The sequence below is a fragment of the Carcharodon carcharias genome (assembly GCF_017639515.1).
Source record: "Carcharodon carcharias isolate sCarCar2 chromosome 27 unlocalized genomic scaffold, sCarCar2.pri SUPER_27_unloc_1, whole genome shotgun sequence".
NCBI lineage: Eukaryota > Metazoa > Chordata > Chondrichthyes > Lamniformes > Lamnidae > Carcharodon > Carcharodon carcharias.
The window spans coordinates 3,190,284-3,334,462 of record NW_024470624.1 but is presented as its reverse complement, the minus strand read 5'-3'; the positions used below and the strand labels follow the sequence as shown (position 1 = coordinate 3,334,462).

Sequence of the window (144,179 nt, the reverse complement as noted above, 5' to 3'; positions counted from 1 at the left end):
CCATTTTAACACTCCACCCTGCTCTCTTGCCCACATGTCTGTCCTTGGCTTGCTGCATTGTTCCAGTGAAGCCCAACGCAAACTGGAGGAACAGCACCTCATCTTCCGACTAGGCACTTTACAGCCTTCCAGACTGAATATTGAATTCAACAACTTTAGATCTTGAACTCCCTCCTCCATCCCCACCCCTTTTCCGTTTCTTCCCCCTTCCTTTTGTTTTTTCCAATAATTTATATAGATTTTTCTTTTCCCACCTATTTCCATTATTTTTAAATCGTTTATGCCCTGCTAGCCTTTCCACCCCACCCCCACTAGAGCTGTACCTTGAGTGCCCTACCATCCATTCTTAATTAGCACATTCGTTTAGATAATATCACTACCTTCAACACCTCTGTGTTCATTTGTTCTGTTGTCTTGACATCCTTTGATTATCTGCTCCTATCACTGCTTGCTTGTCCCTACAACCACACCACCCCCCTCCACTTCTCTCCCCCAACCCAACCCCCGCCCCCCCCCCCACCAGACAAAAGAACAAAAGAACACCCATCACTGTTTGCTTGTCCCTACAACCACACCACCCCCCTCCACTTCTCTACCCCCACCCCCCCCCCCAAACCCCGCCACCTTAAACCAGCTTATATTTCACCCCTCTCCTTGGATTCACCCAGTTCTGCTGAAGGGTCGTGAGGACTCAAAACGTCAACTCTTTTCTTCTCCGCCGATGCTGCCAGACCTGCTGAGTTTTTCCAGGTAATTCTATTTTTGTTTTGGATTTCCACCATCCACAGTTTTTTGTTTTTAACTCAGCTCGTGCTTCGAGCTCACCCAGACTTCCACTGCCCCATTGTCTTCATGTGGGGGATTCACCAATGGGAAGAGTTGGAGGACCGGAAGGACTCTGGTCCTCCAGCCAATCATAGCCTGGGCTTTGTTTGAAGAAGATTGAGCTTCAAAGACTAAAATTTCCTCCTGTGTCCAACATCTGTGAGTAAAACACTTTGTTTTCTCCCCCTTTCCATTTCTTTTCTTATTCTTGGGGCAAATGGTTGACTTGCAGGAGCTGAAGGGAAAGGAAGTGAATCCAGGGAGGGTGCAGACTCTGGAAAGGTTGGCCCAGGTCTCTCTCTTTCTTAAAGACATTGACATTAAAATACTACTAAGGAGGGAAAAATAAGATGATGAGGGAATGCCAGTCAGAAATATAAAACCAGATAGCACGAGTTTTTTAAATAATTATTTAAAAAAGAAAGGAGTTAACGAAGTGAGAGTGGTTCCCATGAACGTGAGTCTGGGGAATTGATAATAGAAAACAAGGAAATGGGAGATGAATTAAACAGGTATTTTGCATCAGTTTTCACTAAAGTGGACAGAAGAGCACAGAAGCAGCTTTAAACCAGTTAGTGGAAGTGAAGAAGGAAGTCAGGATAATTACAAGTGGTACTGAGTAAATTGTCGGAGCTGCAGGCTGACAAGAGCCCAGGTCCTGATGGACTTCATCCTCAGGTCTTAAAATCAGTGTTTAGTGAGATAGTTTCTGCATTGGTTTTAATTTCCTAAACTCCCTAGATTCGGGGAGGTCCCATTAGATTGGAAGATAGGAAATGTAGTTCCATTATTCAAAAAGGGAGGGAGACAAAGTGGGAAACTACAGGCCATTTAGCTTATATATGTCCTCGTGAAAATGTTAGACGGTATTCTTAAAGAAGTTATAGCGGAGCACTTGGATAAGCTCAAGGTCATTGGGAAAAGCCAACATGGTTTGGTGAAAGTAAATCATGTTTAATCAAATTACTGGAATTCTTTGAGGAAGTAACATGTGCTGTGGATACAGGGGAACCAGTGGAGGGACAAAACTTAGATTTCCAGAAGGCATATGATAAAGTGCCACATCAAAGGTTATTGCAGAACATAGAAGCTCATGGTATAGGGGATAACAAATTGGCATGGTTAGAAGATTGGCTGGCTAACAGGAAGCAGAGAGCAGGCACAGGATGAGTCCATTCGGCAACTCAAGACCACGTGGACTGTCTGTAGAGCAATCCAGTTGCTCCCATTCCCCCTCGATATCCCCGTTTCTCTGTAAGTTTATTTCCTTCAAGTGATCATCGAATTTCATTTTAAAGTCATTGACTACCCTCGTAGGCAACGGTTCCAAGGTCAGCACCACTCCAAAATGAAGTTCTCCCTCACAGCCCCATGTGTCTCCAATCATGTAATAGAGTACCCTGTATTACACACATTTTTAGCGCAATACTGTTGGGTGTATATTAGGTACAGCAGGGTGAGAATGGAGGGAGAGTGTGTGGGACAGAGATTTACAGCTTTGGGGGAATGAGAGGGGAAAGAATGTTTCATTGAAACTAGAACTGTCTGTTCTGAATGTCTATCCTGTACTGACAGTGATGACTTTTGCAAACTACTTTTACAGGATATTAGAAGGGGAGAATTTGCAGACAGAAATCTCAAACCAAACATCACGTTCACACAGTCATTTGATTCATTGGACCTGAATATCACCGGCGTTTGAATCTAAAAGGAGAAATGTTAGTCTGTTCTATCTGTTTGAAGAGATTTTAAACATCTGCGTGACCATGAAAGTACCGAGACACACACACCTGAGTGAGAGTGTTCCAGTGCACTTACTGTGGAAAGAGCTTCAACCAGTTACACAGCCTGAAAAAACATCACACCGCTCACAAGCGGGAGAGACCGTAGACGTGTCCTGTGTGTGTATGAGGCTTCAACTGATCATTGAACCTGGAATGACAGATGGCCAACCGCACCATGGAGAAACCTTGGAAATGTGGGGACCGTAGGACGGGATTCAAATCCCCATCTAAGCTGGAGATTCATCGACGTAGTCACAGCGGGGAGAGGCCATTCACCTGATCCATGTGTGGGAAAGGATTCACTCATTCATCCTCGCTGCTGACACATCAGCGAGTTCACACAGGGGAGAGGCCATTCACCTGCTCTCTGTGTGGGAAGGGATTCAGTAATTCATCTGACCTGCAGAAACACAAGTGAGTTCACAGTGGGGAGAGGCCATTCATCTACTCTGTGTGTGGGAAGGGATTCATTGTTTCATCTGCCTTGCTGGCCCACCAGTGAGTTCACACTGGGGAGAGGCCTTTTACCTGCTTCGAGTGTGGGAAGGGATTCAGTAATTCATCCACCCTGCTGACACACCAGCATGTTCACACCTGGAAGAGGCCGTTCACCTGCTCTGAGTGAGGGAAGGGATTCACTCAATTATCCAAACTGCTGTGACACCAGCAAATTCACACTGGGCAAAGACCGTACACCTGCTCTGTCTGTGGGAAGGGATTCACTCAGTCATCCAACCTGCTGAGACACCAGGGCAGTCACACCAATGAGCAACCCTTGCAATGCTATGAGTGTGGTTGTGGCTTTCAAAGCACTGCAGACGTGATGATCCACCAGTACATTCACACTGAGGAGAGGCCATCCAGCTGCCTTCACTGTGCAAAAAAGATTCTGCTGTTATTGCTGCTGTTAATTACATCCAGGACTGAACCATGTTCATTCTGACATTTGGCGAAGTGGGAAGGTTGGAGGGTTTCTTTCTGTTGGACTGGCCGGTCTCACTACTTTCCTTCCAAGCTGCTGATGTTTTTTTGAGCTTTGTTAATAGAATGTAGTTTCAAATTTTGTCTGGATCACCAAGGCAAAGGGTGTTTTTAAGGTAAAAGGTAGTTACCTTTCTTTTCTGTTTGGACCGTACCAAAGAATGCCATATTGCCATGGAGATGGACTGTGGTGTTCAGAAGGATCTTATGAACATATACGAACATGAATTCGGAGCAGGAGTAGGCCACTCGGCCCCTCAAGCCTGTTCCATTATTCAGTGAGATCATGACTGATCTGAATGGAACCTCAAAACCATGCTCCTGCCTACCCCTGATAAGCTTTCACCCCCTTGTTAATCAAGAATCGATCTCGCTCTGCCTTAAAAATATTCAGACTCTGCCTCCACCACCTTTTGAGGAAGAGTGTTCCAAAGACTCTCAGAGAAAACATTTCTCCTCATCTCTGTCTTAATTGAGTGACCTTTATTTTTAAACTGTGACCCCTAGTACTAGATTCTCCCACAAGAGGAAACACCCTCTCCACATCCACGCTGTCAACACCCCTCAGGATCTTAAAGGTTTCAAGTAAGCCACCTCTTACTCTTCTAAACTTCAGTGGATACAAGCCCAGCTTGTCCAGCCTTCACCGATAAGACAACCCACCCATTCCTGGCATTAGCCGAGTAAACTTTCACTGAATTGCTTCTAATGCGTTTACACCTTCCTTTAAATAAGGAGACCAGCACTGCACACAGTACTTCAGATGTGGTCTCACCAATGCTTTGTACAACTGAAGCATAACCTCCCTAATTTTGTATTCAATTCCCCTCACAATAAATAATAACATTCTATTAGTTTTCCTAATTATCTGTTGTACCTGCATACTGTCTTTTGTGATTCCTACACTAGGACACCGAGATCCCTCAGAATCTCAGAGCACTGCAATCTCTCATCATTCAGGTAAAATCCTTCCTGCCAAAGCGAATGATTCCACATTTGCCCACATCAGAATCTTGTTGAATTTATCTGGGTGTTTCTCACAGAAAGCAGTTACAAAATTGGTTGCGTAGTTTGCAGCTAATTTGGAGTTGTTGAGGGGTAAAGAAGCTGAAAGATCTGCCTAGCTTGGAGCTAGAGGAGGAAAACTACAGTGACCCTCCCGGTGAAAGTCTTCCGGGTGTACGAAATCAGAGCAGCAGTTGGCCACCCAGCTCCTCGAGCCTGCTTCGCCTTTCAATATGGTCATGGCTGATCTGTTTGTGTTTCAAGTTCCACATTCCTGTCGTGTAGCAGAAAGCAGTCAGCTTGAACATTTAGCTTGGAAAGAGCAGTGAAGAAGCTGTGGGCGCAGGCTGGGAAAAGCAGTCAGACTGTCCAAAGTCAGGGCCAGAAGGCAGTGAGGCTCAAGCTTGAACAGAGGAACCCACAGTCGTGAGGCCTTAAAGAAAGGTTGGAGGGTCAATTATCCAAAAGCTCATGGAAAGATGCCGAGGGATCCTTAGACCTCAAAAAGTAGCCGTAACACAAGAGAAATCAAAGTGAATTCCAGAGGGCTGTGGCATATTTTTAGGTTTGTCCCAGGAACATTCAGGATCTCATAGGGAACTCTTGGGTGGAACTGAAATGTAAAATGGACTTTACAACTGAAGTAATTACACAATATAGTGTCAGGTTAGTCATGCTTAGTTTCTTTTTTTTAAATTTACATTAAAGTTTGTGTCAGGCGTGGAATCTTGTGGTGTAGTTTTTTCAGTTCATTACTGGGTTCAGATTTCTCTTGAAACATTGACAGTCCCTATCGGGATCCTTATAGTCTGGGAGTGCACGTTTCCACTGAAATGATCCACAAAAGCTGATGAAGGATATTTTTTTTATCCTGGACAGTTAATAGTGTTTTTCCTACCACTACTGTTAGATCTAAAATAAATACATTTGTCTCTGTTCCATTGAGTCTACAGCACAGGGCCAGGCCAGTTGGCTCAATTGGTCTCTGTCAGTATTTATGCTCCTCATGAGCCTCCACTCACCCCTCTTCATCTCCCCCCATCAGCATATCCTTCTATCCCTTTCTCCCTCATGTATGTATCTAGCTTCCCCTTAAATTCATGCAATTCACCTCAACCTGTGGTAGCGAGTTCCACATTCTCACCACTCGCTGAGTAAAGAAACAATGGATCGAAATAAATTTAAAAATAGATGGGTAAAGAAAACATTTATTAAAATTTATTTTTCTTTTCCCACCTATTTTTAAATTTATGTTGATCTGTTGTTTCATCTCCACCTTTTAGCCCATTTCGATCCCTTCCCCCACCCCACACGCACTAGAGCCATCTGCCACTAGCTTGTCCTGCTTGCTACCCTTAATGTCCCCATTAGCACATCCTTTAGATAATATCACCACCGTCAAAACCCTTTTGTCCTTTTGTCTATGACATCTTTGGCAGTCTCTTCTTAGCCTCCACCTATCACTGGCCCCCTATCGAGCTTTACCTGTCCCACCAACCCCCCCCCCCCCACCCCACCAGCTTATATTTCATCTCATTTCTATATTTCTTAGTTCTGATGAAGGGTCATTCAGACTCGAAACGTCAGCCGTATCCCTCTCCACAGATGCTGTCAGACCTGCTGAGTTTTTCCAGGTATTTTTGTTTTTGTTCCAGATTTCCAGCATCCGCAGTATTTTGCTTTTATCTTAGGGTAATTTGTCTGTTTTTCTAAGGTCTGCAGAGTTGTGACAAATAAGAGTCATCTAGGACAGTCTAACCAAAAAATCCGTCTGAAGGAACCTCCAGAGCTTTTGTGACCAGAATTCTGTTAGATCAACAGTGTTGTGATCTCTTCAAATGTTATCCTTTTAAAAGAAACTTTCTCATACTCCAGCCTCTCCAGGGGGCTGTGTTTGATTTGTCCTATTTTGTGTGTGTGTGTCTATCTGTATGGGGGTTCAAATATATATTTTTCAAAAAGGGGAAAATTGTTGCCCTTCTAAACTACAAGTTGTATGTTAACCAGTTCATTCACTTGTTTTTAAAAAGTAGGTTGTTTTATAATAATTCAACCTTTTGTGTTTACTGAAAGAAGCCTGGTTAGATTTTTTGTTGGCTGGGAATAACAGTATCAAAGGATAATAGTTGACCTTTTTTGTGGGTGAATTAGACATTTGAACTAGGACCTGTGAAGATGTGAGGCTAGAATTAACTGCACAATCCTCCCATCTCACTCCGTAACATTGTCTAAACTTAGATAAAATGAAAGATCCTGAACAGTCCAATTGTTCTGCTCCATAGAACAATGTACGGAAAGGATTGAATCCAATAAAATTAACCCAGTAACAACAATGACTAATTGTCTAATGACAACAGACCTGATTAAAGATGAGTTCATATTAATTCAGGCGTTAAAAGTGGGTTTCAAGAACCATCTTGGGCTTGCGAGTTGGACTCTATTCGCGGAGGTACTGAGGGATCTCTGGGGCAGGATTGTGAGAAATTACTGTTGGTTCAGAAACCTGAGGAAGGTTCACACTTATACTTGGAGTGGTCGCCCAATTGAGTTGGGGAAAGTCGCTTGTGTAATTCATAAGTCAACCTTTTTCTGTTAAATAAATATTAATATTATTTGCTACTTCAGAGTCTGGTCTTGCCTGATGCTTAAGTCTCCTTTGAACTAAAGTATCTTAGAGGGCCAATTTGGAATCGAGAAATTAGGTGCCTGCAACCAAATTAAACTGAGCCTAAATTTTAATGATACACCCCTTTTAAAATGACAGAGGTCGTCAAGAAGATGCAAGAAAGATTGACAAGGATCATACCAGAACCAAGAGTGTTTAATTTACAGGATAGAGCGAACAGTTTGCGGAAGCCAAGGCGGACGGTTGACCTGATAAAGATTATGAATGGGTGCAACAGGGTTGACGTAATCATGTCATCACTGTCAATACAGGATAGAAATTCAGAAGAGATAATTCTAATTATCAGAAGACATTTTTCTCTCCCTTCAAATTTTAAATACCTGCCACTCCCCCAATGCCATCCCTCCTCCCCATTGATTGAAACGCTGATTCACCCGACTATCCTCGTCTTGCTTTTTCTCCAATTCTCCTCCCCTGAAAGTGCTGACTCTCGGGTTCAGTTTCACACTCACCTATTACCCTCTCCAGTATGTTAGCCAGGTGTCTAAATCTTAAACTGTTTTGCTAAGGGAGCGTGACAATCAAATTCAGTGACTACCCACATGTACTGTGTGTCAGGGTGAGGTCACTGCGCCCCCACCCCTCCCCCTTACACTTTCCATCCGAGTTCCAGGAGTTTGGAGCTGGGCTCCGGATGAGTAATGGCAGCCGCAGGTCCCACAATCCCCCGCGCTGGGAAAACCGTTTTATTCGCCGCGCGGGCAGGCGGCCCTGGACTGCGCATATCCGAGGGAGAGGGGAAGCTGCGCATGGGCAGACAATGGCGTTTCCCATTGGCTAACCGCACAATTCATCATGGGAGTCAAAGGTTCTTCCGCGCCAAGTAAGGCTTCCGCTGTACCATTGACTTCAGGTGGGAGATTGACCAATGGGGAGAGTTGGAGGACCGGAAGGACTCTGGTCCTCCAGCCGATCAGAGCGCGGGTTCCGTGTGAATGAAGATTGAGCTTCACACAGACTAAACCTTCCTCCTGTGTCCAACATCTGTGAGTAAAACACTTTCTTTTCTCCCCCTTTCCATTTCTTTTCTCATTCTGGGGGTAAATTGTTGACTTGCAGGAGCTGAAGGGAAAGGAAGTGAATCCAGGGAGGGTGCAGATTCTGGAAAGGTTGGCCCAGGTCTCTCTCTCTCACTTAAAGACATTGACATCCTTTGCTCCCTCGGCTTGACATATTTATTTGTCGACTAAAAGAATGGTCTCTTTTCTAATGTTCACAATTAGAGGGCTGGTTTCCCCAGGAAATGGCTGACATTTCAGGGGACAGTGAATTAATATTAGACAAAGATATATCTAGTATTGTTATGATACATATTAGCTATATTATCAATGGTTCTGTAATAATATGTTTATTATTTCTAGTCTTGTTATATAGTACTTGTATACAATATATACAGTACTATATATTGCCAGTCATGGAGTCATTATGACACAGAAGGAGTCCATTCAGCAGCTCGAGTAGGTGCCGACTCTCTGTCGAGCAATGCAGTCAGTCCCATTCCCCCTCTATATCCCCGTTCCCCGGCAAGTTTATTCCCTTCAATTTCATTCTGAAGTCAATAACTCTCTCCACTTCCACCACCCTTATAGGTAGTGAGTTCCAGGGCATCATCACTGGCTGTTGAAATAGATTTTTCCCTCACAGCTCCATGTATCTCTAATCATGTAATGGAGTACTGTGTAATGCATACATTTTAATGCAGTACTATTGGGTGTTTATTAGATACTGCAGAGTGAGAATTGAGAGGGAGTGTGTGGGATGGGGATGTCCAGTTTTTGCGGAACGAGTGCACCATAGAAACTAGAATTGTTTGTTCTGAATTTCTATCCTGTACTGGCAGTGATGACTTTTGTGATCTCCTTTTACAGGATATTAGAAGGAAAGGATTTGCAGACAGAAATCTCAAACTAAACATCACATCAAGATCTGACTCAGTCATTCGATTCGTGGGACCTGACTATCATCAGCCTTTGGACCTGGAAGGAGAAATGTTTGTCTTTTCTGTTTGCTTCAAGAGATTTTAAATATCAGTGTGACTGGAAAAGTACCAACACACACACCCGAGTGAGAGTGTTTCCAGTGAACTGACTGTGAAAAGAGCTTTAACCAGTTACACAGCTTGAAAAAATACCACACCATTCACAGTGCGGAGAGACTGTGCATGTGTTCTGTGTGAGGACAAGGCTTCAACTGATCACTGAACGTGGAGAGACTCACGGACACCCGCACCATGGAGAAACCATGGAAATATGGGGACTGTGGGAAGGAATTCAAATACCCTGCTCACCTGGAAATTCATTGGCACAGTCACGGTGAGGAGATGCCGTTCATCTGCTCAATTTGTGGGAAGGGTTTCAGTCGGTTATCGTCCTTGGAATCATACCAGCGACTTCACACTGGGGAGAGGCCTTTCACATGCTCTGAGTGTGGGAAGGGATTCACTGATTCGTCCAACCTGCAAATACACAAGCAAGTTCACACCGGCAAGAGGCCGTTCACCTGCTCTGAGTGTGGCAAGTGCTTCATAGAATTATCCCACCTGCAGGGACACCAGCGAGTTCACACTGGGGAGAGACCATTCACCTGCTCCGAGTGTGGGAAAGGATTCACTCATTCATCCCACCTGCAGACACATAAGTGAGTTCACACCGGGGAGAGACCGTTCTTCTGTTCTGAGTGTGGGAGTGATTCAGTCATTCATCTGATCTCCGAAAACACAAGTGTATTTAAACCGGGGAGAGGCCGTTCACCTGCTCTGAGTGTGGGAAGGGATTCACTCAGTCATCCCACCTGCAGCAACACCAAGTTCACAAGTGATTACAGGAGTTGGATTCTGCTGTTATTGCTGCTGTTAATCACATCCAGGACTGAACCATGTTCATTCTGACTATTGGTGAAGTGGAAGGGTCGGAGGTTTTCTTTCTGCTGGACTGACCAGTCTCACAACTTTGCTTCCAGTGGCTGATGCTCTTTGAGCCTGGGAGTGCACATTTCCACTGAAATGATCCACAAAAGCTGATGAAAATAGATTTGTTTTATTCTGGATAATAAGTAGTTTTTGCTTACCACTACAGTTAGATCTAAAATAAATACAGAGTGCAGGAAAAACTCAGCAGGTCTGGCAGCATCTTTGGAGAGAGAAACAGACTTAGTGTTTTGAGTCCAATATGACTCTTCCTCAGAACTTCAGAGAGGGAGAAATGTGATGGGTTTGATGCTGTTGAGAAAGAGGGGAGAGTCCGGTAGAACAAAAGGGAAAGTCAGGGATTGGTTAGAGGGTGAGTGAGATTAAATAACAAAAATGTCAAGGAACAAAAGGCGAAGGGAGAGGTAATGGTTGTAGTAAAGAAACATAGCATTGGTCCAGAATAAGTGTTAATGGCAGAATAAAGGACAGCTCTGTCTGAAAGCAAAAATCATGAAAACAGGATGCAGACTGGCACTTGGCAAAAAAAAATCAAAACAGAGAACAGAGATGATGGTCTGAAGTTGTTGAACTCAATGTTGTGTCCAGGAGGCTGTAAAGTGCCTCATCGGAGGATGAGGTGCTGTTCGTCCAGCTTGTGTTGGGCTTCTCGGGAACATTGCAGCAGGCCAAGGACAGAAATGTGAGCCTGAGAGCAAGGTGGTGAATTATAATGGCAGCAACTGGAAGGTCAGGATCATGCTTGTGGACTAAGCGGAGGTGTTCCACAAAGAGAGGAGCGAACAGGGAACAGATGAAGTAAAGAGAAACCGTTTGGGTCCAGAACATTGTGCACATCCTTTTACTCTGGTTGTCTTTGATCCTCAAGTAATTTTCTGTTTTTTAACCATGTTCTGTTTCATTAATAAACTTTTATCAGTAAAAATATTTGATTTTTCTGAATTTTTCAGAATGAGATTTCTACACTTTAGGGAAAATGGGTGAGAGGGGTTGGCAGGCTCTTCAACAGAAAGTGAGTCCCTCTAAGGTAATTGGCAAAGGAGCCAGAGGGGGAGATAAGAGTTTATTTTTTTGACACAGCGAGTTGTTCTGATCTGTCTGAAAGGGTAAACGCTTTTGAAAGCGAAGAATTTGCAGGGTTGTGGGGAAAGAGCAGAGCAGAGCAGTTGGATGAATCAGAGAGTCCTTTCAAAGAGATGGCAGGGGCATGATGGGCTGAATAGACTCTTGCAGCCTCTGAATCTGAGCCTCCTGCTTTTGTGCAGGTTAAAAGAACAGATTTCATTTCAGCCTCTGCCTGTATCTGTATTTAAAGAGACGGGTTTCTGTTCAGCTCTGAGTGACCGATATAACAATGTCTCCACTCCTGTATATTTAAACATCGAACAAAGCCTTGCATGGCCGATTATAGTCAACAGCCTTCCTGTAGCTCTCAATGGACGCAGCAAGAAAACAATAGCGGCGTCCCCTGAAAATAATTCAAACACCACAACAAATACAATCTGCATTTATATAGCACCTTTAATATAGTAAAATTTCCCAGGGAGCTTAATAGGCGCGATTATCAAACCAAATCTGACACTGAGCCACATAAGGAGATATTAGGTTAGGTGACTCAAAGCTCAGACAAAGAGGCAGGTTTTAAGGAGAGTCTTAAAGGAGGAAAGTGAGGTAGGGAGTCTGAGAACTTTAAGGAGGGAATTCCTGAGCTTGGAACACAAGCAGCTGAAGACATGGCCACCACTGGTGGAGCGATTAAAATCAGGGATGCTCCAGAATGAGAGGAGCACAGATATTTCAGAGGTTTGTAGGGATGGAGGAGATTACAGATTTGGGGAGGGGTGAGATCATGGAGGGATTTGAAAAGAATGGGCCCGATTTTAACTCATTCAAAATCCCATTCACTTTTGCAGAGGTAAGATCGGGCCCATCGAGTCTGCACCGACACGTGAGAAACACCTGACCTACCTACCTAATCCCATTTACCAGCACTTGGCCCATAGCCTTGAATGTTATGACATGTCAAGTGCTCATCCAGGTACTTTTTACAGGATATGAGGCAACCCGCCTTCACCATCCTCCCAGGCAGCGCATTCCAGACCATCACCACCCTCTGGGTAAAAAAGTTTTTCCTCACATCCCCCCGAAACCTCCTGCCCCTCACCTTGAACTTATGTCCCCTTGTGACTGACCCTTCAACTAAGGGGAACAGTTGCTCCCTATCCACCCTGTCCATGCCCCTCATGATCTTGTACACCTTGATCAGTTCACCCCTCTGTCTTCTCTGCTCCAACGAAAACAACCTAAGTCTATGCAACCTCTCTTCATAACTTAAATGTTTCATCCCAGGCAACATCCTGGTGAATCTCCTCTGCACCCCGTCCAGTGCAAACACATCCTTCCTATAATGTGGCGACCAGAACGGCACACAGTATTCCAGCTATGGCCTCTCCAAGGTTCTATACAACTCCAACATGACCTCCCCAATTTTTTTTATCTATACCTCGATTGATAAAGGCAAGTTTTCACATGCCTTTTTTGCCACCCCACTAACATGCCCCTCTGCCTTCAGAGATCTATGGACACACACGCCAAGGTCCTTTTGTTCCTCAGAAATCCAGGCATTGGTTTGACAGGAGCCAATGTCAGTCAGTGAGCACAGGGGGTGACAGGTGAATGGACTGAGTTTGAGTGGGGACACTTTATTTGCAGATTAACAGAGTAAGCACTGTACTTGAATCAATGTTATTAACGGATGGAATTGAATCAATTAAGGGTCAGATTAACGATATCACAATAACCCAGCATCAGCTCGGTCTGCTTAATACAGAACAGGGTTACACCCAGTATCCAATATTAGAGGCAGCTGTGGCTGTTGGATGCCTAGTTTCACTGTCCAGCTAACAAGCCCACACCTTCGGAGAACGAGTCTACCCGGGGTATGTTTCTAAAGCCTTGTCATAACACATTGTCTGGTTAGCTCCCAGCTGAGAGAATTCTTGCTGCATTTCAGGATGCTCTCTTCCTTCTGGCTTGGTCAGTTGTGGGGGATCTGCTTCCTGCAGGGTTCACAGGTGTGTTCATTGGGCTCTGGTTCCCCGGCCCCACCCCCACTCTAATCTCACCGGCTTCCAACCCTCATCGACACAACCCTTTGCAGAATGCAGCAAAGACAGGAGCACGGAGTGGAGGTGGAGATCAGCCATGAGCTGACTGAGTGGCAGCGGAGGTCCCCTTCCTAATCGTCCCAGGCTGCATGTTTTAATGGGGACTGGTACCTGCACTAATGTTTGTTTCTCTCCTTTCAAAGATTTGACTGGGTTCACATAAAACTTTCCCATCTCAGATACACATCAAACCCATTTCATCTCCATTTTATTGGTCTGATCCAGCCTCAACTTGCTCATTAACTAAACCCCTTACCTTCCAGGTCTGAATAATAAACAGCGGATGTACCAGATTAAACTGGCTTTCTTTTCAGTCTCTCCCAGCTATTGGTCATTTTACCCAGATATCAAAACAGAATTGGATGGGCACTTGAGGGAAATAAACTTGCAGAGGTACAGGGTTAGAACTGGAGAATGGGACTAACTATATTGTTAAAAAGAGGGTCAGCATGGACTTGATGGATGGAATGGCCTCCTTCTCTGCCTTGATGATTCTATGACTCTCGTTCCAATTCCTGTGGAGACCAATAACTTATTGAACGAAAGGAATCCGATGACACCAATGGAAAGAAAACCAATGGATAAGATTTCACCTTTTAAAACTTATACTGTAATAAACCAACTAAAATCAACACAAACATACATTAACAGGCGATGGATATTTCAAAGGAAAGGGGAAATTTCACTTTGAATAACCAATTGAACAAAGATTTACCTCAGGTTGTTATTAACACCCATGTTACTCCCTGCACACATGTTGCACCATGGGCAATCTCACAGTCTTTCCAATTACCCTCCCTATGTCAGATCTCTCACTTCCCACTCAATGGATTTAGCCCTGGAGTCACATTCACTGGCACCATTATTCTATCCGAGGTCCCCGAATACGGTGAACACCAACAAAGTGCATGTCTACAAATGCTCCCTCTCTCAAGTCATGACAGTCCTGATGTCACAGAATCCCCAGAGACTCCCTTCTTCAACCCCTTTAAAAGGTCTGGTTTGCTCTGGCAAAACAAACAGAAGCAAGGGGTTTTTTCCAATCCACAACCCCCTGCTCTCCTTGTCTTAAGCTCTCTGCTCTCTGTCCTTTCCAGCTGTATAACACGCAGGGTATCACAGTCCCTACTCTATTCCGAGAGCCCTGCTCCAACACCAGGTTCTGTTTTGAATTGCTGCTTCTTTTCTTGACTGTGTCTGTCATTTGCCCCTGAAACTGAGCCTGCTTCAGCAGGGCTTAAACTGTAATTCAATCAGCAATTTACAGTCTATTTACTCTTCACTTCTGAGCTGTTCATTCCCGTAGTAACCGCATAGACATTTCTTGAAATTAATGACCTCAGAGCCAGGAAATCAATTACTCTTCCTTCAGAAGAATCCCCAGTTTCACTTTGGGTTCAAAGGGGACATTGCCTGAGAAAAAACATCCTTTTCCCAAGGTATGTGAGTCATCACATGCTCCCCCACCCCACCCCTGAAAAAAACCTTACTGAAGTAAGAAAGTTACCATAATCCTTTTCAAACCGCAGCATTTTAACATGATAAACACTGTAACAACTACCTTTTTACACACTGTACAGAAAATGTTTTCCCTTTGTCATATTTTACAATTACCTTAACTCATAACAAAACCAACCAGCTGAGGGAGGATGGTAGGTGGTAATCAGCAGAAGGTTTCCTTGCCCATGTTTGACCTGATGCCATGGGACTTCATGGGGTCCGGAGTCGATGTTGAGAATTCCCAGAGCAACTCCCTCCTGACTGTATATTACTGTGCCGCCACCTCTGCTGGGCCTGTCCTGCCGGAGGGACAGGACATACCCAGGGATGGTGATAGTGGTAAAAGCAAAAAACTGTGGATGCTGGAAATCCAAAACAAAAATAAAAATACCTGGAAAAACTCAGCAGGTCTGACAGCATCTGCACATAGGAACACAGTTAACGTTTCAAGTCCGTATGACTCTTCAACAGAACTCAGGAAAAATAGAAGAGAGATGAAATATAAGCTGGTATAAGGGGCTGGGGAGAGGGGGGCGGGGCAGACAAGTAGAGCTTGATAGGGGGCCAGTGATAGGTGGAGATAACCAAAAGATGTCATAGACAAAAGGACAAAGAGGTGTTGAAGGTGGTGATATTATCTAAGGAAGGTGTTAATAGGTGACATCCCACCCCACCCCCCAAACCAGCTTATATTTCACCTCTCTTCTATTTATCCTTAGTTCTGTTGAAGAGTCATACGGACTCGAAACGTTAACTGTGTTCCTCTCCGCACATGGTGATGGTGATGTCTGGGACATTATCTGTAAGGTATGATTCCGTGAGGATGACAATGTCAGGCTGTTGCTTCACTAGTCTGTGGGACAGCTCTCCCAAATTTGGCTCTAGCCCCCAGATGTAAGGAGGACTTTGCAGGGTTGACAGGGCTGGGTTTGCCATTGTCGTTTCCGGTGCCTCGGTCGATGCCGGGTGGTCCGTCCAGTTTCATTCCTTTTCACTGACTTTTTAGCGATTTGATACAACTGAGTGACTCGTGAGGCCAGAGTCAACCGCATCACTGCAGATCTGGAGTTACATGCAGGCCAGTCCAGGTAAGGACGGCAGATTTCCTTCCCTGAAGGACACTAATGAACCAGATGGGTTTTTGCAACAATCAACAATGGTTTGTTTCATGGTCCTGATTTTGATTGAATTGAAATTTCACCATCTGCCATGTCTGGATTCGAATCTGGATCCCCTGAGCATTACCTTGGGTGCTTGGATTCCCAGTCTAGTGACAATACCACTCGCAACTGCCTCCCCTTATTTATATGGCTAATCCAGTTCAGTTTCTGGCCAATGATGACCCCCAGGATGTTGACAGGGAAGTTTAAAACTTCTGCTCCTCTTAGTGAGGACCTGACAGTGCTCGATACTGGAGAAAATGGTGTTTTCATAATTCCCACTGCTGGTCTCTCTGTGGGTCCTCGAGGCAGGGACTGCTCACCAGGTACAGTCATCGTTACCTCCCTCCAGCGTCTCCTACAGGACAGGGACAGGGACTGCTCACCAGGTACAGTCATCATTACCTCTCTCTAGCGCCTCCTTCAGGACAGAGACAGGGACTGCTCACCAAGTACAGTCATCGTTACCTCTCTCCAGCGCCTCCTTCAGGACAGGGACAGGGACTGCTCACCAGGTACAGTCATCGTTACCGTTCTCCAGTGCCTCCTTCAGGACAGGGACAGGGACTGCTCACCAGGTACAGTCATCGTTACCGCTCTCCAGTGCCTCCTTCAGGACAGGGACAGGGACAGGGACTGCTCACCAGGTACGGTCATCGTTATCTCTCTCCAGCGCCTCCTTCAGGACAGGGACAGGGACTGCTCACCAGGTACAGTCATCGTTACCTCTCTCCAGCGCCTCCTTCAGGACAGGGACTGCTCACCAGGTACAGTCATCGTTACCTCTCTCCAGTGCCTCCTTCAGGACAGGGACAGGGACTGCTCATCAGGTACGGTCATCGTTACCTCTCTCCAGCACCTCCTTCAGGACAGAGACTGCTCACCAGGTACAGTCATCATTACCTCTCTCCACAGTCTCCTTCAGGACAGGGACAGGGACTGCTCGCCAGGTACAGTCATCGTTACCTCTTTCCAGAGTCTCCTTTTCTGCCTGTTTTTTATGAGCTGCTTTCAGAGGTTTCTTCACTCTGTGGTTCCTTCAATAACACCGATTTTTACATTGATGTTTCACCTCCTGCCACCATGTTCGGAGATGTGTCCTTCTATCTCGGACTCTAGCCCTGGGACGTGGTTAGCAGACAGACTGTCGACACACTCTGGTATCTGCTAAACACTTGTTTATTAGTACTACATCCAAACAGGTTACAGAGAAGGCAGTTTGATCCGAGGCACGATTCCAACCTCTCTCTCTCAGAGAAAGAATCTAACACGTGACTGACTGATGTCAGTGGTACTTCATTAACTGTCATACATTAGCATTTCCCACCTGTTAACCCTTTCTACTACAGTTTGATCATGGATGTGACGAACAGCAACAAGAACAACAAAATCAAATCCTTGTAATCACTTGTGAACCCAATGGTGCCTCAGCAGGTTGGATACCTGAGTGAAGCCCTTCCCACACTCGGAGCAGGTGAACAGTCTCTCCCTGGTGTGAACTCGCTGGTGTGTCAGAAGGTGGGATGAATCACTGAATCGCTTCCCACACTCAGAGCAAGTGAAGGGCCTCTCCCCAGTGTGAACTCATCGGTGTTTCTGCAGTGCAGATGAATCAGTGAATCCCTTCGCACATTCGGAGCAGGTGTGAACTCGTCGATATGTCAGCAGTTGGGATGATTGACTGATTCCCTTCCCACACGCGAAGCAGGTGAATGGTCTCTTCCCATTGTGAACTCGCTGATGTATCACCAGGTAGGATGAATCAGTGAATCCTTTCCCACACTCAGAGCAGGTGAACGGTCTCTCCCCAGTGTGAACTCGCTGGCGTGTCAGCAGTTGGGATGACCGAGTGAAACCCTTCCTACACTCAGAGCAGGTGAGCAGCCTCTCCTCGGAGTGAACTCGCCTGTGTGTCAGAAGGTGGGATGACTGACTGAATTCCTGCCCACACTCAGAGCAGATGAACGGCCTCTCCCCGGTGTGAACGCGCTGGTGTGTCTGCAGGCTGGATAACTGAGTGAATTCCTTCCCACAATCAGAGCAGGTGAACAATCTCTCCCCAGTGTGAATTCTGTGGTGTCTCAGCAGAGTAGATGAACGGTGAATCTCTTTCCACATTCACTGCAGTTGAATTGCCTTTCTCCAGTGTGAACTCGCTACTGCATCAGCAGGTTGGATGAATCGCTGAAACTCTTCCCACACTCAGAGCAGGTGAATGGCTTCTCCCCGGTGTGACTGCGTCGATGGGTTTCCAGTGCAGATGGGGTATGGAATCCCTTCCCTCAGTCTCCACATTTCCACAGTTTCTCCATGGTGCGGGTGTCCTTGTGTCTCTCCAGCTTCAATGATCAGTTGAAGCCTCGTCCACAGATAGTCTCTCCCCGCTGTGAATGGTGTGATGGTTTTTTCAATCTGTGTTACTGGTTAAAGCTCTTTCCACAGTCAGAGCACAGGAACACTCTCACTCGGGTATGTGCGTCTCGGTGCTTTTCCAGTCCCAGTGATGTTAAAGCCTTTTAAGCAGACAGAACAGACAAACACTTCCCCTTCCACATTCAAAGGCCGATGATATTCAGGTCCTAATAAATCAAGCGACTCTGTCAGATCTTGACATGACAATTGGTTTGAGATTTCTGTTGCAAATCCTCCCTTTCTAATATCCTGTAAAAGGAGTTTACAAAAGTCATCACTGTCAGTACAGGATAGAAATTCAGAACAGACAATTCTAGTTTCTGTGGATCATCCTTTCCTTTTTTACCCCAACAGTCATCCCAGACACTCTTCCTCCATTGTCTCTCTACTGGGCCTAATATTCACCCTCCCAGTTCTCCTGAAGGTGCTGATTCATACAGATGTACAGATCCATACATACCAACGCACAAACATACGAATTAGGAGCAGGAGTTGGCCACTTGCCCCCTCAAGCTTGCTCCATATTCAATAAGATCATGACTGATCTGAATGTAACCTCAACCTCACATTACTTCCCACCCCCAATAACCTTTCACCCCCTTATTAATCAAGATTCTATCTAGTTGTGCCTTAAAAATGTTCAAAGACTCTGCTTCCACCGCCTTTTGAGGAAGAGGGCTCCAAAGGCTCACCATCTCTGAGAGAAAAAATTTCTCCTCAGCTCTGTCTGAAATGAGTGACCCCTTATTTTTAAAGTGACCCCTAATACTAGATTCTCCCACAAGAGGAAACATCGTCTCCACATCCACCCTGCCAAGACCGCTCAGGATTTTAAAGGTTTCAATTAAGTCGCCTCTTACTCTTCTAAATTCCAGTGGATACAAACCTAACCTGTCCAGCCTTTCCTCAAAAGACAACCCGCCCATTCCTGGTATTAGTCCAGTAAACATTCTCTGAATTGCTTCTCACGCTTTTGCATCTTTCTTTAAATAAGGAGACCATCACTGTACATAGTACTCCAGATGTGGTCTCACCAGTGCTCTATACAACTGAAGCATAACCTCCCTACTTTTGTATTCAATTCCCCTCACAATAAATGATAACATTCTATTAGCTTTCCTAATTACTTGCTGTGCCTGCATATTACCTTTAGTGATTCATGCACTAGAACACCCAGATCTCTCTGAATTTCAAAGCTCTGCAATTTCTCACCTTTTAGATAATATGCTCCTTTTTCATTCTTCCTGCCAAAATGAACGGTTTCACATTTGCCCACATTATACTCCACTTAACTGATCTTTGCCCACTCACTTGACCTATATATGTCACTTTGTAGCCTCCTTACATCCTCTCTACAATTTACTTTCCTATCTATCTTTGTGTCATCAGCAAATCTAGCCACCATTCCTTTGGTCCCTTTATCTAATTCATTTATATAAATTGTAAAAAGTTGAGGCTCCAGCACTGATCCCTGTGGCACACCACTTGTCACATCCTGCCAGCCAGAAAAAAATTGATTGAACGTGATTTCAATTTTACAAAACCATGTCGACTCTGCTTGATTGACTTGAATTTTTCTAAATGCCCTGCTATAACATCTTTAATAATAGCATCTAACATTTCCCCTGTGACAGATATATAGTCACTGCTTCATGTCATGGACACAGAGACCTGAAAATCTTTATGCAGGCTGCTAGCCATATATATGTGTATATACTGGACCACAAATGTGTGCAATATACACTATATTACTTGATCAGAGATACAGAGGGGATGCATGGAAGAACATTATTTCGGAGCGAGTTGTAATGACCTCAAACTCGCTCTGTAAGGGTGCTGGAAGGGGAGATGATCAATGATGTCAACACAAAATTGTACGGTCACTTGAAGGTAATAAACTTACAGGGGAAGGGGGCAAACTGGATTGTCATACAAAGAGTTGGCCATGGACTCACATTGCTGAATGGAGTCCTTCTGTGCTGTAATGACTCTATGACTGGAAATTTATAACGTAGCAACAATACTATATTAAAACACTAGAAATAATAATCAGTTAAATGTGTTACAGACCCATAATTAACATATCTAATATGTATCAAATAGCAACACCACGCATATCTCTGTCCTGTATTAATTTACTGTCCCCTTAAATGTCAGACATCTCCTGGGGAAACCACCCCTTCAATTGTGAACATTCGGAAAGAGACCATACTTTATACAAATAAATGTGTCAAGCTGAGGGAGCAAAGGATGTCAATGTCTTTAAGAGAGAGAGAAAACAAGGCCAACCTTTCCAGAGACTGCAGCGCCCCTGGATTCACTTCCTTACCGTTCAGTTCCTGCAAGTCAACAATTTGCCCCCAGAATGAGAAAAGAAATGGAAAGGGGGAGAAAAGAAAGTGTTTTACTCACAGATGTTGGACACAGGAGGAAGTTTTCGTCCGTGTGAAGCTCAATCTTCAGTCACGCAAAGCCCGCGCTCTGAATGGCTCGAGGTCCTCCAAATATTCCCATTGGTTAAACCCTCGCCCGAAGACAACGGGGCAGTGGACTGTTGAAGGTGGGCTCTCCCTCGCACATGCGCAGATTCCCCCTCGCTTGGACATGCGCAGCCCCGGGCCGGCCGCCCACGCAGCGGATAGAGCGGTTTCACCAGCGCGGGCGATTGTGAGAGCTGCCGCCGCCATTACTCATCCGGAGCCCAGTCTCCAAACTCCTGGGACTGGGATGGAAAGTGGGGTTGGGGGGGCGAAGTGACCCCGCCAGGACACAAAGTACATGTGGGTAGTCACTGGATTTGATTGTGACGTCCCCTTAGCAAAACAGTTTGTTAACTTCAGGTGTAAAGATTTAGACACTTGGGTGACAGATTGGTGATGGCAATTGGTGAGTGTGAAACTGAACCAGGGATTCAGCGCCTTCAGGGGAGGAGAGTTGGGGGGAAAGCAGGAGGGAGATTATAGGATGAATTAGTTTAAATTAAATAGGGAGGAGGGAGTGTGTGGGGGTCAGAGATTTATAGCTCAAGAGGCAGCGGGATGGTGACATTGTCAGTGGACAGGTATTTCAGAGACCCCGGGTTATTTTCTGGGGACCCGAGTTCGAATATCACCATGGCAGTTGGCAAAATTTGAATTCAACAAATACCTGGAGTTTAATGTTTGATGCTGACAGTGAAACCATTGCCGATTGTTGCAAAAATCCTTCTGATTCCATAAGGAAATCTGCTGTCCTTACCCAGTCTGGCCTACATGTGACTCCAGACCCACAACAATGCAGTTGACTCGTAAATGCCCTCTGAACAAGGGAAATTTGGTATGAGCCACCCACATCCCAGAAACAACTGAGAAAAGGAGAGTGGGATGTTCTATGACATAATCTTGGAACAAAGTTATCAATTTCTGTTTCAAAATGATCCTTGTGAACTTGACATTGAACCTGCAATGGACTATGTCAGAGGTAAAGGCCTTACTGGGCTAAACTACATTGAAAATACAGCACAGAAACAGGACATTTTGTTACATTGAAGGTGATATATTAATACACGTTGTTGTTTTATTGAAGGCTGACTCTTGAACTCCCTCACTGCCCCCTAACTCCAAGACCCCTGTGATGAATAGTCTGATCAACAATCTCATTCCCACAGCCCAGCCCAGCCCAGCCCAGCCATTCTCAGTGAATCTCCTCTCCTCAGGCTCCCTTGTGACTCTGTCCCTGCTCTCTCACTGTGCTGAGTTCAGATGTGAACAAAGCATTTTCGTCCAGATTTTCACTCTGAAAGGTTTAATGCATCAGGAGACGATGAGTAGGCTGGGTCACTTCACTCTTGGAAAGACAAGGCTGAGGCTAATGGAGGTTTTTATAATTCTGAAAGGTTTTGATAGACGAAGAGAATGTTTCCACTTGTTGGAGGGAGAGCAAAACTAGAGGCCATCAACATAAGATAGTGACTGATTAATCTAATCGGGAATTCAGGAGAAACTTCTTTCCCAGAGAGTGGTGAGAATGTGGAACTCACTACCACAGGGAGTGGTGGAGGTGAATAACCTGGATACATTTATGGGGAAACTGGGTAAACACATGGGGGAGAAATGAACAGGAGGATTCACTGAGAGTGAGATGAGAAAAAACGAGAGGAGGCTTAAGTGAAGTATAAACACTGACATGGATTGGATGGGCTGAATGGCCTGTTTTTGTGCTGTATATTCAGTGTAATTGAACCTGGTATTACCTTTAACTCTGACATAGTCAATTCTAGGTTAAAGAGAAACAGTTTAACTCACTGAAGAACATTTCAGCTCATTGTTTCCAGTTATTGTCCAATCACTGCCTCTTGTCAGTCAGGTGTCCGAGTGAGGAGCCAAGACATTCAATTCAACTGCAAACATCTCATGTGATTGGTTCCAATATAACTTGAAGAGCAGATCTTTTGAAAATTGATGGAAACTATTTAAATTTACTGGGCCCCAGTCACTTCCTAAAACAATTATTATTTATCAGCCAGTCTTTTAAATATTGGAGAGTCTGTTTCATCCAGCACAACGCAGCCCACTTTAATGGCAGCTCATCCTCCACCTTTAATACTCACTCCCACCACCAGTGCATCAAATCTCCTTCAACATCACCTTCCAAACCCACTACCTCTACCATCTCGAATAGCAACAGACACATGGGAACAGCATCAGTTGAGATTCCCCTCCGAATGGCGCCTCATCCTGACTTGGATCTCTATTGTTCAGGAAGGGAAGCGCGAGAGACGCCGGGAGTTGAAGAGAAGCGCGAGAGGAGCCGGTAGTTGAAGAGAAGCGCGAGAGGAGCCGACAGTTGAAGAGAAGCGCGAGAGGAGCCGGGAGTTGAAGAGAAGCGCGAGAGGAGCCGGGAGTTGAAGAGAAGCACCAGATGAGCCGGGAGTTGAAGAGAAGCGCGAGAGGAATCGGGAGTTGAAGAGAAGCGCGAGAGGAGCCGGGAGTTGAAGAGAAGCACCAGATGAGCCGGGAGTTGAAGAGAAGCGCGAGAGACGCCGGCAGTTGAAGGGAAGCGCGAGAGGAGTCGGGAGTTGAAGAGAAGCGCGAGAGGAGTCTGGAGTTGAAGAGAAGCGCGAGAGGAGCCGGGAGTTGAAGAGAAGCGCGAGAGGAATCGGGAGTTGAAGAGAAGCGCGAGAGGAGTCGGGAGTTGAAGAGAAGCGCGAGAGGAGCCGGGAGTTGAAGAGAAGCGCTAGAGGAGCCGGCAGTTGAAGGGATGCGCGAGAGGAGCCGGGAGTTGAAGAGAAGCGCGAGAGGCGCCGGGAGTTGAAGAGAAGCGCGAAAGACGCCGGTAGTTGAAGGGATGCGCGAGAGGAGCCGGGAATTGAAGAGTCACCAGCTGCAGATCCTGGAAGCCCAGGTTTCGGAGTTGAAGCGGCGGCTGGGAACACTGGAGCATCCGCGAGGTGGAGAGTATCATGGATAGAAGGTATAGAGAGGGGAATGGCCTCTCAGGGGTAAGCAGCAACAGCCAAATTCGTTACATCACGGTTGGCTCTGCTGCTCAGGGGAGGAGTAAAAAGTGTGGAAATACAATAGTTATAGGGGATTCAATTATAAGGGGAATAGATAGACGTTTCTGTGGCCGCAAATGAGACTCCAGGATGGTATGTTGCCTCTCTGGTGCTAGGGTCAAGGATATCTCAGAGCGGCTGCAGGACATTCTGAAGGGGGAGGGTGAACAGCCAGTGGTCGTGGTACACATTGCTACAAACGGCATAGGTAAATTTCTAGAGTCCATTATAAAAGATGTAATAACTGCGCATGTGGAAAACAGTGGCAGAATCAGACAGTCAGCATGGATTTATGAAAGGGAAATCATGCTTGACAAATCTACTGGAATTTTTCAAGGATGTAACAAGTAGAGTTGATAAGGGGGAGCCAGTGGATGTGGGTTATTTGGACTTTCAGAAGGCTTTCGACAAAGTCCCACATAAGAGATTGGCGTGTAAAATTGAAGCGGGTTGGGATTAGTGTATTGAGATGGATAGAAAACTGGTTGGCAGACAGGAAACAAGGAATAGGAATAAACGGGTCTTTTTCCGAATGGCAAGCAGTGACTAGTGGGGTACCGCAGGGATCGGTGCTGGGACCCCAGTAATTCACAATATATGTTAATGATTTAGATGAGAGAATTAAATGTAATATCTCCAAATTTGCAGATGACACAAAGCTGGGTGGGAGGGTGAACTGTGAGGAGGATGCAGAGATGCTTCAGTGTGATTTGGACAAGCTGAGTGAGTGGGCAAATGCATGGCAGATGCAGTATAATGTGGATAAATGTGAGGTTATCCATTTTGGTAGCAAAAACAGGAAGGCAGGTTATTATCTGAATGGCTATAAATTGAGAGAGGGGAATGTGCAACGAGACCTGGGTGTCCGTGTACACCAGTCGCTGAAGGGAAGCATGCAGGTGCAGGAGGCGGTAAAGAAGGTAAATGATATGTTGGCTTTCATAGCCAGAGGATTCAAGTACAGGAACAGGGATGTCTTGCTGCAATTGTATAGGACCTTGGTGAGACCACACCTGGAATAGTGTGTGAGTTTTGGTCTCCTTATCTGAGAAAGGATGTTCTTGCTATAGAGGGAGTGCAGCAAAAGTTTACCCAACTGATTCCTGGGATGGTGGGACTGACATATGAGGAGAGATTGAGTCGATTAGGATTATATTCGCTGGAGTTCAGAAGAATGAGTGGGGATCTCATAGAAACCTATAAATTTCTAACAGGGCTAGACAGGGTAAATGCAGGAAGGATGTTCCCGATCTTGGGGGAGTCCAGAACCAGGGGTCACAGTCTGAGGATATTGGGTAGACCACTTAGGACTGAGATGAGGAGAAATTTCTTCACCCAGAGAGTGGTGAGCCTGTGGAGTTAGTTACCACAGAAAGTAGTTGAGATGAAAACATTGTATGCTTTCAAGAAGGAGTTAGATGTAGCTCTTGTGGCGAAAGGGATCAAGGGATATGGGGAGAAAGTGGGAGCAGGCTATTGAGTTGGATGATCAGCCATGATCATAATGAATGGTGGAACGGGCTCGAGTGGCGAAATGGCTTGCTCCTGTTCCTAGTTTCTATGTAAGAAAAGGGGTGAGGTCCTAAAAGCAGAATATAGGGAGTTCGGAAATAAGTTGAAAAGTAGGACCTCAAAGGTAATGATCTTAGGATTACTACCAGTGCCACGTGCTAGTCAGAGTAGAGATAGCAGGATATATCGGATGAATACGTGACTGAAGAGATGGTACGAGGGGATGGGTTTCAGATTCCTGGGACTTTGAGACCAGTTCTGGGCAATTTGGGACCAGTACAAACCAGCCAGGTTACACCTGGGCATGACTGGGACTGATGTTCTAGGGGGAGCATTTGCCAGTGTGATGGGGGAGGGTTTAAGCTAAAATGGCAGGGGGGTGGGAATCTATGCAAGGGGTCAGAGGAAAGGAAATCGAGGACTTTAACAAAAGACAGAAAGGGGAATTAGAAAAGTGATAGGCAGAGAAATCAAGGGCAAGAATCAAAGAGGGCCTCGGTGAAAAATAGTGGGAATGGGACAAGTAATGTTGAAAAGACAAGCCTTAAGGTTTTGTGCCTCAACACAAGGAGCATTTGCAATAAAGTGGATGAATTAAACGCGCAAATAAATGTAAACAGGTAAGATATAGTCAGGATTACGGAGACATGGCTGCAGGGTGACCAGGGATGGGAACTCAACATCCAGGGTATTCAGTATTTAGGAAGGACAGACAAAAAAGAAAAGGCAGGGGAGTTGCATTGCTGGTTAAAGAGGAAATTAACGAATAGTGAGGAAAGATATCAGCTCCGATGATGTGGAATCTGTTTGGGTAGAGCTGAGAAACACTAAGGGGCAAAAAACGTTAGTGGGGGTTGTATATAAACCCCCAAACTATAGTGGTGATGTTGGGAATGGCATTAAACAGGAAATTAGAGACACATGCAATAAAGGAACATCTGTAATTATGGGTGGCTTTAATCTGCATATAGATTGGGCAAATCAAATTAGTAACAATACCGTAGAGGAAGAATTCCTGGAGTGTATATGGGATGGTTTTCTGGGCCAATGCGTTGAGGAACCAACTGGAGAACAGGCCATCCTAGACTGGGTATTTTGTAATGAGAAAGGAATAATTGGCAATTGAGGTGTGCGAGGCTCCTTGGGGTGAGCGACCATAATATGATAGAATTCTTCATCAAGAAGGAAAGTGACGTAGTTGATTCTGAGACTACGATGGTATGAGGCATGAGCTGGCTATGATGGATTGGGAAACGTTAATTAAGGGGATGAGCTCAGTTAGTCTCATACTCTTGCCTCTGAGCCTGAAGGTTATGGTTTCAAGTCCCCACTTCAGAGACTCGAGTCCCCCATAATTCAGGGCTGGCACTGTTTCAGTCTTCAGCTGCCAGGTTCCTAAACTCTGGAATTCCCTCCCTTAACCCCTCCACTTCTCTCTCCTCCTTTCAGACTCTGCTTAAAGCCTACCTTTTCTTCTCTGACATAAAAGTCTCAATAAACTGTGTCCCCAAAACAAAGCTGATTTTTTTGACATTTACCAGAATATTAATCTCCAGCCCAGTTACATGGGTTATTAAAATCAACAGAAACAAACTCCAACTGTCAGAATGAACATGGTTCAATCCTGGAAAAACTCAGCAGGTCTGGCAGCATCGGCAGAGAAGAAAATAAGTTGACGTTTCGAGTCCTCATGACCCTTCAACAGAACTGAGTAAAATTAGGAGATGGGTGAAATATAAGCTGGTTTAAGGTGGGGGTGGGGGTGGGGAAAGAGAAGTGTGGGGGGGGGGTGGTGTTGTGGTTGTATGGACAAGCAAGCAGTGATAGGAGCAGATAATCAAAAGATGTCACAGACAAAAGAACAAAGAGGTGTTGAAGGTGGTGATATTATCTAAATGAATGTGCTAATTAAGAATGAATGGCAGGACACACAAGGTACAGCGCTAGTGGGGGTGGGGTGGAATTAGACTAATAGGGCATAAAAGGTATAGATTTAAAAATAATGGAAATAGGTAGGAAAAATCTATTTAAATTATTGGAATAAACAAAGGAAGGGGGGAGAAACGGAAAGGGGGTGGGGATGGAGGAGGGGGTTCAAGATCTAAAGTTGTTGAATTCAATATTCAGTCCAGAAGGCTGTAAAGTGCCTCGTTGGAAGATGAGGTGCTGTTCCTCCAGTTTGCCTTGAGCTTCACTGGAACAATGCAGCAAGCCAAGGACAGACATGTGGGCAAGAGAGCAGGGTGGAGTGTTAAAATGGCAAGAGACAGGGAGGTTTCGGTCATTCTTGCGGACAGACCACAGGTGTTCTGCAAAGCAGTCGCCCAGTTTGCTTTTGGTCTCTCCAATGTAGAGGAGACCGCATTGGGAGCAACGAATGCATTAGACTATGTTGGGGGAAATGCAAGTGAAAGGCTGCTTTACTTGAAAGGTGTTTTTGGGCCCTTGGACGGTGAGGAGAGAGTAAGTGAAGGGGCACGTGTTGCATCTTTTGCGTATGCATAGGGTGGTACTGTAGGTGGGGGTTGAGCAGTAGGGGGTGATGGAGGAGTGAACCAGGGTGTCTCGGAGGGAATGATCCCTACGGAATGCTGCCGGAGGGTTGGGGGGGGGCGGGGTGAAGTGAAGATGTGTTTGGTGGTGGCATCATGCTGGAGTTGACGTTGGATGAGCTTTTGAATGTGGAGGCTGGTGGGGTGATAAGTGAGGACAAGGGGGACCCTTTCATGTTTCTGGGAGGGAGGAGAAGACGTGAGGGCGGAAGCGCGGGAGATGGGCCGGACACGGTTGAGGGCCCTGTCAACGACCATGGGTGGAAAACCTCGGAAGAAGGAGGACATGTCAGAGGAACTGTTTTTGAAGGTAGCATCATCAGAACAGATGCGACGGAGGCGAAGGAACTGAGAGAATGGGATGGAGTCCTTACAGGAAGCGGGGTGTGAGGAGCTGTAGTTGAGGTAGCTGTGGGAGTCAGTAGGCTTGTAATGGATATTGGTGGACAGTCTATCACCAAAAATTGAGACAGAGAGGTCAAGGAAGGGAAGTGTCAGAGATGGACCATGTGAAAATGATGGCGGGGTGGAGATTGGAAGCAAAATTAATACATTTTTCCAGGTCCCGACGAGAGCATGAAGCAGCACCAAAGTAATCATCGATGTACCGGAGAAAGATTTGTAGGAGGGGGCCGGAGTAGGACTGGAACAAGGAATGTTCCACATACCCTATAAAGAGACAGGCATAGCTGGGGCCCAAGTAGGTAGCCATAGGCACACCTTTTATTTGGAGGAAGTGAGAGGAGTTAAAGGAGAAATTGTTCAGTGTGGTAACAAGTATAGCCAGACGGAGGAGAGTAGTGGTGGATGGGGATTGTTCAGGCCTCTGTTCGAGGAAGAAGCTAAGGGCCCTCAGACCATCCTGGTGGGGGATGGAAGTGTAGTGGGATTGGACGTCCATGGTGAAGAGGAGGCGGTTGGGGCCAGGGAACGTAAGGTGTCAGAGGAATCACAGATGTAGGTGGGAAGGGACTGGACAAGGGGAGAGAGAAGGGAGTCAAGATAACGAGAAATGAGTTCTGTGGGGCAGGAACAGGCTAACACGATCGGTCTGCCGGGACAGTCCTGTTTGTGGATTTTGGGTAGGAGGTTGGAAGCTGTGGGAGGAAGATCTCCAGAGGAGATGAGGTCAGTGACAGTCCTGGAAACAATGGCTTGATGTTCAGTGGTGGGGTCATGGTCCAGGGAGAGGTAGGAGGAAGTGTCTGCGAGTTGACATTCAGCCTCCGCGAGGTAGAGGTCAGTGCGCCAGAAAAAAACAGCACCACCCTTGTCAGTGGGTTTGATGACAATGTTGGGGTTGGACCTGAGAGAACGGAGTGCAGTAAGTTCAGAGAGAGCCAGATTAGAATGGGTGAGAGGAGCAGAGAAATTGAGACGACTAATCTCACGCCGAACATTCAGTGCTCAGCAAAGGACTTAGTTTCATACCCTTATGGCCTCATCTCAATGAATTTCGGTCTCGGCATAATGCTGAACTCTTCTTCCGCCGTCTTTGTCTCCGTGCTCACTTCTTTGGGCAGGAGTCCTCTCCCCATTCAACGGATCCTTTAACCCACCTCTAATATTCTCCCTCCACCTGGACCCCTCCCTCTGGATTCTTACCTTCTCTTGATCTTTTTATTGAGAACTGTCAGCGTGACATTAGTCATCTCAATTTCTCTACTCCTCTCACCCATTCTAATCTGTCTAATCTGTCTCTCTCTTAACTTACTGCCATTACTCATCGGTGGCCCCCCGTTTCCAGCTTCCTGGGACTGGGATGAATGTGGGGGTGGGGGGCGCAATGATCTCACCCTGACACAAAGTACATGTGGGTAGTCACTGGATTTGGTTGTGACGACCCCTTAGCAAAACAGTTTGTTAACTTCAGCTGTAAAGATTTAGACACCTGGGTAACGTGTTGGGGAGGGCAATTGGTGAGTGTGAAACTGAACCCGAGAGTCAGCACCTTCAGGGGAGGAGAATTAGGAAAAATCAGGAGGAGGATAGTAGCATGAATTAGTTCCTCAATCAGTCAGGAGGAGGGGGTGTGCAGGAGACAGAGATTTTGAGTTTGAGAGGGAGAAACATGTTCAATGTAAACCACAATTATCAATTCTGAATTTTTGCTCCGGTACCAGCAGTGATGATTTGATGATGTCAACCCTCTCGCACCCATTCTTACTCTGAAAGTTTTTCATGGCGTCAGCCCTCAGCCTTCACTTTTCCAGGGAAAAGGTTCCCAGCCTGTTCAATCCATCCTGTAACTGAAACACTCTCAGTTCTAGGATCATCCTTGTGAATCTTTCTTGCACTTTCTCGAGTTCCTCTCTGCCCTTTTAAAAATAATGGGCACCCGGAACAGTTCACAATATTACAAGTGTGGTCTAACCAATGCTCGATACAAGTTTAACCTGACTTATTTGCTTTTCAGTACTATTTCCTACTTACTATTTCAGTACTACAAGCCCCATATATGGGCCCCACAATTCAGGAAGGATGTCAAGGCCTTGGAAAGGGTGCAAGGATTTAGTACAGGGGCAGGAATAAGGAACTTCAGTTACGTGAACACACTGGAGAGGCTGGGGTTCTTTCCCTTAGAGCATTGAAAGCTCAGAGGTGATTTGATAGAGGTATTCAAGAACTTGAACGGTTTACATTGAGTAAATAAACAGAAACTTTCCATTGGCAAAAGGGTCGTTGACCAAAGGACACATATTTAAGGTGATTGACATAAAAGCCAGAGGGGAAATGAGGAAGATAAATCTTTACACAGTGAGGTGTTGTGATCTGGAATGCACTGCCTGAAAGGCTGTTGGAAACAGATTCAATAAAGGGAATTGGATAAATCCTGGAAGTGAACTAGTTTGCAGGGCTCATGGGGAAAGGACAGGACAGTGGGACTAATTGAATCACTCTTTCAAAGCGCCAGCTCAGGCAGGATGGGCCGAACAGCCTCCTTCTGTGCTGTGAGATTCTGTGATGACAGATAAATAAATGTATGTCTGTAATATATACAGTGATGTCGATATTATCTGGAATTCTTTTTATGACGTTTCAGAATTGTATCCCTTTCCTTCCAGTTTAGTTTCAGACAAAGAGAACAGAAGTAAATCATTTTCAGTACATTGAGCAGCCCCGATGTCTATTCTCAGCCAGCATTACACAGGGGGAAAAGGGCTGGATTCTCAGACCAGCAAGTCAAGGCACCCTCTTTAAATGGCCACTTCCCACAATGGATTCAGTGGCCTCTGAAGGGAAGCAGCCTCAGTCCACACTTGGAGTTCCTGCCCCCCACCAGTCAGCTGGCTCATGCCGGCTCATGCTCCTGCTGGACGATCTGCCTGTGAGGATAGGAGTGTGTCAGTTTAAAAAGAAACCTGCATTTATATAGCACCTTAGGGCATCTCAATGTGTTGCACTGCCGATGAAGCTGTTTCTGAAGCGCAGATACTACAGGAAACGTGGCAGCCAATGTGTGCACAGCAAGATCCCACAGGCAGCAATGTGATGATCACCACATCATCTGTTTTTACTGATGTTGGTTGAGGGATAAATATCGGGCCCCAGGACACTGGGAGTGAACTCCTTCTCCTCCTGCTCTCCTTCCAATTGTGACCATTCAGTCTTAGACATCCACCTGAGAGGGCAGACAGGGCCCTTGAGTGAATGCCTCACTCAAAAGACTCTCCCTCTGACAGGATGGCTCTTCCTCAGTACTGGCACTGGGAGTGTGGGCCCTGGATTATGGGGACTCGAGTCTATGGAGTGGGGATTGGAACCCCCCACCTCCCGACTCAGAGGTGAGAGTGCTACCCACCATCATGCCGTGTTGAATAGAATCAGCGAGCTGGTGTTCTAGAATCATGGCATGGTTACAACACTAAAGGAGGCCATTCAGCCCATTGTGTCTGTGCCAGGTCTCTGCAAGAGCAACTCACCCAGAGCCACTCCTCCCACCTTTCCCCATAACACTGCCAATTTCTGCTCTTCAGAAAATGATCCAATTCTCTGCTGAAAACCATGAGTGAATCTACCTCCAGCCCCTCAGACACTGTATTCTGGATCCGAACCACTCTCTGTGGAATACAGTTCCTCCTCCTGTCACCATTGCTTCTTTTTCCAGTCATCTTAAACCAATGTCACCCGGGACTCGCTCCTTCCACCTATGGGAACAGTTTCTCTCTATCTGCTCTGTCCAGAACCCTCATGATATTAATACCTTGATCAAATCTCCTTCCAATTTTCTCTTCTCCAAGGAGAACAGCCCCAGCTATCCACGTCACTGAAGTTCCTCATCCCTGGGACCATTCTCGTGAATCTTTTCCCCACCCTCTGTAAAGCCTTCACATCCTTCCTAATCTGTGGTGCCCAGAACTGGACACAATGCTCCAATGGAGCCCGAATCATTACTTTATACAGGTTTCTCATAACTTCCCTGGTTTTTATATTCAAAGCCCCTGTTTATAAACCCCCAGGATCCCGTTTGTTCTATTAACCGCGCTCCCTACATACCCTGTCACCTTCAGTGATTTGTGCCCCTATACCCACAGCTCCCTCTGCTCTTGCACCCCCTTTAGAATTGGACCCTTTATTATCAATTGTCTCTCCCTGTTCTTCCGCCCATATAGAATCATTGAAGTACTTCAGCAGAAGTAATTGTGTGAGTTTAGTTTGGTGATAACACAGATCACACACACACACACACACACACACACACACACACACACACACACACACACACACACACACACACACACACACACACACACACACACACACACACGCACACGGCTGGCACCTCAATACTTGTGGGGAGGTGAGTGTGAAATTGACACGTCAGCTCCTGAATGGACGGCAGGGTGGCAGGAAAACCTGGGGGATTGCAGCATGAGAATAAACCCCTTTTGGAATAAATATCAGACGGGCTGAGGGGTTTAAAGGTGAGAGAAGATATTAAAGAGGCGTTTGTACATGGGAAAGGTCCAGAGGGTGAGAAACATCCTGAAGAGACTAATGAGCAGGAGAGACAGATGTTAACAGCTCATCTCACCCACTCCACAGCTTCAACACACCCACTTTGTCCACACAGGTGCACCCAAAGAGTTCACAGTGTGAGGTCTCCACAAAACCCCACGATTCTGGTGCTGAGGGCCTCTGACAGTGTCCAGGGGTTCGATAGAAAACACGGTGATGGGATTTCAAACACAGAACACCTTTCTCACCGCAGCAAAGTTTAAGTCTGGTAAAATGTCTCTTTTCTGGCGGTGGCTCCTCAGGTCAGTGAGCTCCCGAGATGGCATCTGAGAGGATTTTCTAAACCAGATTTGGAGGTGACCTGATTTGCCCCCGTCCTGCTTTTCTTTTATTTACAGATTTTGCGACTGCTCCCTCTGTTATCTTCCGATATTTCTTTCTGGGTTATTCGTCTATCTCTGTCTGAGCTTTTGATACAGTTCTGGTCCCTTCACGTGAAATCTGAGCCCATCAAATACAGAAACAAGACACACAGGCAGTGTGATGGGAAATGTACAGAACTGGACCAGTTTTCTTCAATAGAGAAACTCTGCTGCCCATCTCCCAACTCACACTCAGTCCTGTTCACCTATCACACCCTGTGCTCACTGACCAACATTGGCTCCCACTCAAGCAATGCCTCCATTTTAAAATTCTCCTCCTTGGGCCTAATTTTACCTCTGTCAAAGTGAATGAGATGTTGATTGAGCTAAATTCAGGCCGATTCTTTTCAAATCCCTCCATGGCCTCCTTTTTTTCAAATCACCACGTGGTCACACAAACTCTCCCCATCTCTGTAATCTTCTCCATCCCTACAACCATCCAAGATATTTGTGCTCCACTAATTCTGGCCTCTGCAGTATCCCCAGTTTCAATTGCACAACCACTGGGGGCTGTGTCTTCAGCTGCCTGGGCCCCACACTCTGGAATTCCCTCCCTAAACCACTCTGCCCCTTGAACATTTTTGCTCCTTTTGGGCACTCCTTAAAACCTATCTCTCTGACCAAGTGACTGGCCATCTGAGCTAATATCTCTTTATGTGGCTCAGTGTCAACTTCTGTTTGGTAATCGCACCTGTAAATCTCCCTGGGATGTTTAAATGTGCTATATAAATGTAGGTTGTTTTTGTTGTGGTGTTTGAATTATTTTCAGGGGACGATGCTATTGTTAAGCAGTCAAACACTTTTTTGCTGTGTTCAGAGAGAGCTTCAGGAAGGCTGATGACTATAATCGGTCATGCAAGGGTTTGTTCGATGGTTAAATATACAGAGGAGTGGTGACATTGTTATATCCGTCACTCAGAGCTGAACAGACCCCCGTCTGTTTAAATACAGATACAGGGAAGAGGCTGAAATGAAATATGCCCCTTTTAACCTGCAGGAGGCTCAGATTCGCAGGCTGCAGAAGGATTCCATTCGGCTGATCGGGCCCCTGCCATCTCTTTGAAAGGACTCTCTGATTCATCCAAGTGCTGTGCTCTATCCCCACAGCCCTGCAAATTGTTGCCTTTCAAGTATTTACCCTTTGGAAATATACTATTGAATATGCTTTCAGGCCAATCAGAACAACTCGCTGTGTCAAAAAATAAAATCTCATCTCTCCTTCTGGCCCCTTTGTTAATAACCTTAGAGGGACTCACTTTCTGTTAAAGAGTTGCCAACCCCTCTCACCCACTTTCCTAAAGTGCAGAAATCCAATCATGAAAATTCCAGCAAAATCAAATATTTTACCAATAGAAGTTTATTAATGAAACAGAGCATGCTTAAAAAAAACAGAAAATTACTTGAAGATCAAAGACAGCCAGAGTAAAAGGATGTGCACAATGTTCTGGACCTAAATGGTTTCTCTTTAATTCATCTGTCCCCTGTTCGCTGCCCTCTTTGTGGAACACCTCCGCTCAGTCCACAAGCATGACCCTGACCTTCCAGTTGCTGCCATTATAATTCACCACCTTGCTCTCATGCTCACATTTCTGTCCTCGGCCTGCTGCAAGGTTCCCGGGAAGCCCAACACAAGCTGGACAAACAGCACCTCATCCTCCGATGAGGCATTTTACAGCCTTCTGGACTCAACATTGAGTTCAACAACTTCAGACTGTTAACTCTGTCCTCTCTTTTGATTCTCTTTTGCCAAGTGCCAGTCTGCATCTTGTTTTCATGTTTTTGCTTTCAAACAGAGCTGTCCTTTATTCTGCCATTAACACTCACTCTAGACCAATGCTTTGTTTCTTTACCACAACCATTACTTCTCCCTTTGCCTTTTCTCCCATGATATTTTTGTCATTTAATCTTGCCCGCCCTTTAACCAATCCCTGACTTTTCCTTTTGTTCTATCTGACCCTCCCCCCTTTCTCCAAAGTATTAACCCCATCACATTTCCCCCTCTCCTTAGTTCTGAAGAAGAGTCATATTGGACTCAAAAAGTTAGCTGTTTCTCCCTCTTCACAGATGTTGCCAGACCTGCTGAGTTTTCCTAAACTTCCTGTATTTATTTCAGATCTACCTGTCGTGGTAGGAAAAACACTATTTACTGTCCAGGATAAAATAAATAGCTTCATCAGCTTTTGTGGATCATTTCAGTGGAAATGTGCACTCCCAGGCTCAAAGAGCATCAGCCCGCTGGAAGCAAAGTCGTGAGACTGGCCAGTCCAGCAGAAAGAAACCCTCCGACCCTCCCACTTCACCAAGTGTCAGAATGAACATGGTTCAGTCCTGGATGTGATTAACAGCAGCAATAACAGCAGAATCCAACCCCTGGAATCACTTGTGAACTCACTGGTGTCTTAGCCAATGGGACGAATGAGTGAATCACCTCCCACACAGGGAGCAGGTGGATGGCCTCTGCCCAGTGTGAACTCGTTGGTGTTTCTGCAGGTTGGATGACTGAGTGAATCCCTTTCCACACACACAGCAAGTGAACGGTCTCTCCCTGGTGTGAACTCGCTGGTGTCACAGCAGGTTGGATGAATCACTGAATCCCTTCCCACACTCAGAGCAGGTGAATGGCCTCTCGCCAGTGTGAACCCGCTGGTGTGACTGCAGACTGGATAACTGAGTGAATCCTTTCCCACACTCGGAGCAGGTGAAGGCCTCTCTCCAGTGTGAGTTCTCTGGTGTCACAGCAGGTTGAATGAATCACTGAAACCCTTCCCACACTGGAAGCAGGTGAATAGTCTCTCCCCACCATGAACTCCCTTGTGTGTCTGCAGGTCAGATGAATTACCGTATCCGTTCCCACATTCAGAGCAGGTGAATGGCCTCTCCCCAGTGTGAATTCACTGGTGTTTCAGCAGGTTGGATGAGTGAGCGAATCCCTTCGCACACACAGAGCAGACGAATGGCATCTTCTCCCCAGTTTGAAATCACTGGTGTGACTACAGGCTGGATAACTCTCTGAATCTGTTGCCACACTCAGTGCAGGTGAATGGCCACTTCCCGGTATGAACTCACTGGTGCCTCAGCAGGTGGGATAACTGAGTGAAACCCTTCTCACAGTCAGGACAGATGAACGGCCTCTCCCCGGTGTGACTGTGTCGATGAGTTTCCAGCTTCGATGGGGATTTGAATCCCTTCCCACAGTCCCCACATTCCCACGGTTTCTCCATGGTGCTCATGACCTTGTATCTCTCCAGGTCCCACAATCACTTGAAGCCTTGTCTACACACAAAACATGTATAAGTCTCTCCTCACTGTGAATGGTGATGTTTTTTCAGACTGTGTAACTGGTTAAAGCTCTTTCCACAGTCAATGCACTGGAACACTCTCACTTGGGTGTGTGTGTCTCGGTGTTTTTCCAGTCACACTGAGGCTTAAAACCTTTTGAAGCGGACAGAACAGACAAACATTTCCCCTGCTCAGTTCAAAGAACCAATGATATTCAGGTCCCATTTAATCAAATGAGTTTGGCAGATCTTGATTTGACGTTTGGTTTGAGATTTCGGTCTGCAAATCTTTCCCTTCTAATATCCTGGAAAGGGAGTTTACAAAAATCATCACTGTCAGTACAAGATAGAAATTCAGAGCAGGCAATTCTAATTTCTCATAGAGTCATAGAGGTCTACAGTACAGAAAAAGGCCCTTCGGCTCATCGCGTCTGTGCCGGTCAAACAAATACCTAACTATTCTAATCCCTCTTTCCAGCACAAGGCCCATCGCCTTGTATGCCATGGCATTGCATGTGCACTCCAAATACTTCTTAAATGTTATGAGGGTTTCTGCCTCTACCACACTTTCAGGCAGTGAGTTCCAGATTTCCACCACCCTCTGGGTGAAAAAATTCTTCCTCACATCCCCTCTAAACCACCTGCCTCTTACCTTAAATACATGTCCCCTAGTTATTGATCCCTCCACCAAGGGGAAAAGTTCCTTCCTGTCTACCCTATCTATGCCCCTCATTATTTTATACACCTCAATCATGTTCCCCCTCAATCTCCTCTGCTCCAGGGAAAATAACCCCAGTTCATCTAATCTCTCCTCACAACTAAAACTCTCCAGCCCAGGCAACAACCTGGTAAATCTCTTCTGCGCTCTCTCTCATGCAATCACATCCTCCCTACAATGCAGATCCCAGAACTGCATTCAATACTCTAGCTGTGGCCTAACCAGCATTTTATACAGTTCCAGCATAACCTCCCTGCTCTTATATTCTATGCCTCGGCTAATAAAGGCAAGGATCCCATTTGCCTTCTTACCCACCTTATCTACCTATCCCGCTACCTTAAGGGACCAGTGGACATGCACACCAAGATCCTCGGTACTTCCCAGGGTTCTACCATTCATCGTGTATTCCCGTGCCTTGTTTGTCCTGCACAAGTGCATCGCCTCACTTATCCAGATTAAATTCCATTTGCCACTGATCAGCCCATCTGACCAGCCCGTCTATATCCTCCTGTAATCTAAGGCTATCCTCCTCACTATTTACCACCCCAACAATTTTCGTCTCATCCACGAACTTACTGATCAGCCCTCCTACAGTCAAGCCTAAATCGTTTATATATACCACAAACAGCAAGGGACCCAGCACCAATCCCTGTGGAACCCCACTGGACACAGGTATCTAGTCACATAAACACCCCTCAAACATCATCCTCTGCTTCCTGCCACTCAACCAATTCTGGTTCCAATTTGCCAAATTGCCTTGGATCCCATGAGCTTTTACCTTCATTATCAGTCTCCCATGTGGTACCTTATCAAAAACCTTGCTGAAGTCCAAGTAGACTATGTCAAATGCATTGCCCTCATCTACACACCTGGTCACCTCTTCAAATTGGTCAGACATGACTTCCCCTGAACAAAACCGACATGCCTCTCCAAGTGTGGATTAATTCTGTCCCTCAGAATTGCTTCCAATAGTTTCCCCACCACTGAGGTTAGACTGACTGGCCTGTCGTTCCCTAGTTTATCCCTTCCTCCCTTCTTGAATAACGGTACCTCATCGGCTGTCCTCCAGTCCTCTGGCACCTCTCCTGCGGCCAGAACGGTATTGAAAATTATTGCCAGTGCCCCTGCTATCTCCTCCTTTGCCTCACTCAACAGCCTGGGATGCATTTCATCTGGGCCTGGAGATTTATCTACTTTTAATCCTGTCAGACCACTTAGAACCTCCTCCATTTCAATGCTAATTTCTTTAATTATATCACAGTTCTTCTGCCTGATTTCCAAACCCACGTCGCCCCTCTCACTTGTGAACAATGACATAAAGTATACATTTAGAACCTACCAACATCTTCCAGCTGATAGCACACTGTACGCTCTCTCGTTCCCCAAAAGCTGCAAATCTCCATCCCACACACAGTCCCTGTATTCTCACTCTGCTACACTCTCTCCATTCTAAATCTAATCTACCCAGCGTACACCCAATCATACTGTACTTAAAATGTATGGTACTCTATTACATGATTGGAGACACATGGGCTGTGAGCAAGAACTGTATTTCAGCAGCGAGTTGTGATGACCTGGAACTCACTGTGTACAAGGGTGGCGGAAGCAGAGACGATCAATGATTTCAAAATGAAATTGGAAAGACACTTGAAGGAAATAAACTTGCATAGGAATGGGGATATAGAGGGGGAATGGGACTGACTGGATTGCTCTACAGAGTTGGCAGGGACTTGAGTTGCTGAATTGACTCCTTCTGTGTCGTCATGAATATATGACAAGAAATATATAACATAGTTACAGTACGATATTACAAAACTAGAAATAGACAGTTGGTTGTGCAGAGCTTGAGTATTGCTGAAAAAAGAGACATGCTGAAGCTTTTTGTTTTGCACTCATCAGGACACTTTGCAAAAAGATAAATATAAGGGGAAAACAACAATTTATACTGTATGTGAAGAGAGTGCCGATTGGTTGGCTAGTAGACTCTGATTAGTAGAGATATTCTTGCGAAGTGTCCTGATGAGTGCAGGATGAAAAGCTTTGACATGTCTTTTTTTTCAGCAAAACAAGAAATAAGAATAAATGAACTTAATTAAAGAACCATAAATAACATGCTAAAATGTCTCCTATCACAACATTAGATGCATCTATGTTCTCTATTACTGTACTGTCCAGGGGGCAGAAATCTCATGAAATAAAATAAGGGACAGTTCAACCATGGGGCTGGGAGAGGGTGGTGGTGGGATGCTGGTGACCATGAGAGAGGTTTGAGGGCGGGTGTCTGTGTTTCAATATGAGAGGGGGTGGGGAGAAGGGGTCTTCAGACAATAATAGTGGGACGGGTGGAGTTTAAAATCAACTAAAACTTACAACTTATCTTGTTCAGTCACAACATCATCTCTCTGCTGGCCAACTCAGTCACTTACCCTCCCACTCGAATCACTCAAACTCACCCTGGAGACTCCGGGGATCAGTTTCCCACAGGCTGTCTAGAAAAACAGGACAAAAGGCAAATTAAGGAGCAATCCCTTAAAATACAGGACTGTAAATCACCCGGAAATTGTCCCCTTAAATGTCAGCCATCTCTTGGGGAAACCACCCCTTTAATTGTGAACATGAGGAAAGAGACCATCCTTTTAGCCAGACAAATAAATATGCCAAGCTGAGGGAGCAAAGGATGTCAATGTCTTTAAGAGAGAGAGAGAGAGAGAGACCTGGGCCAACCTTTCCAGAGTCTGCACCCTCCCTGGATTCACTTCCTTTCCCTTCCGTTCCTGCAAGTTAACAATTTCCCCCCAGAATGAGAAAAAAAATGGAAAGGGGGAAAACATTGATTTCCTCACAGATGTTGCCCAGAAGAGGAAGTTTCAGTCTGAAGCTCATTGTCCAACTTCCGCATTGTGACGTCCACAATGGAAACCTGCCTGAATCAACCAATAGGAATCACTCTGCTCCGCGGTGATGTCCTTGAGATCCAAAACCCAGTGATTAAGCCTGCAGACACACCAGAGAATTGACACTCGGGAGGGGCCATTCACCTGCCCTGTGTGTGGGAAGGGATTTGTTCATTTATCCAGCCTGCGGAGACACCAGCGAGTTCACAAGTGATTCCAGGGGTTGGATTCTGCTGTTGTCGCTACTGTTAATCACACCCAGGACTGAACCATGTTTATTTTGACACTTGGTGAAGTGGGAGTGTCGGAGGGTTTCTTTCTGCTGGACTGGCCGATCTCACAACTTTGCTTCCAGTGATGATCTTTGAGCCTGGGACTGCACATTTCCATTGAATTGATCTGCAACAAGGATGAAACACATTTGTTTTATCCTGGGTGGTAAATAGTCTTTTTCCTACCACTACAGGTAGATCTAAAATAAATACATTTGTCTCTATTCCATTGAGTCCACAGCACAAGGCCAGGCCAGTCAGCTCAATTGGTTGGGCATATTAGTGAGAGGCAGCATGGTTTTGTGAAGGGGAGGTCGTGTCTCAATAACTTGATCAAGTTTTTCGAGGAAGTGACAAAGATGATCAAGGATGGAATGGCAATGGATATTATATACATGGATTTCAGTAAGGCCTTTGACAAGGTCCCTCATGGCAGACTGGGACAGAAGGTAAAGCCACATGGGATCAGAGGTGAGCTGGCAAGATGGATACAGAATTGGCTTGGTCATAGAAGACAGAGGGTAGCAGTGGAAGGGTGCTTTTCTGAATGGAGAGCTGTGACTAGTGGAGTTCCACAGGGATCAGTGCTGGGACTTTTGCTGTTTGTGGTATACTTAAATGATTTGGAGGAAAATGTAACTGGGCTAATTAGTAAGTTTGCAAACGACACTAAGGTTGGAGGAGTTGCAGTTAGCGAAGAGGATTTTCAAAAGATACAACGGGATATAGATCGGTTGGAGACTTGGGCGAAGGAATGGCAGATGGAGTTTAATCCACACAAATGCGAGATAATGCATTTTGGAAGGTTTAATACAGGCAGGAATTATACAGTAAATGGCAGAACCCTTAAATGCATTGACGGGCAGAGGGATCTGGGTGTACAGGTCCACAGGTCACTGAAAGTAGCAACGCAAGTGGATAAGGTAGTCAGGAGGGCATATGGCATGCTTGTCTTCATTGGCAGGGGTATTGAGTATAAAAGCTGGGAAGTCATGCTGCAGCTGTATAGAACCTTGGTTAGGCCACACTTGGAATATTGCATGCAATTCTGGTCACCACATTACCAGAAGGATATGGAGGCATTGGAGAGGGTGCAGAGGAGGTTTACCAGGATGCTGCCTGGTCTGGAGGTTATTAGCTATGAGGAGAGGTTGGAGAAACTCGGATTGTTCTCACTGGAGCGACAGTGATTGAAGGGCAACTTGATAGAAGTTTACAAAATTATGAGTGGCATGGACTGGGTAGATAGTCAGAAGCTTTTTCCCAGGGCGGAAGAGTCATTTAGTAGGGGACATAGATTTAAGGTGAGAGGAGAAAACTATAGAGGAGATGTGCGGGGCAAGTATTTTTACGCAGAGGGTAGTGAGTGTCTGGAATTCGCTGCCAGAGGAGGTGGTGGAAGCAGGTACGATAGTGGTGTTTAAGAGGCAGCTTGACAAATACATGAATAGGATGGGAATAGAGGGTCACGGACCCCAGAAGTGGAAAATGTTTTAGTTGACGGGCAATATGATCGGCGCAGGCTTGGAGGGCCGAAGGGCCTGTTATTGTGCTGTACTTTTCTTTGTTCTTGTCTGTCAGTATTTATACTCCACATGAGCCTCCACTCGCCCCTCTTTATCTCCCCTATCAGCATATCCTTCTATCCTTTCTCCCTCAGGTATGTATCGAGCTTCCACTTAAATGTATTCATGCTATTCACCTCAACCACTCACTGTGGGAGCGAGTTCCACATTCTTATCACTCGCTGGGTAAAGAGGTTTCTCATGAAATCCCTATTGGATTATGGAACCCCTTCCTCATCTTAAAGAATTTCATCAGGTCACCCTTCAGTCAACTCTTTTCTAGAGAAAAGCAGCCCCAGCCTTTCCTGAGGGTTAAATGCTCTCAGTTCTGGAATTATTCTTGTGAATCTTTGTTGCCTCTTCTCCAGTGCCTCTATTTCCTTTTTCTAAATGGAGATTACAAATGTTGACAGTACTCTCGGTGTAGTCTAACCATGAACATAACCTCCCTGCTTTTCAATTTTATTCCTCTCGAATGGAACCCTATATCTGGGCCACACACTTTAGGAAAGATGTGACGTTCTTAGAGAGGGAGCAGTGGAGATTTATGAGAATGGCACCAGGGATGAGGAACTTCAGTTAGTTGGAGAGACTGGAGCAGCTGAAATTTCTCTTTTTGCATCATGGAATCATTAGGACGTACAAGGAGGCCATTCAGCCCATCAAGCCCATAATTCCTTCAAGTTCCAATTGGCTTTTGAAGTCTCTGCTTCCACCGACCTCATAAGCAGCGAGTTCCAGATCATTACTCACTGTGTGAAAATCTTCCTCCTCACATCCCCCTTGCATCTCTTGCCCAAAACCTTAAATCTGTGTCCCCCTTCTCCTTGTACCATCAGCTGATGAAAACAGCTTTTGCCCACCTTATCTAAACCTGTCATAACCTCAAACACCTCCATGAAATCTCCCCTCAACCTGACGGATTCATGGAAAACAGCCCCAGCCTGACATCTAAAATAAAAAACAAACATTATGTTAATACCGGAAATCAATTGGGAATGTTTGATTTCTGTTTTAAAGATATGATGAATATATTGTATTGGACAGTAAAGGAATTGGAGTAACTCACCCGGGTGATCAGTGGAATGTATCAATCTGGACTCCATCTACATTCCAGTGAAATTCAGGGAGGTGTAGATGAGATGAATAAGTTGTTAGATTTCTCTGGGAGATATTTACATCCTTACCTATGAATTTTGTTTGAAAGAAAACCACAGCCTGGCCAGCACCTGAAATATCAGGACCATAACAGGGGGAGATAAGCAAAGACAGACACTCACTTTGATCTTTTGATAAGCACACCTGGAAGTTCAGAATATGTGGCCTGACATTGTGATACCGGTGTGAGTGTGCAAATGTGATTTGTTACATGTGAAGACAATAGAACGCGTAAATGCATGGTGAAGTGGACTGAAGACTGGGTCCCAAACATACCCAGTTACTTGACAAACAACATGACATGAAATGGTTAATGTGACCAAGAGAATGAGACAATATTTTGACACCATCAAAGCACTGACACATACTCCAGAGAGAAACTTGACTTTAAAACAATCAATATAGAATTAAACACACTGGTCATGGTCAAAAAGTGACTAAAATTGAACTAACAGAGATAAAGATTTGGATTGGGTCAATTAAGGGCTTGGGAGAAATAATACTGAGTGAGAACTGTCCACAAGTTGGACAGGGGTAAGGAGAGAGCTGGAGAATCTTTTACATCCATGCTTGATCTGTTGCTTGAAGCATATGTCCTTATGTACTAGTAACCAAGAGCTCACGGCGCTCCTTCAGGAGAAGAAAAGATCGAGTAGATGTTACCCCAGACGGGGCCAGAACAGAACTGGAAAATGACTGAGTGAAACTGGCTGAGGGGTCGGAGAGAGAGTTCTCCTCCCCCTCAAGGTGTGGATTGTAAGAATCCTGGGGGACCCCCTACTTCAGGATTTGTTGCTAATTAGTGAACACAATTAAAAAGTATGACTGGCTGTGCATTGATTTTTAATTTGATTGTTACACTTCTCCTGTTTTTATTCCTGTTGTGATTACTCTCTGGGTGAGGATGGTTGACAGGTGACAGGATGGGAAATTGTGGTTTGGCTCTTCATTGACCAAATGTTTTATTGATCCGAAAGGTGCAAAAGGGGCCAAACTTCAGCAGAAATCTGGCAAAGCTGAGAACAGATGAATCGCTATGTGGGAACAGGGAGATGAACAGCTCCCAGAGGACAGAGAAAACAAGAGTGCCTTGAATCCTGGACGACACCTGGGTGTCAAGGCCACTGCTTGGCATGGGAATGCTGACTCCCTGTACCGGGGATGGAGCGTGGGAAGCCAATTGTTTGAGAGTTTGACGTGCCTTGGGCAGGTACAGATGGTTCAATGACAGGTTTTGTAGTTGGTCCGTTCAAATGTTAGCTCGGCAATGATTGGGTTAAATCAGTCTCCGTAGACTTTGTGTTGTATAAAAGTATCAGAAGGGATTCCCTGAGCAGAGATTTGTAGAGGTTTTACATATTGCATTGACTGGTGCCATGGCATCTGGGGCAGACCTGGGAGCATTTACGTGGAGATGGTGCTTCTACCCAGAGTGTAATGGTAATGCTGCTGCACTTTGATACTACTGCTCAGACATGACCATGTGTCAGGTCTTATTTATACTGAATAAAATCTAACCACTGTCACCAATAAGGGTTATCACTGTGAATCATCTCAGAGTTTGGCATAAGGGAGTAAAGGGTTAATTGACTCCCTAAACCCCATTTTCTAACATCGCTTTGTCAAAAATAAAATCTCATCTCCCCCTCTGGCTCCTTTGCCAATTATCTTAGAGGGACTCACTTTCTGTTAAAGAGCCTGCCAACCCCTCTCACCCACTTTCCCCAAAGTGCAGAAATCTAATCATGAAAAGTCCAGAAAAATCAAATAATTTTACTGATAAGAGTTTGTTAATGAAATTGAACATGGTTAAAAAAAACTGAAAATTACTTGAGGATCAAAGACAACCAGAGTAAAAGGATGTGCACAATGTTCTGTACCCAAATGGTTTCTCTTCAGCTCCTCTGTAACCTGTTCCTGTGACTCCCACTTTGGACACAGGGACACTGAACCCCGGGGGTCAGGTCACCCCCTCATGTGTCCCGATTGGTTGGAGGCCCATTTCTCAGTCAGTCTTTAGCACCTTCCTGTCTCTCTATCAGTGCGACGCCCATGGCAGTTTCCGAACTGGGGCGCAGGCCCCGTTATTCTCAGCTAAATTCAGCCCTCAGTTCCGTTGCCTGGCTGTCATTGACATGAGTAATAGAGAGACAGAAAGGTGCTGGAGGCTCAAATGGGAAGTTGAAACTTGTGGCTCTGAACCAACATTTCAACATTTGTCACTCAAACACTTGTTATTTATACTAGGGTTGTTATTATTAGATTTAGACACTGGAGGCAAAGGATAACTTTCTGTTTCTAACTTGTATTGTCTATAGTGTCAGCCGTGGCTCAGTGGGTAACACGGTCACTTCTGGGTCAGGAGGCTGTGGGATCAAGTCCCACTCCCGGGAGCTGACAATAAAAATCAAAGCCGACATTCCCAGTGCCAGCACTGAGGGAGTGCTGTACTGTCAGTGCAACCTTCTTTCGAATGAGATGTTAAACTGCCGGCCCTGTCTGCTCTCTCAGGTGGATGTGAAGGATCCCATGGATGCTATTTCGAAGTAGAGCAGGGAGTTATCCCCAGTGTCCTGGTCAATATGCATCACTAAAAACAGATCATCTGGTCATTACCACATTGCTGTTTGTGGGATCTTGCTGTGTGTAAATTGGCTGCCGCATTTCCTACATTACAACAGTGACTACACCTCAAAAGTACTACGATGGCTGTAAAACGCTTTGGGACGTGCTGTGGTCATCAAAGACGCTATAGAAATGCAAGTCCTTGTTTAATTGTCAGCAAACTTGGATATATTACACTCAGTCCCTCATTGAAATCATTCACAGAGATTGAGATCTCATCTTGTGTGAACCTCACATCTGACACCTTTCCAAACGCTTTTTGAAAATCCAAACACACCACATCCAAGATGAGGAATTTTTTGTTTTAAAAATCACAGCGAGTTGCTGTGATTTGGAATTCACTGCCTGAAAACGCGCTGAAAGCAAATTCAACTGTATCTTTCAAAGGAAATGGGACAGATTCTCAAAAGGAAAAGAAAATTGCAGGGTGATGGGATTAATTGGATAACTCTTTCAAAGAGCCGGCAGGAGTACGATGGGCCGAATGGCCTCCTTCTGTGCTCTATGGGCCTCATGTGCATTGAAAGGGAGGGGATCATCTTCAATTGTGGGTGACATATTAAAGAAAGCAGTGCCTCCTCTTCTCTGTATGTTTAGTTTAACACTTAAATCTCCCCTTAACATTCTCTGAAGTGGCAGATGGAATTTAATACAGAGAAGTGTGAGGTGATGTGATTTGGCAGAGGGGATAGGGAGAGGAAATATAGATGGAAATAGAACAGTTCTAAAGAGTGAGCGGGGATAGAGGGACCTGGGGGTTCATGTGCAAAGATCATTGAAGGTGGCAGGACAGAGTGAGAGAGGAATTCGCAAAGCACATGGGATCTTGGGCTTCAGAAATAGAGGGATTAAGAACAAAAGCAGGGAAGTTTTGCTGAACCTTTATAAAGCTCTGGTTAGGCCACAACTAGAGTATTGAGTCCAGTTCTGGTCACCACACTTTAGGAAGGATGTGAGTGTCCCTGAGAGAGTGGAGAGGAGATTTGCCAGAATGGTTCCAGGGACGAGGGAATTTAACCACAAGGTTAGGTTGGAGAAGCGAGAGTTGTTCTCTTGGAGTAATGGAGGTTGAGGGGAGATTTGATAGAGGTGTACAAGATTCTGACAGGTTTAGATAAGGTGGACAAAGAAAAGCTGTTCCCATTCGTTGATGGTACAAAGATGAGGGGGGACACAGATTTAAGGTTTTGTACATCACCGTTCCCTCACTGTCGCTGGGTCAAAATCCTGGAACTCCCTCCCTAACAGCACTGTGGGTGTACCTATACCACATGGACTGCAGCGGTTGAAGATGGCAGCTCAACAATACCTTCTCAAGGGCAATTAGGGATGGGCAATAAATGCTGGCCTAGCCAGAGACACCCACAACCCCATGAAAGAATGAAAATGAAAAGATATTGGGGGGAAATTAGGAGGAATGTTTTTAACACAGTGAGTAGTAATGACGGCTTCAAAAGGAAATTGGATGGGCACTTGAGGGAAATACATTTTCAGGACAACAGGGATAGAAAGAAGAAATGGGACTGACTGGTTTGCTCTGCAGTGAGGTGGCATTGAAACGATGGGCTGAATGGACTCCTTCTCTACCCTAATGACTCTGTGATCTAAAAAGAACAATTTCAGCTGCGTCAGTCTCTCCAATTAACTGAAGTCTCTCATCCCTGGTGCCATTCTCGTCAATCTCCTCTGCAACCTCTCGAAGAACTTGACATCTTTCCTAAAGTGTGGGGCCCAGATATAGGGTTCCATTCTAGAGTTGAAAGAATTGAAAATCGGGGAGGTTATGTTCAACGGTTTTGAACCATGGTTAGACTACACTGGGAGCACTGTAAACATATGTGATCTCCATTTAGAAAAAGCAAATAGAGGCACTGGAGAAGGGGCCACACAGATTCACAAGAATAATCCCAGAACTGAGAGTATTTAACCCCCAGGAAAGGCTGGGGCTGCTTTTCTCTGGAAAAGAGAAGACTGAAGGGTGACCTGATGGAAGTCTTTAAGATTATGAAGGGGTTCAATAATCCAATAGGGATTTCGTGAGAAACCTCTTTACCCAGCGAGTTGTGAGAATGTGGAACTCGGTCCCACAGCGAGTGGTTGAGGTGAATAGCATGAATACATTTAAGGGGAAGCTAGATACATATGTGAGATAGAAAGGATTAGAAGGATATGCTGATGGGGGAGATGAAGAGGGGTGGGTGGAGGCTCATGTGGAGCATAAATACTGACAGAGACCAATTGAGCCGACTGGCCTGGCCCTGTGCTGTAGACTCAATGGAACAGAGACAAATGTATTTATTTTAGATCTACCTGTAGTAGTAGGAAAAAGCACAATTTACTATCCAGGATAAAATAAATGTACTTCATCAGCTTTTGTGGATCATTTCAGTAGAAATGTGCATTCCCAGGCTCAAAGAGCATCAGCCCACTGGAAGCAAAGTCATGAGACTGGCCAGTCCAGCAGAAAGAAACCCTCCAACCCTCCCACTTCACCAAGTGTCAGAATGAACATGGTTCAGTCCTGGATGTGATTAACAGCAGCAATAACAGCAGAATCCAACCCCTGGAATCACTTGTGAACTCGCTGATGTCGCCGCAGACTGGATAAATGAATGAATTCCTTCCCACATTTGGAGCAGGTGAATGGTCTCTCCCTGCTGTGGACTTGCTGGTGTGTCAGCAGGTTGGCTGAATTACTGAATCCCTTCCCACACTGGGTGCATACGAACGGTCTCTCCCTGGTGTGAACTTGCTGGTGTGTCAGCAGGTTGGATGAATTACTGAAACCCTTCCCACACTTAAAGCAGGTGAACGGCCTCTCCCCGCTGTGAACTCGCTGGTGTCTCCACAGGCTGGATGACGTTGTAAAGCTCTTTGCACAGTGAGAGCAGCTGAACGGTCTCTCCTCAGTGTGAATGCGCTGGTGGACCATCAGAACTGCAGCACTTTTGAAGCTGCTCCCACAGTCAGAGCATTTAAAGGGTCTCTCATTGGTGTGAGTCACATGGTGTCTCCGCAGGCTGGATGACTGAGTGAATCGCTGCCCACACACAGTGCAGGTGAACGGCCTCTCCCCAGTGTGGAATCGCTGGTGCGTCAATAAGTTGGATGAATCACTGAATCCCTTCCCACACGTAGAGCAGGTGAATGGCCTCTCCCCGGTGTGAACTCGCTGGTGTGTGCGCAGGTGGGATAATCGAGTGAATCTCTTCCCACAGTCAGAGCAGGTGAACGGCTTCTCCCTGGTGTGAACTCGCTGGTGCTTCTGCAGGCTGGATGAATCACTGAATCCCTTCCCACACTCAGAGCAGATGAACGGCTTCTCCCCGGTGTGAACTCGCTTGTGTGTCTGCAGATGGGAAAACCGGGTGAAACCCTTCCCACACTCGGAGCAGGTGAACGGCCTCTCCCCGGTGTGACTGTGTCGATGGGTTTCCAGCTCAGATGGGAATTTGAATTCCTTCCCACATTCCCCACATTTCCATAGTTTCTCCATGCTGCATTTGTCCTTGTGTCTCTCCAGGTGGGACAATTAGTTGAAGCCTCGACCACACACAGAACACATGTACGGTCTCTCCCGTTGTGAATGGTGCAATGGTTTTTCAGTCTGTGTTCCTGGTCAATGATTCTTCCACAGTCAGTGCACTGGAACATACTCACTCATGTCTGTGTTTTTCCAGTCACACTGATGTTTAAAATCTTTTCAAGCAAGCAGAACAGACAAAGATTTCAAATGCTAGATTGAAATGCTGATGATATTCTGGTCCCAATGAATCAAATGGCTTTGTCAGTTCTTGACATGATGTTTGGTCTGAGATTTCTGTCTGAAAATCCTCCCCTTCTAATAGCCTGTAAAAGGAGTTTGCAAAAGTCATCACTGTCTGGACAGTGTAGGAATTCAGAGCAGACAATTTTAGTTGCTATGGAACATTCTTTCCTCTCTCATTTCACACAAGCGTAAATCTCTGTCACACACACTCTCCTTCCATTCTCATTCTACTGTACCTAATATACACCCTCCCAATTCTCGTGAAGGTGCTGATTTACGGTGATCATCAGATCCATGTTCACCATTTCCTCTCCTGGATACAAAAACCTGAAAATCTTTTTGCTGCTTGATCGGCTACATATATATCTGTTTATTGGACTAAAATGTGTTTAATATACAGTATTGTTTTCACCAATTAGAGATAGAGGGTGAATGTGAGCAAGACCTTTAATTAGGCAGCAAGCGGTCATTCCCTGGAACTCGCTGCCTATGAGGGCAATGGAAGCAGAGACGATCAAGCATTTGAAAATGGAATTGGATGGGCGCTTGAATGGAATAAACTTGCATGGGAATGGGACTGACTGGGTTGCTCTGCAGAGAGTCAGCATGGACTCGAGTTGCCAAATGGACTCCTCCTGTACTTCAATGACTCTTCTATTGATTCATGGGATGTGAGCATCACCAGCACTTATTGCCCATCCCTAAACGCCCTTGAGAAGTTGGTGGTGAGCTGCTGCTGTTGAAAATGACTGGAAATTTTCACAGTACTATATTATAAAGGTAGAAATAATAATAAATGGGCTCTTTTCTTGAACCGTAAATAATATATCTAATATGTACCATGTAACAACATTAGACATATCTCTGTCCTATTTTAATTCACTGTCCCTTTAAATGTCAGCCATCTCTTGGGGAAACCACCCCTTTAATTGTGAACATGAGGAAAGGGACCATCCTTTTAGCCAGACAAATAAATGTGTCAAGCTGAGGGAGCAAAGGATGTCAATGTCTTTAAGAGAGAGAGAGACCTGGGCCAACCTTTCCAGAGTCTGCACCCTCCCTGGATTCACTTCCTTTCCCTTCAGTTCCTGCAAGTCAACAATTTGCCCCCAGAACGAGAAAAGAAAGTGTTTTACTCACAGATGTTGGTCACAGGAGGAAGTTTCAGTCTGGGTGAAGCTCAATCTTCATTCACACAAACTTCGCGCTCTGATTGGCTGGAAGACCAAAGTCCTTCCGGTCCTCCAATTCTATCCATTGGTCAATTTCCCGTATGAAGACAATACAGCAGCGGGAAGCCTTCGTGAGCGCCGGATACCCTTTGACCCTCATGACAGTTAAGCTGTTGGCCAATGGGCAAAATCCACTTTGCACATGCGCATCTTCCCCACTCCCTCGAACATGCGCAGTTCGAGACTGCCCTCCCGCGCGGCCGATAGAGCGATTTCCCCAGTGCGGGGTGTTGTGGGAGTTTCGGCCGCCATTATTCATCCGGCCCCAGACTCCAAACTCCTGGGATTAGGATAGAAAGGGGGGGGGGCGCAGTGACCCCGCCCTGACACAAAGCACATGTGGGTAGTGACTGGATGTGATTGTGACGCCCACTTAGCAAAACTGTTTTTTAACTTCAGCTTATAAAATTTCGACAAAAATAAAAATACTTGGAAAAACTCAGCAGGTCCGGACCTGCTGAGTTTTTCCAAGTATTTTTATTTTTGTTTTGGATTTCCAGCATCCGTGGTTTTTTCCTTTTATCTTAGTAAAGATTGAGACGGCTGGGTAACATATTGGGGAGGGCAATAGTTGAGTGTGAAACTGATCCCCAGAGTCAGCACCTTCAGGGGAGGAGAACTGGGGAAAAAGCAGGAGGAGAATAGTAGCATCAATTAGGGTAACAATGAATAGGGAGGAAGGAATGTGAGCAGGGCAGAGATTTATAGTTAGAGAAGAAGGATTCTGCTGTAATTGCTGCTATTATTCAGAATCAGGAGCAAACCATATTCATTCTGACCCTTGGGGTTTATTTCTATTCATGCTAATGACCCTGTAACTGAGCTGGAGTTTAATATTTTGGATGTAAGAGGAATGAATCAGCTTTGGATTGAACACCCTGTGTCATGTCCTTGATGTGGGATAAATTGGGATTGCTGATTTGCTTGGTGAGCAGTGTCTCATTATGAACTGCTGTTTGTGATCTCTCCTCATTCATTCAGGGACTCACAGCTGAAATTATTTTACAATAAAACAGTTCACTTTCAGCATCACATCCTAAGGTTAGGTTTAGTGTTAAGTTAGGGTTACGTTTAAGCTTAGGGTTATGGTTAGGGTTAGTGTTAGGACTATGGTTAGGTTTAGGGTTATGATTAGGTTTAGGGTTCTGTTTAGGATTATGGTTACCATTAGGGTTAGGTTCAGGTTTAGGGTTAGGCTTATGGTTAGGTTTACTGTTTGGGTTAGGTTTAAGGTGGGGGATGGGGTAAGCTTATGGTTAGGATTAGTGTTAGGTTTAGGGCTACGAATAGTTTTAGATTTAGTGTTAGGTTTTGGCTTCTGTTTAGGGTTATGGTTAGGTTTGGGTTAGGGATGGACTTGGGATATTGTTAGGTTTAAGGTTAGTGTTAGGGTTTGGATTATGGTTAGGTTTATTGTTAGATTTAGGGTTATGGTTAGGTTTAGGTTAAGGTTGGGGTTAGGATTTTGGTTATGGTTATGGTTAGGGTTATGTTTAGGGTTCGGTTTAGGGTTTGGGTTAGCTTTAGGGTTAGCTTTAGGCTTTGGGGTGGGGTTAGGTTTAGAGTTATGGTTAGGATTATTGTTAGGTTGAGGGTTATGGTTAGGGTTATTGTTAGGTTGAGGTTTATGGCTTGGTTTAGGGTTAGGTTTATGGTTATGGTCAGTTTTGGGGTTAGGTTTAGGGTAGATTTAGGTTTATGGTTAGGTTTAAGGTTAGCTTTATGGTTTGGTTAAGGTTAGGCTTAGGCTTATGGATAGGGTTAGGGTTAGGCTTAAGGCTATGGTTAGATTTAGGGCTATGGTTAGGTTTAGGGTTAGTTTTAGTGTTATGGTTAGGGTTACAGTTATGGTTATGGTTCGTGTTCGGGTTAGGGTTTTGGTTAGTGTTAGGTTTAGGTTTTGGGTTAGTGTTAGGTTTAGGGTTAGCATTAGCTTTAAGGTTAGGTTAGGGTTAGAGTTAGGTTTAGTGATATGGTTAGGTTTACAGTTAGATTTAAGATTATGGTTAAGTTTAGGATTATGGTTAGCTTTAGGGTTAGGGTTTTGCTTAGGTTTAGGGTTAGGGTTAGGTTTAGGGTTAGCTTTAGGGTTAGGGTCATTGTTGGGGTTATGGTTAGGTCTAAGGTCAGATTTTGTGTTATTCTTAGGTTTAGGGCTATGGTTAGGTCTAAGGTTAGATTTAGGGTAATGGTGAGGGTTAGTGTTTTGGCTCTGTTTAAGGTTAGATTTCGGGTTATGGTTAGGTTTAAGGTTAGGTTCAGGGTAAGGGTTAAGTTTAGGGTTATGGTTCAGGTTATGCTTAGGTTTAGGGTCAGGGTTAGTTTTAGAGTTAGGTTAGGGTTATGTTTAGGGTTGTGGTTAGGTTTGGGGTTAGATTTAGGGTTATGGTTAGGTTTAGGTTTATGGTTAGCGTTAGATCTAGGGCTAGGGTTAGCTTTAGGGTTGGGTTTAGATTTAGAATAATGGTTAGGTTTAGTGTTAGATTTAGGGATATGGTTAGTTCTAGGGTTAGCTTTAGGGTTAGGTTTAGCTTTAGGGTTAGGTTTAGGTTTAGAGTTAGGTTTAGGTTAGGGTTAGGTTTAGCTTTCTGGTTAGGATTATGGTTAGATTTAGAGTTATGGTTAGGGTTAGATTAAGGGTTATGGTTAAGATTAGGGTTATGGCTGGGGTTAGAATTAGTTTTCGGTTTAGGTTTAGGGTCAGGCTTAGGGTTAGGATTATGGTTAGGTTTAGAGTTAGGTTTCCATTTAGGTTTAGGGTTAGGGTTATGATTATGCTTAGGGTTAAGGTTAGGATTAGTGTTAGGTTTAGGGTTAGGGCTAGGTTTAGGGCTATGGTTAGGTTTAGGGCTAGGTTTAAGTTTAGTTTCATTGTTATGGTTAGTGTTAGGGTTAGAGTTAGGTTTATAGTTAGGTTTCGGGTTTGGCTGAGGGTTAGGGTTAACTTTAGGGTTAGGGTTAGTTTTGGGATTAGTGTTAGGTTCGGGTTATGTTTAGGGTTCTGGTTAGGTTTAGGGTTAGGGTAGGTTTAGAGTTAAGCTCAGGTTTATGGTTAGGTTTGGGGTTATGTTTACTTTTATGGTTAGGTTTAGGGTGAGGTTAGCTTTAGGATTAGGTTAGGGTTAGAGTTAGGGTTAGTGTTGGGGTTAGGTTTAGGGTTAGATTTAGGATTATGGCTAACTTTAGAATTATGGTTAGGATTAGGGTTAGGTTAGGCTATGGTTAGGTTTAGGGTAACAGTTAGGTATAGAGTTAGCTTTAGGGTGAGGTTAGGGTTAGTGTTGGGCTCATGGTTAGGTTTAGAGTTAGATTTAGGGATATTGTTATTGGACTGGGGCAAAGTACAGAGAAAGGATGAGACAACTGAGACTTCACATCACTTCCCCAAACACCAGGACTCAGTCAGTCTCATACACTCGCCTCTGAGTCTGAAGATCGTGGGTTCAAGTCCCCACTCCAGAGACTCGAGTCGCCCATAATCGAGGGCTGATACTCTGTCAGTCCTCAGCTGCCAGGTTCCTAAGCTTTGGAATTCCCTCCTTTAACCCCTCCACTTCTCTCTCCTCCTTTAAAATTCTGCTTAAAACCTACCTTTTCTCATTTCACTGACATCAAGGACTTGACAAACTGTGTATCCAAAACAAACTTGATTTATTTATTTATTTATCTGGAGAATTAAGCTCCAGCGCAGTTACAGGGTGTATTAACTTGTATGTTCCAGAACATACAAACATACGAACAAAAAGCAGGAGTAGGCCATTCAGCCCCTCGAGCCTGCTCTGCCAGTTAATAAGACCATGGCTGATCTGATAGTGACCTCAGATCTGCATCATGCCTACCCTCAATAATCTATTGCCCCCTTGCTTACCAAGAATCTATCTACCTCTGTCTTAAAAATATTCAAAGACTCTGATTCCACTGCCTTTTCAGGGAGAGAGTTCCAAAGATTTATGAGCTTTCGAAAGAGAAAAATTCGCCTCATCTCTGTTTTAAATGGGCGACCCCTAATTTTAAAACATTGACCCCCTAGTTCTAGACTCTCCTATAAGAGGGAACATCCTCTCCACACCCACCCTATGAAGACCCCTCAGGGTCTTAAAGGTTTCAATCAAGTTGCCTCTTACTCTTCTAAACTCCAGTCGATACAAGCCCAGCCTGTCCAGATATTTCCTCATAAGACAGCCCACCCATTCCAGATATTAGTCTGGTAAACCTTCTCTGAACTTCTTCCAACGTATTTACATCTTTCCTTAAATAAGGCGACCAATACAGTACACAGTACTCCAGATATGCTCTCACGAGTGCTGTGTCTAACTGAAACATAACTTCCTTACTTTTGTATTCAATTCCCCTCACAATAGATGATAACATTCTATTAGCTTTCCTAACTATTTGCTGTACTTGCATACGAGCCTTTTGCTATTCATGCACTAAGACACCCAAATCCTTCTGCACCTCAGAGCTCTGTAATCTCTCATCATTTAAATAATATGTTTCTCTTATATTCTCCCTGCCAAAATGGACAACTTCAGATTTTCTCACAAACCCCAAATGTCAGAATGAACACAGTTTAGTCCTGGATGTGATTAGCAACAGCGATAACAGCAGAATTCAACCCCTGCAGTCAAATATGATTTCACTGTTGTGTCAGGAGATGGGACGAGCAAGTGAACTTCCAAACAGCCTTTCCCTGGAGTGAACTTACTGGTGTATCAGCAGGCTGGAGGATTGGCTGAATTTTCCCACACATGGAACATTTAAATGCCTCTCCCCAGTGTGAATTCACTAGTTTGCCAGAAGCCTGGCTGACTGAGTGAATCCCTTTCGAGTTGGATCAGGTAACTGGTCTCTCTCCGGTGTGAGCTCATTGATGTGTTATCAAGCTCAAGGAGTGAGTGAATCCCTTCCAACATTCAGAGCAGGACAAGGGCCTCTCGTGGTGTCTCAGCAGCTGAGAGGAATCTCTGAACCTCTTCACACACTGGGAGCAAGTAAAGGGCCTCTCCACAGTGTGAACGAATTAGTGTCTAAGCAGGGTGGATGAGCAAATGAATCCCTTCCCACACATGGAGCAGGTGAATGGCTTCTCACCACTGTGACTGCATGGTTGAGTTTCCAGCTTGATTGCTTTCTCAAAGCCCCTCCCACTGCCATATTTGCAAAGTTCATCCCCTGTCGGGTTACAGTTGTCCATCACCAAGCTGGATGACCAATTGAAGCCTCACACTGATAGCTGAAAACTTTTCATTGGATAGACAAATAATTCTTCATTCAGCATTCAAAGGCTGATGATCATCAGGTCCTGATAAGCTGAGTGATGCTGTTAGGTCTTGACGTGATGTTTGGTTTGCGTTTCTGGTCTGCAAATCCTTCCTACTAATGCACTGTAAAATCAGATTACAAACATACTACAAAAGCAAAGGGTAGAAATCCAGAACTGTCGATTCCAGTTGTCATAGAACATCCTTCCTCCTCTGAAACGATAGATCGCTGTCCCCAACATGCTCCGTTCCTCCTTATTGATTGTAGCTCTAATTCATCCTACCTCCTCCTAGATGATAGAATTTACCTTGCAATTTGAGAGGAAAAAGCTGAAATCAGATGTAACAGTGTTACAGTTGAATAAAGGCAACTACAGAGGCATGAGGGAGGAGCTGGCCATAATTGACTGGGAGATGAGCCTAACAGGAAAAACAGTGGAACAGCAATGGCAGGAGTTTCTGGGAGTAATTTGGGAGACACAGCAAAAATTCATCCCTAGGAAGAAGAAGCATACTAAGGGGAGGACGAGGCAACCAAGGCTGACAAGGGAAGTTAGGGACAGCATAAAAGCTAAAGAGAAAGCATACAGTGCGGCGAAGAGCAGTGGGAAACCAGGGGATTGGGAAGCCTACAAAGAACAACAGAGGACAACTAAAAAAAAAGAGGGAGAAGATTAAATATGAGGGTAAACTAGCCAGTAATATAAAAGAAGATTGCAAGAGTTTTTTTTACATATATAAAGGGTAAGAGAGAGGCAAAAGTGGACATTGATGATTACTTTGGTGCTGCTTCATGCTCTCGTCGGGACCTGGAAAAATGTATTAATTTTGCTTCCAATCTCCACCCCTCCATCATTTTCACATGGTAGATCCCTGACACTGCCCTTCCCTTCCTTGACCTCTCTGTCTCAATCTCTGGTGATAGACTGTCCACCAATATCCATTACAAGCCTACTGACTCCCACAGCTACCTCGACTACAGCTCCTCACACCCCGCTTCCTGTAAGGACTCCATCCCATTCTCTCAGTTCCTTCGCCTCCGTCGCATCTGTTCTGATGATGCTACCTTCAAAAACAGTTCCTCTGACATGTCCTGCTTCCTTAACCGAGGTTTTCCACCCACGGTCGTTGACAGGGCCCTCAACCGTGTCTGGCCCAACTCCCGTGCATTCGCCCTCATGTCTTCTCCTCCCTCCCAGAAACATGATAGGGTCCCCCTCGTCCTCACTTATCACCGCACCAGCATCCACATTCAAAGGATCATCCTCCGCCATTTCAGCCAACTCCAGCATGATGCCACCACCAAACACATCTTCCCTTCACCCCACCCCGGCGGCATTCCGTAGGGATCGTTCCCTCCGGGACACCCTGGTCCACTCCTCCATCACCCCCTACTGCTCAACCCCCACCTACGGTACCTCCCCATGCAGATGCAAAAGATGCAATACCTGCCCCTTCACTTCCTCTCTCCTCACCGTCCAAGGGCCCAAACACTCCTTTCAAGTGAAGCAGCCTTTCACTTGCGTTTCCCCCAACTTAGTCTGCTGCATTCGTTGCTCCCAATGCGGTCTCCTCTACATTGGAGAGACCAAACGCAAACTGGGCGACCACTTTGCAGAACACCTGCAGTCTGTCCGCAAGAATGACCCAAACCTCCCTTGCCATTTTAACACTCCACCCTGCTCTCTTGCCCACATGTCTGTCCTTGGCTTGCTGCATTGTTCCAGTGAAGCTCAAGGCAAACTGGAGGAACAGCACCTCATCTTCCGACTAGGCACTTTACAGCCTTCCGGACTGAATATTGAATCAACAACTTTAGATCTTGAACGCCCTCCTCCATCCCCACCCCTTTTCCGTTTCTTCCCCCTCACTTTTGCTTCTAATAATTTATATAGATTTTTCTTTTCCCACCTATTTCCATTATTTTTAAATCTATACCTTTTATGCCCTGTTAGTCTTTTTCCACCTCACCCCCACTAGAGCTGTACCTTGTGTGTCCTGCCATCCATTCTTAATTAGCACATTCATTTAGATAATATCACCACCTTCAACACCTTTGTTCTTTTGTCTGTGACATCTTTTGATCATCTGCTCCTATCACTGCTTGCTTGTCCCTACAGCCACAACACCCCCCCACCAACTTCTCTCCCCCCCCCCCGACCTTAAACCAGCTTATATTTCACCCCTCTCCTAATTTTACTCAGTTCTGCTGAAGGGCCATGAGGACTCGAAACGTCAACTTTTTTCTTCTCGGCTGATGCTGCCAGACCTGCTGTGTTTTTCCATGTAATTCTATTTTTGTTTTGGATTTCCAGCATCCGTAGTTTCTTGTTTTTATTTTTATCTCATGGTTCAGTCCTGGTTGTGATTAGCAGCAGCAATAACAGCAGAATCCAGCCCCTGGAGTGAACAATGAAGTCACTGGTGTGTCAGGAGCTGGGATGAGCAAGTGAATCTGTCCCACACTCAGAACATTTAATCAGCCTCTCGCCAGTTTGAACCCACTGCTGGGTGACTGAGTGACTCCATTCCCACATATGGAGCAGATGAATGTCCTGTCCCTGGTGTGAGCACACACATATTTAATTGAGCTGGCTGAGGAAGTGAATCCCTTTCCTTCTCCTTCAATCTGACCCTCATTGTCATGACCTGCAACATGGGGAGGACAAGGAGGCAGATCCAGAATCCACCCAGCCTTGGCACCAATCTGATCTGCATCCTCCATCTAGGCAACTGAGCCAAACAGACCCCATCCCCCACAAGGAATGTGAGTTGCTATGGCAACATACACGGTTAAACACTACAGATAGCTTTGTTCACAGCTCCAATTTCTTTCCACCATGTGGCTGAGCAGAAATCTCTCCTGCTCTTACCATCTGCCATTGGAAGGTTTTACAAGTTGATGCTAAACCTATTTGGCTGCATCATGAAGAAACTTTCCTTGTGCATCAAGTCCTGGACTGGGACTTGAACCGGGAGCTTCAGGCTTAGAGGCAGGGACGCTACTCACTGCTCCACAAGACCTCCCCCGGTACCCATTGCCCTCCCCAATATGTCACCCGGCTGTCTACACCTTGACTGAGAGTCATATTCTACTGAAAACATTAACTCCATTTCTCTCTTCACAGTTGATTCCAGACCTGTTGAGTGTCTCCAGCACTTTCTGTTTCTGTTTCAGTCTAAGTGTTTACACTCGAAACACCTGTTTTGTTAAGGGGACGTCATAATCGAATCCAGTAACTACCCACATGTACTTTGTGACAAGGTGAGGTCACTGCGACCCTCACCCCCATTTTCCATCCCAATCCCAGGAGTTTGGCGACTGGGCTCCGGATGGGTAATGGCGGCTGCAGCTCCCACAATCCCCTGCACTGGGGAAACCGCTCTATCCGCCACTCGGAGGTGGGATGAATGCAATAAATATCAACATTCTATTTGCTTTCCTAATCACTTGTACCTGAATAGTAACGTTTTGTGGTTCATGGACCAGGTCACCCAGATCCGTTTGTACCTCACAGTTCTGCAATCTCTCTCCATTTAAATAATATGCTTTTTAAAATTCTTCCTCCCAATGTGGACAAGTTCACATTTTCCTACATTATACTCCATTGGCTGAATTTTTGCCCACTCATTCTTTGCAAATTATTTTCCAACATATGTGTCATTAGCAAATTTAGCTACCATACATTCAGTCCCATCATCCAAGTAATTTATAGAAATATTAATGGCTGAGGACCCAGCATTGATCTCCTGTGGCACTCCACATGTTACATCTTACCAACCCGAAAACGACCTATTTATGCCTACTCTCTGTGTCCTGTTAACTAACCAATCCTCTATCCGTGCTAATTTGTGACCCCCTCTACCATGAGCTCTTATTTTGTGTAGTGACCTTTTCTGTGGCACCTTATGAAATGCCTTCTGGAAATCTAAGTAAACAACATCTCCAGGTTCCCCTTTATCCATATTTCTCATTACTTCCTCAAAAAACTTTGATAAATTAGTAAATCACGATGGACTCCCTGAACCCCATTTTCTAACATTGTGTGTCAACAGAAAAATAAAATCTCATTTCCCCCTCTGGCTCCTTTGTCAATTACCTTAGAGGGACTCACTTTCTGTTAAAGAGCCTGCCAACCCCTCTCATCCACTTTCCCTGGAGTGAATAAATAAAATCAGTAAATCAAATATTTTACTGATAAAAGTTCAGTAATGAAACGGAACATGGTTAAAAGACAAACAGAAAATTACTTGAGGATCAAAGACAACTAGAGTAAAAGGATGCACACAATGTTCTTGACCCAAATGGTTTCTCTTTGGCTCCTCTGTACCCTGTTCCCGTGGCTACCCGCTTTGGACACAGAGGCACTGAACCCTGGGGGTCGTGTCACTGAACCCTGGGAGTCGTGTCACCATCAGCCCCGGTCACCCCCTCCCGTGCCCTGGTTGGTTGGAGGCCCATTTCCCAGTCAGTCCTTCATCACCTTCCTGTCTCTCTATTAGTGCGATGCTCATGGCAGTTCCCCAACTGGGGCGCAGGCTCTGTTACTTTTAGCTAAATTCAGCCCTCAGCTCCATCACCTGGCTGTCATTGACATGAGCAATCAAGAAACAGAAAGGTGCTGATGGATCAAATGGGAAGATGAATCTTGTGGCTCTAAACCAAATGTTAGGATCTCTGCAAAGACTGACAACTTCTAAAAAGAAATTCAAATTCCCAATGAACAAATTAAAGGTTCACATGACAAGACTTCAAGTTTTGTAACTTTTACTGCAACAAACAATCTAGAAGCAACTTTGACTAAACACCATTTTTGTTGGCAACATATACCTTAAATTATCAAACAGAAATTTGCCATTTTACTTGGAACATAATCAAAAATCCCACTGCACAGTTATACTGTGTGTTCCTGAAATAGACACTCAACGATCCTAGAACCTGTCCAAAGTGATTCTTTGCTCCTGAGGGATTACTTCCATTCTTTTCCTTTCCTTGTCTGGCAACCTTTAACCTCAGAACTGTCTTTCACAGTGAAGGTTCTCCTGGGTTATCCCTCTAACTCAAGCAAGGCAAATATTCCAGTCTTTTTTTAAATCCTCATGAAATTGGTTTTTTCAATGTGAGCACAATGTCCCATCCACATTCCCATGTGGAGAAACAGAGACTTGCCGCCTCTATCAGCTCTCCCTCTCTCTCGGACCCTGGCAGACTGATCTGTCTGTGAAATTCAAGGATGCCTTTTAGAAGAATTTTACAATCTGATCCTACAATGGCTTCCATGGGTCCTTCCTCTAATAAAGCCCTTCCTAAGGGCAAAGTGAATCACATGAGCCTTGTATCCAGGTAGGCATGCTGATTAGTTACCTTTTAGACTCTCAACTTCATTCTATCTTGAAATTAAAGAGAAAATTCAAGCCCAGCCTTGAACATAGTCTGACATTTTCAACACCTTCCTGGGACTTTGGAGGTGAACAGACTAACTGAATATTGAAGGATGCATGACATTTAGGAAGGACAGGAAGCTAGGAAAAGATCCAGGGGTGGCACTGTTAATTAATGATGGTATTAGCACAATAGAGAGGGATGGCCTAAGTTCAGGAAGCTAGGATGTAGAAGCAGTTTGGGTAGAGATGGGAAATGATAAAGGCACAATGTCATTTGTGGGAGTAGTGTACAGGCCCCCTAACAGTAACCACATGGTAGGACAGGGTATAAAGGAAAAAATAATGGGAGCTTTTCAGAAAGGTACAGCAATTATTAAGTGGAATTTTAATCTACATATACACAGAAAAATTCAGATGTGCGACGGTAGCCTAGATGGGAAGTTCATCGAATATTTTTGTGCTAGTTTCCTAGAACAGCACATTCTGGAGCCAGAGAGCAGGCTCTCCTCAATCTGGTATTGTGCACCAAGATAAGATTAATTAATAACCTCATCATGACGATGACCCTAGGGAGCAGCGATCACAATATGATTCAATTTTACATGCAGTTGGAGGAAGAGAAAAGTGGGTCCAAGACTACCAATAACCTTAAAGAAGGACAATTAAGAGGGCATGAAAGCAGAGCTAGTTAAAGTGAATGATGATTTAGGTTATGGGATTGGTCAATAAAGATGCAATGGCAGACATTTAAAGGGATATTTCAGAATATACAGAATAGATACATTCCAGCAAGAAAGAAAATATCAAAGGAGAGTACCCACTATCTGTGGTTAACTATAAAAGTTAAAGATAGGCATATCATTGCACAAGGATGGCTGGCAGGTCAGAAGATTGGACAGAATATAAAAAACAGCAAAGAATGACTAAAAGATTAAGAACCAGGGAAAAATTAGAGTATGAGAGAAAGCTAGATGGAAATAGAAAAACAGAGCTCCTATAGATGTTTAAGAGAGAAAAGAGTTAACAAAGTGAATGTTGGTCTTTTGGAAGTGAGTCTGGGGAATTAATAATGGAAAATAAGGAGATGGCAGATGAATTGAACTGGTACTTTGCATCGGTTGTCACTACAGTGGTTACAAGTAACATCCCAGAAACAGCTGTAAAACAGGAAATGGAAGGGAGCGAGGAACTCAAGAAAATTACAATCACTACAGAAGTGGTACTGGGCAAATTGTTGGTGCTTTAGGCTGACAAGAACCCAGGTCCTGATGGACTTCAACCTAGGGTCTTAAAAAAGTGGCTGGTGAGATAGCTGGTGAATGGGTTGAAATTTCCCAAAACTTCCTAGATACAGGAAGGTTCCATTCGATTGGAAATTAGTGAGTGTAACTCCTTCATTCAAACAGGGAGACAGGAAGCAAGCCAGTTAGCTTAACATCTGTCAAAGGGAAAATGTGAGAAGCTATTATTAAAGATGTTATAACAGGGCACTTTGATAAATTCTGGGTAATCAGGCAGAGTCTACATGTTTTTGTGAAAGGGAAATTATGTTTAACCAACTTATTGGAGTTCTTTGAAGTAACATGCAGTGTGGTTAAAGGGGAACCGGTGGAACACTAACTTAGATTTCCAGAAAGAATTTGATGAGGTACCACATCAAAGGTTATTGTGGAAAATAAAGGCTCATTCTGTGGGAGGTAACATATTGGCATGGATAGAAGATTGGCTAGCTAACAGGAAATAGAGTAGGCATAAATGGGGCATTTTCTAGTTGTCAAGATGTAACAAGTGGTGTGCCACAGCAATCAGTGCTGGGGCCTCAACTTTTTACAATTTATATAAATGACTTGGATGAAGGGAACGAAGGGATCATGCCTAAATTTGCTGATGGCACAAAGATAAGTAGGAAAGTAAATTGTGAAGAGGACATAAGGAGACTACAAAAGGATATAGACAAGTTAAGGGAGTGAGCAAGGATCTGCAAATGGAGTGTAATGTGGCAAAATGTGAAATTGTTCACTTTGGCAGGAAGAATACAAATGAAGCATATTATTGACATGGTGAGAGTTTGCAGAGCTCTGAGATTCAGAGGGATCTGGGTGTCCTTGTGCACGAATAGCAAAAGGTAATTATTCAGGTACACCAAGTAATTAGGAAAGCTAACAGTATGTTATTGTTAGAAGTAGGGAGATTATGCTTCAGTTGTACAGGGCAATGGTGAGACCACAACTGGATTACCATGTACAATATTGGTTTCCTTATTTAAGGAAGGACGTAAATGTATTGGAAGCAGCTCAGAGAAGGTTTACGAGACTAATACCTGGATTATCTTATGAGGAAAGGTTGGACAGGCTGGGCTTGTATCCACTGGAGTTTAGAAGTGTAAGAGGCAACTTGATTGAAACATAAGATCCTGAGAGGCCTCGACAGGGTGGATGTGGAGAGGATGTTTCCTCTTGTGGAAGAATCTGGAAATTGGGATCACGGTTTAAAAGTAATGGGTCACCTCTTTAAGACAGAGGGGAACAATTTTTTCTCAGAAGGTAGTGAGTCTTTGGAACTCTCTTCCTCAAAGGGTGGGGGAAACAGAGTCTTTGAATATTTTTAAGGCAGAGCTAGATAGGTTCTTGATAAGCAAGAAGTAAAAGGTTATCGGGGAGGGAGGAATGTGAAGTTGAGGTTACAATCAGATTAGCCATGAACTTATTGAATGATGGAACAGGCTCGAGGGGCCAAGTGGCCTACTCCTGCTCCTAATTCATATGTGTGTATGTTATCACATCCTTTATAATGGATTCGAGCATTTTCCCTACTATTGATGTCAGGCTAACAAGTCTGTAGTTCCCCATTTTCTCTCTCCCTCCTTAAATAGTGGGTGACATTTGCCACCTTCCAATCTACAGGAACCATTCCAGAATTTATGGAATTTTGGTAGATGATCACCAATGCATCCACTATCTCTACAGCCACCTCCTTCAACACTCTGGGATGTAGATTACCAGGTCCAGGGGATTTATCAACTTTCAACCCCATTCATTTCTCCAATACGACATTTTTACCAATACTAATCTCTATCAGTTCCTCATGCTCACTAGTCCCTTGATTCTCTAGTATTTTGGGGACCATTTCTGTATCTTCCTCTGTGAAGACACACACACATTGTTTAATTTCTCTGCAAATTCCTTATTCCCCATTATAAATTCTCCTGTCTCTGCCTAGAATGGACACATATTTCTCTTTGCTAATCTTTTCCTTTCCACATACCTATAGAAGCTTTTACAGTTGCTTTTTATGTTTCTTGCCAGTTTGCTCTGATGTTTGGTTTTCTCTTTCTTTATCAGTTTCTTGGTCCTCCCTTCCTGAATTCTGAAAAAGCTCCAATCCTCAGGCTTACTACTTTTTTTGGCCACTTTATGAGCCGCTTCCTTTGATCTAATGCAATCTTTATCTTTTCTGTTGGCCACGGTTACATCACTTCTCCTGTTGGATTTTTATTCCTTAAAGGAATCTATATTTGTTTTAACTATGTAATAATTCCTTCACTGTTAGTTATTACCTGTCTACCGTCATAAATTTTCATGTAGTTTCCCAATTTACCACAGACAACTTGACCCTCAAACTGTGATAGTTTTCTTCTGTGAGAAACACCCAGATAAATTAGACAAAAGAACCATCTAACCAGCACAGCCCATCTCCATGGCAACGTGGCATGATTTGGGGGGTTCCAAACAGAAATGCAAACTAAATATCTTTTACATTCCAAACACCCTTTCATCCTGTGATCCCTGTGAAATATGAAACTAGATATTCGCAACAAGGCTCAAAGAGCATCACCCACTGGGGACAAAGTTGAGGGACTGGTCAGTCCAGCAGAAAGAAATCCTCTGACCCTCCCACTTCACCAACTGTCAGAATGAACATGGATCATTCCTGGATGTGATTAACAGCAGCAAAGACAGCAGAATCCAAACCCTGCAATCACTTGTGAACTCACTGATGTGTCTGCAAGTGGGCGACTGAGTGAAACCCTTCCCACACTGAGAGCAGGTGAACGGCTTCTCCCCGGTGTGAACTTGCTGGTATTTCTGCAGGTTGTATATACGAGCGAATCCTTTCCCACACACGGAGCAGGTGAATGGCCTCTCCCCAGTGTGAAAGTGCTGGTGTGACTGCAGGTGCTGTAACCGAGCGAATCCCTTTCCACACTGAGAGCAGGTGAATGGCCTCTCCCCAGTGAGAACTCGCTGGTGTACCTGCAGTCTGTAGAACTCAATGAATCCTTTCCCACACTCAGAGTAGGGGAACGGCCTCTCAGTGTGAACCTGCTGGTGTGTTAGCAGATTGGATGACCGAGTGAATCCCTTCCCACACTCAGAGCAAGTGAATGGTCTTTCCCCAGTGTGAACTTGTTGGTGAGTGAGTAGGTTGGGTAACTGAGTAAATCCCTTCCCAATCTGAGAGCAGGTGAACGGCTTCTCCTTGGTGTGAACTCGCTGGTGTGTCTGCAGGTTGTATAACCGAGCGAATCCCTTCCCACACATGGAGCAGGTGAATGGCCTCTCCCTGGTGTGAACCTGGTGGTGTGACTGCAGGTGGTATAACCGAGCGAATCCCTTCCCACACTCAAAGCAGGTGAACGGTCTCTCTCCGGTGTGACTGTGTTGATGAGTCTCCAGCTTCGATGGGGTTTTGAATCCCTTCCCACAGTCTCCACATTTCCACGGTTTCTCCATGGGGTGCGTGTCCATGTCTCTCTCCAGGTCTGACGGTCAGTTGAAGCCTCGTCCTCACATGGAACATGTAAAATGTCTCTCCTCACTGTGAATGATGTGATATCTTTTTCAGGCTGTGTAACTGGTTAAAGCTCTTTCCACACACAGTGCACTGGAATGCTCTCACTCGGGTGTGGGGGGTCTCAGGCTTTTCCAGTCCCCCTGATGTTTAGAACATTTTGAAGCAGACAGAACACAGAAACATTTCTCCATCTAGATACAAAGCTGATCATATTCAGGTTCCGATAAATCGAGTGACTCTGTGAGATCTTAACCTTTGATTTCAGCCTTCTGTCTGCAAATTCTCCCCTTCTAGTATCCTGTAAAACGAATTCACATCAGACATCATTGTCAGCACAGGATAAAAATTCAGAACAGACAATTCTAGTTTCTATGGAACATTCTTTCCTTTCTCATTCGACTAAAGCTGTGAATCTCCATCACACACACTCTCTCTCCATTCGCACTCTGCTGTACCTAATATACACCCTCCCAATTCTCCTGAAGGTTCATGCTGATCGACAGATCCACGCTCACCGCTCCCTGTCCAGGACACAGAGATCATAAAAAATATGAGCAAGAGTAGGCCGTTCAGCCCATTGAGCCTGCTCCGCCATTGAATGAGATTATGGCTGACCTGCCTCAGCGCCATTTTCCTGAACTATCCCCAAAAACACTTAATATCTTCAATATCTAAAACCTATCAATCTCTGTCTTGAATATATGTAACCTGAGGCCTCCATAGTCTTGCAGGGATCAGTACTGAGGCTCCAACTATTTACAATCCATATTAACGACTTGGATGAAGGAACTGACTGTATTGTAGACAAATTTGCCGAAGATACAATAGGTAGGGAAGCAAGTTGTGAGGACTTTACAAAGAATCCACAAAGAGATAGTGATAGGTTTAGTGAGGGGGCAAAATATTGACAGATGGAGTATAATGTGTGACAATGTGAGGTTGTCCACTTTGGCAGGAAGAATAGAAAAGCAGAATATTATTTAAATGGAGAGAAACTGCAGAATGTTGCAGTACAGAGGGATCTGGGTGTCCTTGTACATGAATCAGAAAAGGTCAGTCTGCAGCTGCAGCAAGTAATGAGGAAGGCAATTGGAATGTAAGCCTTTATTGCAAGGAGGATGGAGTATAAAAGTAGGTAAGTCTTTCTGCAGCTGTATAGGGTATTGCTGAGACCATACCTTGAGTACTGTGTACAGTTGTGAGCTCCTACTTTCAGGAGGGATGTACTTGCATTGGAAGCAGTTCAGGGAAGTTTCACTAGGCTGACTGGATCACTCTACAGACAGTCGGCATGGACTCAAGTTTCCAAATGGACTCCACTTCCTCTCTCCTCACCATCCAAGGGCCCAAACACTCCTTTCAAGTGAAGCAGCATTTCACTTGCACTTCCCTCAACTTAACCTACTGCATTCGTTGCTCCCAATGCGATTTCCTCTACATTGGAGAGACCAAACGCAGACAGGGTGACAGCTTTGCAGAACACCTTCGGTCTGTCTGCAAGTATTATCCAGACCTTCCTGTCACTTGCCATTTCAACACACCACCCTGCTCTCATGCCCACATGTCTGTCCTTGGCTTGCTGCATTCTTCCAGTGAAGCTCAATGCAAACTGGAGGAACAGCACCTCATCTAACTAGGCACTTTACAGCCTTCTGGACTGAATATTGAGTTCAACAATTTTAGATCTTGAACTCTCTCCTCCATCCCACCCCCTTTCTGTTTCTTCCCCCTCTTTGTTGTTTTTCCCAATAATTTACATAGATTTCTCTTTTCCCACCTATTTCCATTATTTTTAAATGTATTTCCACCCATTATTTATCTCTACCTTTTAACCATTTTAGTATTCCCCCACCCCCACTAGAGCTATCTGTACCTTGTCTGTCCTGCTTTCTACTCTTAATTAGCACATTCCTTTAGATAATATCACCACCTTCAACACCTCTTTGTCCTTTTGTCTGTGACATCTTTTGGTTATCTCCACATATTACTGGCTGCTTGTCCCAACAACCACCACCCCCCCCCCATCTTAAACCAGCTTATATTTCACCGCTTTCCTATTTTTACTTAGTTCTGTGCTCTCCTCCACCGATGCTGCCACAGACCTGCTGAGTTTTTCCGGGTATTTCTGTTTCTGTTTTTGTTTTGGATTTCCAGCATCCGCAGTTTTTTGCTTTTATCCAGACCATGTCATAATGATTGCAGAACTGGAAACATATAATGTAATTACAATACCATGTTACAAGACTGGAAATAATAAGAAATGTATTTTATCACAGAACCATAAATAATATATGTAATATGCACCACAGAACAACACTAGACGTATCTCTGTCCTATATTAATTTATTCAGACAAATAAATGTGTCAAGCTGAGGGAACAAAGGGTGCCGATGTCTTTAAGAAAGAGAGAGAGACCTGGGCCAACCTTTCCAGAATCTGCACCCTCCCTGGATTCACTTCCTTTCCCTTCAGTTCCTGCAAGTGAACAATTTACCCCAGCATGAAAAGAAGTGGAAAGGAGAGAAAAGAAAGTGTTTTACTCACAGATGTTGGACACAGCAAGAAGTTTTCGTTTGTGTGAAGCTCAATCTTCAGTCACACAAAGCCCGCGCTCTGATTGGCTGGAGGACAGGAGTTCTTCCGGTGCTCCAATTCTTCCTATTCGTCAATCGCTCAGCATGACCGGACGGACGGGGATGTGTTCGCCCCCGCACATGCGCAGCTTGCACTCTCCTTTGGATATGCGCAGTCCCGGGCCGCCCGCCCTGCGGATAGAGCGGTTTCCCCAGCGCGGTGGATTGTGGGAGAAACAGCTACCATTAATCAGCCGGAGCTCAATCTTCAAACTCCTGGAACTGGGATGGAAAGTGGGGGTGGGGGTCGTAGTGACCCTAACCTGACACAAAGTACATGTGGGTAGTCACTGGATTTGATTGTGACGCCCCCTTAGCAAAACAGTTTGTTAACTTCAGGTGTAAAGATTCAGACACCTGGGTAACATATTGGGGAGGGCAATAGGTGAGTGTGAAGCTGAACCCCAGAGTCAGCACCTTCATGGGAGGAGAATTGGAGAAAAAGCAGGAGGATATTCGGATGAATTAGTGTTACAATCAATAGGGAGGAGGGAGTGTGTGGGGGACAGAAATTTATACTTTGAGAGGGAGGAGAATATTCCTTGAGGAACAGAATTGTCAATTCTGAATTTCTATCTTTTTTTTATTCATTTACGGGATGTGGGCTTCAGTGGCTGGGCTAGCACTTATTGCAATTGAGAAGGTGGTGGTGAGTTGTCTTCTTGAGCTGCTGCAGTCTATGTGTTGTAGGTACACCACAGTGCTGTTAGGAAGGGAGTTTGAGCCGGAAACAGAGAAGGAACGGCAAAATATTTCCAAGTCAGCATAATGAGTGACTGGGAGGGGAACTTCCAGGTGATGGTGTACCCATCTCTTTGCTGCACTTGTCCTTCTACATAGTAGTGGTCATGAATTGGAAGGTCCTTGTGAAGAAGCCTTGGTGAATTGTGAGCCCTGGTGAGCCCTGCAGTCAGAGTGATTATTTTTGTCAACTCCCTTTGCAGAGTATTCGAGAAGGAGGATTTAGAGACAGGAAACTCAAATTAGATAACAAATCAAAACCTGACAGTCACTCGATTCATCGGATTCTGAATATCATTGAATCTAGAAAGAGAAATATTCCTTTCTTCTGTCTGTGGGAAAAGATTTCAAACATCTGTGTATTGTTAAGGTTTAAACTGATCATCCAATCTGAATGGACTCAAGTAGACACATGTTATAGAAAAGCCACAGAAATGTAAGGACTGTGCGAAGAGATTCAGATCCCCACCTGAGCAGAATGCTCATCAATGCGTTCACACTGGGGGGAAGCTATTCACATGCATGCTGTGTGGAAAGTGGTTTACAGATTCTATCAGCTAAGTGACTTCACACTGAGGAGGGGCTATTCATGTGCTCACTGTGTGGAAAGGGATTTATTCAGTTAGCCCACCTGCTGACAGAACAGCGCAGTCACCTAGGGGACTGTCCGTTCCCTTGCTCCGAGTGAGGGAAAGGATTCACTGGTCATCGAATCATGAACCATATTCATTCTGACAGTAGCTCAGTTGGTCTATGTTAGTGTTTATGCTCTGCATGAGCTTCTTCCAATTCTACTTCACTGACCCCTGTAAGCAGAACCTTCTATACTTTTCTCCCCAAGGTGTTCATCTAGTCCCTCTTCAATGGACCTATCTTATTTGTCTCAATCACTTCCTGTGGTAGTGAGTTCCACATTCTCATCACTCTCACAGCAAAGAATGTTTCCTCCTGAATTCCCTATTGAACTTATCAGTGACAAGATCAGAATCAGAGAATTGTTTCGATGCAGAAGGAGGTCATTTGGTGCATCATGTCTATACCGGCTCTCCAAAAGCGCATTGAGGCGATGGCACAGTGGTAATGTCGCTGGACTAGTAATCCAGAGACACAGGCCAATGCTCTGGGAACATGAGTTGAGCAGGGGAATTATCCCTGGTGTCCTGGCTGAAAATTTTTCAATCAACAGATAATCTGGTCAGTGTCACATTGCTGTTTGTGGGATTTTGCTGTGTGTAAATTGGGTGTCATGTTTCCTACATCACAACAGTGATTGGCCTTCAACAGTACTTCATTGGTTACAAAGCACTTTGGGACATATTGTGGTTGTGAAAGACGCTATGTAAATACACGTTTTTAAATTTAAGATTGATGTTACCTGATCTTGTTGTTTGTAACTTAATTGATTTCAGCCACCCACTATTTGCCATTTAATAAATTCACTTTGGTTCGGACAAGACTTTAACCAATTGAGGCAAAGGCAGAATTCTCTGGATAGTAAATTTTAAAAGAAGTTTATTAAAGGAAAAATGTTTATTGAACAACTTTAAGACATTGACTTTTACAATTTCATGCAAGTGATCAGTCTGTCAAAGTGTAATCCTCTCTGGCTCCTTCTTTCATAGTAATTCTTGTGGAATTCACCCTCAGGAGTCTGGCTCCTTCTCTGACAGTAATCTCCTTGGAATTCGGCCTTGGGAGTCTTCAGTATTTGGCTAGCAAGGAAGACGTTCAGAACCTCTACTTTTATCCCCAAAGGTAACCATTACCTCACATCAGAGTTGGGCCTGTTGTAAGATTGGTCAGTTTGGTTACTAGATTAATTTAATTGGATCCCCAATGCAGCAAGTAATTAAGGAAACAAATGGAATTTTGGTCTGTATTTCTGGGGCTTGGAGATTAAAAAGAGGAAAGTCTTGTTACAACTGTACAGGGTGTTGGTGAGGCCACACCTGGAGTACGGTGTACAGTTTTGATCCTCGTATTTAAGAAATGATATACTGGCATTGAAGGCAGTTCAAAAGAGATTCACTAGGTTGATTCCTGGAATGAAGGGATTGACTTATCAAGAATGGCTAAACAGGTTAGGCCTTTATTCATTAGAGTTTAGAAGAATGAGGGTGATCTTATTGAAACGTACAAGATTCTGAGGAGGCTTGACAGGTTAAATGTTGAGAAGATGTTTCCACTAGTGGGGGAATCTCGAACTAGGGGGACATAGTGACAGAATAAGGGGATACTCATTGAAAACTGAAATGTGAAGGAATTTCTTCTCTCAGAGGGTAGTGAACGTCTGGAATTCTCTAACCTAGAGAGTTGCGGAGGCTAGATCACTGAAAGTATTTAAAGCGGAGGTAGGTAGATTTTTGAAATGTCAGGGAGTTGAGGGCTATGAGGAGCTGGCATGAAAGAGGAATTGAGGCCTGGGGCAGATCAACTATGAGCTTGTTGAATGTCGGGGCAAGCTAAAGGGGCTGAATGGCCTACTCCTGCTGCTATTTCTTATGTTTTTATTACTTACACCACCTTCCCTCGTTATCTTACACAGGAATGCAATAGAATTGTTTCATACTATCCCTTTATCTGATTCTATACCATCCCTTATTCATACAGTTTGAAATGTTGAGGCTAATCAGAGCCTGAACGTCTGTCTTACCAGTACATTTATCATCATTGCACATTCTTTACATACACAACAATTAAGGTTTTACATTTTTACAGCAAATAAAACTCAGTCTTTCACTATAACGACTGATTCATTATTGATTCGTTAATTGTAAATCAATAAAGGCTCACTACTTATTCAATCATCTATTTACAAACTGCTAGTCAATTAATACAGTAATCTTTAATTAATACATTTAGTGAATACAAGATGCACTGGTTCAAAAAGACAATCTAAGGAGGACAACAGCTAATACTATCAGCTAACACTAATCTAGATTGGCTTGAACAATGAGCCTTATTCTTGAGCTGGACATTGATAAGCTACAAGACATCATATTCTGCCAAAATTAGAGAAGAATTTCTTTGCATAAACAATTTCTGCTAGCTCTGCAGTTTCAAGGATGACTTACATTTATACAGTGTTAATTTTTAAAATACAGATCCAGCCATATTAGAGTTTAAAATGGCTTCCCTGGCCTTGTTACCCAGAACAGTGAATACAGTGTGAAAGTGATTGATGTTTAAAACTAAATTCGATTACCCAGGCCTACCTACAATTTCCTACATTACAACAGTGACAACACTTCACAAGTACTTGACTGGCTGTTAAACACTTTAGTAAGTCCTGTGGTTGTAAGAGGTGCTATAGAAATGCATTTTTAAAATTTGTCCACAAGTTTGGATATATTACAATTGGCCCTCTCATCAAAATCATTGTTCAAGATTGAATCTTAATTTTGAGTAATAACAATGTCTGACAATACTCTGTGACAATGCAAACACACCATATCCTGAATGATTTCTTTGAAAACACAATGAGTTGCTGTGAATTGGAATTCACTGTTTGAAAACGATGCAAGAAGACTCTATCCTTCAAAAGGGAAATGCGCAGATTCTTGAAAGGAAAAGAAAATGGCAGCGCAATGGGATTAACTGGACAGCTGTTTGCAGGCTGGCATGAGCATAATGGACTGAATGGCCTCCTTCTGTGCTCTATGGCACGCTTGTGCATGGAAAGTGAGTGATGAAGACCTGGAACCCGCTTCCTACGAGGGTGGTAGAAGCAGAGATGATGGAATGTTTACCAATGGAATCTGGATGGGCGCTTGAGGGACATAAACCTACAGGGATATGGGGATAGAACGAGGCAATGGGACTGACTGGGTTGCCCTACAGAGAGCCGACATGAACTCAATGGACCGAATGGCCGCCAGTCTCTGCCCTAAGAACCTACGAACAAAAGAGAGAAATTTCAGCTGCTCCACTCTCTCCAATGAACTGAAGAACCTCATCTGAATCCAACCCCTGGAATCACCTGTGAACTCGCTGGTGCCTCCGCAGGTGGGATGAATGAGTGAATCCCTTCCCACACTCAGGGCAAGTGAACGGCTTCTCTCCAGTGTGAACTCGCTGGTGTGTTAATAAGTTGGATGAATTACTGAATCCCTTCCCACACTCAGTGCAGGTGAACGGTCTCTCTCCAGTGTGAACTCGCCGGTGATTCCGCAGGTTGGATGAATCAGCGAAACTCTTCCCACACTCAGTGCAGGCGAATGGCTTCTCCCCGGTGTGAACCCGCTGATGTCTCTGTAGATCAGACAACGTTCTAAAACTCTTTGCACATTGAGAGCAGCTGAACGGTCTCTCCTCAGTGTGAATGCGCTGGTGGATCCTCAGAACTGCAGCACTTTTGAAGCCACTCCCACAGTCAGAGCATTTAAAGGGTCTCTCATTGGTGTGAGTGACATGGTGTATCAGCAGGCTGGATGACTGAGTGAATCGCTGCCCACACACGGTGCAGGTGAACGGCCTCTCCTTGGTGTGAACTCGCTGGTGCGTCCGCAGGGCAGATCCATCACTGAATCCCTTTCCACAGTCAGAGCAGGTAAACGGTCTGGCCCCGGTGTGTACCCGCTGGTGTGTCAATAAGTTGGATGAATTCCTGAATCGCTTCCCACACCGAGAGCAGGTGAATGGTCTCTCTCCGGTGTGAACTCGCTGGTGTGCCAGTAGGTGGGCTGACCGAGTGAATCCCTTCCCTCACTCAGAGCAGATGAACGGCCTCTCCCCGGTGTGAACTCGCTGGTGCTTCTGCAGGCCGGATGAATGACTGAATGCCTTCCCACAGTCAGAGCAGGTGAACGGCCTCTGCTCAGTGTGAATTCGCTGGTGTGTCAATAAGTTGGATGAATGACTGAATCGCTTCCCACACTCAGTGCAGGTGAACGGCTTCTCCCCAGTGTGACTGCGTCGATGAATCTCTAGCTTAGATGGGGATCTGAATCCCTTCCCACACTCAGAGCAGGTGAATGGTCTCTCCCCAGTGTGAACTTGCAGGTGTGTCTGCAGATGGGATGACTGAGCGAATCCCTTCCCGCATTTGGAGCAAGTGAATGGCCTCTCCCCGGTGTGACTGCGTCGATGGGTTTCCAGCACAGAGGGGGATCTGAATCCCTTCCCACAGTCCCCACATTTCCACGGTTTCTCCATGGTGCAGGTGGGTGTCTTGTGTCTCTCCAGGTGGGACAATCAGTTGAAGCCTTGACCACGCACAGAACACGTGTACAGTCTCTCTCCCCGCTGTGAAGTGATGTTTTTTCAGTCTGCGTAACTGGTTAAAGCTCTTACCACAGTCAGTGCACTGAAACACTTGCACTCGAGTGTGTGTGTGTCGGTAATTTTCCAGTCACACTGTTGTTTCAAATCTTTTCAACCAGAGGGAACAAACAAACATTTCAAATTTTAGATTGAAAGGCCAATGACATTCTGGTCCCAGTGAATGAAGTGACCCTCAGATCTTGACGTGATGTTTGATTTGAGAGTTCTGTCTCAAAATCCCCCCTTCAAATATCCTATAAAAGGAGTTTATAAAAGTCATCATTGTCAGTACAGAATAGAAATTCAGAACAGACAGTTCTAGTTTCTATGGAACATTCTTTCCTCTTGTTCCCGAAAAGCTGTAAATCTCTGTCCCACACACTCTCCCTCCTTTCTCACTCTGCTGTATCTAAAGTACGCCCTCACAAATTTCCTGAAGGTGCCGATTCATGCTGACCAACAGATCCATGCTCATCATTTTTTAGGCAGCAAGCGGTCATGACCTAGAACTCGCTGTTTATGAAGGTGATGGAAGCCGAGATGATCAAGCATTTGAAAATTGCATTGGGTGGGCACTTGAAGGAAATAAACTTACAGGGGAACAGGGATACAGAGGGGGAAAGGGTCTGGCGGAATTGTTCTGCAGAGTCAGCATGGACTCGAGCTACCAAATGGACTCATTCTGTGCTGCAATAATTTATTCATGGAAATTGGATGTCACTGGCGAAGCCAGCGCTTATTGCCCATCCCTAAATGCCCTTGAGAAGGTCGTGGTGAGCTGCTGGTGCTGGAAATGATTAGGAAATATACACAGTACTGTATTAAAAAGGTAGATATAATAATACATGGGCTCTATTACTGAGTCATCAATAATATATCTAATATGTACCATATAACAACACTAGACATATCTCTGTCCTATATTAATTTACTGTCAGCCATCTCCTGGGGAAACCACCCCTTTAATTGGGAACATTTGGAAAGAGACCATCCTTTTAGTCAGACAAATAAATGTGTCAAGCTAAGGGAGCAAAGGCTGCCAATGTCTTTAAGAGAGAGAGAGAGAGAGAGACCTGGGCCAACTTTTCCAGAGTCTGCACCCTCCCTGGATTCACTTCCTTTCCCTTTAGTTACTGCAAGTCAACAATTTTCCCCCAGAATGAGAAAATTAATGGAAAGGGGGAGAAAATAAAGCGTTTTACTTACAGATGTTGGACACAGGAGGAAGTTTGTGTGATGTTCAAGCTTCATTCACACAAAGCCCCCGCCCTGATTGGACAGAGGACAAGAGTCCTTCCGGTCCTCCAACTCTTCCAAAGGTCATCCCCTCAGCATGACGGGAAGGGGGCGGGCTCTCCGCACATGCGCAGCTTCCGCTCTCCCGAGTTCTCCGAGCGGCTTCTTGCTCTGGCCGGAGCCGGAGGTCGGTTGCCTGGAAACCTTGGCTCGAGGAAGTGGAGGGGGAAGGGGGAACAATGGGTGAGGGCGTGGCTCCTGTGTCCGCGCGCCTGGCCTGCAGACTGGAACACGAGGACGTCGCCGCGGAGCAGAATGATTCCTATTGGCTGACTCAGGCAGTGTTCCATTGTGGACGTCACAACGCGGAAGTTGGACAATGAGCTTTAGACTAAAACTTCCTCCTCTGGGCAACATCTTCCTCCTCTGGCCATTTCTTTTATCATTCTGGGGCAAATTGTTGACTTGCAGGAACTGAAGGGAAAGTAATTGAATCCAGGGAGGGTGCAGACTCTGGAAAGGTTGACCCAGGTGTCTCTCTCTCTCAAAGACATTGACATCCTTGGAGCTGAATATCATCGGCCTTTGAATCTGGAAGGATAAATGTTTCTGTGTGCTGTCTATTTCAGAAGGTTCTAAACATCAGGGGGCCTGGAAAAGGCCCAAGACCCACACACCCGAGTGAGAGTGTTCCAGTGCACTGACTGTGGCAAAAGCTTTCACCAGTTACACAGCCTGAGAAAACATCACATCATTCATAGTGAGGAGGGACATTATACACGTGTTCTGTGTGAGGACAAGGCTTCAACTGACCATCAGGCCTGGAGAATCACAAGGTCACGCACACCATGGATAAAGCGTGGAAATGTGGGGACTGTGGGAAGGGATTCCGGTTCCCATCTGCACTGGAAACTCATCGACGAAGTCACACTGGGGAGAGGCCATTCACCTGCTCTGGGTGTGGGAAGGGATTCAGTCAGTCATCCCATCTGCTGTCACACCAGCGAGTTCACACTGGAGAGAGACCTTTCACCTGCTCTGAGTGTGGGAAGGGATTCAGTGATTCATCCACCCTGAAGACACACCAGCGTGTTCACAGGGAGAGACCATTCAATTGCTCAGAGTGTGGGAAGGGTCTCAGTGATGCATCCGCCCTGCAGAGGCACCTGCGTGTTCACTCCAGGGAGAAGCCATTCATCTGCTCTGATTGTGGGCAGGGATTCACTCGGTCAGCCCATCTGCTCACACACCAGCGAGTTCACAATGGAGAGAGGCCATTCACCTGCTCTGAGTGCGGGAAGGGATTCACTCAGTCATCCAACCTGCAGATCCACCAGAGAGTTCACACTGGGGAGAGGCCATTCACCTGCTCCGTGTGTGGGAAGGGATTCACTCAGTCATCCAGCCTGCTGCAACACCATGTCACGCATACCAATGAGAGACCTTTTAAATGCTCTGACTGTGGGAGTGCCTTCAAAAGGTCTCATGACCTGATGGTCCACCAGCGCATTCACACTACGGAGAGATCGTTTAGCTGCTCTCACTGTGGGAAGACATTTGGAACATCCTCCAAACTGCTGATACACCAGCGAGTTCATTCTGGGGAGAGACCATTCACATGCTCCATTTGTAAGAAGGGATTCACTCAGTCAAACGCTCTGCGGACACACGAGCGAGTTCACACTGGGCAGAAGCCTTTCACCTGCACTGAGTGCGGGAAGGGATTCAGTGATTCATCACACCTGCAGAGGCACCGGCGAGCACATTCTGGGGAGAGGCCATTCACCTGTTCTGAATGTGGGAAGGGATTTACTCAGATATCCAATCTGCAGATCCACCAGCGAGTTCACACTGGGGAGAGGCCGTTCGCCTGCTCGGTGTGTGGAAAGGAATTCAGTCATTCATACACTCTGCAGAAACACAAGCGGATTCATACTGGGGAGAGGCCATTCACCTGCTCTGTGTGTGGGAAGGGATTCAGTGATTCATCCACAATGCAGACACACAAGCGAGGTCACACTGGGGAGAGACCGTTCACCTGCTCTGAGTGTGGGAAGGGATTCAGTGATTCATCCAACCTGCAGACACACAAGCGAGTTCACACTGGGGAGAGGCCATTCACGTGCTCTGTGTGTGGGAAGGGATTCACTCAGTTATCCAACCTACTGACACACCAGCGAGTTCACACTGGGGAGAGGCCATTCACTTGCCCTGTGTGTGGGAAGGGATTCACTCAGTTATCCAACCTGCAGACACACAAGCGAGTTCACAAATGATTACAGGAGTTGGATTCTGCTATTGCTGCTGTTAATCACGACACTTGGCGAAGTGGGAGGGTGGGAGTGTTTCTGCTGGACTGGCTGGTCTCATGACTTTGCTTCCAGTGGGCTGATGCTCATTGAGCCTGGGAGTGCACATTTCCACTGAAATTATCCACAAAAGTTAATGAAGTACATTTATTTTATCCTGAATAGTAAAAAGTGTTTTTCCTACCACTACTGGGAGATCTAAAATAAATACATTTGTCTCAGTTCCATTGAGTCTACAGAACAGGGCCAGGCCAGTCAGTTCAATTAGTCTATGTCAGTATTTATGCTCCACCTGAGTCTCCACCCATCACTCTCCATCTCCACCCATCAGCATATCCTTCTATTCCTGTCTCCCTTATGTATGTATCTAGCTTCCTCTTAAATGTATTCTTGCTCTTCACCTCAACCACTCACTGTGGTAGCAAGTTCCACATTCTCACCACTCACTGGGTAATTATTATTGGATTATTGAACCCCTGAAAATGCATGAAATATGATGTCCTGTTAGGCATTACAGAGACTGGGTTAAAAGGTGACCAGGGCTGGGACCTAAATGTTGAAGGATATTTGACATCTTGGAATGACAGGAAGTTGGGAAAAGTTGGTGGTTCTGTTAATTAAGGATGGCCTCTGTTCAACACTGAGTGTTGGCCTTCGCTTGAAAGATCAGGATGTCGAGTCAGCTTGCGTAGAGATAAGAAATAGTAAAGGTTGAACAGGTGAGACGTACACCCATTGGGGTTTAGAAGAATGAGAGGTGCTCTTATTGAAACGTGTAAGACCTGAAGGGATTGGATAGGGTGGATACCAGGAGGATGTTTCCTCTTGTGGGAGAGACTAGAACCAGGGGACAGAGTTTAAGAATAAGAGGTCTCCCTTTTAAGACCGAGATGAGGACAATTTCTTTCCTCTCAGAGGGTCATCGGAGTGGAAATCTGTTCCCCAGAAAGTCGTGGAGGCTGAGTCTTTACATTTATTCAAAGCTGAGTTAGACATACTTTTAATAGACAAGGGAGCCAAGGGTTAAAGGGAGGTCGGGCGGGGGTGTAGACAGGCAAAGTGGAGCTGAGATCACAATCGGATCAGCCAGGATCTTACTGAATGAGAGAGCAGGCTCGAGGGGCTGAATGGCCTACTCATGCTCCCAAGTCCTATGTTCCTTCATAAAATTCAAACTTCCATCAGGTCACCCTTCAGTTTTCTCTTTTCTCGAGAAAGATTCCCCAACTTGTTCAACCTTTCATGAGGGTTAATTACTCTGTTATTGTGAATCTATGTGGCATTTTCTCCAATGCCTCTATTTCCTTTTTCTAAATGGAGATCACAAATGTTGACAGTATTCCCAGTGTAGTCTAACCATGGTTCAAAACAAGTTGAACATAACCTCCAAGGTAAAAGCAAAAAACTGCGGATGCTGGGAATCCAAAACAAAAATAAAAATACCTGGAAAAACTCAGCAGGTCTGGCAGCACCTGTTGAAGAGTCATACAGACTCGAAACGTTAACTGTGTTCCTCTCTGCAGATGCTGCCAGACCTGCTGAGTTTTTCCAGGTATTTTTATTTTTGTTTTGAACAAAACCTCACTGCTTTTCAATTCTATCCCTCTAGAATGGAACCCTATATCTGGGCCCCACACTTGAGGAAAGATTTGAAGTTCTTAGAGAGGGAGCAGAGGAGATTTATGAGAATGGCACCAGGGATGAGGGACTTCAGTCAGTTGGAGAGACTGGAGCAGCTGAAATTTCTATCTTTAAATCTAGAGCCATTTATGTTGGGAATGGGGCCATTCAGCCCCTCAGGCCCATACCAGCTCTCTGTAGAGCAAACCAGTCAGTCCCATTGCCCCGTTCTATCCCCTTATCCCTGTAGGTTTATTTCACTCAAATGCCCATCCAAATTCCTTTCAAAATAATTCCATCATCTCTTTCTCCCACCCTCATAGGAAGCGGGTTCCAGGTCATTACCAGACACTTTAAATGCACGTGAGCCTTATAGAGCACAGGGGGGAATTCGGCCCATCGTGCTCATGCTGGATCTTTGAAAGAGCTGTCCAATTAATCGTATCACCCTGCAATTTTCTTTTCCTTTCAAGAATCTGTCCAGTTTCCTTTTGAAGGATACAGTTGCATCTGTTTCTCGCACTGTTCTCAGGCAGTGCATTCCATATCGCAACAACTCGCTGTGTTTTCAAACAAAAATTGGTTACGGAGAAAAGGCAGATTGGCACTGAGGTAAAATGCTCAAAGAGCCAGTGCAGACATGATGGGCTGAATGGCCTCCTACACCGTTACAATTCTGTGAAATTCAGGATATAGTGTGTTTGGATTTTCACAGACTACTCGAAATGCTGTCAAAGACATTGTTATTACACAAAATTAAGACTCAATCTTTATTAATTCTTTGAATGAACAGGCTGGTTGTAATGTATGCAACTTTGAGGACAATTTTTGAGAAGAAAATACATTTCTATAGCACCGCTCTCAAAAAGCGTTTTACAGCCAATGAAGTACTTTTGAAGTGTAGTCGCTGTTACAATGTAGGAAAATGTAGATAGGCTTGTGCAGTCAAATTTAGTTTTAAAAATCCATCACCTTCATATTGTATTCACTGTTGTAAGTAACAAGGTCAAGGAAGCCATTTTAAACTGTTAATATGTGGCTGGATGTTTATATTAAACACTGAAACTGTAAAAACCTAAATGTTTCGAGAAACTGCAGAGCGAGCAGAAATTACTTAAACAAAGGAATTCTTTTCTAATTTTTATCAGTTACAGGACACCATATTCTGCCAAAGTCCAGCTCAAGATAAGGCTCATTGATCAATCTGATCAGGATTAGTAAGAAAGAAAGTTATTGTCTTCCACAAACTGTTGTTCTGAACCAGTGTATCTTGTATTAACTAAATCTATTAACTAAAGATTACTGTATTAAGTAGCCACCTGTCAGTAACAGGTGATTGAATAAGTAGTGTGCCTTAATTGAGTTCTGATAATGAATCAATAGATCAATAGTTACAGTAAAAGACGGAGTTTTATTTGCTGTAAAGATATAAAACCCTAATTGCTGTGTATATCAAGAATGTGCAATGAAGTGAAATGTACTGGCAAGAGAGGCTTCAGCTCTGATAAGGCTCAACATTTGAAACTGTATGACTAAGGGATGGTATAGAATCAGATAAAGGGATAGTATGAAACAGTTTGATTGTATTCCTGTCTAAGATAATGAGAGAAGGTGGTGTAAGTAATTGGGGATCCAATTAATCCAATAACCAAACTGATCAATTGTCATGTTACAACAGGTCCAACTCTGACGTGAGGTAATGGTCACTTTGGGGATAAAAATAGAGGTTCCGAAGGCCTCCCTAGCTAGCCAAGTACACCTTTCTCTTCGAGTAAACTTTCTGTTAAATTTACTATCTAGGGCCTTTCCCTTAATTGGTTAAAGTCTTGTCCGAACCAAAGTGAAATTATTCAATGGCAAGTTGAGGGTGGCTGAAATGAATTAAGTTACAATAACGAGATAAGGGAACATGAATCTTAAATGTAAAAATGTGCATTTCTATAGTGCCTTTCATGACCACAATACACCCCAAAATACACCTTTACAGCCACTGAAGTACTTTCGAAGGGCAGACACTGTTGTAATTTAGGAAACGCAGCAGCTAATTTGCACACAGCAAGATCCCACAAACAGCAATGTAATAATGACCAGATGATGTGCTTTTAGTGATGTTGATTGATAAACATTGGCCAGGACGCTGGGGGTAACTCCCCTGCTGAACTTCAACATAGTGGCCCCGGGAACCTCTAAGTCTACCCGAAGCAGTAGATGGGGCCCTCGGGTTAGCATTTCATCCAAAAGACAGCAGCCCTGGCAGTGCAGCGCTCCCTCAGTGCTGGCACGAGGAATGTTAGATGTGATTTTTGTCCTCAGGCCCCTGGACAGGGACTTAAATCAACAACCTTCTGACTCAGAGGTGGGAATGTGATCCACTGAGCCACAACTGACACTATAGACAATACAACATTAGAAAGAGAAAGTTACCCTTTGTCGCCAGTGCCTAAATCTAAAAATAAAATCCCCATCTAAAAAAACAGAAAGTAGGAGCAGGAGTAGGCCATTTGGCCCTTCGAGCCTGCTCCGCCATTCACTATGATCATGGTTGATCATCCAACTCAATAGCCTGCTCCCGCTTTCTCCCCATATTCTTTGATCCCTTTCACCCCAAGAGCTGTATCTTACTCCTTCTTAAAAACATACATTGTTTTGGTCTCAACTACTTTCTGTGGTAACGAATTCCAAGGCTCACCACTCTCTGGGTGAAGAAATTTCTCCTCAAATCAGTCCTAAATGGTCTACCCTGTACCCTCAGACTGTGACCCTGGTTCTGGACTTCCCCACCATCAGGAACATCCTTCCGGCATCTACCCTGTCTGGTTATGTTAGAATTTTATAGGTTTCTATGAGATCCCCCCTCATTCTTCTGAACTCAAGCGAATATAATCCTAATCGACTCAATCTCTCCTTATATGTCAGTCCCGCCATCGCAGGAATCAGTCGGGTAAACCTTCGCTGCACTCCCTCTATAGCAAGTACACCCTTCCTCAGATAAGGAGACCAAAACTGCACGCGTATTTTTCTCAGACAAATGTTGAAATGTTGGTTCAGAACCACTAGTTTCAGATTTCCATTGATCCTCCAGCACCTTTCTGTCTCTCTATTTCCTGTGTCAATGACAGCCAGGCGATGGAACTGAGGGCTGAATTTAGCTGAGAATAATGGGGCCTGCGCCCCAGTTGGGAAACTGCCATGGGCATCGCACTGATAGAGAGACAGGAAGGTGCTGGATGACTGACTGGGAAATGGGCCTCCAACCGATCAGGGCACGGGAGGGGTGACCGGGGCTGATGGTGAACCAACACCCGGGGTTCAGTGTCCCTATGTGCAAAGCAGGGAGTCACGAAAACAGGGTACAGAGAAACCGAAGAGAAAGCATTTGGGTCCAGAACATTGTGCACATCCTTTTACTCTGGTCGTCTTTGATCCTCAAGTCATTTTCTGGTTTTATTTAACCATGTTCTATTTCATTAATAAATGTCTATCAGTAAAAATACTTGATATTTTCTGGATGTTTCATGATTAGATTTGTGCACTTTAGGGTAAGTGGGTGAGAGGGGTTGGCAGGCTCTTTAATAGAAAGTGAGTCCCTCTAAGGTAATTGGCAAAGGAGCCAGAGGAGGAGATGAGATTTTATTTTTTGACACAGCGTGTTGTTCTGATTGACCTGAAAGCAAATTCAATAGTATCTTTCCAATAGGTAAATACTTGAAAGGGAAGAATTTGCAGTACTGTGGGGAAAGAGCAGAGCAGTTGGATGAATCAGAGAGTCCTTTCAAAGAGATGGTAGGGCCACAATGGGAATTCCAGACATTATTGACATCACTGTTCATATTGCAGACACACATTTATTTATCTGTGATCATAGAATCTAACAGCATGGACAGAGGCCATTCGGCCTATTGTGCCTGTGCTGGCTCTTTGAAAGAGCAATTCAATTAGTCCCACTATCCTGCCCATTCCCCATGAGCCCTGCAAACTAATACCCATCCAGGTTTTGTTGAATCTGCTTCCACCAGCCTTTCAGGCAGTGCATTCCAGATCACAACACCTACTGTGTAAAGATTTATCTTCCTCATTTCCCCTCTGGCTTTTATGTCAATCACCTTCAATCTGTGACCTCTGGTTAACAACCCTTTTGTCAGTGGAAACAGTTTTTCTTTATTGCCTTGATGTAAACCATTGATGAAATTGAACACCTGTCAAATCTCCTCTCCTTCATCGCTCTAAGGAGAACAACCCTGGCCTCTCCAATGTGTTTACTCATCCTGTCCCCATACTAAATCCCTGCACATTTTCTAAGGCCTTGACATCCTTCCTGAATTGTGAGGCCCGTGTATGGAGTTCATTTCTAGAGAAATAGTATTGAAAAGCAGAGATGTCAGATTAAACTTGTATCAAGCCTTGGTTAGACCACAGTTGCCATAAAGTGGACAGTTCTGGGACTCCGTAATTATAAAAAGGTTAGAGAGGACCTGGAGAAGGTGGAAGAAAGATTCACAAGGATGATCCCAGAACTGAGAGTGTTTAACTTTCAGGCAAGGCTGGACAGTCTGGAGCTTTTTTCTCTACAAAGGAGATGACTGAGGGCTGATCTGACTGAGGACTTTAAGATTATGAAGGGATTTGATAGGGTTGGTGTCGATAGATTTACAGTGATGGGGGAGATCATCACTGGAGGCCATAAATGTAAGATAGTCACTCTTAAATTCATTCGGGAATTCAGAGGAAACATCTTGGGCAGGATTTCTCAGGTGGCCCCACCACCCCTTCGGAAAAGTCAATGGGGATCACATTCCAGCCGATGTCAGCAGCCCCGGAGGCATTTCACTCAGTGGAGTGTTCATCAACTGAAGGTGGGACTTCCCCCCACCCCCGCCCCTCACTCAGGAGGAAGTCCTGCCACCTTGACCTGTGGCCACTGCTGGGACTACAGGCAGTGCCCAGGTTCCCAATGCCTGGAGCCCAGGATCAGGTAAACGTGGGGGTCTCCCAGCGGGGAAAAGAGATCAGCACACGAGGGAGAAAGGAACAGAAGGTTCTGAAGTAGAATTGGAGGAAGCTCATGTGGGGAACAAACACTGACACAGACCAAAACACCTTGAAATACTCGGCAACCAAAGGACTTGTGAAACTGAAAGCAATTAATATTATTAAAGAGGCAGTACTTGAAAAGTGAACTGGATTGAAGGTTGATAAATCCCCTGGACCAGATGAGCTACATCCCAGAGTGCTGAAGGAGGTGGCGAGAGAGATAGAGGGTGCACTGGGGGTTATCTTTTAAAATTCTACAGATCCTGGAAAGGTTCCTGTGGACAAGAAAGTAGCAAATGTAATCCCACTATTTCAGAGAAGAGGGAGAAGGAGGATGGAGAACTATTGTTAGTTTGACGTCAGTCATAGAGAAAATGTTTTAATCTATTCTGAAGGAGGTGATAACTGGACACATCTGTGGCAATGATAAAATTGGGCAGAGTCAACATGGATTTATGAATGGGAAATCATGTTTGACAAACTTGTTAGGAGTCTTTTGAGGGTGTTCCTGTTAGAACAGATAAAGGAGAACCAGTAGATGTGGCATATTTGGATTTCCAGAAGGCTTTTGATAAGGTCCCACACAGGAGGTTAGTAAAAACAATTAGAGCACATGGGATTGGGGGAAATATACTAGATAAAAACAAAAAACTGCAGATGCTGGACCTAGTTCTGTTGAAGGGTCATGAGGACTCGAAACGTCAACTCTTTTCTTCTCCGCCGATGCTGCCAGACCTGCTGAGTTTTTCCAGGAAATATACTAGTGTGGATTGAGAATTGGTTAACAGACAGAATGCAGAGAGGAGCAATAAATGGATCATTCTCAGGGTGGCAGGCTGTTACTAGTGGGGCATGGCAAGGATCAGTGCTGGGTCCACTGCTGTTCACAATCTGTGTGAATGATTTAGATGTGGAGACCAATTGTAATATTCCTAAATCTGCTGACGACACAAAACTAGGCAGGAATGTGAGTTGTGAGGAGGATGCAACGAGGCTTCAAGAGGAGTTGAACCGGCTTAGTGAATGGGCAAGAACTTGGCAGATGGAAAATAATGTGAATAAGTGTGAAGGTATCCAACTTGGTAGAAAAAACAGAAAGACAGAATGTTTCTGAAATGGTGAGAGGTTGGGAAGTGTCGATGTCCAAAGGGAGCTGGGTGTCCTTGTTCATGAGTCTCTAAAGGCTAGCATGCGGGTGCAACAATTAATAAGGAAGGCAAATGGTATGTTGGCCTTCATTTCTTTTTATTCATTTACAGGATGTGGGCTAGGCCAGCATTTATTGCCCATCCCTAATTGCCCTTGAGAAGTGGTGGTGAACTGTCTTCTTGAACCGCTGCAGTCCGTGTGGTATAGGTACACCCACAGTGCTGTTAGGGAGGGAGTTTCAGGATTTTGACCCAGCGACAGTGAAGGAATGGTGATATATTTCCAAGTCAGGATGGTGAGTGGCTTGGAGGGGAACTTCCAGGTGGTGGTGTTCCCACCGCTCTGCTGCTCTTGTCCTTCTAGATGATAGCGTTGTGGATTTGAAAGGTGCTGTTGAAGGAGCCTTGGTGAGTTCTTGCAGTGCATCTTGCAGATGGTGCACACTGCAGCTACTGTGTGCTGGTGATTGCACAGGGAGTGAATGTTTGTTGAAGGGGTGCCAATCAAGGGCGCTGCTTTGTCCTGGATGGTGTTGAACTTCTTAAATATTTTGAGAGCTGCACTCATCCTGGCAAGTGGAGAGTATTCCATCACACTCCTGACTTATGCCTTGTAGATGTTGGGCAGGCATTGGGGAGTCAGGAGGTGAGTTACTTGTTGCAGAATTCCTAGCCTCTGACCTGCTCTTGTCGCCACAGTATTTATATGGCTGGCCCAGTTCAGTTTCTGGTCAATGGTGGCCCCCAAGAGATTGATAGTGGGTAATGCCATTGAATGTCATGGGGAGATGGTTAGATTCTCTCTTGTTGGAGATGTTCATTGCCTGGCACTTGTGTGGTGTGAATGTTATTTGCCATTTGTCAGCCCAAGCCTGGATATTGTCCAGGTCTTGCTGCATTTGGACATGGACTGCTTCAGTATCTGAGGACAAAAACAAAAACAGAAATACCTGGAAAAACTCAGCAGGTCTGGCACCATCGGTGGAGATGAGCACAGCTGACGTTTCGAGTCCTCATGACCCTTCAACAGACCCGTTCTGTTGAAGGGTCATGAGGACTCGAAACGTCAACTGTGCTCTTCTTCACCGATGCTGCCAGACCTGCTGAGTTTCTCCAGGTATTTCTGTTTTTGTTTTGGATTTCCAGCATCCGCAGTTCTTTGCTTTTATCTCAGTATCTAAGGAGTTGTGGATGGTGCTGAACATTGTGCAATCATCAACGAACATCTCCACTTCTGACCTTATGATGGAAGAAAGGTCATTGATGAAGCAGCTGAAGATGGTTGGGCTGAGGACACTACCCTGAAGAGCTCCTGAAGTGATGTCCTGGGGCTGAGATGACTGACCTCCAACAAACACAACCATGTTCCTTTCTGCTAGGTATGCTTCCAACCAGCGGAGAGTTTTCCCCCTGATTCCCATTGAGTCCAGTTTTACCAGGGTTCCTTGATCCCAGACTCAGTCAAATGCATCCTTGATATCAAGGGTGGTCATTCTCACCTCTCCTCATTGCAAGGGGATTTGAGTACAGGAATAAAGATGTCTTGCTGCAGTTGTATGGAACCTTGGTGAGACCTCGCCTGGAGTATTGTGTAGTTTTGGTCTCTTTATCTAAGGAAGGATATACTTGCCATAGAGGGAGTGCAACAGAGGTTCACTAGTTTCATCCCTGGGATGGTGGGATTGTCTTATGAGGAGAGATTGATTCTATAGATTTGAAGAATGAGAGATGATCTCATTGAAACCTACAAATTTTTTACATGGCGTGACAGGGTGGATGTAGATAGGATGTTTCCCTTGCCTGGTGAGTCGAGAACCAGGGGACATAATCTCAGGATAAGGCGTAGGCCATTTAAAACCGAGATGAGGAAGAATTTCTTCACTCAGAGGGTGGTGAACCTTTGGCGTTCTCCACCCCAGAGGTCTGTGGAAGCTCAATCATTGAACATGGTCAAAAGAGAAATGGATAGATTTCTAGAAACCAATGACATCAAGAGATATGGAAATAGTGCAGGAAAGCAACTTGAGGTAGATGATCAGTCATAACCTAATTGAATGGCAGAGCAGGCTCAATGGGCTTAATGGCCTACCTCTATCCCTATGTTCCTGGCAGCCTTATGGTGAAGGAAGAAACTGGAGCCAATTTATACTTGGTTTAAATTTATTCACAGAATGAAACATTACAGGTATATACTTTCTGACTCCACACCACTCCATGTCAGTTAAGTGTTTCTTTTTCTCTTTTGAGGAAAAAAAACAACTAATTAGCACAAAGAGTGAATGAACAAATTAACCAAATTGTTTCCCTATGATAACAAATAAAACGAGAACCAAATGGCAAATCAACAAAAAGGCCAAATTAGCAAATTAAAGGGGGAAGTCCCTTAAAGGGACACTGTAACTAAAATCAAAATCTCAAAGGAAACTTATCTAATTCAAATCAAAATGTGGTTCTGGGGGGCGGTAATAATGCACCCCAGCCCCCGCGGTGCCCACCAGTCACGGAAGGCCTCCAGCATGGCACCGGACATCACACGCTCCCTCTCCAGGGACACCAAGCTGTGAACATAGCTGGGGAAGACGGGCAGACAGTCAGGATGGATGACTCCCTCGACCACCCGCTGCTGGGACCTGTTAATGGCCAGCTTGGCCAGGCCCAGGAGCAGGCTTACAAGGAGGTCCTCCTCCCTCCTCACCCTCCCCACTCTGCACCAGGTGCTCAAAAGTCAGGAGCATGGGGCTGAAGTGCAACCAAAAATTAAGAAAAAGCCCCTCAAGAAAACTGAAAAGGGGCTGTAATAATCTACTACAACTAACACAGACGTGGTCCATGGAATCCACCAAGGTGTAAAAAACGCAGGTATCTTGGGAGTCTGTGAACCACCTTAACCTACGGTTGTCTGGGACTGCTGTGTGCAACACCCTCCACCCCAGATCCCTGATGGAAATGGAAGGACCCCACGTAGAGAGCCCCCCACACTGAGGACCTCCACCCGCAAATGGTAAGAGAGCACACTAAGGCGTGTCTGGGCAGCGGGCAGAGACAAGGAGGTGAAGGGTGTGCAGCAGCAGCCCAGACAGGAAAACATCGCCGAGCTAAAAGGCATGGAGTGCATTTCCACGAGGCAGCACAGGCTGTGGGGCCCAGGCTCCCAAGGGAAGGTTCGGGGCTTGGGGCCAATGTGGAATTCTGTCCGAGTAGGGGTACACTCAGACGGGGACCACCGAGCACCTGAGTGTCTTCTAAGCCACATGTGCCGTCAGGGCTGAACACCACTGTTTGAAGCTGCTGGATGACATCGGCTGCAAGCTGGACACCCACTGACGCGCGATGCACCAGTTCAAAGGAGGTCATCCAGCTCACTCCTCCCCCAACCAGCAAATAGAGGTGGGGAGGGTTCTGGAGAGGGGACACATAGGCTTACAAAGCTAAAAGGATATGGCAGCATTGCAGGGCAGCTATTTAGGTAATTATTCCCAAAGTGAGACAGGAAGGGACAGAGCGTACAAACATAAAAAACAGTAGCAAATATGGTCAAAGGGGGAAAAAAACAGTAAAAAGGCAAAATTAATGGCTCTTTACTTAAGTGCATGTAGTGTTCAGAACAAGATAAATGAATTAATGGCACATATAGAGGTTAATGGGTATGATCCTATAGCCATTGCAGAGACATGGTTACAAGGAGATCAAAGCTGGGAAGTAAATATTCAGGGGTATGTTACTTTTCGAAAGGACAGGCAGGAAGGAAAGGGTGATAGGGTAGCTTTGTACAAGAGTGAATAAGTACAAGAGCAAGAAATGATCTTGGATTGGAAGATGTAGAATCCATATGGGTGCAGATAAGAAATAGCAAGGAGAAGAAGACACTGGTAGGAGTGGTCTATAGTCCCCCTAACAGTAGCTATACTGTAGGGTTGAGAATAAATCAGGAGATAATGAAGGCATGTAAAAAAGGCAGTACACTAATCATGGGTGACTTTAATCTTCATGTAGATTGGGAAAATCAAATAGGCCGAGGTAGCCATGAGCAAGAATTCCTTCAGGACAGTTTCCTAGAACAATATGTTGTGAATCCAACCTGGGATCAGGCTATTTTGGATGTAGTAATGGGTAATGAGGCAGGTTTAAAAAATGTTCTCAGAGTAAAAGATCCCCTCAGAAACAATGATGATAACATGGTAGAATTTAGCATTCAGTTTGAGAGTGAGAAACTTGGGTTGGAAACAACTGTGCTAAACTTAAATAAGGGTAATTACAAAGGAATGAGGGCAGAGTTGGCTGGAGTGGACTGGGGAAGGAGGTTAGCAGAAAAGATGGTTGATGAACAAGGGCAGATGTTTAAGAAAATAGTTCATGACTCACAACAAAGATACATCCCAGTGAGGAAGAAGGATTCTAGGAAGGGAATAAACCAACCATGGTTAACCAAGGCAGTTCATGGTAGTATCAAATTGAAAGAAAAAATGTACAATGTGGCAAAGATTAGTGGTAACCCAGAAGATTGGGAAAGTTTTAAAAACCAACAAAATGTTACCAAAAAAAAAGAGGAAGAAAATAACTTTGAGGGTAAACTAGCAAGTAACATAAAGACGGACAGTAAGAGCTTCTTTAAGTATATAAAAAGGAAGAGAGAGGGAAGAGTGAACAAAGGCCCCTTAGAGAATGAGGCTTGGGACATAATAATGGGGAACCAGGAAACGGCAGAGGGGTTGAATAAATACTTTGCCTCAGTCTTTACGTTAGAAGACACTAACAGCGTTCCAAAAATACTAAATCATTGACGGGCAGAGCCAGGGGTTGCGGGGGGGGTGGGGAAATAAATACAAAAACTATCATCAGAGGAAAAGTACTAGGGGAACTAATGGGACTAAAGGCTGATAAGTCCCCTGGACCTGATGGGTTGCATCCTAGGATATTAAAGGAAGTGGCTACAAAGATAGTGGATGCAGTGATAGTGATCTTCCAAGAATTCTCAGATTCTGGAAAAGTCCCAAAGGATTAGAAAATTGCCAATGTAACACCCTTATTCAAAAATGGGAGGGAAACAAACAAAAGGTAACTATTTAAAGGTAACTGCTTAACATCTGCCATTGGGAAAATATTAGAGTCTATTATAAAGGATGTAATAGCAGAGCATTTAGAAATACATTATATAATGAAGCAGAGTCAGCATGGCTTCATGAAGGGGAAATCATACCTGACAAATTTATTTGAATTCTTTGAAGAGCTAACAAGCAGAATAGATAAAGGGGAGCCAGTAAATGTAATATATTTGGATTTCCAAAAGGTATTTGAAAAGGTACCACACATAAGGCTAATTAATAAGATAAGAGCCCATGGTGTTGGCGTGGATAGAGGATTGGGTAACTAATAGAAGACAGAGAGTTGGGATAAGGGAGGCATTTTCAAGATGGCAACTTTTAACTAATGGGGCACCAAAGGGATTGGTGCCACAATTATTTACAACAATGTTAATGAGTTGGATGAGGGAAGTGAATGTACTATCGCCAAGTTTGCAGATGACACAAAAATAGGTGGGAAGGCAATTGGTGAGGATGACACAAAGAGTCTACAGAAGGATATAGACAGGTTAGGTGAATGGGCAAAAACTTGGCAGATGGAATATAATGTGGGAGAATGCAAGGTTATACATTTTGGCAGGAAGAATAGAGGAGTTGAATATTACTTAAATGTTGAAAGACAACAGAAAGCTGCAGCACAGAGGGATTTGGGGGTCCTCATGCATGAATCACAAAAAGCTTACATACAAGATCAACAGGTAATAGGGAAGGCAAATGGAATGTTGGCCTTTATTTCAAAGGGAATGGAGTATAAAAATAGGGAAGTCTTGCTAAAACTATGCAAGGCACTAATTAGACCACACCAAGAATATTCTGAACAGTTTTGGTCCCCTTATCTAAGGAAAGATATACTGGCATGGGATTCAGTCCAGAGAATCACTAGATTGATTCCAGGTATAGAGGGAATTTCTTATGAGGAGAGCTTGAGTTGGTTGGGCCTGTATTCATTGGAGTTTAGAAGAATGAGAGGTGGCCTTATTGAAACATATAAGATTCTTAGGGGGGCTTGACAGGGTAGATGCTGAGAGGTTGTTTCCCTTTGCAGGAGAGTCTAGGACTAGGGAGCACAATCTCAGAGGAAGGGGGTCGTCCATTTAAGACAGAGATGAGGAGGAATTTCTTCTCTCAGAGGGTAGTCAATCTGTGGAATTCTTTACCACAGAGGGCTGTAGAGGCTGGGTCATTAAGTATAGTCAAGGCTGAGATAGACAGATTGTTTAATCAGTAAGGGAATCAAGGTTTATGAGGGAAAAGGCAGGAAAGTGCAGTTGAGGATTATCAGATCAGCCATGATCTCATTGAAATGCGGAGCAGACCCGATGGGCCGAATGGCCTACTTCTGCTCCTCCGTCTTATGGATCTCCAATTAGTGTGGCTTTATACTCTTTTGATTAAACCAATTAAACTAAATTAATAAAACAGGAACAAAGTGAAAAGGAGCCCCTTAAAGGGACACTGCAAAAAGAAAAACTAATCTTAAAGGAAACTTATAACCTCAAATTAAAATGCAATTCGAGAGGTCAATAAAGCACCCCAGTCCCCACTGTGCCCACTGGGCACAGAAGGCCTCAATGGTGCCAGCAAACACCATGTCTCCCTCTCCAGGGACACCCAGCTGCGAATGTGGCTGCGGAAAAGGGGCAGACAGGTCGGACAACCCCCTCAATCACCCGCTGCCTGGACCTCTTGATGGCCACCTTGACCAGGCCCAGCAGCAGGCTTATGAGGAGATCCTCCTCCCTCCTCACACCGCCCCCCTCCACACCACATGGGTGTCGCTTTATATGTGCTCAAGTAAGCATCTAATCAGTGCCCTCCATCTGTATATGCTTAACCTCAATTGATACAATTAACACCCACAGTCTGAACATAAGGCTCTCTAATCAGGGTGACTGCCAGGGTGTCTCAGTCGGTTGGATGACTCTGTGAATCCCTTTCCACACTCACAGAAGCCTCTCTCCTCCGTGTATACTTGCCTGTGTTTCTGCAACCTTGATGAATCTGTGAATCCCTTCCCAAACTCAGAGCAGGTGAACGGCCTCTCCCTGGTGTGAACTCCCCCATGTCTCCCAAGGCTGGAGAAATCCCCGAATCCCTTTCCACACTTGGAGGAGGTGAACGGCCTTTCTCCACTGTGAACTCGCTGGTGTGTCAGCAGATTGGTTGACCGAGTAAATCGTTTTCCACACACGGAGCAGGGGAATGGTCTCTCTCCAGTGTGAACAGCCTGGTGTTGCAGCAGGGTTGATAATTGAATCTCTTCCCACACAAGGAACAGCTGAATGGTCTCTCCTCAGTGTGAACTCTCTTGTGCGCCAGCAGATTGGATGAATGACTGAATCCCTTCCCACACACAGTGTGAATTCACTGATGTGTTTGGAGGTGAGATGGCCAAGTGAATCCCTTCCCACACTCAGAGCAGCTGAATGGCATCTTCCCAGTGTGAACTCGCTGGTGATTCTGCAGGGCAGATGAATTAGTGAATCCCTTCCCACACTCAGAGCAGGTGAACAGCTTCTCCCTGGCGTGTATTCGCTGGTGTCTCCACAGGTTGGATGAAAGAGTGAATCCCTTTCCACAAAGGAAACATTGGAATGACCTCACCCCACTATGAACTCGCTGGTGTCTCGCAAGGCTGGATGAATTGCCAAATCCCTTCCCACATTCAGAGCAGGTGAATGGCCTTTCCCTGGTGTGAACTCGCTGGTGTGTCAGCAGAATGGATGATCTAGTAAATCCCTTCCCACATTCAGAGCAGGTGAATGGTCTCCCTCCAGTGTGAACTACTTGGTGTTGCAGCATGATTGAGTGAATCCCTACCCAAAAATGGAGCAGGGGAATGGCCCCTCCCCGTTATGAATCTGCTCGTGTGCCAGCAAGTTGGATGAGTGAGTGAATCCCTTCCCACACTCGCAGCAGGTGAACGGCCTCTCCCCGGTATGCCGTGTGACTGCGTCAATGTGTTTCAAGTTCAGAAGGATCTTTGAATCCCTTCCCACAATCCCCACATTTCCAGGGTTTCTCCATGGAGTGCATGTCCTTGTGTCTCTTTAGGTTCTACAATCAAATGAAGCCTTGTCAACATGTGCACAGTCTCTCCTCACTGTGGATGGTGATGTTTTTTCAGGCTGTGTAACTGATTAAAGCTCTTTCCACAGTCAGTGCACTGGAAACACTCTCACTCAGGTGTCACAATGTCTTTATGAGAGAGAGAGGCCTGGGCCAACCTTTCCAGAGTCTGCACCCTCCCTGGGTTCACTGACTTTCCCTTCAGTTCCTGCAAGTCAACAATTTACCCCCAGAATGAGAAAAGAAATGGAAATGGGGAAACATTGATTTCCTCACAGATATTGCCCAGAGGAGGAAGTTTTAGTCTGAAGCTCATTGTCCAACTTCCGCATTGTGATGTCCACAAGAGTGAGGGGCAGAGAGCTTCATTTGAAAGGTCCAGGCATTTTCTTCAGTGCCTCGATTTCTGAAAAAAGAGACATGCTGTCAAAGTTTTTTGTCTTGGAGTCATCAGGATAGATTCACAGGAGTTACAATTGTAAGTGCAGAACAATTTATACTGCATGAGAAGAGAGTGCTGATTAGTTGGCAAGTGGGCTGTGATTGGCAGCAGTTTTGCCATGGAAAACGCACCAGGGAACAGTTCACTGCCACACTTTTGTTTAAATTCAAACCAGGCAAATCAACTCTGATTGGTCAAGGTATAGCCATGGCTAATGAACCAGGGAATATCTATTCCCAGGTTTTTGTTTAGTTGAAAAAGGCACAAAGCTCCTTCTGTCTGCAAATGACAGGGCCCTGTGTGTGAAAATGTGTAGCTTCTCGCATGAATAAGTGAGTCACACTATGAGACCAGCTGATAATCTTAAATTAGTTGTCAGTGTAATTCTTAGCACAATCAGGATTGTTTAGCAAGTGCTGTCCAATCACAGAATCACATCTCATGTTGGACACTATGTTTCGAGATTTGCAAGCACGGGCTGGTTGGGTACAATCAGTACTTTACCAGTTGTGAAAGGCTGAAGGGAAATGCTGTTGGTATGACCCGCCAGTTGGGACTTATGACCTACATACCTGGCATCGCACTGGCACTGAAATTCACATCCCATATCACTCACTTGTGTGACAGGCAGAATGTCTTTTTGCCTTGACAGCAGTATCCTGTTAGTGGGGAAGACCACTCACGTTGCTACTGAATAGTTCTGTCCTACCAAATGACTATTTGTTCCTATTTGCTTTTACCATATGCAGGTCACAAATGTTAACAGTATACCCAGTGGAATCTAACTATGGAACGAATCAGGTGAAGCAAAACTTCCCTGCTTTTCAAATCTTTCCTTTTCAAAATGAACACATTTATGGACACCTCACTCACTGAAGCTAATAACAAAAACCTCAGTATAAATGACGTTTTTAACTGAAAACTATTGAAGTTGTGGTTTCAAGCCACAAGTTTCAAGTTCCCACTTGAGCGACCAGCACCTTTCTGTCTCTCTATTGTTTATGTCAATGTCAGCCAGGCGACGGGGCTGAGTGTGAATTTAGCTGAGAATAATGTGGCCTGTGCCCCAGTTGGGAAACTGCTGGGCATCACACTGATAGAGAGACAGGAAGGTCCTGGAGGACTGATTGGGAAATGGGCCTCCAATCAATCAGAACACGGGAGGGGGTGACTGGGGCTGATGGTGACCCACCCCCGGGGTTCAGTGCCCCGTGTCCAAAGCAGAAAGTCACAGGAACAGGGTACAGAGGAGCCGAAGAGAAACCATTTGGGTCCAGAAAATTGTGCACATCCTTTTACTCTGGTTGTCTTTGATCCTCAAGTAATTTTCTGTTTATTAACCACATTCTGTTTCATTAATAAACTTGTATCAGTTGAAGTATTTAATTTTTCTGGGCTTTTCATTAGATTTTTGCACTTTAAGGAAAGTGGGTGAGAGGGGTTGGCAGGCTCTTTAAAAGAAAGTGAGTCCCTCTAAGATAATTGGCAAAGGAACCAGAGGGGGAGATGAGATTTTATTTTTGACACAGCGATGTTAGAAAATAGGATTCAGGATGTCAATTAACCCTTTATCCCCTTATCTCAAACTCTGAAATGATTCACAGTGATAACCCTTATTGGTGACAGTGGTTAGATTTTATTCAGTATAAATTAGACCTGACACATGCTCATGTCTGAGCAGTAGCATCAAAGTGCAGCAACATTACCATTACACTCTGGGTAGAAGCACCATCTCCAAGTAAATGCTCCCTGCTCTGCCCCAGATGCCATGGCACCAGTCAATGCAATATGTAAAACCTCTACAAATCTCTGTGCTCGGGGAATCCCTTCTGATACTTTTTTACATCACAAAGTCTATGGAGACCGATTTAACCCAATCATTGCCGAGCTAACATTTGAACGGACCAATTACAAAACCTGTCATTGAACTATCTGTACCCACCCAAGCCACGTCAAACTCTCAAAACAATTGGCTTCTCATGCTCCATCCCCGGTACAGGGAGTCAGCATTCCCATGCCAAGCAGTGAAAACATGGTGACCTTGACACCCAGGTGTCGTCTAGGATTCAAGGCACTCTTGTTTTTTTCTGTCCTCTGGGAGCTGTTCGTCTCTCAGTTCCCACATAGCAAGTCATCTGTTCTCAGCTCTGCCAGATTTCTGCTGAAGTTAGGCCCTTTTTACACCTTTCGGTTTTCAAATGTGATTTTCCTTAAAAAGTAGGTTCAGAGTCAAATGATAGAAATATCTTCCAGAGAAATCTATCAACTTATTGATCTCATCTACACCTCCCTGACTTTCACTAGAATGTAGGTGGATACCAGATTGATACAGTCCACTGATCACCCGGGTGAGTTACTCCAATTCCTTTACTGTCCAATACAATATGTTCATCATATCTTTAAAACAGAAATCAAACATTCCCAATTGATTTCAGGCATTAACATCTTTTGTTTGCTCTTTATTGTGGACGTCAGGCTGGGGTTGTTCTCCTTGGAGCACAGGAAGTTGAGGGGAGATTTGATAGAGATGCAGAAGATTATGACAGGTTTAGATAAGGTGGAGAAAGAAAAGCTGTTCCCATCAGTTGATGGTGCAAGGATGAGGGGGGACACAGATTTAAGGTTGTGGGCAGGAGATGAAGGGGGGATGTGAGGAAGAATATTTTCACACAGCGAGTGGGAATGACCTGGAACTCGCTGCCTATGAGGAGGGTGGGAGCAGAGATGATGAACAATTTCAAAAGCCAATTGGATGGGCACTTGAGGGAAATATGGTTTTGATGGGCTGAATGGCCTCCTTGTAAGTCCTAATGACTCCATGATCCAATGACAGAAATTTCAGCTGCTCCAGTCCCTCCAACTAACTGAAGTCCCTCATCCCTGGTGCCATTTTCGTTAATCTGCTCTGCACCCTCTCTAAGAACTTCAAATCTTTCCTAAAGTGTGGGTTCCATCCTAGGGGGATAGAGTTGAAAAGCAGGGAGGTTATGTTCAACTTCTTTCGAACCATGGTTAGACTCCACTGGGAGAACTGTCACCATTTCTGATCTCCATTTAGAAAAAGGAAATAGAGGCACAGGAGAAAGACCAACAGAGATACACAAGAAAAGTACCAAAACTGAGAGCATTTAACCCTCAGGAAAGGCTGGGGCTGCTTTTCTTGAGAAAAGAGAAGACTGAAGAGTCTTTCAGATGATGAAGGGGTTCAATAATCCAATAGGGATTTCATGAGAAACCTCTTTACCCAGCGAGTGGTGAGAATGTGGAACTCACTACTGAGGAAGAAAAAGAATTTATTGCCGTACGTCACCATCAGATTGAACAGTTTGAGTTGAATAGCATGAATACATTTAAGAGGAGGCTAGATACATAAATGAGGGAGAAAGGAATAGAAGGATATGCTGATGGGGGGAGATGAAGAGGGGTGGGTGGAGGCTCATGTGGAGCATAAATACTGACAGAGACCAATTGAACCAACTAGCCTGGCCCTGTGCTGTAGACTCAATGGAACTGAGACAAATGTATTTATTTTAGATTTACCTGTAGTGGTAGGAAAAAGACTCCTTACTATCCAGGAGCAGATAAATGTACTTCATCAGCTTTTGTGGATCATTTCAGTGGAAATATGCACTCCCAGGCTCAAAGGCCATCAGCCTACTGGAAGCAAAGTTGTGAGACTGGCCAGTCCAGCAGAAAGAAACCTTCTGACCCTCCCACTTCGCCAAGTGTCAGAATGAACATGGTTCAGTCCTGGATGTGATTAACTGCAGCAATAACAGCAGAATCCAACTCCTGGAATCACTTGTGAACTCGCTGGTGTGTCAGCAGGCTGGATGACTGAGTGAATCCCTTCCCACATGTGGAGCGCATGAAAGGCTTCTCCCCGGTGTGAACTCACTCATGTATCAGCAGGGTGGATGTATCTCTGAATCCCTTCCCACACACACAGCAGATGAAAGGCTTCTCCCCACCGTGAACTCACTGGTGAGAAAGCAGGGTGGATGACTGTGTGAATCCCATGCCACACACAGAGCAGATGAATGGCCTCTCGCTGATGTAACAGCAGCTTGGATAACTGAATGAATCCCTTTCCACACTCAGAGCAAGTGAATGGCCTCTCGCCATTGTGAACTGGCTGGTGTGTCAGCAGGTGGGATAACTGATTAAATGCCTTGCCACACTCAGAACAGCTGAATAGCCTTTCCCCGGTGTGAACTCACTTGTGTTTCTGCAGACTGGATGAATTAGTAAGTCCCTTCTCACACTCAGAAAGGAGATTTACAAGAATGGTCCTAGGGATGAAGGGACTTGGAGGCAGATTTAGTCATGGTTTTCAACAGAGAATTGGATCATTATCTGAAGAGGAGAAATTGGCAGGGTTATAGGAAAAAGATGGGGGGAGTGGGTCTGGATGAGTTGCTCTTGCAGAGAGCTGGCGCAGACACAATGGGCTTGATGGCCTCCTTCAGTGTTGTAACCATTCTATGATTCTAGAACACCAGCTCGCTGATTCTATTCAAAACGGCATGACAGTGGGTAGTACTCTCGCCTCTGAGTCAGGAGGTGGGGGGGTTCCAATCCTCACTCCAGAGACTCGAGCCCCCATAATCCAGGGCCCACACTCCCGGTGCCAGTACTGAGGGAGAGCCTTGCTGTCGGAGGGACCGTCTTTCGAGTGAGACATTAACCCGAGGGTCCCATTTGCCCTCTTAGGTGGATGTACAAGACTGAATGGCCACAATTGGAAGGAGAGCAAGAGGGGGAGGAGTTCACCCCTGGTGTCCTGGGGCCCGATATTTATTTCTCAATCAACCTCAGTAAAAACAGATGATCTGGTCATCATCGCATTGCTGTGCACAAATTAGCTGCCACGTTTCCTACAGTGACTACACTTGAGAAAGTGTTTCATTGTCAGTGAAACTCATTGAGACGCCCTGAGGTAGTGAAAGGAGCTATGTAAATGCAAGTTTCTTTTTAAATTGGCAAGCTCCTATCCTTACAGGCAGATCATCCTTACGACCATATGAATTAGGAGCAGGAATAGGTCATTCGGCCCCTTGAGCCTGCTGCTCCATTCACTACGATCATGGCTGATCTGATTGTGGTTTCAACTCCACATTCTGCCTCTCCCCGATAACCTTTGACTCCCTTGTTAGTCAAGAATATATATACCTCTGCCTAAAAAATATTCATTCACCCTGGATCCATCACTATCTGGGGAGGAGAGTTCCAAAGACTCACAACCTTCTGAGAGAAAATGATTCTTCTCATCTCCATCTTAAATGGAAGACCCTTATTTTTAAACAATGTCCCCTAGTTCTAGTCTCTCCCACAGGGGAAACTTCCTTTCAGCATCTACGCTGTCAAGTCCCCTCAGGATCTTAGACGTTTCAATAAGATCACCTCCCATTCTTCTAAACTCCAGTGGATACAGGCCCAGCCTGTCCAATCTTGCCTCCTCAGATAACCCACCCTTCCCAGGTATCAGTCAAGTGAACCTTCTCAGAACAGCTTCTAAAGTATTTACCCTTCCTGATATAAGGTGACCAGAACATGACACAATACTCTAGATGTGGTCTCACCAATGCAATGTACATCAGGAGCATGAGCCAGCACGAGCCAGCTGACTGGGGGGGGCAGGAACTCCCAGTGTGGACTGAGGCTGCTTCCCTTCAGAAGCCACTGAATCCATTGTGGGAAGTGGCCATTCAAAGAGGGGGCTTTGACTTGCTGGTCTGAGAATCCAGCCCTTTTCCCTCACTGTCATGCTGGCTGAGAATAGACATCAGGGCTGCTCAATGTACTGAAAGTGATTTGCTTTTGTTCTCTCTGTCTGAAACTAAACTGGAAGGAAAGGGATAAAATTCTGAAACATCACAAACGGAATTCCAGACATTATTGACATATTACAGACACACATTTATTTATCTGTCATCACAGAGGCTCACAGCACAGAAGGAGGCTATTCAGCCCATTGTGCCTGTGCTGGCTCTTTGACAGAGCCGGTCATTTAGTCGCACTATCCTACCCTTTCCCCATGTGCCCTGCAAACTAGTCCCTTTCCAGGATTTATCTAATTCCCTTTGTCGAATCTGCTTCCACCAGCCTTTCAGGCAGTGCATTCCAGATCACAACAACTCATTGTAAAGATTTATCTGCCTAATTTTCCCTCTGGCTTTATGTCAATCACCTTCAATCTGTGTCCTCTGGTCAGTGGAAACAGTTTCTCTTTATTTACTCGATGTAAACCATTCACGATCTTGTTGTGAGGAACTGGTTTTTGGACAATTTGAAGAACATTGAATTTTGGACATTCTTCCTCCTGAGCTATTTTTCAAATCTGCAATATTAATTCAGGGCTGAGAAAGTGCCATTCTTCAGTAAACCACGGGTGAATTGAGAAGTCCAGCTGGAACATCTGGAGAGGAAGAGATACTTTGTATATCTAAATTAACAAAGAACCACTGTTGCCAGGCTAAAGACTCTTGCTGATTGGTTAACAACACCTGGCCTAAGAGAAGTATTCTTTGAACATCTTAGTCCTTTAGAACCCTCAGTCTGAGTGTGTGTGTGTGTGTGTGTGTCTGTGCCCAAGAATCAGGCTGCAAAAAGACTCTCTCTTTCCCTCTCTCTGCCCTACCTTTGTCTTAAACCTTCCTCAAAAATGTCCCGTTAGGGTAATTTGTCTGCTTTTCTAAGGTCTGCAGAGCTGTGACAAATAAGAGTCATCAAGGACAGTTTTACCAAAAAATCCATCTGAAGGAACCTCCAGACCTATTGTGAGCAGATCAACAGTGTTGTGATCTCTTCAGATGTTATCCTTTTAAAAGAAACTTTGCCGTGCTCCAGCTTCTCCAGGGGACTGCGTTTGTTTTGTCCTGTTTTGTGTGTGAGTGTGTGTGTGTATGGGGATTCGAATATATTTTTTTCAAAAGGGGAAAATTGTTGCACTTCTAAACTACAAGTTGTATGTTAACCAGTTCATTCACTTGTTTTTAAGAAGTAATTTGTTTTATAATAATTCAATCTTTTGTGTTTACTGAAAGAAGCCTGGTTATAGTTTTTTTCGGCTGGGAATAACAGTATCAAAGGGTAACGATTGGCCTGTTTTGTGGGTGAATTAAACATTTAAACTATTGTTATGACCTGTGAAGATGTGAGGCTAGAATTAACTGCGCGATCCTCCCATCTCGGTCTGTAACATTGTCTAAACTCAGATAAAAAGAAAGTTCCTGAACAGCCCAATTGTTCTGCTCCATGGAACAATGTATGGAAAGGGTTAAATCCAATAAAACTAACCCAATTACAACAATGACTAATTGTCTAATGACAACAGGCCTGATTTGAGATGAGTTAATATTAATTCAGGTGTTAAAAGTGGGTTTCAAGAACCATCTTGGGTTTGCGAGTTGGACTCTATTCGCGGAGATACTGAGGGACTCCTGGGGCAGGATTGTGGGAAATCACTGTTGGTTCAGAAACCTGAGGAAGATTCACACTTCTACCTGGGGTGATCGCCCAATTGAGGTGGAGAAGGTCACTCACGTAATTCGTAAGTAAACCTTTTTCTTTTAAATAAATTTTAATGTTATTTGCTACTTCAGATCTTGCCTGATGCTTAAGTCTCCTTTGAACTAAAGTATTTTAGAGGGTCAATTTTGAATTGAGAAATTAGGTGCCTGCAACCAAGCTAAACTGAGCTAACTGAACTAAAATAATTTTTAATTATTCACCCCTTTTAAAGTGACAGAGAATGTCGAGAAGATGCAAGAAAGATTCACAAGGATGATACCAGAACTGAGAATGTTTAAGTTAGAGGATAGAGTGACCAGGCTGGGGAAGCCAAGGCTGAAGGTTGACCTGAAAAAGGATTTCAAGATTATGAATGGGTGCAACGGGGTTGATGTTATTAAGTCGTCACTGTTAGTGCAGGATAGAAACTCAGAAGTGACAATTCTAATTATCATAAAACATATTTCTCCCCCTTCAAATTATAAATATCTGCCACCCCCCCAATGCAAGCCCTCCTCCCTATTGAATTTAACACTAATTCATCCTGTTATCCTCCTTCTTTTTCCCCAATTCTCCTCCTCTGAAGATGCTGACTGTCGGGTTCAGTTTCACACTCGCCTATTGTCCTCCCCAATATGTCACCCAGGTATCTAAATATTTACACCTGATGTTAACAAACTGTGACTCAAATCCAGTGACTGCCCACATGTACTTTGTGTCAGGGTGGGGTCACTGCGCCACCGCTCCCCCCCACCCCCCCACCTCCGCCCACCCCCACTTTCCATCCCAGTCCAGGAGTTTGGGGGCTGGGCTCCGGATGAGTAATGGCAGCTGCGGCACCCACAACGCCCCGCCCTGGGGAAACCACTCTATCCGCCGCGCTGGTGGGCGGCCAGGACTGTGCATGTCCAAGGGACAGGGGCAGCTGCGCATATGCAGAGAATGGTTTCCCATTGGCTTACCACTCAACTCATCATGGGGGTCAAAGAGTCTCCCGCGCCAACGAAGGTTTCCGCTTGACTTCAGGTGGGAGATGGACCAATGGGAAGAGTTGGAGGACCGGAAGGACTCTGGTCATTCAGCCAATCAGAGCACGGACTTTGTGTGAATGAAGATTGAGCTTCACACAGACTAAAACTTCCTCCTGTGTCCAACATCTGTGAGTAAAACAATTTCTTTTCTCCAAAGCAAAAACAGAAACAGAAATACCTGGAAAAACTCAGCAGGTCCGGCAGCATAGGCGGAGAAGAGCACAGTTGATGTTTCGAGTCCTCATGACCCTTCAACAGAACAAAGTAAAAATAGGAAAGGGGTGAAATATAAGCTGGTTTAAGGTGGGGTGGGGGGGGGTGGTTGTTGGGACAAGCAGCCAGTGATAGGAGGAGATAACCAAAAGATGTCACAGACAAAAGAACAAAGAGGTGTTGAAGGTGGTGATATTATCTAAAGGAATGTGCGAATTAAGAATAGACAGCAGGACAAGCAAGGTATAGATAGCTCAAGTGGGGGTGGGGTGAAATAATACTAAAAGGACATAAAAGGTAAAGATAAACAATGGGTGGAAATACATTTTAAAATAATAGAAATAGGTGGGAAAAGAGAAATCTATATAAATTATTGGAAAACACAAAAAGGAGGGAGAGGAAACGGAAGAGGGGTGGGGATGGAGGAGAGAGTTCAAGATCTAAAATTGTTGAACTCAATATTCAGTCCAGAAGGTTGTAAAGTGCCTAGTCGGAAGATGAGGTGCTGTTCCTCCAGTTTGCGTTGAGCTTCACTGGAACAATGCAGCAAGCCAAGGACAGATGTGGGCAAGAGAACAGGGTGGAGTGTTGAAATAGCAAGCCACAGGGAGGTCTGGGTAATGCTTGCGGACAGACCGAAGGTGTTCTGTAAAGCAGTCATTCAATCTGCATTTGGTCTCTCCAATGTAGAGGAAACTGCATTGGGAGCAACGAATGCAGTAGACTAAGCTGAGGGAAGTGCAAATGAAATGCTGCTTCACTTGAAAGGAGTGTTTGGGCCCTTGGATGGTGAGGAGAGAGGAAGTGAAGGGGCAGGTGTTGCATCTTCTGCATTTGCATGGGAAGGTGCCATGGGAGGGGTTTGAGGAGTAGGGGGTGATGGAGAAGTGGACCAGGGTGTCACGGAGGGAACGATCCATACAGAATGCCGCCGGGGGGGTGAAGGGAAGATGTGTTTGGTGGTGGCATCATGCTGGAGTTGGCTCTCTTGCCAACATGTCTGTCCTTGGCTTGCTGCATTGTTCCAGTGAAGCTCAACGCAAACTGAAGGAACAGCACCTTATCTTCTGACTAGGCACTTTACAGCCTTCTGGACTGAATATTGAGTTGAACAATTTTAGATCTTGAACTCGGTCCTCCAACCCCACCCCCTTTCCAATACCGCCCCCCCTTTTCCCTAACAATTTATATAGACGTTTCTTTTCCAACCTATTTCCATTATTTTTAAATGTATTTCTACCCATTGTTTATCTATACCTTTTATGCCCTTTTAGTATTATTTCACCCCACCCCCACTAGAGCTATCTGTACCTTGCTTGCCCTGCTCGCTACTCTTAATTAGCACATTCTTTTAGATAATATCACCACCTTCCACACCTCATTGTTCTTTTGTCTGTGACATCTTTTGGTTATCTCCTCCTATCACTGGCTGCTTATCCCAACAAACCCCCCCTCCCCACCCCCCACCCCTTAAACCAGCTTATATTTCACCCCTTTCCTATTTTTACCTTGTTCTGTTGAAGGGTCATGAGGACTCAAAATGTCAACTGTGCTCTTCTCCGCCGATGCTGCCAGACCTGCTGAGTTTTTCCAGGTATTTCTGTTTCTGTTTTTGTTTTGGATTTCCAGCATCTGCAGTTTTTTGTTTTTAACTTTCTTTTCTCCCCCTTTCCATTTCTTTTCTCATTCTGGCAGCAAATTGTTGCATTGCAGGAACTGAAGGGAAAGGAAGTGAAAAAAGCAAAAAACAGTGAATGCTGGAAATCCAAAACAAAAACAAAAATAAAAATACCTGGAAAAACTCAGCAGGTCTGACAGCATCTGCGGAGACGAGCATAGTTCATGTTTCGAGTCCGTATGACTCTTCAACAGAACTAAGGAAAAATAGAAAAGAGGTGAAATATAAGCTGGTTTAACGGGGGTGGGACAGGTAGAGCTGGATAGAGGGCCAGTGATAGGTGGAGGTAACCAAAAGATGTCACAGACAAAAATGACAAAGAGATGTTGAAGGTGGTGATATTATCAAAGGAATGTGCTAATTAATGGTAGAAAGCAGGACAAGCAAGGTACAGATAGCCCTAGTGGGGGTGGGGTGAAGGGATGGGATCAAAATAGGCTAAAAGGTAGAGATAAAACAATGGATGGAAATACATTTAAAAATAATGGAAATAGGTGGGAAAAGAAAAATTTATATAAATTGTTGAAAAAGAAAAGGGATTCGGAAAGGGGATGGGGATGGAGGAGAGTGTTCATGATCTAAAATTGTTGAACTCAATATTCAGTCCGGAAGGCTGTAAAGTGCCTAGTCGAAAGATGAGGTGCTGTTCTTCCAGTTTATATTGAGCTTCACAGGAACAATGCAGCAGGCCAAGGACGGACATGTAGGCATGAGAGCAGGGTGCAGTGTTGAAATGGCAAGCGACAGGGAGGGCTGGGTCATGCTTGCAGACACACCAAAGTTCTGCACAGTGGTCACCCAGTCTGCGTTTGGTCTCTCCAATGTAGAAGAAACCGCATTGGGAGCAGCGAATGCAGTAGACTAAATTGAAGGAAGTGCAAATGAAATGCTGCTTCACTTGAAAGGAGTGTTTGGGCCCTTGGACAGTGAGGAGAGGGTAAGTAAAGGGGCAGGTGTTGCACCTTCTGCGGTTGCATGGGAAGGTGCCGTGGGAGGGGCTTGTGGTGTAGGGGGTGATGGAGGAGTGGACCAGGATGTCCCGGAGGGAACGATCCCTGTGGAATGCTGCCAGGAGGGTGAAGGGAAGATGTGTTTGGTGGTGGTGGAAAGGAAGTGAACCCAGGGAGGGTGCAGACTCTGGAAAGGTTGGCCCAGGTCTCTCTCCCTTGCTTAAAGACGTTGACATCCTTTGCTCCTCAGCTTGACACATTTATTTGTCTGGCTAAAAGGATGGTCTCTTTCCGAATGTTCACAATTAAAGGAGTGGTTTCCCCAGGCTGACGTTTAAGGGGACAGTAAATTAATATCAGACAGAGATATGTCTAGTATTATTTTATGGTATATATAAGCTATATTATTGATGGATCTGTAATGATGTGTGTTTATTATTATTTCTAGTCTTGTAATATGGTACTGTAACTATGTCATATGTTGCCAGTCATAGAGTCATTATGACACAGAAGGAGTCCAGTCAGCAGCTCGAGTAGAGCGACTCTCTGTAGCGCTATCCAGTCAGTCCCATTCCCCCTCTATATCCCCGTTCCCCTGCAAGTTTATTCCTTTCAATTTCATTCTGAAATCAATTACCCTCTCCACTTTCAACAATGTCATAGGCAGTGAGTGGCTGTCGAAATAGAGTTTTCCCTCACAGTCCCATGTATCTCTAATTATGTAAGGGCATACTGTGTAATACAACATTTTAGTGCAGTACTATTGGGTGTATATTAGATACTGCAGAGTGAGAATTGAGAGGAAGTGTGTGGGATGCAGATATATAATTTTTGCGGAATGAGTGCACCATAGAAATTAGAATTGTCTGTTCTGAATTTCTATCCTGTAATGGCAGTGATGACTTTTGTAATCTCCTTTTACAGGATATTAGAAGGGAAGGATTTGCAGACAGAAATCTCAAACCAAACATCAGATGAAGATCTTACAGAGTCAGTCGATTCATTGGGACCTGGTTATTATTGACCTTTGAATTTGGAAGGAAGAATCTTTTATCTGTTCTGTCTGCTTCAAAAGATTTTAAACATTACTGTGACTGGAAAAGTACCAAGGCAGACATACCCAAATGAGAGTGTTCCAGTGCATTGACTGTGGAACGAGCATTAACCAGTTACACAGTCTGAAAAGAACATTGCACCATTGATAGCGGGAAGAGTCCGTACATGTGTCCTTTGTATGGACGAGGCTTCAATTGATCATTGAACCTGAAGAGGGACAAGAACACGCGCAACATGGAGAAACCATGGAAATGTGGGAACTGTGAGAAAGGATTCTGGTTCCCATCTGAGCTGGAAACGCATCATCGTGTTCACACTGGGGAGAAGCTGTTCACCTGCCCTGTGTGTGAGAGGGATTCAGTGTTTCGTCCCTTCTGCAGGCACATCAGTGAGTTCATGCTATGGAGAGGCCATTCACCAGCTCTGAGTTTGGGAAGGGATTCATTGACTTCACCACCCAGCAGGATCACCAAAGAATTCACAGCGAGGAAAAGCCATTCACCTGCTCTGTGTGTGGGAGGGGATTCATTAATTCATCCACCCTCTTGCTACACCAGCGAGTTCACACTGGGGAGAGGCCATTCACCTGCTCTGTTTGTGGGAAGGGATTCACTCAATCATCCAACCTCCTGACACACCAGCGAGTTCACAGCAGGGAGAGGCCATACTCCTGCTCTCAGTGTGGGAAAGGATTCATAGATTCTTCCCATCTGCTGACACACCAGCGAGTTCACAGCAGGGAGAGGCCATACACCTGCTCTCAGTGTGGGAAGGGATTCAAAGATTCTTCCCATCTGCTGACACACCAGCGAGTTCACACTGGGGAGAGGCCATTCACCTGCTTTGAGTGTGGGAAGGGATTCATTAATTCATCCACCCTCTTGCTACACCAGCGAGTTCACACTGGGGAGAGGCCATTCACCTGCTCTGTTTGTGGGAAGGGATTCACTCAATCATCCAACCTCCTGACACACCAGTGAGTTCACAGCAGGGAGGGGCCATACATCTGCTCTCAGTGTGGGAAGGGATTTATAGATTCTTCCCATCTGCTGACACACCAGCGAGTTCACACTGGGAAAAGACCGTTCACCTGCTCTGAATGTGGAAAGGGATTCACTCACTTAACCACCCTGCAGAGGGACCAGCGAGGTCACACCGGAGAGAGACCATTCATCTGCTGTGTGTGTGGGAAGGGATTCACTCAGATATCCAATCTGCTGAGACATCAGTGAATTCACAAGTGATTCCAGGGGTTTGATTCTGCTGCTGTTAATCACATCCAGGACAGGACTGAAGCATGTTGACCCTTACAGTTGGCAAGGAGGGTGGGGCAGAAATAGTGGCTGTGTCACTTTTTATATCCCCCTGAGAGGGGGGAATGGGCCCTTTGTTTAACAACTGATCTATAAGACAGCATCTCCAACAGTGCAGAGCTCCCTCGGTGCTGGCACTTGAAAAATTGGTTTTGATTTTTGTGCTCAGGTCCTTTGAACTGGAATTTGAACCCACAATCTTCTGACCCAGAGGTGAGAGTGCTACCCACTGAGCCACAGCTGATACTAGAGACAATATAACGTTAGGGAGGGAAAGTTATCCTTGAAAAACCCCCACCCTTTGCCTCCAACTATTAATTCAAATCATAAAAACTCCAGTATAAATAACATATTTATTGATAAATATTTAAGTGAGGTTCTATATGATTGTTATGTTTTGAGACTGTGTTTTCATTTTAGGGTAAAATGGAAGAATGAAGGGGGGTGATGTGACCTGTTCTGAACTCCGCTGATAGCAAACCCGGTGTCTTAACTGTTAAAGATTAAAGGGAGCCCCAGGTTATTTTACTGGAAAGAAGGTGCAGGGTGGTCACACCAGTAGAAACTGGCAAAACTATCTCTGCTGAGAGTGGATGGACTGTTAGTGTCCAAAATCCCAAGACGATGTTGAAAATTTCAGATTTTGTAAATGGTTATACTTTAATAGTCTATTTAGTTTCAAGATAGAATGAAGTTGGGCGTCTAAAGGATAGCTAATTGACACGTCTACCTGGATACAAGGCCCATGCAATTTCCGTTGCAATAGAAATTGGCTTTGAGAGGGGAAAGGTGCATAGAAAGCCATTGTACGATTGGATTGGAAGGTTTTCAAAGGTTTCCCTGAATTTCACATACAGATCAGTCTGCCAGGATCAAGAGAGGGAGGGAACAGATAGAGGTAACAAGCCTGCATGGTTCACCATGCAGCAATGTGGTGGGTCTTTACACTCAGGTTGAAGAGACCAAATTTGTGAGGATTGAAAACGAGGCTGGAAGATTCACCTTGCTTGAGTTAGAGGGAGAATCCCCAGGAGAACCTTCATGGTGAAAGTCAGTTCTGGCATTAATAATTGCCAAACTTGGCAAAGAAAAGAATGGAAGTAAACCCTCAGGAGTGGAGGATCACTTTGGACTGGTTCTGGGAGTATTGATTGTCTACTTCAGGAACAGAGTATAATATAACTGTGAAGTAGGATTTTTAATTGTGTCACAAGCGAAAGAGCAGAATTCAGTTTTATAGTTTAAGGTATATGTTGCCTACAAATATAGTGTTTAGTCAGTGTTGCTTCCAGATGTAGCCCCAGATGCCATGACACCAGTCAATGCAATATGTAAAACCTCTACAAATCTCTGTGCTCGGGGAATCACTTCTGATACTTTTTTACATCACAAAGTCTACGGATACTGATTTAACCCAATCATTGCCGAGCTAACATTTGAACGGACCAATTACAAAACCTGTCATTGAACCATCTGTACCCGTCCAAGCCATGTCAAACTCTCAAACAATTGGCTTCTCACGCTCCGTCCCCAATATAGGGAGTCAGCATTCCCATACCAAGTAGTGAAAACATGGTGGCCTTGACACCCAGGTGTCGTCTAGGATTCAAGGCACTCTTGTTTTCTGTCCTCTGGGAGCTGTTCATCTCCCTGTTCCCACATAGCAAATCATCTGTTCTCAGCTCTGCGCAATTTCTACTGAAGTTTGGCCCCTTTTTCACCTTTCCGATCAATAAAACATTTGGTTAATGAAGACCCAAACCACAACTTCCCATCCTGTCACCTGTCAACCATCCTTACCCCAAGCGTAATCACAACAGGGATAAAAACAGGAGAAGTGTAACAATCAAATTAAAAATAAATGCACAGCCAGTCATAGTTTTTAATTCAGTGTTCACTAATTAGCAAGAAAACCCTAAGTAGGTGGTCCCCCAGGATTCTTACAGTCCACATCTTGAGGAGGAGGAGAACTCTCTCTCTGACCCCTCATTCAATTTCACTCCATTATTTTCCAGTTCTGTTTTGGCCCTGCCTGGGGTAACATCTATTTGATCTTTTCTTCTGAAGCAGTGCCGTGAGTTCTTGGTTACTAGTACATAAGAACATATGCTTCAAGCAACAGATCAAGCGTGGATGGAAAAGATTCTCCAGCTCTCTCCTTACGCCTGTCCAACTTGTGGACTGTTCTGACTCTATTATTTCTCCCAAGCCCTTAATTAACCCAATCCAAAAGGTGATCTCTGTAAGTTCAATTTTAATCACTTTTTGACCATGACTAGTGTGTTTAATTCTGTACTGATTTTTTTAGTCAGTTTCTCTCTGGAGTGTCAATGCTTTGATGATGTCAAAATATTGTCTTATTCTCATTACATTAACCATTTCATGTCATGTTTTTTGTCAAGTAGCTGTGTAAGTTTGGGACCCGTTCCTCAGTCCACTTCACCATGAATTTACGCGTCCTATTGTCTTCACATGTAACAAATCACATCTGCACACTCACACCGGTATCCCAATGTCAGGCCACATATTCTGAACTTTCAGGTGCACTTATCAAAAGATCAAAGTGAGTGTCCATCTTTGCTTATCTCCCCCTGTTATGGTCCTGATATTTCAGGTGGTGGCCAGACTTTAAAAAAGAAATCAAACATTCCCAATTAATTTCAGGCATTAACATCTTTGGTTTGCTCTTTATTGTAGACGTCAGGCTGGGGTTGATCTCCTTGGAGCAAAGGAGGTTGAGGGAAGATTTGATAGAGGTGTACAAGATTCTGACAGGTTTAGTAAGGTGCACAAAGAAAAGCTGTTCCCATTCGCTGATGGTACAAGGAGGAGTGGGACACAGATTTAAGATTTTGGGCAGGAGATGCAGGGGATGTGAGGAGGAACATTTTCACACAGCGAGTGGTAATGACCTGGAACCCGCTGTCTATGAGGGGGGTGGAAACAGAGAAGATGAACAACTTCAAAAGGCAATTGGATGGACACTTCAGGGAAATATACTTTCAGGGATACATGGATAGAACGGGGAAATGGGTCCAGCTGGATTGCTTTACAGAGAGCTAGCATGGACCCGATAGGCTGAATAGTCTCCTTGTATATCTCAATGACTCCATGAACCCAAAAGAGCTGCTCCAGTCTCTCCAACGAACTGAAATCCCTCATCCCTGGTGCCATCCTCCTAAATCTCCTCTGCATCCTCTCGAAGAACTTCACATCTTTCCTAAATTGTGGGGTCCAGATATAGGGTTCCATTCTAGAGGGATAGAATTGAAAAGCAGGGAGGTTATATTCAACTTGTTTCGAACCATGGTTAGACTACACTGGGAGTACTGTCAACATTTGTGATCTCCATTTAGAAAAAGAAAATAGAGGCAATGGAGATGGGGCAACAGAGATTCACAAGAATAATACCAGAACTGAGAGCATTTAACCCTCAGGAAAGGCTGGGGTTGCTTTTCTCTAGAAAAGAGAAGACTGAAGGGTGACCTGATGGAAGTCTTTAAGGTGATGAAGGGGTTCAATAATGCAACAGGGATTTCATGAGAAACCGCTTTACCCAGCGAGAGGTGAGAATGTGGAACTCACGACCACATCGAGTCGTTGAGGTAAATCGAATGAATACATTTAAGGGGAAGCTAGATACATACATGAGGGAGAAAGGAATAGAAGGATATGCTGATGGGGGGCAGTTGAACAGGGGTGGTGGAAGCTCACGTGGAGCATAAATACTGACACAGACCAATTGAGCCGACTGGCCTGGCCCTGTGCTGTAGATTCAATGAAACAGGGGCAAATGTATTTATTTTAGATCCACCTGTAGTGTTTGGAAAAACACTATTGACTATCCAGGATAAAAGAGATGTACTTTATTAGCTTTTGTGGATCATTTCAGTGAAAATGTGCAGTCCCAGGCTCAAAGAGCATTAGCCCACTGGAAACAAAGTCATGAGACCAACCAGTCCAGCAGAAAGAAACCCTCTGACCCTCCCACTTCACCAAGTGTGAGAATGAACATGGTTCAGTTCTGGATGTGATGAACAGCAGCAATAACAGCAGAATCCAACTCTTAGAATCAATTGTGAACTCGCTGATGTGTCAGCAGGCTGGATGACTGAGTAAATCCTTTCCCACATGTGCAGCACATGAAAGGCTTTTCCCCGGTGTGAACTCGCTGGTGTATCAGCAGGCTGGATGTATCTCTGAATCCCTTCCCACACACACAACAGATGAACGGCCTGTCCCCACTGTGAACCCGCTGGTGAGAAAGCAGGGTGGATGACTGTGTGAATCCCTTCCCACACACAGGGCAGGTGAATGGCCTCTCCCCGGTGTGAACTCGCTGATGCAACAGCAGCTTGAATACTGAATGAATCCCTTTCCACACTCAGAGCAAGTGAATGGTCTCTCGCCATTATGAACTGGCTGGTGTGTCAGCAGGTGGGATAACTGATTAAATGCCTTGCCACACTCAAAACAGCTGATTGGCCTCTCCCCAGTGTGAACTTGCTTGTGTTTCTGCAGATTGGATGAATTTGTAAATCCCTTCCTACACTCAGAGCAGGTGTACGGTCTTTCCCCAGTGTGAACTCACTGGTGTGTCTGCAAGTGCGATAACAGAGTGAATGCCTTCCCACACTCAGGGCAGGTGAATGGCCACTCCCCATTGTGAACTCACTGATGTGTCTGCAAGTTGAATAACCGAGTGAATCCCTTCCCGCACTCAGAGCAGGCGTAGGGTCTTTCCCCAGTGTAAACTCGCTGGTGCATCAGCAGGTTGGATGAATCACTGTATCCCTTCCCACACTCAGGGCAGGTGAACAGCCTCTCCCCAGTGTGACTCCATCAATGAATCTCCAGCTCAGATGGGGCTTTGAATCCTCTGCCACAGTCCCTACATTTCCACGTTTTCTCCATGGTGTGGATGTACTTATGTCTCTCCAGATTCAATGAGTAAAGGCAGCTTCATCCACATACAAAGCACACGTGTGGTCTCTCCCCACTGTGAATGGGGCAATGATTTTTCAGCCTGTGTGTCTGGTTAAAGCTCTTTCCACAGTCAGTGCACTGGAACACTCACTCGGGTGCGTCTCTCTCGGTGTTTTTCCAGTCACATTGAGGCTTAAAACCTTTTGAAGCAGACAGAACAGACAAACATTTCTTCTGCTCGGTTCAAAGGGCCAATGATATTCAAGACCCAATTAATCAAGTGACTCTGTCAGATTTTGAAGTGAAGCTTGATCTGAGAATTCTGTCTGCAAATCTTCCCCTTCTAATATCCTGTGAAAGGAATTTACAAAAATCATCACTGTCAAATATAAATCTCCGTCCCATACACTTGCCCTCCATTCTCATTCTGCTGTACCTAATACACACCCTCCCAATTTTCCTGAAGGTGCCGATTCATACTGATCAATGGATCCATGGTCACTTTTTCCTGTCCTGGACACAGAGACCTGAAAATCTTAGGCAGGCTGCTAACCTAAATATCTATGTATAGAAATATATATGTATATTTACTGATTAGCAATACAGGGAGGATGAGGTGAAACTTTAATTCTGCAGCAAGTGCTTATGGACTGGAACTCGCTGCCTCTGAGGGTGGTGGAAGCAGAGACAATGAATGATTCCAAAATTGAAAGTGGATGGGGCCCTATAAGGAAATAAACTGGAATGTGATTCAGCATGGACTCGAGTTGCTGAATATACTCTTTCGCTGCGATAATGATTCTGACTGGAAATATATAACTGTAGCTACAATACATTATAAACCAACAATTAAGAATAAATGAAGTTTATAAAACCTTAAATGGTATTTGGACAGGGCATCAAACAACATCTAGACATATCCCCTTTTTATATTCATTTACTTCCCCTTTAAATGTCAGCCATCTCCAGGGGAACCAACCCCTTTAATTATGAACATTAGGAAAGAGATCATCCTTTTAGCCAGACAAATAAATGTGTCAAGCTGAGGGAGCAAAGGATGTCAATGTCTTTAAGAGAGAGGGAGAGACCTGGGCCAACCTTTCCAGAGTCTGCACTCTCCCTGGATTCACTTCCTTTCCCTTCAGTTCCTGCAGGTTAACAATTTCCCCCCAGAATGAGAAAAGAAATGGAAAGGAGGAGAAAAGAAAGTGTTTCACTCACAGATGTTGGACACAGGAGAAGGTTTTCGTCTGCAGCTCATTGTCCAACTTCCGCATGTGACGTCCACGATGGAACCCTGCCTGAATCAGCCAATAGGAATCACTCTGCTCCGCGGTGACGTCCTCGGGTTCCAGTCGACAGACCAGGCGCGCAGACACAGCAGCCCCGCCCCCACCCATTGTTACCCCTCCGCCTCCGCATCCTCGAGTCAAGGTTTCCAGGCAACCGGCTGACGGCTCCGGCCAAGAGCGAGAAGCCATTTGGAGAACTCGGGAGACGGGAAGCTGCGCATGTGAGGGGGATAGCCCGCCCCTTCCCTTCATGCTGTGGGTTTGACCAATGGGAATAATTCGAGGACCGGAAGGCCTCTGATCCTCCAGCCAATCAGAGCGCGGGCTTTGTGTGACTGAAGATTGAGCTTCACCCAGAGTAAAACTTCCTCCTGTGTCCAAAATCTGAGTAAAACACTTTCTTTTCTCCCCCTTTCCATTTCTTTTCTCATTCTGGGGGCAAATTGTTGACTTGCAGGAACTGAAGGGAAAGGAAGTGAATCCAGGGAGGGGGCAGACTCTGGAAAGGTTGGCCCAGGTCTCTCTCTCTCTTAAAGACATTGACATCCTTTGCTCCCTCAGCTTGACACATTTATTTGTCTGGCTAAAAGGATGGTCTCTTTCCTAATGTTCACAATTAAAGGGGTGGTTTCCCGAACAGATGGCTGACATTTAAAGGGTCAATTTTAAGGTGATTAACTGTCCTGTATTTTAAGGGATTCCTCCTTATTTTTTCTTTTTGCCTGTATTTTTAGGACAGCCTGTGGGAAACAGATCCCAGAGTCTCCAGAGTGAGTTTGTGTGATTCGAGTGGGACGGCAAGTGAGTGAGTCGGCCAGCAGATAGATGATGATGTTGTGAATGAACAAGAAACATTGTAAGTTTTCTTTGATTTTAAACCCCACTCTCCCACTATTATTGTCTCAAGACCTCTTCTCCCTAGCTCCTCTCATTTTGAAGCCCAAACACCCCCAACCTGCTCTCACAGTCACAAGCATCTCACACCCGCCCATGCCTTCTCCACGGCTTAAGTTTCCCTTATTTTATTTCACTAGGGTTCTGCCCCCTGAACAATACAGTCTGAGAGGACAAAGATATGTCTAATGTTGTGATTGGGGTGTTATGATGTGGGAGATGATGTGTGCCAGGCGTACCAAATCCACAAGGGAAACTTGGCCACGCTATCACAATAAATACAAATTGCAAAACTATTACGAGAAGCTGTGTGCACTGAATTCAGAAACGAGGAGTCCACTAAGACCTTTAGAGATTTTAAACAGGAAATTAAAATATTTATTAACAAAAGAAAATATTTCAAGCAAATACATATGACTACAATTACTTAATACTATAACATATCCTAAAATTCCTAATTAACCTGACTCTAAATTATGCACCCACTTTAAAGCAACAATCCAAAATAGATTATAAATTTAAAAAACAGGTCAGCAAGTTACCACAGTACACACTTGAGAGTGGAATTCCAAAAGCTTATCTCCAACTTTAGTTGCAGGACACAGTAGACTTATGCACAACTGGGTGGAGGCTTCCCGAAGGCTGGTTCACACACTCCTGCTAGATCTTACATGGCCCCCCGACATAGCCTTTCATTCTCCTTCCTATATGTTTGTCTCTTTACTATGTAAATTCCATTGTTCCATAGATCTTTGGAACTTTACCTTTCCCAGACTATAACAATCTTTCATGTTGCCAATATTGTTAGTAACCTTTGGGAAAAATGAACACACTGTTTAGCCTTGCTTATCTGGCTGGTTGTAAAAAAACTAACAGCCATTGAAATCCAAATAACCCCTTCACTTATATATAAATGCAAATTCCCTTCACACCTTACATGCTCAGACCCCATCGATGTTTACTCATTAGCATTTCAAGTACATTTCTACACATAACTCTTTTGATAATTTCAAGCTTGCACCCACACTCACACCCATAAACCTACTTGACAATAAACCAGAATAATATTGTGAAAATTATTATACTTTTGTAATGGGGGACACTTTAGATATATTATTGATAGTTTTGTAATAAAGTTCATTTGTTATCCTTCTAGTCTTGGAGGACAGTACTGTAGCTACTTAATATATTTCCAATGGTGGAGTAATTCTGACACAGAAGGGGTCCATTTGATAACTCGAATCCATACCAACTCTCTGTAGAGCGATCCAGTCAGTCCTGTTCCCCCTTCTACATCCCCGTTCCCCTGCATGTTCATTTCCTTCAAGTGTCAATTCAATTTCATTTTGAAATTATTGATTGTCTGTGGAACCACCACCCTCATAGGTATTGGCTTCCAGGTCATCACCACTTGCTGTTGAAATAAAGTTCTTCTCCACACCACCATGTATCTCTAATCATGTAATAGAGTCCTCTGTCTTACACACATTTTTGGTGCAGTAATGTTGGGTATATCTTAGGTGCAGCAGATTGAGAATGGAGCGAGAGTGTGTGAGATGGAGATTACCTGCTTTTGGGGAATGAGAGAGGAAACAATGTTCCTTAGAAATTAGAATTGTCTGTTCTGAATTTCTATCCTGTACTGACAATAATGTTTGTAAAATCCTTTAGCAGGATATTAGAAGGGGAGGATTTGCTGACAGAAATCTCAAACCAAGCATCATGTCAAGATCTGACAGACTCACTCGACTCACCAGGACCTGAATATGATGAGCCTTTGAATCTAGAAGGAGAAATGTTAAAAACAAAAAAACTGCGGATGCTGGAAATCCAAAACTAAAACAGAATTACCTGGAAAAACTCAGCAGGTCCGGCAGCATCGGCGGAGAAGAAAAGAGTTGACGTTTCGAGTCCTCATGACCATTCGACAGAACTTGAGTTCGAGTCCAAGAAAGAGTTGAAATATAAGCTGGTTTAAGGTGTGTGTGTGGGGGGCGGAGAGATAGAGAGAGATTTGCTTCAAAAGGTTTTAAACATTAGCGTGACTGCAAAAGCATGAGACACACACACCTGATTGAGAGTGTTCCAGTGCACTGACTGTGGAAAAAGCTTTAACCAGTTTCAGAGCTTGAAAAAAACATCACCATTCACAGTGAGGAGAGACTGTACATGTGTTCTGTGTGAGTACGAGGCTTCAACTGATCGTAGAACCTGGAGAAACACAAGGTCACGCGCATCATGGAGAAACCATGGAAATGTGGGGACTTTGGGAAGGGATTCAGATCTCCATCTGCATTGGGAACTCATTGGCGCAGTCACACCGGGGAGAGGCCATTCACCTGCTCTGAGTGTGGGAAGGGATTCACTCAGTCATCTCACCTGCAGACACACCAGCGAGTTCATACTGGGGAGAGACCGTTCACCTGCCCTGAGTGTGGGAAGGGATTTAGTCAGTTATCTAGCCTGCAATCACACCAGCGAGTTCACACTGGGGAGAGACCGTTCACCTGTTCTGAATGTGGGAATAGATTCACTAATTCATCCCACTTGCAGAGACACCAGCGAGTTCACACTGGGGAGAGGCCGTTCACCTGCTCGGAGTGTGGGAAGGGATTCAGTGATTCATCCCCCCTGCTGGTGCACAAGCGAGTTCACACCGGGGAGAGGCCGTTCATATGCGCTGAGTGTGGGAAGGGATTCACTCGGTCATATTACCTGCTGTCACACCAGCGAGTTCACACCGGGGACTGGCTCGTCTGTTCTGAATGTGGGAAGAGATTCACTCGGTCTTGTGATCTGCTGGCACATCAGCGAGTTCACACTGGGGAGAGGCCATTCATCTGTTACGTGTGTGGGAAGGGATTCCCTTGGTCATCCATCCTGCAGACACACCAGCGGGTTCATACTAGGGAGAGGCCATTCATCTGTTCTGAGTGTGGGAGGGGATTCACTCGGTCATCCGACCTGCAGAAACACCAGCAATTTCACACTGGGGAGAGGCCATTCACCTGTTCTGTGCGTGGGAAGGGATTCACTCGGTCATCCCATCTGCTGGTACACCAACGAGTTCACACCAGGGAGAAGCCATTCACCTGCTCTGAGTGTGGGAAGGGATTCAGTGATCCATCCATCCTGCTGAGACACCAGCGAGTTCACACGAGGGAGAGGCCGTTCACGGGCTCTGAGTGTGGGAAGAGATTCACTTGTTCATCCGAGCTGCTGACACACCATGACTGTCCCACTGATTAGAGACTTTTAGATGCTCTGACTGTGATTGTTGATTATGTCAATTGAGGTTAAGTATATAGAGGTGGACATCATGGATTGGATAGTTACTTGAGCATATATAAAGAGATCCTTACTGACATAGAGTGGAGTGGAGTCAGGAGGTATATACCCATAATGTTTCACTCAGTGAATAAATCTATACCAAGACTGGCTCCGGTTTCTTCCTTTATCATCAGGCTGTTAGGATTATAACATGGTAACAGAGAATGCATGTTTAATGGTGAAAGTTGGAAACTAAAGGAAAATAAAACTTCTCTCACAAACTTACAATCTGAGTAGCTTTTGTGAGAAATGGCTGAAAGCAAGTGGAAATTGTCAGGGTCTGATTACCCGCCGATGTTCTCGGAGTCTGAGCCACACGACCAGTGGAAGAATGAAGTGGATATGTGGACACGGGTTACATCCCTACCAAGGAGGAAACAAAGTCTGGTCTTGACTTGTCACTTCCCAACAAAACTAAAATCAGAAGCAAAGTATTTAGTGAGCTAGATGCCCGTCCGTTGGATACTGATGAAGGTTTGGATCTTCTATTCGGGTTCATTGATGAGATTTACGAGAAAGATGATCTATTGGATGCCTATGAAGCATAGTAGGACTTTGACAGATTTCAAATGAGGGTGAAAGCATCTTTAGCAGATCTGGATATCTCAACAAAAGACAGGATTGGAACAGCACTAATAGGTGAATGAACCCCAGGAATGACCAGAGAACAATTAACAGGTGTTTCAAGTCAGACAAATTATCATTATGTGATGAACTGCCCAAAGTGGAAAATCAAGGTCTTCAAAGTGACACATGACACAGAGAATTCTGAGGCTGAAGATGATGATGATGATCACTCTGAAGGAATTGTACTAGTCACAAGGAGATTTGGTCCAGTGATGAGTATGTTAGTCACAGACTCATTCAACTGTGCTGTGTTAGATAGTGGCTGCACCTCAATGGTATGTGGATCAGATTGGTGAAAATGTTACCCAGATTCACCTCATAGTGAGGATCGACACAAGGTTAAGGAGTATGAAAGTTCTGGTTTGGTGATGTCAGTACGTTGCAGTCGCTAAAAAGAATGGGGATTCCCTGCAAAATAACTGGAGTCAGCCTCTTTATCAGTGTTAACTGTTAGACTTCACCTCGATTACACATTTGTGTAATTAATAAGGCTTATATTACCAAATTATACTGTATGTAAGCTTAACGAACAGTCTTCAATTGCCTGTCTTTTTAAGTTCCAGATACTGTAATGTAGCTTTAAGGAAAAAAAAATTGATGTCAAGGTCAGGAAGGGGTCAGAGCACCAGGTGTTCATGGACACCCTGTTTAAATACAAGTTATAGTTCATAGTTAGAAGGGACTCCAAGCTGATTGGCTTAATTTGTCATTGGGAAATGAGGAACACTTTTCCCATTGGTCAAGAATCACAACTATTTGTTTAAGAAGTTTAGTTTTGTTGAACAGCTGCACCAACGTGGGTTAAATGTTACAAAGTTACCTTCAAAAAGGTCCATTTGGTACCTCGAGTCCATGCTGACTCTCTGTAGAGCGATCCAGTCAGTCCCATTCCCCCTCTATATCCCCGTATCAACAAAGAACAAAGAAAAGTACAGCACAGGAACAGGCCCTTCGGCCCTCCAAGCCTGTGCCGATCATATTGCCTGTCAACTAAAACATTTTGCACTTCCGGGGTCCGTATCCCTCTATTCTCATCCTATTCATGTATTTGTCAAGCTGCCTCTTAAATACCACTATCGTACCTGCTTCCACCACCTCCTCTGGTAGCGAATTCCAGACACTCACTATCCTCTGCGTAAAAAACTTGCCCCGCACATCTCCTCTATAGGTTTCGCCTCTCATCTTAAATCTATGTCCCCTAGTAATTGACCCTTCCAGCCTGGGAAAAAGCTTCTGACCAACTACTCTGTCCATGCCACTCATAATTTTGTAGGCTTCTATCAAGTCCCCCCTCAATCTCCGTCGCACTAGTGAGAACAATCCGAGTTTCTCCAACCTCTCCTCATAGCTAATAACCTCCAGACCAGGCAGCATCCTGGTAAACCTCCTATGCATCCTCTCCAACGCCTCTATATCCTTCTAGTAATGTGGTGACCAGAATTGCACACAATATTCCAAGTGTGGCCTAACCAAGTTTCTATACAGCTGCAGCATGACTTCCCAGCTTTCATACTCAATACCCCTGCCAATGAAGGCAAGCATGCCAAATGCCTTCCTGACTACCTTATCCACCTGCGTTGCCACTTTCAGTGACCTGTGGACCTGTACACCCAGATCCCTCTGCCCGTCGATGCACTTAAGGGTTCTGCCATTTACTGTACAATTCCTGCCTGTCTTAGACCTTCCAAAATGCATTACCTCGCATTTGTGTGGATTAAACTCCATCTGCCATTTCTCCGCCCAAGTCTCCAACCGATCTATATCCCGTTGTATCCTTTGACAATCTTCTTCACTATCTGCAACTCCTCCAACCTTAGTGTCGTCTGCAAACTTACTAATTAGCCCAGTTACATTTTCCACCTATTTCCATTATTTTTAAATGTATTTTCATCCATTGTTTTATCTCTACCTTTTAGCCTTTTTCGATTCCTTCACCCCACTCCACCCCCACTAGGGCTATCTGTACCTTGCTCGTCCTGCTTTCTACCCTTATTTAGCACATTCTTTTAGATAATATCACCGCCTTCAGCACCTCTTTGTCCTTTTGTCTGTGACATCTTTTGGTTATCTCCACTTATCACTGGCCCTCTATCCAGCTTTTCTTGTCCCACCCCCCCCCCCCAACAACTTAAACCAGCTTATATTTCACCCCTTTTCTATTTTTCCTTAGTTCTGTTGAAGAGTCATGCGGACTCAAAACATTAACTGTGCTCCTCTCCACAGATGCTGCCAGACCTGTTGAGTTTTTCCAGGTATTTTTGTTTTTGTTTTGGATTTCCAGCATCCGCAGTTTTTTGTTTTTATTTTACGTTTTCCTCCAAATCATTTATGTATACCACAAACAGCAAAGGTCCCAGCTCTGATCCCTGCGGAACTGCACTAGTCACAGCTCTCCATTCAGAAAAACACCCTTCCACTGCTACCCTCTCTCTTCTATGACCAAGCCAATTCTGTATCCATCCTGCCAGCTCACCTCTAATCCCGTGCAACTTTACCTTCTGTACCAGTCTGCCATGTGAGACCTTGTCAAAGGCCTCACTGAAATCCATGTATATAACATCCACTGCCCTTCCATCGTTGATCGTCTTTGTCACTTCCTCGAAAAACTCAATCAAGTTAATGAGACACGACCTCCCCTTCAGAAAACCATGCTGCCTCTCACTAATACGCCCATTTGCTTCGAAATGGTAGTAAATCCTGTCACGAAGAATCTTCTCCAATAATTTCCCTTACTGACGTAAGGCTTACCGGCCTTTAATTTCCTGGATTATACCTGCTACCCTTCTGAAACAATGGAACAACGTCGGCCATTCAACAGTCCTGTGGGACCTTACCCGTAGCCAGTGAAGATACAAAGATTTCTGTCAAGGCCCCAGCAATCTCCTCTCTTGCCTCCCTCAGTACTCTGGGGTAAATCCCATCTGGCCCTGGGGACTTATCCACCTTAATATTCTTCAAGATATCTAAATACCTCTTTTTTGATCTCAACATGATCCAGGCTATCTACAACTCTTCCCTAGACAAATCAACCTCTAAGTCCTTCTCCTCCTGCACGTTTATTGCCTCCGTGTGTCCTACCAATTTTTGTTTGAAATTATTTATCATCCCTGATTGCACCACCTCATAGGCAGCGAGTTCCAGATCATTCTCACTCGCTGTGTAACAAAACCTTCTTCCTCACATCCCCCTCACATCTCACACTTAAAACCTTCAACCTGTGTCCCCTCGTCCTTGGCGGGAACAACTTTTCTTTGTTCAGCTGAAGTAAACCTGTCATAATCTTGTACACCCTATCAAATCTCCCCTCAACCTCCTTTGCTCCAAGGAGAACAGTCCCAGCCAGAACAAAGAAACAAGATATGTTCATGCCTGGAATAAAATGGGAATGTTTACAATTCCACTGGGCAGTGAAGGAATTGGAATAACTCACCTTGGGTGTAGTTGAATGGAATAGATCAATCTGGTAACCATGTAGATTCTAGTGAAATTCAGGGAAGTGTAGACAAGATGAATAAGTCGATAGCTTTCTCTTGGAAATGTTTATATCATTTGCCTCTGAACCCTTTTTTAAAAGAAAACCACAGTTGAAATCCTGGCCACTACCTGAAGTATCGGGACCGCACAGAGTGAGATCAACAAAGCTCTTGAGGCAGACTCACCGCCCCCACACACACACACACCCCAGCTTCCCCCCCACTGCCCCCATGAACTTTAGATAAGATAACATGAAAGTCAAAAAATGTCTGGCATGCTATTGGGATACCAGTGTACGTGCAGATGTGATTTGTTAGATGTTAAGCAACTAATAGAAGGAAATTCATGGTGAAATACATGGAAGAGTCCCAAACATACACAGCGACTTGTCAAACAGTATGACATGAAATGGTTAACGTGGCCAGAAGAATGAGACAACATTTTGATGTGATCAAGGCACTGACACAATCTCCAGAGAGAAACTGACTTTAAAACAGTCAGGATGAAATTAAAGACACCAGTCATGGTGAAAAGTGAGTAAAACTAAAGCGAAAGGAATAAAAAATTATGGATTGGGACAATTAGGGGCTTGGGAGAAATAATCCTGAGTGAGAACTCTCCACAAGTTGGACAGGGGTGAGGAGAGAGCTGGAGAATCTTTTCCATCCATGCTTGATCTGTTGCTTGAAGCATATGTCCTTATGTACTAGTAACCTAGAACTGACGGCGCTGCTTCAGGAGAAGAAAAGATTGAGTACATGTTACCCCAGGCGGGGCCAGAACAGAATTGGAAAATAACGGAGTGAAATTGAGTGAGGGGTCAGAGAGAGAGTTCTCCTCCCCCTCAGGATGTGGACTGTAAGAATCCTGGGGGACCCTTTACTTTGGCTTTTCTTGCTAATTAGTGAACACTAAATCTAAAACTATAGCTGTGTATTTATTTTTAATTTGATAGTTACACTTCTCCTGTTTTAATTACTGTTGTGATTCCTCTGGGTGAGGATGGTTGGCAGGTGACAGGAAGGGAAATTGTGGTTTGGGTCATCATTGACCAAATGTTTTATTGATCCGAAAGGTGTAAAAGGGGCCAAACCTCAGCAGAAATCTGGCAGAGCTGAGAACAGACGATTTGCTATATAAGTACAGGAAGATGAACAGCTTCCACAGGACAGAGAAAACAAGAGTGCCTTGAATCATAGATGACACCTGGGTGTCAAGGCCACCATTTTTTCACTGCTTGGCATGGGAATGCTGACTCCCTGTACCGGGGACGGAGCGTGGGAAGCCAATTGTTTGAGAGTTTGACGTGGCTTGGGCAGGTACAGATGGTTCAATGACGGGTTTTGTAATTGGTCTGTTCAATGTTAGCTCGGCAATGATTGTGTTAAATCAGTCTCTGTACACTTTGTGATGTAAAAAAGTATTAGAAGGGATTCCCCTAGCACAGAGATTTGTAGAGGTTTTACATATTGCATTGACTGGTGCCATGGCATCTGGTGCAGACCAGGGAACATTTAGGTGGAGATGGTGCTTCTACCCAGAGTGTAATGGTAATGCTGCTGCACTTTGATACTACTGCTCAGACATGAGCATGTGTCAGGTCTTATTTATACTGAATAAAATCTAACTACTGTCACCAATAAGGGTCATCACTGTGAATCATTTCAGACTTTGGGAAAAGGGGATAAAGGGTTAATACATACAAATTAGGAGCAGGAGTAGGCCATTCTGCCCCTCAAGCCTGCTTCACTATTCAATAAATTCATGGCTGATCTGATTGTGGACTCAGCTCCACTTGCCATTCGACACCCTATCACCTTTCTCACCTTTGGCAGTCAAGTATCTATCAAACTCAGCCTTAAAAATATTCATTGACCCGGCCTCCACCGCTCTCTGGGCAAGAGTTTCACAGTCTCGGAACCCCCGAGAGAACAAATTTCTCCTCATCTCCGTCTTAAATGGAAGAGACATTTTTAAACCGTGTTCTCTATGTCTATTCTCTCCAACAAGGGGAAACATCCTTTCAGCATCCACCCCTTCAAGCTCCCTCAGGATCTTAAGTTGCAATAAGATCATCTCTCATTCTTCTGAACTCCAATGGATACAAGCCTAACCTGTCTAACCTTTACTCAGAGGATAACCCCCTCATTCCAGGAATCAGGCAACTGAACTTTCTCTGAACTGCTTTGAATGCAATTGTGTAATTTCTTAAGTAAGGAGACCAAAATTGTACACAGTACTCTAAATGTGGTCTCACCAAGGCCCTGTATAACTGCAGGAAAACATCCTTACTTTTATATTCTATTCCCCTTCCAATAAACACCAACATGCCATTTGCCTTTCTAATAACTTGCTATACCTGCATATTTTTTGTGGTTCATGTACCAGGTCACCCAGATCCCTCCATACCTCAGAGTACTGCAATCTTTCGCTCTTTAAATAATATGGGTTTTTTTTTAATTGTTCCTGCCAAAGTGGATAAGTTCACATTCTCCCACATTCAACTCCATCTGCTATTTTTTTGCCCATTCACTTAACCATCTATATCCCTTTGCTGACTCCTTAAGTCCTCTTCACAAATTATTTTCCGACATATCTGTGTGTCATCAGCAAATTTAGACACCATACATTTGATTCCATCATCCAAGTCATTGATATAGATTGTAAATGGTGGAGGGCCCAGCGCTGATCTCTTGTGGCATCCATTTGTCACAGTTTACCAACCCAAAAATGACCCATTTATGCCTACTCTCTGTTTCCTGTTGTTTAACCAATCCTCTACCCATGCTAATATGTTACCGCCTCCACTATGAGTTCTTATTTTGTGTAGTAACTTTTGCAGTGGCATCTTGTGAAATGCCTTCTGGAAATCTAAGTAAACCACATCTACAGGTTCCCCTTTATCCACATTTCTTGTTACTTCCTCAAAGAACTTTGATAAATTAGTGAATCACCATGGATTCCCTGCACCCCATTTTCTAACATTATGCGTCAAAAGAAAAATCAAATCTCACCTCCCCCTCTGGCTCCTTTGCAAATTACCTTAGAGGGACTCACTTTCCGTTCAAGAGCCTGCCAACCCCTTTCACCCACTTTCCCTGAAATGCATAAATTTAATCAAGAGAAGTCCAGAAAAATCAAGTATTTTTATTCACAAAAATTTATCAATGAAACGGAAAATGGTTAAGAAAACAGAAATAGCTTGATGATGAAAGACAACCACAGTAAAAGGATGTACAAAATGTTCTGGACCCAAATGGTTTCTCTTTGGCTCATCTGTACCCTGTTCCCATGACTCCTCACTTTGGACACCGAACCTCTGGCGTCACATCACCATCAGCCCCAGTCACCTCTCCCCCAGCCCCAATTGATTGGAGGCCCATTACCCAGTCAGAGCTCCAGCACCTTCCTGTCTCTATCAGTGCGACACCCATGGCAGTTTCCTAACTGGGGTGCAGTCCCCGTTATTCTCAGCTAAATTCAGCCCTCAGCTCTGTCGCCTGGCTGTCATTGACACGAGCAATAGAGAGACGGAAAGGTGCTGGAGGCTCAAATGGGAAGTTGAAACTTGTGCCTCTAAACCAAATGTTCGGATCTTTGTAAAGACTGGTAATTTCTAAAAAGAAATTCAAATTCCCAGTGAACAAATTAAGGGATCAGACGACAAGACTTCAAATTTTATCACTTTTACTGCAGCAAACAAACTGGAAGCAACATTGACAAAACACAAACAGAATTACCTGGAAAAACTCAGCAGGTCTGGCGGCATCGGCGGAGAAGAAAAGAGTTGATGTTTCGAGTCCTCATGACCCTTCGACAGAACTTGAGTTCGAGTCCAAGAAAGAGTTGAAATATAAGCTGGTTTAAGGTGTGTGTGTGGGGGGGCGGAGAGATAGAGAGACAGAGAGGTTGTGGGGGGGGGGGGGTGTGGTTGTAGGGACAAACAAGCAGTGATAGAAGCAGATCATCAAAAGATGTCAACGACAATAGTACAATAGAACACATAGGTGTTAAAGTTAAAGTTGGTGATATTATCTAGTCTTGATTAGCATCTTCAGCAGTTGAAAGGGTGTATATTAGATACAGGAGTGTGAGAATGGAGGGAGAGTGTATGGGATAGATATTTACAGCTTTTGGGTAACAAGAGAGGAAAGAATATTCCATAGAAACTAGAATAGTTCTGAATTTCTATCCTGTACTGACAGTGCTGACTTTTGTAAATTCCTTTCACAGGGGAAGATTTACAGACAGAAATCTCAAACCAAACATCAGATCAAGATCTTACAGAGTCACTCGATTCATTGGGATCTGAATATTATTGGCCTTTGAATCTAGAAGGAAGAATCTTTATCTGTTCTGTCTGCTTCAAAAGATTTTAAACATCAGTGTGACTGGGAAAAATACCAAGGCAGACACAGCCGAGTGAGTGTGTTCCAGTGCATTTGACTGTGGAAAGAACTTTAACCAGTTACACAGCCTGAAAAAAAAATCACACCATTGATAGCAGGCAGAGTCCATACACGTGTCCTATGTTCAACTGATCATTGAACCTGAAGAGGAACAAGGACACGCACACCATGGAGAAACCATGGAAATGTGGGAACTGTGAGAAAGGATTCCGGTTCCCATGTGAGCTGAAAACTCATCAATGTGCTCACACCGGGGAGAGGCTGTTCACCTGCCCTGTGTGTGAGAGGGATTCAGTGGTTCATCCCTTCTGCAGGCACATCAACGAGTTCATGCTGTGGAGAGACCATTCACCAGCTCTGAGTTTGGGAAGGGATTCAGTGAATTAGCCACCCAGCAGAATCACCAAAGAATTCACAGCGGGGAAAGGCCGTTCACCTTTTCTGTGTGTGGGAGGGGATTCACGCAGTCTTCCAACCTGCTGAAACACAAGCAAGTTCACATCGGGGAGAGGCCATTCACCTGGTTTGAGTGTGGGAAGGGATTCATTAATTCATCCACCCTCCTGCTACACCAGCGAGTTCACACTGAAGAGAGGTCATTCACCTGCTCTGAATGTGGTAAGGGATTCACTCAGGTATACAACCTGCAGGTGCACTAGCGCGTTCACACTGGGGAGAGGCCGTTCACCTGCTCTGTTTGTGGGAAGGGATTCACTCAATCATTTAACCTCCATACACACCAGCGAGTTCACAGCAGGGAGAGGCCATACATCTGCTCTTGAGTGTGGAAAGGGATTCAGTCTGTCATCCCACTTGCGAACACACCAGCGAATTCACATCAGGGAGAGGCCATATATCTGCTCTCAGTGTGGGAAGGAATTCATAGATTCATCCCATCTGCTGACACACCAGCGAATTCACACTGGGGAGAGACCGTTCACCTGCTCTGAATGTAGTAAGGAATTCACTCAGTTAAACACCCTGCAGAGACACCAGTGAGTTCACACCAGAGAGAGGCCACTCACCTGCTCTCAGCGTGGAAAGGGATTCACTCAGATATCCAATCTGCTGAGACACCAGCAAGTTCACACATGATTCTAGGGGTTCGATTCTACTGTTATTGCTGCTGTTAATCACATCCAGGACAGGACTGAAGCATATTGACCCTTACAGTTGGCAAGGAAGGGGGGACAGAAATAGTGGCTGTGCCACTTTTTCTATCCCCCCTGAGAGGGCAGATGGGCCCTTTGTTTAACAATTCATCCATAAGACAGCACCTCCAACAGTGCAGAGCTCCCTCGGTGCTGGCACTTGGAAAATTGACTTTGTTTTTTTGCTTGGGTTCCTTGAACTGGGATTTGAACCCACAACCTTCTGACCCAGAGGTGAGAATGCTACTCACTGAGCCACGGCTGACACTATAGACAATAGAAAGTTAGGAAATGCCCTCACCCTTTGCCTCCAACTACGAAATCTAATAATAAAAACTCCAGTATAAATAACATATTTATTGACAAATGTTGAAGTGTTGTGTTACTAACATGAGGTTTTATTTGATTGTTCTGTTTTGAGACTCTGTTTTCATTTTAGGGTAAAACGGAAGAATGAAGGGGGGTGATGTGACCTGTTCTGAACTCTGCTGATATCAAACCCGGTGTCTTGACTGTTAAAGATTAAAGGGAGCCCCAGTTATTTTACTGGAACGGTGCAGTGTGGTCACACCTGTAAAAAATGGCAAAAGTATCTCTGCTGACAGTGGATGGACTGTGAGTCTCCAAAATCCCAGGAAGAAGTTGAAAATTTCAGATTTTGTCAATGGTTATGCATTAATTGTCTATTTAGTTTAAAGATAGAATGAAGTTGGGAGTCTAAAGGATATCATGTTTCTGGGAGGGAGGAGATATAATATCACAATATTAAACATGTCTATGTCCTCCATTATTATATTGTCCATAGGGACAAAATGCTAACAAAATAAAATATGGACACTTCAGCCGTTGGGCTGGAGGCATGGGTGGGGCCAGCGAGATGGTGCGATGCTGGTGACCAAGAAAGTGGGTTAGGGCGGCGTTTGGTTTCAAGGAGAGGGGGTGGGGAGAAGGGGTCTTGAGACAATAATAGTGGGAGGGGTGGTGTGGTTTAAAATAAACAAAAACTTACAAGTTGTCTTGTTCAGTCACAACATCATCTCTCTGCTGGCCGACTCACTGCCTTGCAGTCCCACTCGAATCACTCAAACTCTCTCTGGAGACTCCCAGGATCAGTTTCCCCACAGGCTGTTCTAGAAATACGGGACAATAGGCAAAATAAGAAGCAACCCCTGAAAATACAGGACAGTTAAACACCCTGAAATTGTCAGCCATCTCCTGGGGAAACCACTCCTTTAATTGTGAACATTAGGAAAGAGCCCATCCTTTTAGCCAGACAAACAAACGTGTCAAGCTGAGGGAGCAAAGGATGTCAATGTCTTTAAGAGAGAGAGATAGAGACCTGGACCAACCTTTCCAGACTCTGCACCCTCCCTGGATTCACTTCCTTTCCCTTCAGTTCCTGCAAGTCAACAATTTCCCCCCAGAATGAGAAAAGAAATGGAAAAGGGGGAGAAAAGAAAGTGTTTTACTCACAGATGTTGGACACAGGAGGAAGTTTTAGTCTGTGTGAAACTCAACTTGTCACACCAAGCCCGCGCTCTGATTGGCTGGAGGACCAGGTCCTTTCGGTCCTCCAACTCTTCTCATTGGTCACTCCCTCAACGTGAATGTTAGGGGGCCGGGGGGTGGGGGGCGCGTCTGTCACCCGCACATGCACAGCTTTCCCTCTCCCTTGGACATTCGCAGTTCCGGGACGTCCGCCCGCGCGGCGGATAGAGCGCTTTCCCCAGCGCGGGGCATTGTGGGAGCTGCGGCCGCCATTACCCATCTGGAACCCTGTCTCCAAACCCCTGACACTGAGATGGAAAGTGGAGGTGGGGGGCGCAGTGACCTCAACTTGACACAAAGTATATGTGGGTAGTCACTGGATTTGATTGTGATGCTCCCTTCGCAAAAACAGTTTGTTAACTTCATGTGTAAAGATTTAGACACCTGGGTGACATATTAGGAAGGGCAATAGGTGAGTGTGAAACTGAACCCGAGAGTCAGCATCTTGAGGAGAGGAGAATTAGATAAAAGGCAAGAGGAGGATAGTAGGATGAATATGGGTTAGACAAAAATGAAAATAGAAAGTGCTGGAGACACTCAACAGGTCTGGAATCATGTGTGGAGAAAGAAACGGAGTTAACATTTCGAGTAGAATATGACTCTCCTTCTGTAACGATGTAGACTCCTTGGTGACATATTGGGGAGGGCAATAGGTAATGGAGGAGGTCTTGTGGAGCAGTGGGTGGTGCCCCTGCCTCTGAGCCAGAAGCTTCTGTTTCAAGTCCGACTCCAGGACTTGATAGCCAAGGAAATTGTCTTCACAATGCAGACAAACAGGTTTAGTATCAACTTGTAAAACTTTCGAACACACACCAATGGCAGGCGGTAAGAGTGGGGGGTGGGGGGGATTCCTGCTCAGCTGCACGATGGAAAGAAATTGGAACCTCAGCTATCACTATCAGAGCAACTCCCACTCCTTGCGGGGTGGGGGGCGGGGGGTGTGGGGTTGGTGTGGGGTGCTGGTTGGCTCAGTCGCTTGGAAGGTGGGTATATATCAGATTGGTGCCAACAAACCTTTCTGACTGGGGTGGATTCGGGATCTGCCTCCTTGCCCTACCCCTGGTGGAGATCATGGCGCAGTGGGTCAGGCCAGTCTGCGCAGAGAACTCAAGAAGGAGGAAAAGGATTCACTCTCTCACTGAGCTCGATTACATACCAGGGAGAGGCCGTTCACCTACTCCGTATGTGGGAGTGGATTGACTCAGTCCTACTGGCAAGTTCAGACTGGCGATAGGCTGATTAAATGTTCCAAGTGTGGGAGGGGATTCACTTGCTCATCCCACTTCCTGACACACAAATGTGTACATGTTTGATTGCAGGGGTTGGATTCTGCTGTTACTGCTACTGCTCATCACATCCAGGACTGAACTATATTTATTCTGACAATTGGGGTCTGTTTCTGATGATGTTAATAACCCCTGTAACTGGGGTTGCTGGTTAATATTCTGGATAAATGTCAAATAAATCAGCTTTGTTTTGGACACATAGTTTCTCAAGTCCTTGATGTCACTGAGAGAAGAAAAGGTAGGTTTTAAGCAGAGTCTTAAAGGAGGATAGAGAAGTGGAGGGGTTAAAGGAGGGAATTCCAGAGTTTAGGAACTTGGCAGCTGAAGACTGGAAGAGTGTCAGCCCTGGATTATTGGGGACTCGAGTCTCTGGAGTAGGGACTTGAACCCACAATCTTCAGACTCAGTGGTGAGAGTATGAGAGTGACTGAGCCCTGGTATTCAGGGAAGTGATGTGAAGTCTCAGTTGCCTCATCCTTTCTCTGTCCTTTTCCCCTTTCTAGGGTCAGCAGATTGAGCTGAAAAACTGGGCAACAATTAAAAGGGGCATGAAGAAAGTTAAGAGAATAAATTTCTTCACCCAGAGAATGTGGAACTCGCTGCCACAGGGAGTGGTTAAGGGAAATAGTACAGATATCTATAAAGGTAAGCTGGATAAACACATGAGGAAGAAAGGTGGGAGGAGGCCCATGTACAGTATGAATGACCTGGACTGAATGGCCTGGTTCTATGCTGTACATTGTGTGAAGAACTTGTATCATGCAACATCCTCCAGCCCCTCAGCGAATGAAATACTTTTTTAAGATGAGGCATTTCAGCCTCTTTTAGTGAAGGTCAAGTCGAGGGTTTTTAACATATGAACCACTCTCAAGTTTAGGTTAAGGATCTTACTGCACAAACAGCCACACTTATACATATAGTACTAGCTCAGAATCAGAGGAGAGTGGGCAAAGACCAGGAAATGGTCAACTAAAACCTGCCCACAATGCAGCAGGATGGGCTGAGAAAGGTGACGCTGAGCTGAAAGGGGCCAGGGTACACACAGACTCTGATCATAAGAGGTTTGTGAACACACAGACTCTGACTGAAAGGGGTCTGTGTACACAGACCCTGACAGAGAGGGATCTGCATAGACACAGACTCTGATTGAAAGAGTTTTGTGTACACACACACACAGCCACTGATCGAACAGCGTGTGTGTACACATACACACAACCACTGAACTAAAAGGGTTTGTGAGAGCTGAAGGAGTTGCATAAGTATGGACAATGTGTCTGCTGCCCATGTCATTTGAGGTGGTAGAGGTTGTATTTGGAAGGTGCTGTCAAAGGATCTCTGGCAAGTTGCTGAATGTATCTTGTAGATGGTACATACTGCAACCACAGTGTATCGATGGGTAGAGGGAGTGCATGTTTAAGGTGGTCGGTGGGGTGCCAATCAAGTGGGCTGCTTTGTCTGGATGAAACAAACTCTCCAATGTGAAAAGACTGGCTGATAAATCATAATTGTTTTGGGAAAGCACTGGGACCCAGCAAATTTAAATAATTTCAGTCTGTTTGATCTTCAAAGCTATATTGGAACCAATCACATGAGATGTTTGTAGTTGAATTGATTGGACAATAGCTGGAAGCAATGAGCTGAAATGTTCTGCTGTGAGTGAAACTGTTTCCCTTTTACATAGATTGGACAATGTCATAGCTAATAGCAATACCGGGCTCAATTACGTTGAATATACAGCACAGAATAAGGCCATTCAGCCCACCCAAACCATGCCAGTTTCACTTGAGAATCCTCCCATCTTTTCTCATCTCACTCTATCAGTGAATCCTTCTGTTCATTTCTCCCCCATGTATTTATCCAGCTTCCCTTCAAATGTATCCATGTTATTCACCTCCACCACTCCCTGTGGTAGTGAGTTCCACATTCTCACCACTCTCTGGTAAAGAAGTTCCTCCCGAATTTCTGATTAGATTTATCAGTCACTATCTTATGTTGATGGCCTCTAGTTTTGCTCTTCCCCCTACAAAAGGAAACATTCTCTGTGTGTATCAAAACCTTTCAGAATTATAAAAACCTCCATTAGCCCTCAGCCTTGTCTTTCCAAGAGAGAAGTGACCCAGCCTATTCATCATCTCCGGATTGGTTATTCTTATGCTATAAACTTCTGTGCCCCAGACATCCCCTGTCACTATTAATTTTAACCCTTACTCATCATACTATCCTCCTCCTGCCTTTTATCTAATTCCCCTCTCCTCAAGGTGCTGACTCTCGGGTTCAGTTTCACACTCACCTATTACCCTCCCCAATATGTCACCCAGATGTCTAAATCTTTACGCCTGAAGTTAACAAACTGTTTTGCTAAGGGGACGTCACAGTCAAATCCAGTCACTACCTTCCCGTACTTTGTGTCAGGTTGGGGTCACTGCACCATCCACCCCCACTTTCCATCCCAGTCCCAGGAATTTGGAGACTGGGCTCTGGATAAATAATGGTGGCTGTAGCTCCAACAATGCCCCATGCTAGGAAACCGCTCTATCCACCGCACGGGCGGGCGGCCCAGGTCTATATATTTCTATGTGGCCCATCATAGCCCTGGCATCTCTTTGAAAGAACTCTCTGATTCATCCAACTGCTCTGCTCTTTCCCCACAGCCCTGAAAATTCTTCCCTTTCAAGTATTTACACTTTGGAAAGGTACGATTGAATCTGCTTTCAGGCAGATCAGAACAAGTCACTGTGTCAAAAAATAAAATCTCATCTCCCCCACTGGCTCTTTTGCCAATTACCTTAGAGGGACTCACTTTCTGTTAAAGAGCCTGCCAACCCCTCTCACCCACTTTCCCTAAAGTGCACAAATCTAATGAAAAGTCCAGAAAAATCAAATATTTTTACTAACAAAAGTTTATTAATGAAACAGAACATGGTTAGAAAACATAAAATTACTTGAGGATCAAAGACAACCAGAGTAAAAGGATGTGCAAAATGTTCTAGACCCAAATGGTTTCTCTTAGGCTCCTCTGCACTCTGTTCCCGTGACTCCCCATTTTGGACATGGGGCACTGAACCCCGGGGATCCCATCGGCCCCTCCTGAGCCCTGAGGTGCAAGATTTCCTGGGTATCTTTCCATTCGCTTTTGTATAATTGAGCTGTCAAAATTTCTTTAAGTCTCATGACTGTGGATTCCTCAGCTCAAGCTTGAGTCTCAGTGCCTTCTTGCTCTGACTGTGACCAGACACATTGCATTCCTCCAGCCTGCTCCCACAGCTTCCTGACTGCTCTTTCCAAGGTAACTGTTCAAGCTGACCAACTTGACTGCTGAAATACTCAATACATTCACTGGAATGGCTTTTGAGACAGTAGGTGCATTGGTTGCAATTTTGCAAAATTCCCCGGATTCTGGAAATATTTGGAAAGGCAACTCGAGTATTCAAGAAAGGAGAGAGACAAAGTAGGAAACTTAGTTAGCCTCATATCTGTCGTAGGGAAAATGTTATAATATATTAATAAGGAGGTTATAGCTGGGCAGTAAGAAAATCAGAATACAATCAGACAGAGTCAACATGGTTTTGTGAAAGGGAACTTGTGTTTGAGGAAGTAAGAAGCAAGGTGGATAAAGGGGAACATGCAGATGTGATGCACTTGGATTTCCAAAAAGCATCTGATATGGGTGCAACACCAAATGTTACTGCACAAAATAAGAGTTTCTGGTCCTGGGGATAAGATATTAGCTTGGGCAGAGGATTGGTTAGCTAACAGGAAGCAGAGTAGGGACAAATGGGTCATTTCTCGGTTGGTAAGCTCCAACCAGTGGATTGCCACAGGGTTCAGTGCTGGTCTCTCAACTATTTACAATCTATCTCATTGGCATAGATGAAGGGGCTGACTCACAAAGATAGGTAGGAGTGTAAGCTGTAAAGAGGACATGAGTCTGCAAGGGGATACAGAAAGGTTAAGTGAGTGGGAAAACCTTTGGCAGATGGAGCACAATGTGGGAAAATGTGAACTTGTCTACTTTGGCAGGAAGAATAGAAAAGCTGGAGATAACAGAACTGTGTGGTACAGAGGGATCTGGGTGTCCTGAATCACAAACGTTATGATGCAGGTACAGCAAGTGATTAGGAAGGCCAATGGAATGATGTTTTTTATTGCAAGGGGAATGGAATATAAAAGTAGGGACAGTTTGCTACAGCTGGACAGGTCCTTGGTGAGACCACATCTGGAATACTGTGTACAGTTTTGGTCTCCTTACTTAAGAAAGGGTGTAATTGGATGATAAGTAGTTCAGAGGGTTCAATGACTGATTCCTGGGTTGTCTCATGAGGAAATGTTAAACGGGATGGGCCTGTAACCATTGGAGTTTAGAAGAATGAGATGGATGTGATTGACAGCAACAATAACAACACAAATCCAACCCCGTAATCACTTGTGAACTCACTGGTGTGTGAACAGATGGGATGAATCCCTTCCCACACTCAGAGCAGGTGAATGGCCTCTCCCCGGTGTGAACTCGCTGGTGTGACAGGAGGTTGGATGAATCAGTGAATCCCTTCCCACACTCAGAGCAGGTGAATGGTTTCTCCCCAGGGCGAACACGCTGGTGTCTCTGCAAGTTAGGTAACTGAGTGAATCCCTTCCCACATGCAGAGCAGGTGAATGGCCTCTCCCTGGTGTGAACCTGCAAGTGTTTGAGCAGGTTGGATGAATCAGTGAATCCCTTCCCACACTCAGAGCAGATGAAGGGCTTCTCCCCGGTGTAAACACGCAAGTGTTTCAGAAGGGTGGATGAATCAATGAATCCCTTCCCACACTCAGAGGAGGTGAATGACCTCTCCCCAGCATGACTGTGTCGATGAGTTTCCGGCTGACATGGGTAACTGAATCCTTTCCCACAATCCCCACATTTCCACAGTTTCTCCATGGTGTGGGTATCCTTGTGTCTTTCCAGGATTGACAATCAGTAGAACCCTCCTCCATACACAGAACATGTGTATGGTCTCTCCCTGCTGTGAATGGTGTGATTTTTTTCTAGACTGTCTAACTGGTTGAAGCTCCTTCCACAATCAGTGCACTGGAACACTCTCACTTGAGAGTGTGTGTCTTAGTGCATTTCCAATCACACTGATGTTTCAAGCAAACAAAACAAACATTTCTCCTTCTAGATTCAAAGGCTGATAGTATTCATGTCCCGGTGAATCGAATGACTCTGTCATATCTTGATGTTTGGTTTGAGATTTCTGACTGAAAATCCTCCCCTTCTAATATCCTGTCAAAGGAGTTTAGAAAAGTCATCACTGTCAGTACATGATAGAAATTCAGAACAGACAATTCCAGTTCCTATAGAACATTCCTTCCTCTCTTTCCCAAAAAGCTGTAAATCTCCATCTCACACACTCTCCCTCTCTCCATTCTTACTCTGCTTATCTAATATCCCGATTCTCCTGAAGGTGCTGATTCATGCTGATCAAAAGGTCCATGTTCATTGGTATAAAAATGTGTGTAATATGCTGCATTGAATTACATGATTAGAGTAAGATGTTTAGTTAGCGAGTGAACAGTCATGAGCTGGAACTCGCTGCCCACAAAATGGGAGGGTGGGGGGGGGGGGGGGCGTGCATTCAAAGTGGAGATGATCAATGATCTGAAAATGAACTTGGATGGGGACTTGAAGGAAATAGACATTTGGGGAATGGGAAAATAAAGAGGGAATGGGGCTGACTGGATTGTCCTACAGAATGTCAACATGGACTTGAGTAACAGAACGGACTCCTTCTGTATGGTAATGATTCTATGGCTGGAAATATATAACATAGTGACAGTACGAGATCACCAGACTAGAAAAACTAATAAATTAACTTTATTTGAAAACCATAAATGGTCAGTACGGTGGCGTAGTGGCTAGTGCTGCTGCCTCACAGCTCCAGGGACCTGGGTTTGATCCTGACCTTGGATGTCTGTCTGTGTGGAGTTTGCACGTGCTCCCTATGTCCATGTGGCTTTCCTCCAGGTGCTTCAGTTTCCTCCCACCGTCCAAAGATGTGCTGGTTAGATGAACTGGCTACAGAAAAATTGCCCCTGAGTATGTGTGTGAGTATATGTGTGCCCCATGATGGACGATGTCCTGTCCTGGATGCACCGTGCCCATTGCCGGTTGGGATAGGCTCTGACTTTTGGGAAAAGAGAATGAGAGAAACAAAATTAATATATCGAATATGTAGCATTGGGATATTGGGTACCATGTGAAAACACTAGACATATCTCTGATAAAAACAAAAAACTGCTGGAAATCCAAAACAAAACAAAAACAGAATTACCTGGAAATACTCAGCAGGTCTGGCAGCATCAGCGGAGAAGAAAAGAGTTGACGTTTCGAGTCCTCATGACCCTTCAACAGAACTGAGTGAATATTAGGAGAGGGGTATATTTCACCCTTCAACAGAACTGAGTGAATATTAGGAGAGGAGTATATTTCACCCCTCTCCCAATATTCACTCAGTTCTGTTGAAGGGTCATGAGGACTCGAAACGTCAACTCTTTTCTTCTCCGCCGATGCTGCCAGACCTGCTGAGTTTTTCCAGACATATCTCTGTTCTATATTAATTTACCATTCCCTTAAATGTCAGCCATCTCCTGGGGAAACCACCCCTTTAATTGTGAACATGAGGAAAGAGACCATCCTTTTAGCCAGACAAATAAATGTGTCAAGCTGAGGGAGCAAAGGATGTCAATGTCTTTAAGAGAGAGACCTGGGCCAACCTTTCCAGAGTCTGCACCCTCCCTGGATTCACTTCCTTTCCCTTCAGTTCTCGCAAGTCAACAATTTGCTCCCAGAATGAGAAAAGAAATGGAAAGGGGGAGAAAAAGTGTTTTACACACATATGTTGGAAGTTATATTTTGTGTGAAGCTCAATCGTCACTCACACAAAGCCCGCGCTCTGATTGGCTGGAGTACCAGGGTTCTTCCGGTCCGCCAACTCCTTTCATTGGTCAATCCCGCAGCATGAAGGGATGGAGGGGCGGGCTCTCCCCCGCACATGCGCAGTTTCCCCTCTCCCGAGTTCTCCGAGCGACTTCTCGCTCTGGCCGGAGCCGTCATCCGGTTGCCTAGAAACCTTGGCTCTAGGGGGAGGGGGAGGGGGAACGGGAACAATGGGCGTGGGCGGGGCTCCCGTGTCCAAGCGCCTAGCCTACATACTGAAACCCAAGGACGTCACCGCGGAGCAGACTGATTCCTATTCAAAAACAGAATTACCTGGAAAAACTCAGCAGGTCTGGCAGCATCGGCGGAGAAGAAAAGAGTTGACGTTTCGAGTCCTCATGACCCTTCAACAGAACTGAAATCTCTGTGATTCCTATTGGCTGATTCCTTTCTGGACGTCACAATGCGGAAGTTGGACAATGAGCTTCAGACTAAAACTTCCTCCTCTGGGCAACATCTCTGAGGAAATCAATGTTTCCCCCTTTCCATTTCTTTTCTGATTCTGGGGGGAAAATTGTTGACTTGCAGGAACTGAAGGGAAAGGAAGTGAATCTAGGGAGGGTGCAGACTCTGGTAAGGCTGGCCCAGGTCCCTCTCTCTCTTAAAGACACTGACATCCTTTGCTCCCTCACCTTGACACATTTATTTGTCTGGCTAAAATGATGGCCTCTTTCCTCATGTTCACAATTAAAGGGGTGGTTTCCCCAGGAGATGGCTGACATTTAAGGGGACAATTTCAGGGTGATTTACTGTCCTGTATTTTAAGGGATTTCTCCTGATTTTACCCTTTGTCCTGTATTTCTAGGACAACCTGTGGGAACCTGATCCTGGGAGTCTCCAGGGTGAGTTTGAGTGATTCGAGTGGGACGGTAAGTGAGCAAGTCGGCCAGCAGAGAGACGATGATGTTGCGACAGAACAAGATAAGTTGTAAGTTTTAGTTGATTTTAAACTCTCTCCACTCTCACTATTATTGTCTCAGGATCCCTCCTCCCCATCCCCTCTTATATTGAAACACAATGCCCTCCCTCAACCCTCTCTCATGGTCACCCGCATCCCACCACCATCCTCCCCCCGCCCCACGGTTGAAGTGTCCCTTAATTTATTTCCTATGAGTTCTGGTTTTACCCTTTGTCCCGGACAATACAGTAATAGAGAACATAGATATGTCTAATGTTGTGATGGGGGACATTTCAGCATGTTATTTATGGTTCTGTAATTAAGTTAATTTATTCTTGTTTCTAGTTTTGCTGAAAAGGTAGACATGTAAAAGCTTTTCATCCTGCACTCATCAGGACACTTTGCAAGAACATCTCTACCAATCAGAGTCCACGTGCCAACCAATTAGCACTTTCTTCACATACAGTATAAATAGTTGTTTCCCCCTTATATTTGTCTTTTTGCAAAGTGTCCTGATGATTGCAAAACAAAAAGCTTCAACATGTCTCTTTTTTCAGCAATTCTCAAGTGCTGTACTACAAAATGACTATTTCTAGTTTTGTAATATAGCACTGTAACTATGTTGTATATTTCTAGCCATAGATTCATTACAACAGAAGGAGTCAATTCAGCAACTCAAGTCCCTGCCGACTCTGTAGAGCAATACAGTCAGTCCCATTCCCCCTCTATATCCCCATTCCTGTGCAAGTTTATTTCCTTCAAGTGCCCTTCCAATTTCATTTTGAAATCATTGATCATCTCTGCTTCCACCACCCTCGTACACAGTGAGTTCCAGGTCTTCACAACTCACTGCTGAAATACAGTTCTCCCTCACAGACCCATGTGTCTCCAAACATGTAATAGAGTACCATACATTTTAAGATTAGTATGATTGGGTGTACGCTGGGTAGATTAGATTTAGAATGGAAAGAGTGTAGCAGAGTGAAAATACCGGGACTGTGTGTGGGATGGAAATTTACAGCTTTTGGAGAACGAGAGAGGGTACAGTCTGCTATAAGCTGGAAGACGTAGGTAGGGTTCTAAATGTATACTTTGTGTCGTTGTTCACAAGTGATAGGGGCGACGTGGGTTTTGAAATCAGGCAGAAGAACTGTGATATAATTAAAGAAATTAGCATTGAAAGGGAGGAGGTTCTAAGTAGTCTGACAGGATTAAAAGTAGATAAATCTCCAGGCCCAGATGAACTGTATCCCAGGCTGTTGAGTGAGGCAAGGGAGGAGATAGCAGGGGCACTGGCAATAATTTTCAATACCTCTCTGCCCACAGTAGAGGTGCCAGAGGATTGGAGGGCAGCCAATGAGGTACCATTATTCAAGAAGGGAGGAAGGGATAAACCAGGGAACTACAGGGCAGTTAGTCTAACCTCAGTGGTGGGGAAACTATTGGAAGCAATTCTGAGGGACAGAATTAATCCACACTTGGAGAGGCAGGGATGAATCAAGGACAGTCAGCATGGTTTTGATCAGGGGAAGTCATGTCTGACCAAATTGATTGAATTTTTCGAAGAGGTGACCAGGTGTGTAGATGAGGGCAATGCATTTGACCTAGTCTACTTGGACTTCAGCAAGGCTTTTGATAAGGTACTGCATGGGGACTGATAACGAAGGTAAGAGCCCATGGGATCCAAGGCAATTTGGCAAATTTGCTCCAGAATTGGTTGAGTGGCAGGAAGCAGAGGGTGATGGTTGAGGGGTGTTTTTGTGACTGGATACCTGTGTGCAGTGGGGTTCCACAGGGATTGGTGCTGGATCCCTTGGTGTTTGTGGTATATATAAATGATTTAGGCTTGAATGTAGGAGGGCTGATCAGTAAGTTCGTGGATGACACGAAAATTGTTGGGGTGGTAAATAGTGAGGAGGATAGCCTTAGATTACAGGAGGATAAGGACGGGCTCGTCTGATGGGCTGATCAGTGGCAAATGGAATTTAATTCAGATAAGTGTGAGGCGATGCACTTGAGCAGGACAAACAATGCACGGGAATACACGATGAATGGTAGGACCCTGGGAAGTACCGAGGATCAGAGGGACCATGGTGTGCATGTTCACCGGTCCCTTAAGGTAGCGGGTCAGGTAGATAAGGTGGGTAAGAAGCCATATGGGATCCTTGCCTTTATTATCCGAGGCATAGAACATAAGAACAGGGAGGTTATGCTGGAACTGTATAAAACGATGGTTAGGCCACAGCTAGAGTATTGCAGGCAGTTCTGGAATCTGCATTGTAGGAAGGATGTGACTGCATGAGAGAGAGTGCAGAAGAGATTTACCAGGTTGTTGCCTGGGCTGGAGAGTTTTAGTTGTGAGGAGAGATTGGATAAACTGGGGTTATTTTCCCTGGAGCAGAGGAGATTGAGGGGGGACATGATTGAGGTGTATAAAATAATGAGGGGCATAGATAGGGTAGACAGGAAGGAATTTTCCCTTTGGTGGATGGATCAATAACTAGGGGGCATAGATTTACGGTAAGGGGCAGGTGGTTTAGAGGGGATGTGAGGAAGAATTTTTTCACCCAGAGGGTGGTGGGAATCTGGAACTCACTGCCTGAAACTGTGGTAGAGGCAGAAACCCTCATAACATTTAAGAAGTATTTGGAGTGCACTTGCAATGCCATGGCATACAAGGCTATGGGCCTAGTGCTGGAAAATGGGATTAAAATAGGTACTTATTTGACCGGCGGAGACGGGATGGGTCGAATGGCCTTTTTCTGTGCTGTAGACCTCTATGACTCTCTGAGAAATTGGAATTGCCTGCTCTGAATTTCTATCCTGTACTGACAGTGATGATTTTTGTGAACTCCCTTTACAGGATATTAGAAGGGGAAGATTTGCAGACAGAAATCTCAAACCAAATGTCACATCAAGATCTGTCAAACTCATTTGATTAAATGGGACCTGAATATCATTGGTTCTTTGAACCAAGCAGGGGAAATGTTTGTCTGTTCTGTCTGCTTCAAAAGGTTTCAAGCCTCAGTGTGACTGGAAAAACACTGAGACACACACTCTCAAGTGAGAGTGTCCCAGTGCACTGACTGTGGAAAGATCTTTGACCAATTACACAGCTTAAAAAAAAGTCATCATTCACAGTGAGGAGAGACTTATACATGTTCTGCGTGTGGACTAGGCTTCAACTGAAATTATTTAAATTTGCTGGGTCCCAGTGCTTTCCCAAAACAAGCAAGCAGTGATAGGACCAGATAATCAAAAGATGTCACAGACAAAAGAACAAAAGAACACCCATCACTGTTTGCTTGGCCCTACAACCACACCACCCCCCTCCACTTCTCTACCCCCACACCCCCCCCCCCCCAAACACCGCCACCTTAAACCAGCTTATATTTCACCCCTCTCCTTGGATTCACCCAGTTCTGCTGAAGGGTCATGAGGACTCGAAACGTCAACTCTTTTCTTCTCCGCCGATGCTGCCAGACCTGCTGAGTTTCTCCAGGTAATTCCGGATGAGTAATGGCGGCCGCAGCTCCCACAATACGCCGCGCTGGAGAAACCGTTCCATCCGCCGCGCGGGAGGCGGCCTGGGACGGCACATGTCCGAGGAAGAGGGGAAGCTGCGCATATGCTAAGGAGACGATGGACTGCGTATGTGAGTCTGCGGGTTTTTGGCATGAATGCGCATGTGCGGGGGGTGAGGTGACCACACAGCTCGCGCTCTGATTGACCGGGGGATCATTGTTCCATCTTCCAGCCTTTCCCATTGGACAACTGCTTAGCGCGGCTGGCTGGCAAAATCTCTCCCACGTGGGGTTCTGCCTCTCATAGTCTTCAAGTGGGAGATTGACCAATGGGAATTCTGGAGAACGGGAAGAACTTTTGTCCTGCAGCCAATCAGAGCGCGGGCTTTGTGTGAAAGAAGTTTGAGCTTCACACAGACTAAAACTTCCTCCTGTGTTCAACATCTGTGAGTAAAACACTTTCTTTTCTCCCCCTTTCCATTTCTTTTCTCATTCTGGGAGCAAATTGTTGACTTGCGAGAACTAAAGGGAAAGGAAGTGAATCCAGGGAGGGTGCAGACTCTGGAAAGGTTGGCCCAGGTCTCTCTCTCTTAAAGACATTGACATCCTTTGCTCCCTCACCTTGACACATTTATTTGTCTGGCTAAAAGGATGGTCTCTTTCCTCATGTTCACAATTAAAGGGGTGGTTTCCCCACGAAATGGCTGACATTTAAGGGCACAGTAAATTAATACTGGACAGAGATATGTCTAGTGTATGTTATTCATGGTTATTTAGTAAAAGAGATAGAGTCATTACAGCACAGAAGGAGCACACTAGCAATTCGGATCCATGTTAACTCTCTGCAGAGCAACCTAATCAGTCCCACCCCCCCCTCTATAACACCCATCACCTGCAAGTTTATTTCCTTCAAGCGTCCATCCAATTTCAATTTAAAATCATGAATCGCCTCCACTTCCACCACCCTCGTAGGAAGCAAGTTCCTGATCATGAAAAATCACTGCCTAAAAAAAATCTTCTTCAGATTTTCCCGATATCTCTGATGCTTATATGACAATTTTCACATCATGAACAGGAAGCAATGTATTTGCATCTGTCGATCAGCATGAATCAGCCTCTTCAGGAGAATTGGGAGGGTGTT

General features: G+C 44.8%; 2 protein-coding genes, 2 long non-coding RNA genes and 2 pseudogenes across 4 annotated transcripts in view; 3 read left to right on the top strand and 3 right to left on the bottom strand.

Annotated features, from left to right (window-relative positions):
- Positions 1-48,155: 48,155 nt before the first annotated feature.
- Positions 48,156-50,959, bottom strand: LOC121273670 (zinc finger protein 835-like). Its single transcript, XM_041180825.1, has 2 exons — positions 50,847-50,959; positions 48,156-49,786 (listed from the first exon to the last, which is right to left on the bottom strand). Exon 2 carries the CDS (start codon positions 49,431-49,433, stop codon positions 48,507-48,509), a length of 927 nt encoding a protein of 308 aa, XP_041036759.1. The 5' UTR covers positions 49,434-49,786; positions 50,847-50,959; the 3' UTR covers positions 48,156-48,506.
- Positions 50,960-64,523: 13,564 nt separating this feature from the next.
- LOC121273671 (gastrula zinc finger protein XlCGF7.1-like) lies at positions 64,524-68,974 on the bottom strand. The gene is made up of 3 exons (XM_041180827.1): positions 68,923-68,974; positions 68,481-68,582; positions 64,524-66,676 (listed from the first exon to the last, which is right to left on the bottom strand). Exon 3 carries the CDS (start codon positions 66,330-66,332, stop codon positions 65,493-65,495), a length of 840 nt encoding a protein of 279 aa, XP_041036761.1. The 5' UTR covers positions 66,333-66,676; positions 68,481-68,582; positions 68,923-68,974; the 3' UTR covers positions 64,524-65,492.
- Positions 68,975-73,209: 4,235 nt separating this feature from the next.
- LOC121273666 lies at positions 73,210-76,336 on the bottom strand (annotated as a pseudogene).
- A 60-nt stretch (positions 76,337-76,396) lies between these two features.
- On the top strand, positions 76,397-119,594 carry LOC121273608 (annotated as a pseudogene).
- LOC121273675 lies at positions 115,214-117,692 on the top strand. The gene is made up of 3 exons (XR_005942059.1): positions 115,214-115,309; positions 115,656-115,777; positions 117,487-117,692. It is a non-coding gene; the product is annotated as an uncharacterized LOC121273675 (long non-coding RNA).
- Positions 119,595-138,808: 19,214 nt separating the features above from the next.
- Positions 138,809-144,179, top strand: part of LOC121273660 — a 7,441-nt gene continuing 2,070 nt past the window's right edge. The window contains exons 1-2 of the long non-coding RNA XR_005942057.1: positions 138,809-139,189; positions 139,422-139,544. This is a non-coding gene — a long non-coding RNA (uncharacterized LOC121273660). The remainder of the gene's footprint in view (positions 139,190-139,421; positions 139,545-144,179) is intronic.

Coding starts and splice junctions, on each gene's coding strand:
- LOC121273670 (XM_041180825.1), bottom strand. CDS start 49,433: ATGGAGAAACTATGGAAATGTGGGGAATGTGGGAAGGAATTCAAATTC.
- LOC121273671 (XM_041180827.1), bottom strand. CDS start 66,332: ATGGACACGCACCCCATGGAGAAACCGTGGAAATGTGGAGACTGTGGG.